The 144,179-nt window shown below is 39.9% G+C and overlaps 4 protein-coding genes and 5 non-coding genes across 11 annotated transcripts; 8 read left to right on the top strand and 1 right to left on the bottom strand.

The window, feature by feature from the left end:
* The first annotated feature begins 76,355 nt into the window (after nucleotides 1–76,355).
* Nucleotides 76,356–98,419, top strand: rspo3 (R-spondin 3). Its single transcript, XM_052144279.1, has 6 exons — nucleotides 76,356–77,102; nucleotides 84,109–84,303; nucleotides 84,454–84,597; nucleotides 88,222–88,368; nucleotides 88,471–88,650; nucleotides 97,572–98,419. The coding sequence occupies exons 1-6, from the start codon at nucleotides 77,009–77,011 to the stop codon at nucleotides 97,769–97,771; spliced, it is 960 nt and encodes a 319-aa protein (XP_052000239.1). The 5' UTR covers nucleotides 76,356–77,008; the 3' UTR covers nucleotides 97,772–98,419.
* Nucleotides 98,420–101,016: 2,597 nt separating this feature from the next.
* On the top strand, nucleotides 101,017–101,088 carry trnae-cuc (transfer RNA glutamic acid (anticodon CUC)). The gene has a single exon. It is a non-coding gene; the product is annotated as a tRNA-Glu (tRNA).
* Nucleotides 101,089–102,698: 1,610 nt separating this feature from the next.
* trnae-cuc (transfer RNA glutamic acid (anticodon CUC)) lies at nucleotides 102,699–102,770 on the top strand. The gene has a single exon. It is a non-coding gene; the product is annotated as a tRNA-Glu (tRNA).
* A 1,868-nt stretch (nucleotides 102,771–104,638) lies between these two features.
* Nucleotides 104,639–109,012, top strand: mettl6 (methyltransferase 6, methylcytidine). The gene is made up of 4 exons (XM_052144322.1): nucleotides 104,639–104,905; nucleotides 108,339–108,509; nucleotides 108,602–108,743; nucleotides 108,855–109,012. Exons 1-4 carry the CDS (start codon nucleotides 104,639–104,641, stop codon nucleotides 109,010–109,012), a joined length of 738 nt encoding a protein of 245 aa, XP_052000282.1.
* Nucleotides 109,013–109,185: 173 nt separating this feature from the next.
* trnae-cuc (transfer RNA glutamic acid (anticodon CUC)) lies at nucleotides 109,186–109,257 on the top strand. The gene has a single exon. It is a non-coding gene; the product is annotated as a tRNA-Glu (tRNA).
* A 12,311-nt stretch (nucleotides 109,258–121,568) lies between these two features.
* On the top strand, nucleotides 121,569–121,640 carry trnae-cuc (transfer RNA glutamic acid (anticodon CUC)). The gene has a single exon. It is a non-coding gene; the product is annotated as a tRNA-Glu (tRNA).
* A 692-nt stretch (nucleotides 121,641–122,332) lies between these two features.
* Nucleotides 122,333–122,414, top strand: trnas-aga (transfer RNA serine (anticodon AGA)). The gene has a single exon. It is a non-coding gene; the product is annotated as a tRNA-Ser (tRNA).
* Nucleotides 122,345–125,692, top strand: cfap418 (cilia and flagella associated protein 418). 3 transcript variants are annotated; one of them, XM_052144401.1, is made up of 8 exons: nucleotides 122,345–122,413; nucleotides 122,518–122,745; nucleotides 123,092–123,188; nucleotides 123,342–123,397; nucleotides 123,541–123,606; nucleotides 123,814–123,909; nucleotides 125,202–125,333; nucleotides 125,415–125,692. In XM_052144401.1, the coding sequence occupies exons 2-8, from the start codon at nucleotides 122,606–122,608 to the stop codon at nucleotides 125,449–125,451; spliced, it is 624 nt and encodes a 207-aa protein (XP_052000361.1). In that variant the 5' UTR covers nucleotides 122,345–122,413; nucleotides 122,518–122,605; the 3' UTR covers nucleotides 125,452–125,692. The 3 variants fall into 3 exon arrangements, with proteins under 3 accessions (XP_052000361.1, XP_052000360.1, XP_052000362.1); XM_052144400.1 differs by having other exon boundaries at nucleotides 122,360–122,745; XM_052144402.1 differs by having other exon boundaries at nucleotides 122,362–122,745; nucleotides 125,202–125,692.
* Nucleotides 125,693–127,900: 2,208 nt separating this feature from the next.
* LOC127656140 (T-cell differentiation antigen CD6-like) lies at nucleotides 127,901–143,627 on the bottom strand. Its single transcript, XM_052144320.1, has 15 exons — nucleotides 143,490–143,627; nucleotides 141,516–141,581; nucleotides 138,863–139,153; nucleotides 138,051–138,359; nucleotides 137,111–137,170; nucleotides 136,871–137,008; nucleotides 135,403–135,519; nucleotides 134,759–134,908; nucleotides 133,696–133,788; nucleotides 132,873–132,965; nucleotides 132,646–132,729; nucleotides 131,844–131,954; nucleotides 131,675–131,749; nucleotides 130,086–130,193; nucleotides 127,901–129,918 (listed from the first exon to the last, which is right to left on the bottom strand). Exons 1-15 carry the CDS (start codon nucleotides 143,539–143,541, stop codon nucleotides 129,800–129,802), a joined length of 1,866 nt encoding a protein of 621 aa, XP_052000280.1. The 5' UTR covers nucleotides 143,542–143,627; the 3' UTR covers nucleotides 127,901–129,799.
* Nucleotides 143,628–144,179: the final 552 nt, after the last annotated feature.

The following is a 144,179-nucleotide window of genomic DNA, read 5'->3' as shown; positions in this document are numbered from 1 at the left end:
AGCGTTTAGAGTTAACAACACCCCTTAATAAGAAGTTGTTCCATGTCTTGACTTGTTTGAGGCACATCCCGCTCTGCATTTTTGCGTGTCTCAATGCTTTCTAGTCACTTTCACATGTAAATGATCTGTAAAGCAGATCTACTCACCAAAAGACATGCAAATATCTATTCCACAGTATAAACAGTGTATAGCGAAATATCTTCGGGTTGACACTTTTCTATCATAACAGGTATATACTAGGGTTGGAAATCAGTAGGGACCTGTCAATATGATTTTATATTGATATCTTGGGTTTGATACAATGAAATTGCATTTCTTTATGTTAAGTGTATAGTAACTGTGATGTATTGCGAGCTTTTATTGATTTGTTTCTCTTTTATTGCCACAGTCATCTACTTTGTATGGAAAAAGATGCAATGAAAGTAAATGTGACTAAGGCTGTCATTCCACTTAACATTTATTTTTAAAGAAATGTATACGTGTTTGGAACAAAAAGAGAAAAAATGACAGAATTTTTCTTTTCTTTTTTTTTTTTTTTGTGACTATACTTCAGATTTATAATTGATTACTCACTTTTTTATTTTGACTTATCCACTTCATTCCTAACTCTTTTGCCACTCTGTTTCCATGACTGATATGATATTTATATCCCAGTATCCCTTCAAACAACAAGTTTGCTCATCGTACAACATGCTCTGGCTCAAATCTTGTAAATTACATGTCACAATATTTCATGCAGATGTGGCTTCTGTCTGTTACTCATTCCCGTTTCTGTTTCTCTTTTTCCTTTCTTTGTTTACAGTGACACATAAAGCGTCATCAGGGTGATTGCATCTGACAGCGATTCAGTACACACACACTCCAGCCAGCCAATCACAGGGACACAAAAACATATCTTCTCATTCATCTCCATGCCACGTAGCACACTTTTAGATTACACAAAACGAAAAAACACTGTCTCAGTTTCTCGCTGCTGACAGGTTTCATAAATAGAGTCAAATCCACTGTCAGTCTAAGCAAAGCATTACAAACATGAAACAATTCAATCAATTTCAAACAGACTGTCTGAAAATCGACTCTGTAACATTTGTTTCTATAAACATTTGTACATTTAGGTTATAAATTGTATTCTGCACATGGGTGCTTTGACCACATATGACACTTATGTCTAAACACCTTTGTCTCAGCTTCTAAAATATGGTTTAGGAAGTTCTATTGAATCGTTGGAAATACTTTATGATAAGGTTACATTTGTTAACATTAATGCATTAGTTAACATGAACTAACATTGAACAATATACTTTTACAGCATTTATTAATGCAATTGTTCATTGTTATTTTAATGTTACTAAATGTTGGTTTATAGTGCATTAACTAATACAGGGGCGGATTTAGGCAGGGGTGACACGGGCTGCTGCCCGCGGTGGCATTGCTGGGGGCAGCAAGGGGCTCCCGCACCCCCCTCATCCACTCGTCTACTTCATTTGTACTAAGATGCTTTCATATGGTCGATATTTTGAAAACAGCTGCATGGATGTGACCTTCACTGCCTATGATATCCAAAATTCAGCGGTTGGTGAAAAGTATAAAAATGGTGTTGATGAAAGCATTAATTTGTTAATAAATGTATTTCAATCAATTTGTACCAAGCAAAAAGCAATGTAGTTACTAAATATTTGCTTGGTTTTGTCTAAAGTTCACTTGAAATTGTTTCATATCATTAGATATGACATATCTGTCATCCCAAATTGAAAATTCTGTCATCACTCACTTCATTCCAAACCTGTAACTTACTTTCTTGTGCAAAAAAACACAAAAGGAGATATTTTGAAAAATCTTGCTTTCTCTGATTTCAATAAAACAGCAGTTAGCAGTGACACCACATCCTCCTGTAAACAGAGCACAAATCAAATATGGAGAAACACCAGTAACATCAAACCTCATTGGTACTTGTGTCTCATGACCAAACATCAGGAAACGAGAATAATGTTTGAAGTTATTGACATCTTTCCATATTTTATTTGTGCTTTGTTTACAGGAGTTAACTTGCAATATAAAACACAAGTCAGATGGACTACTTTTATACCCTATTAACTGCCATCAGGGGCGGATCTACCGGGGTGGCATAGGGTGGCAAATGCCACCCTAAAAGAATACCTTGCCACCCCTGCTGCCACCCCAGTTGGCAGCAAAGAATTACAAGTTATGTCCAATTTGACCATTTCCGAACGCGAATCTCCAATGTCCGACTGCACTGAATGCAGCACGAGGTGACGCCAGAGCGGCAAGAGACTTAATGCCTTTCCGGTGATAATGCCCTTACTTCAATCATACTTCTATCTCCTATTAAGTGAGATCACATTGTATGGTCACTTATTCCTAATATGAACTGTTTCACATGAAACCTCAAATGCAAGACATTGATTGCATGAGATTAAGTTTGTATGTATGAGTTTGTAAATGGCAGCCTGTGCCCTTTTGTAGTGTGTACATACTATTTCTCATCAAACTGTGATAAACGTGATTAAATTAAGTATATATAAGTCTGCCATATGTTGCCACCCCTCAAAAATTCCTGCCCCCCTCTCGCCACCCCATAAATATTTTTCTAGATCCGCCCCTGACTGCCATTGAAATCAGCTACTGGAATTGTCACCTTTTGTGTTCATATTAGTATTTGAATAACATAAACATGAGTAAATATTTAATATTTGTTGGTTCATTTTTGGGTGAAGTATTCCTTTAACATTGAATATTGTATTTCTACATCAAACACTTAAGCTTTAATAAGCTTCTTTGTCCTCTTGAGCTTTGACCTGTAGCCATATGGTATATAATCAGTCTTGTATGACCAATAGTATTACAAGTGCGATCACTGGGCCATACAGGCGTGGGAAGACATAGTAGTTGGTCTATCACACATTCCTACCCCCGCCCACCTGTATTAGATGACCTCCTAAACAACTCCAATTACCCAGCCACTGACAGACGGACAGATGAGACGCTGTGCCGGGGGTCTCCAGACGTCTGCAGACCAAGAGAGGAACGAAAGAAACATGTAAGGGATGAGGAGGAATGAGGGAATGATGGAGAGAGCAGAAATCATAGTGGAAAAAGAGCAGACAGTGAAGGAAAGCACTGATTGACAAGATAAATCTCTCAGCGTTTGGGGTATAGATGAACCTCTAGACCATTAGCAAAGTCATCCTCATGTATTCACCCAGTTCATCAGTGTCCTCAAATCAGTCTGACTTTGCCCTGGGCTAGAGGCTGGAGTTTTCCCAACTGCGATTAATTGTCAGCTTGTTCAGCATAGTTACAAAATACACAGTTGATCCCGTAGCCAGGCGCCACAATGTTTGGCCTGTAGAGTTTTAGACCTGCTGGAAACAGCTTAGTGGAGCTAAGTGTCATTAATAATCGTGAACTACACTGCGAAGTATTTTGGAAAAAATATCTAAATGAACATAAGAGAAGAAAAATATACTGTAGATGCAAAACTGCAAAAGATATTTAGAGTGGATTTCTGAGAATAAATATATTTCTTTTTTTTTTTACTATTGGCAATTTTTTCTCTTGTTGTAAGCATAAATCTAACAAAACATAAGGAGGTGTATGTTTTATGGGTATTTCACGCAAAAAGGTAAATTTTGCCACCATTTACCAACTCATGTTGTTCCAAACGTGTATGACGTTCTTTCATCAGTGGAACACAAATGGAGATACTAAGGAAAAATCTGCATTTATTTTACTTATATTGTATTTTTCATACAATATAAGTCAATCTTGAGTAATACAAATCAGCTTAAAGATGTGTTCTCTACATTTTTGCTTCTCAAGTAAATCCATCCATCCACTAGAGATAAAAAGTTTAGAATCACCATTATGGGGCAGTGGTGGCTCAGTGGTTGAGGCTCAGGGTTACTGACCAGAAGGTTGGGGGTTCAAGCCCCAGCACCACCAAAATGCCACTGTTGGGCCCTTGAGCAAGGCACTTAACTCCAGGTTGCTCCGGGTGGATTGTCCCTGTAATAAGTGCACTGTAAGTTGCTTTGGATAAAAGCATCTGCCAAATGCATAAATATAAATGTTTTTATGATTTAGGAATAAAAATGTATTATTTCTTCACTGAAGGTGCTTTAAATTGATCAAGAATTACAGTAAAGACATTTATAATGTTAAAAGTTATTATTTTTATTTTAAAAATGCTGCATTCTTCAAACATTCTGTTAATCCGCAAATCCTCCGCTTGCTGAAATGGCACCTTAGGCATTCTAGCAGTCAGTTTATTAAGATACAGAGATATAGTTTCATCCCATGCATACTCTAGCACTTCCCAAAGATGTGATTAGTTTGCAGGACACTTTTCACTGACCTTATGATCAGACTCTTCTAACAGCAGTTCAAGAACTCAAACTTAGACTGTTTCATCCATTATTCTCATTCCTTATAATTGACCATCCAATCTTGAAGTTATTTTGTGCATTTGGCCCTATTCTTCTTATTTGCCAGTGTCACATGTGGCTTTTTATTTGAAAGTCTGCCTAAAATGCTATCATCCTGAGTCTTCACTTCACTTTTGCAGATGAAACTGATGTTTGTCATGTACTGGTCATTGAAGCTGCCAGTTTATGACCTGTGACGAGTCTGTTTCTCAAACTAGACTCTGGTGTCTTCTTGTTGTTGCGCTTCTGGGCTCTCTCTCTCTCTCTCTCTCTCTCTCTCTCTCTCTCTCGCTCTCTCGCTCTCTCGCTCTCTCGCTCTCTCTCTCTCTCTGTCCTGGTCAGATCCAGTATGCTTTTTGTATTTATTTTTTAAGACAGTAGTGCATAAAATAGATTTTTAGAAAATGTATTTTTTTTGTTTATATTTTTCAAACAAAATTTGACCTGGAAGTGCAAATCGATTTGCAGGAATTGCATGTGAATTCAAACCCTAACCTTAACACTACTATAGCAACTGAAAGGGAGACTGTATTGAAATGTTCCAACATCATTAAATAGCATCCTTTTCTGTTGTTCTAATAAAAAGAAATCCTTCTTTAGTACCAAATTAACATATTATAATGATTTCAAAAAGGATTTGCTGACACAGTATTTTCTTAATAGACAGCAGTAATCAGAGGTGCAAAACCATATCTGGTAAGTGGGCGCCATACAAAGGGGGGTGCGGGAGGCTCACAAAAGTGCACACAATCAGTTTCCAACATTGCTACATTTGTTGTCAGTATTTTATGTATATTGTAAAACAAGACAATAATGCTGATTAATTAAAACAATTATTTTTGCAATGTATGCATTTCTCATATTCAATGAAGTGTGATCTTTCTTGAAAGAGAGGAAAAAACAAATTAGTAAAGATTAGAACAATATAAGGGTGTAAATGATGACAGAATTTTCATTTTGGGGTGAACTACGTCTTTAAGAGCCATTAATCTGAGCACCAATTGCTTCTCATGGTGCAGGAAATGAAGCGTTGTCATGAGATTTTCAATTCTCAGAATTTTTGACTCCTTTTTTCATATTTTCCAGTTAAAAGTTTTTGAGGAGTTATCTGATAATGGGGGGCTTCTGATGGACTTTATTTCTGTGATGGCAGAGTTTAGTCGGTGGTAGATAGGGCGAAGGCAGTGGGGGCGATGTGTTCAACCAGAAGTCAAGGGAAGCTTCATAAGTCTGAGAAAATTAAAACAGTAACTCCATTGTTCAGCATCTATACATGCTAGCATACCTGCAGCTCTCTCAGATCCAATAAAGAGTGCCAAAGCCATTCAGCACAATGTCCTCATCCAAGCACCAAACCCACGCCTGGACACAAGAAGTGAACCACCCCGCTTGTAACCTGAGAAATTTGCTGAGCACAAAATCATATCCACTTGATCAATGGCACATGGTGGATTTGGTATCAGTTTTCTGAGATGTAGAGGTAGCATTTATACTAAGTCAGTAGTTTCTTTCAATGTACGACACTGAAACTCGCATGGTTATTAATCATTCACACCCGCAAACTAATCTATTGATTTCATCTGTAGAAACGTGTAGTTCTGTATCATTGTTTTACTGTGATTTTTGATAATTTTGTGTCTAAAATATTGAAGTAATAAATTATCCTAAATGATCCATTCTACAGTATATCACTGATACTCAATTTTTTTTTACTACCCCTGCTGAAACCATGACTTTCTTAGTGACAATGTTTTCTGCTCCGCTGCTGAATCTATAGCCCCATGGCAAAAACTATATATTTTAGCTAAATTGTGGAGCTTGCATTATGAATTGAATTGTCAAAGTATATGTAAAGACCATAAAAATGCTTTATATTCTGTTATCCTCGCTGGTTGCACACAACAATTTGTGTGAAAAGAAATAATAATTGAAGGTTGTTTTGATTCAAAAATAATGATTTTTTTAAAGGTGGCAAGGGAGCCTTTGACTCCATATGTGGGGTAAAGACTCCCACATTAGGTAGGTCCATACAATGTAAGTGAATATTGACCAGAAATCAGAAGGTCCAAAAAGGACATAAAGGCAGCATAAAATTAATCCATATGACTCTATAGGTGAGGGTGAGAAACAAATAAAAATTTAAGTCCTTTTATACTCTAAATCTCCACCTTTGACCAGCCCCAACCAGTATGTGGCTGAATGTGGAAGTGAAATTGAAAGTGTAGATTTACAGTAAAAAAAAAGACCTAAATATTGATCTCTTTCTCACCCACACATATCATATGGTTATCCATATGGTTAAATTACTCCAGTGGTTAAATCATTATCTTCTGAATCTTCAGAAGATTTGTATTTAACCACTGAAGTCATTTAACCATAAAATTTAAATGACCATAATCCATATGGTCATTTAAACATATGGATTACCTTTATGCTGCCTTTATGGCCTTTTTGGGCCTTTTGAGTTCTGGTCACCATTTACTTGCATTGCATGGATCTACAGAGCTGATATATTCTTCTGAAAATCTTTGTTTGTATTCTGAAGAAGAAAGAAAGTCATACACATCTGGGATGGCATGAGGGAAAAATTCTGTTAATTTCAATCACAATTGGTATTTTATTAGATCTCAAGTATTATATAAACAAATGAATATCCATTTTGATTTTATAAGTCAATGTGAGCCCACCTTGAATATTTTTAAATACATATACACCTGAAGAAAAACAATGTTTTATCCCATTGTTGAGTTTGGGCTTTTTTTTTTACCCAAAACACGATCATTTCACTTATTGGACAGTTATTAAAAAACTTTAGATTTAAGCACCTTGAACAAAACTGAAAATGATAAATAAGTATTTAGTAAAAAAATAAATGTGATATTTCACGGATTCCCATTAGCTACATAAATGTAAAAAAAAAAATAAAAATAAAAAAAAGATTAAATTACTTCATACTCAATTCACCAAAAAAAAAAAAAAACAAATGCGTAAAATGCAACATAGAGACTTCTGGGAACACTTCTGTGTGTTGATGCAAAAAATCTTGGCGGTGCCATTTCATGACATAATTTCTTAAAACATACTTCCCTTCCAACAATTACCCTGCAACACAGATTTACTGTGAAGTAGTATTGAAACTGTATCAAACAAATGGCATCGCACACCATCTGTAAGGATCTGTCAGAAGTGTTCTGAAAGGAATCATTTGAAATCTTGCCACTACCTCTGAAGCTCCTTAAACTATTTAGATATTTTGCCTCAAATTCATTTTGGGGATCTGATTAAATTAAATCCAGAAGTGTGTCAAACTCGGCAAACAGTGTTATCGTCGAACTTTGAACAGCTGAACCTGAACGGTCGATCATATCAACAAACATGTCACTGTTTCAACAAACACACCACAGCTGCATGGGTATGAAAAGTTAGTTTAACATCAACATCTTTCTAGTCTTAAGTTGTAAGTGCATGTGGGTCATGTTACCAGCAAAATAAGAAATGTTTACAACGAATGTAACACTTACAATAAAAGTGCATTTGGCTAACAAGGGCAAAGGAACACCTGAGTATATCTTGGCATTTATTTTACTCCATAAGCTTACATTTGACCATATTATTTGTGAAAAATTGGCTTCTGGTTACACAACCCCTTTTCCTGTTTATTTTGTCCAAAAAACGAAAGAGGGCTCAGGGCTGTGTCAGACAGCCTTTCAATAAGATCAACAATCAAAGGGCCTTCTCATTAGAAACAGATGACAGTTCTTCTGCCCTGCACCACAGCTTTGAAAAAGAGACAGGGTTGAATGACCTCTCAGATGCCAGTGCAATTTCATTTAAACCAACTTCAGAACTTGTTTCATTTTCGTCTTATTCAGCATTGAGGTTTGTGTTTGCAGAATGTAAACTGATATGACCAAAATTAAACATTTGAGTTTATGTGGTAATTGTGGTATTTTGTAGTTTATCATTCCTATTTTCAGTTTGGTAAAGCTTTTGAGTTATAAACTATATAATGATGTATTCATATGGACAGTGAGAAGGCCAGAGAGACTAATTTGGCATCTATGAAGTATTTGAGATTAAATTAGCTACTTGCATGGGACACGAAACTGCAGGAAGTGTAGACTAAAGCTCAAAGAATACTTCGGTGAAAAGCAAATTCAAGGTGTCTGCGTACAGGGAACATGACACAAATTTCGTCATCAGCAGAGTGCTAGAGCACTGAATGCATGCCCTTACAAAAAAAGAGTGTTCATGGCAAATTTGCGCAAACTTGCCACAAATTCGCCGCTCATTATTTTCAAATGAAAATTTGCAAATGGACAAACCTGTGGCAAATCGTCCATTGTTGCCAAAGGTTTGCTGTAACATTCTGTCAAACATTCATGGCAAATCACAAGCTCATTTACATGTGAAAATAACGAGTGGCAAATTTGCAGCAAACTTGCCAATTTTTTTAAGAATGCAGCCTGATTTTTCAGAATGCACTTTGGAATTATTAGCAATAATTTGTGGGTCCACAAGGTTGAAACACTCGCAATTAAGCCGTTGCTTTCACGCAGAATTGCTTGCTGAAGATTTAATCACCACTGAACATCAGGGGACAAAGGTGGAAACAACAACATTGGATGTGCACATTTTAGGAGGTTAGGATATACCTGCATTTGTATACAGTACCTCCAGTCTGAAAGAATATTAAGATGGGTCTAAACTCCTGAAGAGAAAAGGGCCAGTATCTCATAGCAGTCATAGTGCACATAAGCCGAATGCCTGTGCAAGGCTAGCTTTCGACAGTTTGCTAAGCATTTGTGTCAAATCTGAAGTATACTTTGGGCATAACATTATTCTCTGTATATGATCCTGCCAATTCAGAGCTTTTGTGGCCAAAATCTTAAGCACAACATTTTTTGCATTGCTTTCATGATAGATTGTCATTATATTTGTTGTTGTTGGATATGTCTCATGTCCAATTGAATTGTGTGGCTCTTTTTACTTTAATTGGATAACAACATGCATCTGTAACTGGTACTAACAAAAGAATGTCTTGCTGGCCCACATATTTTTCCTTTCCTTGCAGTAATTTAAATAACAACACAGGCATTATTTTCTGTGCTTTAAGAAGAAATTAATGTTGTTGAGCTTTGCAAAGACTGAATTAAATAAACAACAACAGTGGCAATTGCTTTAAGATTTGGCTTCACCTAAAATGTCATAAGAAATATGGCAAATGTGAATTTTTTATATGTACAAATAATCTATATAAATTACATAACACTCTTTGTGCATTATACATTTATGCTATAGAAACCATGCTTTAATTGGAGTCTATAGAACTACCTGTGCCATTATATTTCAGGGGAGTACAGAGTGATGTTGATTGGACGAGAGACTCTAAACACATCATTTTGGATCCTGCCCAGAAGCTGTTCTTTCTGTTAGAATCAATCAGCGGCAGTGGGGGTATGGTCGAGAAAGAGCGGTAGGGGTGCATACACCTCAGACAGATTATGATTAACACCTGTTTCTAGTTGCAGTGAGCTTGGGGAGAGTGGTATAAAAGGACCACACCATTGACAAGAAGGAGAGAGCACAAGAGATCTAGAGTCCCGCCGAGTAGTTGATGTGTTATTGTGAAGCTAAATAGTTAATGTGAAGCTGTTAGCTCAGAAGAGTTGACAATTAAAAAGCCTTACCTGAGCCTGAAGAAACCCGGTTCCCTGTGTCCTCCTCCCCTCTCAGTGTGAAGTTTTGTTACACAATCTTACAGCATTGCTATCATGATTGTTCTCCCTTCAAAGTGCAGGGCAGGTTTATCCTGTGTGGAATGCAGGGTATATGATGAATGGTCGCGCTCTCAATTGAATCCCTGAATCTCGTCACCTTATTGTTTGACTTTGAACTGCGGTATGGTTACATCCTTAACGCAAGTCCCAAGTTATACAGAATGATGTGTCTGTACTGGATTAATTGCAATAGTTGCAAAGAATGCAAGCAAGTGCATATGCATCATATTGTAACAAGCATTATATTATGCATAATTAATAAAAGACAACTTATGCAAATTAGGGTGACCTGCTTTCAATCCAGTTGTCCCACAGCTTGACCATCTAAAATGTATCTGAAAACTGCTCTAAAACCAGAGAATTTACCAATCTGAACATAGGTTGGTTTTATTGGGGGGGGTCGGCAAGGTTATCACTGACTTATCACAGTCAGACATATTTACAAACTTCCTCAACAGCGACATGTACTGGAGATGACTGGATGTCCATGGCTTTTCAAATCTAGATGTTTGCGACCAGCCTGGGAGATGCAGAGAGCTAAGGACGGGTGCAATATTACACCCATGCCCGCAGTTTACCCAGCTGCTTTGCATGTCTAAAACAATCTCACCATCTGCTTTTACTTCATGTCATACTCTTAAAAGGGAGGGGTTGAGTGAATGGAACAGAGATGGCTGACTGAAAACAACACTGCTGGTCTCTTCTGGATCATATGAGCCGGATATTAGACTAGGTTTTAGATAAAAGATACTAGAGTTAGCTTAATTTGTTACTGGAAAAATCTGCCTGTGTGATGCCTGCCATTGCACAGCAGGAATTTATTTAGGATTAAGACTCCGGACATGGCAGACAAAAATAAAGTGCAGCTGATTTCCCACTTTTTCCTTTCTAAGTCATTTCTAGTGACAGTCACCTGCTGTGATGTGGAACTCCCTCCTTAGCTGTGACCTTTCTCCTCACTGCTGCCTTGAGTAATTGCCTCTGCGTTCTCTAGCAGGCCAGGAAAAAATGAATGACCTGTTATTCCATAACAAGCTCTGCTCCCCTCCAAACTAATTACTCACTTACCCACTAAAAACAAACATACACAGCAATGAACTTAAAGACCCCAAGAAATCACTTGAGGAGTTTTTGTGTTGAGGTATCTGCTACTGAAACAGACTGATCTCACAGTGAATTTGGAATCAGTAGGTTGACTTCTCTTAGGATAAACTCAGTCTTTGCCTACCAAAATTCGAAGCACTGCCCCAGTGGCCATTGCGGGAAGTGTTTTTGAACGTTTGGGCACTCGTGAGCTCCACTTTCAGGGTGAAATGCCTGTGGAGGTGTGTTAAAAACAAGTTCTAATGCAAATTGTTTGTAGCTGTAAAGGATGTAATAGAGTGAAGCACAACAAATATTTTATTATTTCTACCCTAAAAACCCCAAACCTAAACCTAACAATCAGTGAAATAAAAGTGTAATGTTAGAGGGAAAATTGAACCTCTGAATCGCACTCCTCACTGATTTTTGTCACTGATGATATGCACTTCCAGTAGCACCTCAAGAGAAGGTAGGCATTCTTGAACCGATGCAAAAACCTCTGATGGGAGATGCCACTTGTCATTAATTTGGCATAATGGGACAGATCCCAGGGTACTGTAACATTTGGAAGCAACATACTGACTTCCAGTGTGACCTTACTGATTGAAACAAGATGTCTGAGTGAAAGAACATAAAAGGGATAATCCCTTTTTTTGAAAACAGGCAATAGACCTATTTCATAGCAGAGCCATATTTGATTTTTGACGTGAATGAAAATAAGGAAGTTAGGAGCTTTATATAGTAATGGCATCTGCTGTATAAAACTCCTAGATCACATCTAATTTTCCAAAACTTGTGTTTTCTAGAGGTTATTGTAAACTGAAATAGCTCAGAAAGATGTTTTTTCAATTATTCGTCAGCAGAACAATCCATTAAACAGAAATGCAACCCATTGAAGAGACTGGAAGTCTATCCCTCACAGACTCGTTGCCATTACCGTAAGAGACGGTAAAGACGGCACTACTGAAAATAAGGTCCATAGGCTGTAGTAACTGCAATTACAAGATATTGTACGACGGCTCGTACGAAAGGTTCAACTTTCATTCCTGTCAAGACCAACCAATTAACAAACAGAATTTCAAATCGATACAATATAGCTAGCCTCCTATCCAACACTTTATTTTAAGAAAGGTAATGTCTGTGAAACAAATTGGCTACTCGTTCCATATTTATTTAGACTGATGCATGTCAATAACCTTGTGGCAGCGGGGGCGTGGTCAAGCGCCCGTCCGGGAGAGGAAAGCGGTAAGGGCGCTTACACCTGAGCTAAATTATGCCTAAACACCTGTCTCTAATTCCAGTGAGCACGAGGAGAGCGGCATAAAAACAGACACAGAGCCTCCAGACGGGGAGAGAGACCACAAGCAGAACCAGTGTTTGTCATTTGTATTGTGTGTGCAAAATATAATTAAAAGGACTTACCTTGAGAGGAAGACCTGTTTCCTGTCCTCCTTCATTAGAACAGTGCTACACTGGTGCCGAAACCCGGGAATTATGGAGCAAAGTCAGCCCCATAGAGTCCTCCCAGCTGGCAGAAGTCCTCCAATCCCTCGTGACGCTGCATCAAGGCCACCAGCAATCCCTGCTTGAGCTCCGGCAGGACCAAGATCGCCGGTTTTTGAGATCATGCGGGCTCAGGCAGAGGACCGGCTCGCCATCCGAGCCTCCTCAGCCAGGAGGCGGAGCCGGCCACAGCGCGACCCCAGACAGCTGCGCTACGCTACCCCGCCCACGTTACAGAAGATGGGGGCAGCAGATGATCCTGAGGCCTTCCTCGACTTGTTTGAGCGGACGGCCGAAATCTGGGGCTGGCCGCCCGAACAGTGGGCAGCCCGTCTAATTCCTCTCCTGTCCGGGAAGCTCAACTCGCGGCACAACAACTGCCGGCGACAAATCTCCTGGCTTACACTGACCTGAAGAGGGCCATTCTGCAACGGGTCGGTCGGAGCCCGGAAGAGAATCGGCAGCTCTTCCGGGGCATGAAGTTGGAGAAGTCCGATCGCCCATTCGCGTTTGCCCAACGGCTCCGGGACGCCTGACAGCGCTGGCTGCTCGCGGGGGACCACGACGTCGAGGGAGTAATCGACCAGGTGGTACTGGAACAGTTCGTTCAACGGCTGCCTCGGAAGACGGCGGGGTGGGTCCAGTGCCATCGCCCGGCGTCGCTGGAGGAAGCTGTTTGGCTAGCGGAGGACCACTTGGCGGCGATCCCGAGGGCGGATGAGCCCTCTTCTTCTCTCTCTCTCCCCTTCCCTTGTATCTGCCCATGCCCTCGCCCCTCCCTGTGTTTTCTCCTTCTGTTCTCTCCCCAGGGCCCGTTACTGCCCAGCGCGAGGCGTGGAGGGTTCAGAGACCTGCTCCCGGCCGTGGGAGAATCGCCCTCCCATTCCCGTCTTTCAGCCGCTCTCCTCCTCAGGTGGGGGCACCCGCCAGCACAAGTGCGGCCGCAGCGCCTGGGCCGGCCTGTTGGAGGTCGCGGAGACCGGGCCACTTCGGGATCAGTGTCCGCTGATGGAGGTGGGGGCGGTGGTGCGGGTCTCCGGCGTCCGCAGGCTGCCCCTATCGGGCTGGAGCATACCGGTTCGGTAAGGATCAGGGGGTATTTACCAAGCTTTGCTGGATACGGCTGCAATCAGACCACCATCCACCAGCGCTTGGTTCAACCCGGGGCTTTGGGTTTATCTAAACTGGTGAGGGTGAGGTGTGTGCATGGGGATGTTCACAAATATCCCATGGTGGCGTTGGCGATTATATTTAGGGGAAAAAAACATAGTGTGGAGGCAGCGGTTAGTTCCGCCTCACCCATCCGCTAATCTTGGGTACTGATTGGTCGAATTTTAAAGATATATTAGAGGGTATTTGTGCGGATGGGTCCTGCATAAAGAGGTGTCGCGGTGTCGCGATGCTTTGGCAGGGGAGGCGGAGCGGGACCGTCCTCGGCTGCTCGGAATGGCGAGGAAAGAGGCGAGGTGGCCGCCCTCCTCTCAGGGAATTCCCTGAAGGGACTTTCCTCTAGAGCAGTCAGCGGAGCTGAAACTCTTAAACATGCTCTTGACCAAGTGAGAGTGATTGATGGTCAACAGCTCCGGCCGGCGTCGCCATTGCATACCCATACTTTGCTTTGATTAAAGATCGGTTATATAGAGTGGCGCGGGACGCTCAAACAAAGGAGGAAGTGACACAATTATTGATTCCACGAAGCCGCCGGAAATGGTTTTCCAGGCGGCTCACTATAATCCTATGGCTGGTCACCTAGGGAGCGGAAAACACTTCTCCGTCTAATAGCCCGTTTCTATTGGCCGGGCATTGGCGGTGGCGTCCGCAGGTGGTGTGCGGCGTGCGTGAATGTCAGCTGGTAAACCCACCGGCCACCCCAAAAGCGCCATTGCGCCCTCTACCATTAATCGAGGTCCCCTTCAAGAGAATTGGGATGGACCTCGTCAGGCCATTAGAGCGGTCAGCACGCGGACATCGCTCGTGTTAGTCCTAGTGGATTACGGCGGCGATATCCGGAAGCAGTGCCTCTGAGCAACATCTCCGCGCGTAGTGTTGCAGGGGCACTCTTCAAGATAATCTCCGGTGGGGATTCGAAGAAATCCTCACCCGATCAAGGCACGACTTTTATGTCACGAACACTTCGCGAACTTTACGAGCTCTTGGGCATCAAATCGATTCGCACTAGCGTTTACCACCCGCAGACAGATGGCCTAGTGGAGCGATTTAATAAAGCGGCTCAAGAACATGATTAATAAATTGCGTACCCGAGGGCGCTAGAAATTGGGATAAGTGGCTAGACCCCTGTTGTTTGCAGTACGAGAGGTCCCACAAGCCTCCACCGGGTTCTCCCCATTTGAGCTGCTGTGCGGGCGACGCCCACGGTGTCCTTGGCGTCATCCATGGCGTGGGAGGAGGACCTTCTAATAGTAAAAATGAAATTCAGTTAGTTCTCGATCTTAGAGCAAAACTCCACACACTGGGGCGATTAACACAGGAGAATTTGCTCCAAGCTCAAGAACGCCAACGCCGGCTGTATGACAGGGGTGCTCAGCTCACGAGAATTTGCACGGGAGATAAGGTACTTGTATTACTCCCAACATCGAGCTCTAAATTACTCGCCAAGTGGCAAGGACCCTTTGAGGTCACCACGACGAGTTGGGGATCTCGATTATGAAGTTAAGCGTACCGATAGAGGGCGCGCGTCAAATTTATCACCTCAACCTCCTGAAATTATGGAGGAGGAGGCGGCCTCTGTGGCGTTGGCCACGGTAGTTCGGAGAGGGCGGAGCTCGGGCGGAGGTAAACAAAAACTACAATCTCAACACTCCGGTTACTTGTGGAGACCAACTCTCACGCTGACAGCTCACAGAGGTTTCTGAATTACAAAAGGAATTTGCGGATGTGTTTTCCCTCTACCGGGCAGTACAAACATCATACAGCACCACATCGAGACCGAGCCGGGCGCGGTGGTGCGTTACCCCTATCGCTTACCCGAACATAAAAAGAAAATAGTACGGGAAGAATTAGATGCGATGCTTGATATGGGCGTAATAGAGGAATCCCACAGTGATTGGTCCAGCCCGGTTGTTCTTGTTCCCAAGAGTGATGGGTCTGTTCGATTCTGTGTGGATTACAGAAAAGTCAACGCGGTGTCTAAATTTGACGCGTACCCAATGCCCCGGGTTGATGAACTGCTCGATCGGTTAGGCACTGCTCGATTTTATTCGACCTTGGATTTAACAAAGGGTTATTGGCAGATCCCCTTGACACCAATGTCCCATGAGAAAACAGCCTTCACTACGCCGTTTGGGTTACACCAATTTGTGACGCTTCCTTTCGGTTTGTTTGGGGCACTAGCCACGTTTCAGCGACTCATGGATCGGATCCTCAGACCGCACACCGCGTACGCCGCTGCCTATTTAGATGATATTATCATTTATAGCAATGATTAGCAGCGGCACATGCAACATCTGAGGGCCGTCCTGAGATCGCTGCGGCGGCGGGCTCACGGCAATCCCTAAGAAGTGCTTGCGATTGAGCGTGTGGAGGTACGGTATCTGGGGTTCCACTTGGGTCATGGCCAGGTGCGGCCCCAAATTGATAAGACACGGCGATTGCGACTTGCCCTAGACCGAAGACCAAAAAGGGGGTGAGGCAGTTCCTGGGGCTGGCTGGCTATTATAGAAGGTTTGTGCCTAATTATTCGGACGTCACCAGCCCGCTGACTGACCTCACTAAAAAGGGGCTCCAGATCCGGTTCAATGGTCGGAGCAGTGTCAACAGGCGTTTATGCAGGTTAAAGCCGCACTTTGTGGGGGCAGCTTCTTCATGCACCTGACTTCTCTCTCCCTTTTATTTTGCAGACGGACGCTTCAGACAGAGGGCTGGGGGCGTACTCTCGCAGGTGGTGGAGGGGAGGCGCCGGTGCTGTACATTAGCCGTAAGCTCTCCTTAAGGGAGACTAAGTACAGCACTGTGGAGAAGGAGTGTTTGGCCATCAAGTGGGCGGTCCTCACCCTCGGTATTACCTGCTGGGGCGGGCCTTCACCCTCTGCTCGGATCACGCCCCACTCCAGTGGCTCCACCGCATGAAGGATACTAGCGCCCGGATCACCCGTTGGTATCTGGCTCTCCAGCCCTTTAAATTCAAGGTGGTCCACAGACCGGGGTGCAGATGGCTGTCGCCGACTTTCTCTCCAGGAATGGGGGAGTGGTAGACAGGCCAGATGGTGCCCGGCCTGAGTCGGGCGGTGGGGGTATGTGGCAGCGGGCGTGGTCAAGCACCCGTCCGGAGAGGAAAGCGGTAAGGGCGCTTACACCTGAGCTAAATTATGCCTAAACACCTGTCTCTAATTCCAGTGAGCACGAGGAGAGCGGCATAAAAACAGACACAGAGCCTCCAGACGGGGAGAGAGACCACAAGCAGAACCAGTGTTTGTCATTTGTATTGTGTGTGCAAAATATAATTAAAAGGACTTACCTTGAGAGGAAGACCTGTTTCCTGTCCTCCTTCATTAGAACAGTGCTACAAACCTGTAACACGCTTCCCTCGTCTTGTTCCAACCCCCAATGTTTTCTTTCTTCTGTAGTACACAAAAGTTATTTTCCAGTTATTTAAAATAATGGTTTAGGGTATGGGTAAGGGGTTAGACTTTATGGTTAGGTTTAGGTTTGTAATTTTGGTTAGGGGTTACACTTCAGAAAAACTGTGAGAATGCTCATTCAAAACCCTGATGTTTCTCTTTCTTCTGTGGGTTAGTGGTTATTAAAAAATCACAATGACATTGTTCGTTGGCTCGTTTATTTTTCTCTTTGGGAGTAAAATTCTATTGTTTTTTGTGCAAGCTAACATGTACGATTTCGCCATCTCCTACTATTATTACGACTTTGTTGTTCATGGCAGGTAGAATAAGGGGGAGGGACATTCTCATTCTAGGGAGCATTTTATTGCACAAAATTGACATTGATCTGTGTGTAGTGCAGGATGAGTCAATAATATGTTTGGTACAGTTTCCTAGAAGAAATATACTGTAAATTGTAATGGCTTATTTCTACTAAATGTTAATTGTGCCAAATTTTAGGAGCACATTGCAAGAAAAAAATTGTTTTTGAGTTGTAATTACTCTTTTATTTTTATTTTTTATTTTTTTATTTTTATTTTTTTACTTGCTTTCGCCTTAAAAAAATATCTAAAAATACTTAAAAAAAAAAAAAAGAGATACATTTACTTGAGCAGCAAAACTGTATTAGGATATAAGACATGTTTTCAGAGAATGTACCTTGAATATATATTTGACTTACTGGCAGATTTTTCTTTTACTTTAATGGAATAATTTAACCAGAAATTATAATTTTCTCATCATTTAGTCACCATTATGTCATCTCAAACTCCTATGACTTTCTGTCTTCTGCAGAACACAAATGTTTGGTTTAGGTTGAGAACAGTCCAAAACGTAGAAACTTTTTCACTAGAAATATTGACATCTACAGGCTAGGTTGCAATCATGGTATCAAGCTCGATTACACTTCCTAGAGCCATCTAGTGCTCTGTGCATGCGTCAAGCGCTAGGAAGTGTAATTGAGCCTGCAATCATGATTGTGCCTAGAGACTGCAATGGCAAGATGTACAGTAGCATTTAAAAAATAAATTTATTAGGATTGTGAGACAAAAAATACTTGTTAAGAATATGAACTTTTGCACTGTAAAGCCACAAAACTCATACTTTTATTTCATGGGGCCTTTAACAAATTTTTTCCATTTACTGTTTCTTCTCCATTCATTCAAACATACAGTAAGTGTCCCACAATATATCCCAACAAAATTTTCACCTTGCCCATTCGGTCAGGTTTGTCCAGCTTCAAGACCCAGCTGTTTGGTGCTGCTCCACATGTTAATTACGAGAACTGACATTTAGCGCAGCACTAAAAATAACCATAATAACGCACTAGTGATGATGATGAGGAAGTGTTGATACCCGGCTTGACGTGTGGCAAAGAAATGCCCTACTGTTTCCTTTGGCTGTGTAACTACTGTTACCATGGCAGCGCAGTGACCCTGTCCCACAGGTGTGGATGGTGAGTGTTTATTTTGAAAGCACTTAGCGCTCAGTTGCCCCTCAGCTTCATGTCTCACTACACCTCCATGGAATGTTTGGCATTCTGCTCTCTGGTGGTGTCATGTTTTTTATAATTCCTCTTTTTTTCAAGGGGATCACATTTGATTGCAGTCCCTGCATTTCAAACCTAAAGTAAACACCTGAAATACATAGAGGGGAGAGATTGTCAAAACAAGATGCTCTTTGTTGTGCAATTAGATCCCAAATCCAGGCACGTCTGGGATGGCCGCCGCCAAGCAGTGCGAAGTGTACACTAAGGAACGCAAACAGCATGCAGTATGCGGATGGCTGCTCGAGATGGAGATAATGTCCAAAATCTGGCACTGGCACTGGCACACTGATGGGATACAACCTGTACTCCACGTTCACTGGGTGGGGCCCATGGCCCTACCGCTGCAAATAGCACAAACATTGCTGTCTCTCAGCATGGCAGCGAGCAGAGTGAAACAATACTGAACTCAACAATTATGGTACAGTGTTTTGGCAAATTATGGACATTGCATGCTGTGTTTTTCTTCCTTAGCTGCTTTTAGAAAACTATCGTGGGTTTAGAGGCCACTTGTGAAAATTTTTTCTATTTTGCATTCTTCTCTAAATCCATAATGTTCATTACAAATTATCCCTTACAAAAACTGAGAGTTCGTGTCATATTTGCAAAAAAAGGTCTCGGTTACTATCGTAACCTCCATTCCCTGATGGAGGGAACAAGACGTTGTGTCGATGTAGTGACACTAGGGGTCTATCTTCAGAGCCTCGGTTACCTCTGTCTTTGAAAAATGGCCAATGAGAATTGGCGAACAGAATTTGCATGCCACTCACCCAGACATATGGGTATAAAAAGAGGTAAGTGTGCGTCTGTTCATACAGGTTTTGAGGAGTGGAGAGTAAGTTCCCGGCCATTTAAGCGTCTTAGTACAGTGTTGTGGCAAGAGGGACACAATGTCTCGTTCCCTCCATCAGGGAACGGAGGTTACAACAGTAACCGAGACGTTCTCCTATTTTCACTCACTCGACGTTGTGTCGATGTAGTGACACTAGGGGTCCCTATCTACGCTCTGCGTGCGATCCAAATAGCAACGCTAAGGCTGGGTCTGCCTCCTCCCGGGACAGCGCTTGCAGGTTCACTACCTGATCCCTGAAAGGGGTCATAGGAACCTTGGGCTCGTAGCCCAGTTGGGGTCTCAGGATGACGTGAGAGTCTGCCAGACCGAAGTGACGCTGACAGAGAACGTTTGCAGGTCCCCAACCCTCTTGTTGGAAGTAAGCGCGATCAGGAGGGCCTTCTTCAAGGAGAGGGCCTTTAGTTCGACTGATTTTAGCAGCTCAAACGGGGCTCTCCGAAGGCCCAAGAGGACAATGGAGAGATCCCATGAGGGGAATAGGCATGGCCTAGGAGGGTTCATCCTCCGGGTGCCTCAAAGGAACCTGATGATCAGGTCTTGCTTCCCTAACGACTTACCGTCCACTGCGTCATGGTGAGCCACTATGGCGGCTACATAAACCTTCAAGGTGGAGGGGGACAGCCGCCCCTCCAGCCTCTATTGCAGGAAAGAGAGCACTAACCCGACTGCGCACCTCTGTGGGTCTTCAGATTGGGAAGAACACCAGTTTGCGAATAAGCGCCTATTTAGGGCATAAAGCTGCCTGGTAGAGGGAGCTCTGGCTTGAGTGATCATGTCTATGACGGCTGGTGATAGACCGCTTAGATCTTCTGCATCCCATCCAAGGGCCAGACGTGGAGGTTCCAGAGGTCTGGGCACGGATGCCAGAGGGTGCCCCTGTCCCTGAAAGAAGGTCCTTCCTCAGGTAAATATGCCAGGGAGGCGCTGTCGTGAGAAGAATGAGATCTGAGAACCAAGTCTGAGTCCGAGTGGGCCAGTAGGGGGTCAAGAGAATGACATGTTCCTCATCCTCCCTGACCTTGCAGAGGACTTGTGCAAGTAGGCTCACTGGGTGAAATGCGTATTTGCGCAGCCCCCGGGGCAAGCTGTGTGCCAGCATGTCTGTGCCGAGGGGGTCTTCTATCAGAGAGTACCAGAGTGGGCAGTGGGTGGAATCTCGGGAGGCAAACAGATCTAACTCTGCCGAACCAATCCCAAATCAGGTGGACCACCTGAGGTGTGGTGTCTTCACTCTCTGCTGAGTGTTACCTGTCGTGACAATGTGTCTGCTGTGGTGTTTAGGTTGCCTGGGATATGAGTGGCGTGCAGCGACCTCAGCTGCTGCTGACTCCAAAGGAGGAGATGGCAGGCGAGTTGCGACATGTGACGAGAGCGAACGCCGCCCTGGCGATTTATATATGCTACTGTCGCTGGGTTGTCTGAATGAATCAACACGTTCTTTTCGCGGATCTATGGCAGGAATATGCGCAGGGCAAGAAATACAGACAGCAACTCTAGGCAGTTAATGTGCCAACCCAGCCGGGACCCCATCCAGGATCCAGTGGCTGTATGCCCATTGTACACGGCGCCCCAGCCCAACTGGGAGGCGTCCATAGTAACTATGACACGTCTGAACACCTGCTATAGGGAGACTTCTGCCCGTAGGAAACCGAGGTCTGTCCAAGGGCTGAATAAGTGATGGCAGGAAGGGGTGAGGGTCACACGGTATGTGCCGTGGCACCATGCCCATCTCGGGACTCAAATCTTAAGCCAGTGCTGAAGCGGTCTCATATGCATCAACCCGACTGGCGTGACCATTGCTGAGGATGCCATATGCCCCAGGAGCCTCTGAAATTGTTTCAATGGAACCACTGTGTCCGGTCTGAACGTGACAATGAGTCTAACTCCATGCCGAGAAAAGAGATGCTCTGAAATGGGGATAGTTTGCTCTTTTCCAAGTTGACCCAAAGCCCTAATCTGCTGAGGTATGTGAGCACCAGGTCCATGAGCAACTGTGGAGAGTGCGCTAAGATTAGCCAGTCATTGAGTTAGTTGGGTATGCAAATGCCCACTTCCCTTAACAGGGCAAGAGCTGCCTCGGCGACTTTCGCAAAGACACGAGGGGACAGGGACAGACCGAAGGGGAGGACCTTGTACTGATACGCCTGGCCATCGAAAGCGAACCGTAGAAAGGGTATGTGACAGGGTAATATTGAGACGTGAAAGTATACGTCCTTCAGGTCTACCTCCGTGAACCAATCTTAATGCTGTATGCATGTCAGAATAAGTTTCTGCGTCAGCATCTTGAAAGGGAATCTGTGTAGGTCCGGATCAGAACTCACAGGTCCAAGATTGACCGCAACCCACCTCTTTTCTTGGGTATGATGAATTATGGGCTGTAGAATCCCTTCTCCATCTCGGCTGGAGGGACAGGCTTTATCACGTCCTTGCACAGAATGGTTGCGATCTCTGCATGCATGGCGGAAATGTTTTCGCCCTGCACCGAGGTAAATCGGATGTCGCTGAAACGGGGCAGGCACCTGGCGAACTGAATCGCGCCGCTGAGTCAGATGGTCCTGGCCAGCCACCGCGACAGGTTGGAGAGCGTAAGCCATGCGTCCAAGCTCCAGGCAAGTGGCACTAAGGGGACGATCGCACACGGGCGGAGCTGCCTGGGGTTTCACCGTCACAGAGGGATGCCCTTGGTGAGCTGACAGGGTGCAGGATCTTGAGCTGCGATGGGGCAAGATATGTTGAATGGCCTCCATCTGCTTCTTCACTGCCGAGAACTGCTGGGCAAAATTCCACCACGGTGTCGACGAATAGGCCAATCAGAGAGATGGGGGCGTTGAGAATGCGAGCCTTGTCGAGGTCCGGCATCTCGACCAGATTCAGCCACAGCTGCCGTTCCTGGACCACGAGGGTGGCTAAAATTTATATTTCTTAATGTTCCCTTCATAATTACCAACATTGAGAGAGAGAATGTCTTTCATATGTAAGCAAAATGGACATTATAACTGAAATATAGCCAATAAAATCAAAATTGCTGTTGGTAAATATCTTTAGTTTGGGTCAATGAAGGGGTACTTGAGCCTTACTAATGGTGTTGTGGGGAACTTAAGGCAAAAAAGGTTGCCAAACACTGCATTCGAATGTGAAATTAGGAGATTTACAATTAAGTTACCCTAGTATGTTAAAAGGCTAAGAAGAAATCTCTGAATATGATTTCATCTCTTTTATCAGTTAACTGTCATTATGAGGAAGGTCATACATTGTTTTTACCCCACTTGCCTTCCAGCACAGGGCTTGTTTACTGATGTTTCACATCCTTCTCTGGTTTAATCTTCCCCACGTTTTGACGCACTTACCATCATGTCTATTGAAATGTCTCACTAATATGAAGCATAGCAGCTGTTTGCTTTATAAAAACAATATGCTCATCACACAACAGCAAGGCTTGTTGCCCACTATGCTGGTTAACTTGTCATAGTCTAGTTTGTGAGTTCATCTCAAATAATAGGACACAGCATTTGTTTAGCTCATGGGTTTGACTCTCCCAAATGTTCTGAAAGGCTAGGATGCTTTGCTTTCATTACACAGCCTAATGAGAATGCAAGAGCAGTCTAAACCACCATCGTAATGGCTTCTGAGATCAGAGAGCACATGTCGATACACACGACAAGATCGCAATCTTTGATGTGCACTAATGGTGCACGTAAATCCAAAAGACAGGATGAGTTAAGAAATAAAAGAAAAATGAAATGATACCAAACAAATCAAATAGATTAAAGGATATAAACAATGCAGGGGAAAACGAGAAACTTGTGTGCACATCTGCAATCTATTTGCAATTTCTGTGACGTTAAATGGAACAAAAGTTTCAGTACCTGAGTTTTTAGTGCTGAATGAAAGAGCGATCCATCATGATGTTTGTGTCGATCGCATGCAAGGTTGCATGGAGCACTCTGTCATTAAACTCAAAGGTATTGGTTTTGTGTTGCATGCAAGTAGACCTCTTTCTACACTGCATGGCTCGAGGACCTGATGATACTTACAGACCAAATGTTTATTTCCTCCCCGCTCAACCACATGCACGTTCAAAAGGCATTAGATGTATTTTTATAAAACTTTGCAAACAAGTTTATCACAACCATGAACCCTTAAAGGAAATTTCCACTCTAAAACCCTTTTAGACTGTTACACAGGCCATTCGCATGATGACTTTTGTTTAGGACTTTTGAACTTTATTCAAAGAATAGTTCACCCCTTATTTATTTATCCAAGCAAGTATACTGTTATTTTCTCAGTGGAAAACAAAAAGAGAATTGTGAAGAATTTCCACAACTTTTTCCATCCTATGTTACTATTTACTTATTTCCTAATAATTTACTTATCATGTAAAAATGTACTCACCCTCATGTAATTTCCGTATGACTTCCTATTTACGTGGAACACAAAAGGAGATGTTTTAATTAATATCTTGGTCCGTCTATTCAATATAATTGCAATGGATAGTGCCTCACTTTAAAGCTTAAAAAAAGTATCATAAGTATCATTAAAGTCATCCATGTGAATTGTGCATCATATTTCAAGGTGTTGGTGAGAAACAACCAGAAATGTGGCTCTTTTTATTCTGCAGACTAATTAAGACCCAACTGGAAACATTCTTTAATTTGCTTGGCATGACCAAGGATGTTCCTGGAAAGCCATTTCTTTCAATTTGAGTTCTTTAAGTAATTTTTCAGTGAAAAAAGCATTCAAAGCCACTGTCGGTTAATTATGATCTGAAGGATGAACTCATGCCTTGAATGGACTCGTTTATTTAACAACATGGCATAAATTGTGATAAGACATGTTGTGTTATGGACGTCACCATTCGTTCGTTCATACAGACAGTATTCAAGCCGCTACTGAAAGCTGTTAGTCCATTTTTAAAAGTCACACCTGTAAGTAAATGCGGTTGTCCATTCCAATTACTGACTGTGTGTATTCACAGTGACTCAGTAGCTTGTTTGGCACTAAAACCAAAGCAAATTCTCATGTGAACGAGCTTCTCTCATGCACACATTAATGCGCAACGGACGTCAAGATTTTCAATGAAAAATTGGCTTTGTGCTTTGTGTGCATTAAAATCAAACTGAATGTTTGCCATTTGTAATATCCCTTTAAACAAATACATTTTGTCAGAATGGAGACTTTATTGGAAACTGATGTAGTGTAGTAATTCCATCAATATTGCGTAACATCTAAATCACAATCAGAATGAGCTTTATTGCCAAGTATGCTTACACATACAAGGAATTTGTCCTCGTGACAAAACTTTCTAGTTCAAAGAGAATACAAAACAAGAAAAATATAATTAAAATAAAATATTCTACTGTAAATAAAAATATACTGTATAGAGAAAAACACTATAGGACAGTATGTACAAATGTGCTATATACAGTTATGTGCAAGAGAATGCAATGTAATGTGCATTTGTGTGAAATCATTAAACTCAAATATTCCATGTGTAATATTTCCTGTTGGATTCATCTGTACTTACTAAACACTCATATCTGGAGCATTAGTAACGATTAGATGTTGTGCAGGGAATGAGAGAGCTGTATGACTACTGTTTGGTTTGCGTCACGGCTCTAAATTATATCTGTCATCAGTTTGGCCCATACTGGTTTCAGTTGTTCCCTTTCTGTGTGAGCGTGCGACGGGCAGCGGGCACTTGAGGAAGTGGTTTTCTATCACATCACATAAAGGTTAATGCGTTTAAGTTCCTACATGTGTCTGTGATTGTGGTTTGACTGGGGAGAAGGTTCTGTTCATTGATGAGCAGCTGCTCATGTGCTCAACACAGGCCAGCTGAAGGCAAGGGCTCTGGAAAATCAAAGTACAGCACCATTTGTCCAATGCATTGTTCACTTAGATAATCTATTGTGTATCACCGTGTCCTAACCGGACATGACACAATCAAATGTCAAGCGATATCCCTTAACAGCTTTAACTAGCCTAAGGTGGTTAGCTTGTCTCCTAGTCTGACCAGGCTGGTTGACAGGGGTGATGGATTTAGAGTGGGTTTTGGGACTTGTCATCTGGTCAAGTTTGGAGACTAACTAGACCAGCTGAACTCCATTTTGACCAGGCTGAGAGACCAGTTTAAACCAGAGAAGACTAGCAAACCACATTAGGCTGGTTTAAGCTGGTTTATTACAGCAGGAAAATAAAATGTCAATGTTAACTGAGTTTTCATCGTTATCAACCATGATGCATGACAAGATATTCTGGATGCTATTTTTCTCACATCTAGATAGTCACACCCACAAAAATAATCTCATTGTTCCAACAATGCGAAATGTCCAGGAATTGTAATATTTTCCCGACACGTTCACACATATGAGCCTTTGTTTATAAAACAAAGGCATGATTCTTATATGAATCATAAGAAAGTCTGACTAATTTGAGTAAACTTGTTTGTTTGGTGATTGAGATTTTTCACTTTAGTTTGAACAATCCTTTAAACTTTAGTCTACTTACTATAACACTTTAATATTCTGGAAAACATGTCCAAAGAAGTAAATTTCAACCAAATTTAATTTTGAGATCTTTAACAAAATTTTTCCCAGTTGACACAGAGCCCTAAACGGCTGAGGTGCCTGAGCACCAGGTCCCTGTGTGCACAGACCAACAGTCGAGAGTGTGCTAGGATTAGCCAGTCATCGAGGTAGTTGAGTATGCAAATGCATTGAGAAAATGAACCATCCACAAACGCTGCCTCAGTGTGATCGCTGCCCAGACATGTGAGGCAGCACCCATGTCAGAAGCGGAGAGGTAACGACCCCATCCAGGAATGACACAAACGGAAGGGCATCTTGAGAAAGATCCATCTTTAAAAAGACGTTCAACATCAATGTGTGTACTCTTTTAGAGAAATATACTCTTTCAGATGTATATACTCTTTTAGAAGGGCTGTCGAAGCACCCAGGGGCGTAGTCTGCACTCGCGTGCGGAAGAAGAGAAAAGCCGCTGAAAATGCACTGTATCTCCAACAGGGTATGCTCTCTAGAGGTCAGTGGAACAGCAGTGGGTTTACTCAGCTCGCTGAAACACAACCGCTTGGCTCCAAAGAAAAAATCTGTCTGAATAGATGCATGCTTCTCTCCTTTTATACCCTTATGTCCGGGTGATGGGCATACAAATTCTCATTGGCCTTTTCTCAAAGATAAGAGGTAACCGATGCTCTCAAGAGAGCAATGTAGTGTCACTACATCGACACAACGTTGAGTGAGTGACAGAAGTGGAACTGCTTATAGTGCCAGAAAAAGGCCAATGAAATATATTTTTTACACATTTCAGTTTCATAACAAAATTCCATCAAATTGAAATGAGTAATCTTTACCAAATAAATTATTTAATTTTGTAAAAATGACAATTCATTTTGATGGAATTTTGTTATAAAATTGGAATGTGTATCTTAAAAATAGGCTGAAATATATATATATATATATATATATATATATATATATATATATATATATATATATATATATATATATTACATAAATATATATATTATTTTTTGTTTTTTGGCATGTATTGATGTTATTGTTTGATTGAATTATATGCTATATATTAAGTAATTTTCATATCAAACAAGGAGTAAACAATCTAAAAATATATGTTTTATTTCTTGGATGGTGGTCAGCAATACGTTTTTGGTCATTGATCAGGTATCCAGGAATTTTACAGGGCCATGGTGGAAAGCAATATTCCATGTTTAATTAGACTGAACTACACTTTACTTCAAAAGCCATAAAAGCCAAAAAGCCAAGAATCACAATTTACTCACCTTTGTGTTGCTACAAACCTATATGACTTTCATATAATTATACGACGCTGGCATTGGTTGGCAACAACCTCCTACATTTCCATAATGGAGTAGAGGCCTTTGAGATCCCTTTTCATCTTGACTCTAAAGGATTTTCCATTATCAGACCAGCAGCATTGAATGAGATATTTAGATTGAACTGATATCACTTGTGTGAATGCAGGAGACAGGGAGAAGAAATATTCTCTTTTAGACACTGCAAAACTAAAGTTTCCTAACAGTGCCAAGGACATACGTCTTGAGAGATTTCTTAAAATCCATAAATTGCATTTGTGAAATGCCAGAGATTCTATGGCAGGCAGGCAGCAGTAGTGCAGAGCAAATAAGAAGCTGTCAACAAGGCAGCTACAGTAGAGAGCAGCATTCCGTCAAGGGTCATGACTCACGCAGTAATTAATATTAGACTGATCTCAGGTCAGGTTTGATTCTGCTGGGCCTATTCTCTCGCTTACACAGACATCAGTGTGCGTTGGGGTGCAGGATACATGACAGCACAATGATGGACAGCTCTGTTGTGTAATGGTTAAATAAACAGAGTGCATTTCACAAAATACTACTGCAAGAATTCGGCTTCTTTGATTAAAGATGAATTGGGCTTGCAAAAATAGAAGCATTATCTTATTTCTTATTAACAAAATAAATTATCTCATTAACGCTTCCCTTTTGCTGAGATTCCATTCTTGGTGATGAAATTGTTTAAATATGTCCTTATCTATTGGGCTATTTGAAGACCTAATTTTTCAGTACAATTTTATATATGCCTTTAAATAGAGGCCTCCTAGGAGGAACCCTCCCTTGAAAATGTACCTTGGGAGGGTCACGTGACGCCATGAGAAGTTTGGATTTGTGAACGGCGAGCTCTGCACACTTTGCTAGTTTTAACACTATTAATGCCATAACTGCATAATGCATACTCTGTTCCATAACTGTTCTAGGAGGACAATATGTCAAAGAATTAAAATCCTCGAGCTCTAGAGACATTAAAAGACACTTACGTACTCAAGCTGATACCCCTGAGAAGGCCCTGAGCCTTGGAGCTGATTTGGTCAGAGAAATTAGGGAAATTTGGCGAGAAATGTTGAACTTGTCTGTAATGCTGACGAAAGACATTGCTGACTTGGAGGATCTTGCTATAATACGTTGTTTGATCACTGCCATGGAGATGAAGTTCTCTGAGGTGGTGACAGTAGTGGGGGATGTCGAGAAACAGATTGATTATCTGGAGTCATCAGAAAGGGAATTAGCTGCTAATCCGTTAGCGACTAAGGTGGATTTGGAGCATGTCTGGGAGAACCGTAGCCAGTGGAATAACGTTCGAATCGTCAGAATTCCTGAAGCCAAAGAGGGTCAGGATATGGTGAAATTCCTGGAAGGGCTCTTTCCGAATCTGCTTGACATAACAGTCCATAAGATGGAAATCGAGCGAGATCACAGGGTTTCCGGCTTGGCGATCCACTGAGGGAGACAGGCCCCGATCAATTCTGGCCAAATTTCGGAGATCATCTGATAAATATTTGGTGTTATGTGAGGCGAGGAGTAAAGGAAGTCTTTTTTGGAAGAGCCACAGCATTTTCTTGTTCCCAGACTTTGCAAATCAACAAGAGAGAAATGTGATCGATTCAAGGAGTGATAGAAACTCTTACATCAAAGGAAGTTCGCTTTTACAATGATGTTTCTGGAAAAATTGAGAATGTCCCCATCAAGCGATGACCTTCATATAGACAATGGAGTGAATAAGTTATTTTGTGGTATACACGTTGTAGCCGAATGGACCAACTGACTGAACATTCACTTGACTGTTTGAGGAAACTGAGAGCCTTTTTTGTTTATTTTTATGCTGGTTCTGCCTAGAGGCTGGAGTTTTTTTGTGGAGTAACACTCCTTCAGGACTGTTTTGTGGATGAATATGCACATGCTTTGTGCTTATGCCTCCTATTGGCTGGAGTGTGGGTTATTTCTTGCAAGACATTGGATTGATTAGGTCATTTGTTGCACTCATGTAGCAGCCGAATGGGCCAGCTCACTGAACATTTGTTTGACTGTCCGAGGAATCTGAGCGCCTTTTTTATTAATTTATTTATGTATTTATGTTATTTTTTTGGAGGTGGAGTTTGTTTTTATGATGATATTTTTTATTTGTCTCTGACCCTACTAGATATATGCCTTGCCTGCACAGAATTATTAATTCATTCTCTAAATTATCAGGATAGAGAGTTAATTGGTCTAAATCTGAAGCACTGTCTCTGACAGTGTACTGCCCGGTAACAGCTTTTCAGCTGGGCTCCTTCCAGTGGCCCAAACAGGGCACTAAGTATTTGGGTATTTTATTCCCAGCAAATTTGAGTGATTGAGTTAATTTTGGCCCTTTAATTAAAAGGTTTTTGAGTGATGTGGGCAGGTGGGATTCATTTCATTTATCTGTGATTGGGAAGGTTAATGTTATTCAAATTAATTGTATTCCAAAATTCAACTACTTGCTACAGTCTCTCCCTATAGATGCCCCCCTCTCTTATTTCAAGTAATTTGATATCATAGCGAAGTCCTTCATTTGGAATGGTAAACGTCCCAGATTACATTTCAGTAAATTGCATAGGCCAATTGACAAAGGTGGGCTAGGCATACCCAAGATTTTGTTTTATTATTATGCATTCGGTCACAGACATTTGGCACATTGGACGCTTCCACATGAGAGATCCCCTCCACGGTTCTGTATTGAACAGGAAGTTCTTGCCCCTATTTCACAGTTGCAAAGCCTTTCTATCAAACTATTCAGAAAAGTTATTTACACCCTGTTATCTCGAATTTGCACTCGGTATGGACAAAGGTTTCCAGAGTGTTTAAGTCAGACATTTATTTAAATGTTTCCTCGAGCATATGGCTGAACCCAAAATAATGTATTAATAAGTCCCCTTTCTGCTGTTCAGAATGGATTGTGAGGGATTGTGAGGGAGGTCTCACCTGCTCTGTACTATTTTTGGGAGTAGCATACACCCCACTAAAGCGGCAGAGACTCTGGGAGTGGTGATTACTGTTTTTGAAAATGGTCATGAGGCATCAGTGTATTACTCCCTGCTAATTCACAGTCTGAGGGACTGAGCTTTAACTTCTAACAATAGATTATGGGAGAAAGACTTAAACTTGGTATTGGAGGAGGGAGTGTGGGCTAGGATTCTATAAAATGTCAAGTCAAGAATTTTGGTTGAAGGTTTAGAGAATCTTGGCTTTTTGGCTTTTATGGCTTTTGAAGTAAAGTGTAGTTCAATTTAATTAAACATGGACTATTGGTTTCCACCTTGGCCCTGTAAAATTCCTAGATACCTGATCAATGACCAAAAACGTATTGCATCCAAGAAGGTGTGACGTATTGGCTTAATTTAATTTTGCCCCAGACTCTGTATTTTAGGCGATGCGGCGGTCATCAATATAGGGGACAAACACATACAAAATTGGGTCCTAACCAGTGTTATGCTTAGCAGACAAATTGTTTTGTGTGTGTATAACGTTATTCAATGGAAAGGAGGAGGCGAGAACCGGCTTTTCAATATAAATAATAGTTTAATAGTAAACTTAAAAGAAGACACAAACACACACATGACGGACATGTCCGCTAACGATCTCTCTCTCCCGCACGACACCCTGCAGTCGACCTTTATACCTCGGAGGCTTGATTAGCCTAATACGGGACCGGGTGTGTATGATCACATACAAAATTGGGTCCTAACCAGTGTTATGCTTAGCAGACAAATTGTTTTAAGGGGATGGAAGTTGGTTGGAGTGCCATCATTTCAAGAGTGAAGCATAGAGATGGGGAGGGTGGTGGCTTTCGAGGAAGTGTCATGTAGAAGGCTGAGGATCTGGGATTCATTTGATCTGAAATGGGGCAGTTATTTGGCGTTTCTGGAGGGCTCTCGAGGAGGGGCAGTGGAGAGAGAAACATAGTTTTAAATGTGTGTGATTATATATATATATATATGTGTGTAACGTTATTCAATGGAAAGGAGGAGGCGAGAACCGGCTTTTCAATATAAATTATAGTTTAATAGTAAACTTAAAAGAAGACACAAACACACACATGACGGACATGTCCGCTAACGATCTCTCTCTCCCGCACGACACCCTGCAGTCGACCTTTATACCTCGGAGGCTTGATTAGCCTAATACGGGACCGGGTGTGTATGATCACGACCCGGCCCCGCCCTCTGCCCTGCCACAATATGTATATTTGTTCTTCGTGCTTTCGGAGTCTCAGACCCGCTGCTCATGATCATTAAGGACCTTCATGATGGCGAGCGGGCCCAGGTAAAACTATGTGGCTGGAAGTCGGAGCATTCCCTGTTCACCTTGTAGTGCGACAGGAATGTTTTCTGGCTCTAACATTATTTAATATCTATTTCGACCACGTGGTTCGTGAAGCCTTCGATGGCTGTACCGGAGGAATCTCCATCTGGTACAGATATAATGGGAGGTTGATCATTTCCTCAGAGGAGGAGTTGGGGGCACTGCTGATGAACCTGGAGCTTGCCACTAAGAGATGAGATTACCATCAGCCCAACCAAATCTAAGCACCTGCCTGGGTATTATGTACCATCGGACACTCCACCCCCACAGCTCTCAATTTGTGATGGGGCAGTTGTGGAGAGAGTGAAGTGTATTCCATACCTGGCAGTGTGCTTATGACCAGCTCCGGTTTGACAGCAGAGGTCTCACGCTGAATCAGTTGAGCGGCATTATCTTTTCATCGGCTGCGTAACGCTGTGTGGAAGCTACCCCGTTTGTTGCTCCGCACGAAGCTTCAGGTATTCTCGGTCAGGGTCCTTCCCTCTCTTCTCTATGCTTGCGAAACTTGGACCCCCCTAATGGAACATCTTCGCCGGTTAGAAACATTTAGGCTGGCCTGCCTAAGATCCATCCTGGGTTTAACCAGGCTGGATTGTGTGAGGAGCTCACACATTTTTTAAAGATGTGGACCAAGTCCCATCGGTGAGCTCCTCCGGCAGGCAAGGTTGCGTTGGCTGGGTCATGTAGTCGCATGCCTGGCCACCGTATGCCTAAACATTTTTTGTTCGGCCAGATAGAGGGGGCTAAGCGGGCACAGCACGGGCTGGAGAGGAGATGGAGTGATGTGGTACAGGAGGATGTGGAGCTGAGTGGACTAGCTGATGACTGGTACGCCGATGTCAAGATCAGCCTCTTTGGAGGAGGCTTGTGAAGGACGCTACTGGCCAGTTGGAGGCAGTCGCCCTCCAACAACAACGGAGGGCAGAGGAGCGACGCTCACAACAACAAGCAGAGCGCCGGGTGGCTAAAGCACAGCAAGTTGGCACAGTAGGGGGCACAGGTGGTGCATCAGCCAGTCATCTCAGTCAGATCTGTCCTGTGACCTCCTGCCAGTGGGCGTTCGACACTTCATGTGGCCTTAACGTGCAAATAGCCAGGCACAAGCGTTGTGGTGACGTCACTGCCACTTGGCAAATGGCGGTTGTTGTTGTTATATATGTGTGTGTGTGTGTGTGTGTGTGTGTGTGTGTGTGTGTGTGTGTGTGTGTGTGCTTATATGTGACCACAGGGATGTTTGTTTAGTGATAGGGTGGGATTGGGGAGAGGGAGTGGGTTTAAATGTTGATTCTGTGTATATATGTTTTTCTTTTCTGTATGAATCAATAAAAAATGCTAATCAGAAAATGTTTATCTTGAATGCCTTTTAAAGTCAACATAAAATAGCTTTTGAGGGACATATTCATTCTGTAATATGATATGCACTCACTGAGCACTTTTTTAGGAACACCTGTACACCTACTTATTCATGCAATGATCTAATCATCCAATTGTGTGGCAGAGGTGAAATGCATAAACCCACTTTTGAGGAGGCTTTTTGACCAGGAGAAGGAAACTGAAGGTGAATTTGGCCAAATATCTTCTGCAGCCTTGGTGACATCAGCTGAAAAGGATAGTCGTATCGAAGGCAGAGAGGTGGTGATTACATTTTAATGAAGATTATGGAGACAAAATTCATTCTTTAGAATAACATGCACTGATGAATTACATATAATAACACTTAGAATGTGTATTATGAAAGTAAATTGGGTACATTTTGATTTCATGTTGACTAAGTCACTCTTGAATAAATGGAAATGTAAGTCTAACGGTGCTCATAGGAAAAAGAGACAAAATCTAAATTCACTTCTCTCGAGTCCTGGAAAAAAGGCTTTATTAGCCCACCCAGCACCTGTACTTCAGTATGCCAAGTTGGTCATCAAACCTTACTCAGCATTCAGCACCACATGTGAGGTGCCCATCCGAAGAATGACCTAACACTGGGGGAGTCATACTGTGCACTAAAACACACAAACATTCTGATTGGCCGTCTCTGGCGGAGAGAGTGTGAGGAGAGAATGTGAGCTGCGGGAGAAGTTTTTGCAGCTCATTAAATGCTCTTTAATCACGTCACGCAGCATGCCAGCACTTAAGCCCCTTTTTAAGTCTCCTCTTAACAATCGCGAGATGCTTGATAAATGTGTTTAATAACTTAAGGAACCGAGAGCACTTACGGAAACCATCAATCTGGCTGGAGAAAAACAGAGGTTTCCAAATCCAGGGGATTTGGCTTTGGTTATCACCCAGAGGCTTATCCAGATACGTGTAGACAAATTGGCAGGGGAGGTGTGCCAGTGTGTGTTTGTGCCTGGAGGGGGGTTCTAAGGGTATCTTTAGCACAAGACAGATTCACTTATCTGAGAGCAAAGAGGTTGTTTGAGTCCTTCAAGAGCACCGGGGGAAAGAGTCATTCGGAAAAAACAAGCTGGATGCTTTGTGTCCTCTTTGGCCTCCTCTTACCCTCGCAGACAGAGAATTACAGTGAAAAAAAGCAAGAGAAGAAAAAGCACTCTGAAAGAGTGCCATAGTTCTGGTTACTTCATGGTTTACCACTGTATCCTATGCCCAGAGGTGGAAAGTAATGAATTACAGCTACTCTCGTTACAGTATTTGAGTCAATTTTTCAACATTTTGGAGTAAAAATATATAATAGTACTTTTACTTGAGTTGATTAAAAATGAAGTATTCAACTACGCTACTATTAATTTTCACCACAATTACAAAGTAAAAAAAAAGACATAATATTTCTGAATTTTTGGGAAGAAGAAAGATATAAGTGCTAAATCTGTTTATAAATTGTGCGAGGCACGACGGAAGACTGCAGGGCACAGCAGCTATCATAAACTACTGCCGTTGTCCTCGCTTCTCTAGCTTCTCCAAGACTTTCTGCCCGGTCACTATATATAAGAACTGCAATATGGTGATTTTCAGCATATTTCATTTTATTCTGGAAAGGAGCCATTCATGCAGGTACGAGGGAACTGTCTGAACACATTTAGCCCCTGATCAGACTTCACATGTTTTTAAGGTAGGCAATGTTTTAAATAAGTCAAACATTAACACAGTGTAGTTTGACATAACCGGTCAAAACTTTTTAAACACTTGACTGAAATGTTTCTCATGATCTTAAAAATCTTTTGATCTGAAGGCATAAGATTATATGTTTGAAATTAGTTTTGTAGGCAAAAATATAATTGTGCCACCATATTAATTAATTTAATTACTACACTAAACTCTAAATACTGTTTAAAAAGCATCCCAGTGTGATACCTCTAGAAGTTGGTTGAGAAAATGTCAAGAGTACATGTCAGTAAATTCAATACAATGCCTATAGTATCGTAAATTAATGGGGACTCGGAGCAAAAATGCCACCGAAATTGACAAAAATATCCCCGAAATTCAAAATATGGGGCAAACAATGCCCACACAAGTTTCCGTGTATTATTAATACTATCTGATCTACTGTAGTTACAAGTACATACATTTCGATCTTCTTTTGACTTTTCACTGAACATAATGTTTTTCCCAGCGTCCAGAACTTCATACCATCGCTCTCCGCTTCTATCAATCAGCATCAGTTTGGTATTGTACTCCCGTGTTATATTCCATAACCATTCGACCCTCTTGTTAAAAATAAACTGTCCTAGTGGGTAACACTCTCGCTCACGGTGCTGTACAGTACTTCCCTGTGCTGCTGTCTTAAAAGCCTCACTCGCTAGAGGCCAAAAGTGCGCAAGGGATGAAAGTTATATAAAGAAGGTATGAGAAATCACTAAACGTAATGTAAACAAATGCTACAATTTACTTAATAATAATATATTAATATGTTAAATAACCATAATGTTAATTAAGACTTGATTATTACAACTGCAATACAATAATACATATACAGAACATTTTTGCCTTATTTTATTCAGTTCGCATATAGCAGTTGATAACAGTTTGCTTAATAATCTCATTCTATATCTGGATAATTGCTGTAATATCATAGAGGATACATTTCCTCTATGATATTGCATTATATTAGTTTTGTACAGTATGTTAACTTAATAGCCAAAATCCTAGAACATACATGAATGAGAATAAACCTGTCAGTCACATTGCACATTATGTAGATTAGAGATGATTTAGAGACATTTAGAATGTTTCAAATGACTATTTCTATTTAAATAAATGTTGTATTCTTAAAATGTTCTGTTTGTCCAAGAATCCTCTTGCAGCAATGCAGGTCTTTGGCATATATACGCTGCTGGTTTAGGACCTGTGAGGAGTCTGTTTCTCAAACTAGAGACTGTGATTTACTTGTCTTTTTTGTTGTATATCTGGCTGACCATTTCCCTCTCTATCCTGGTTAAGAGATAGTTTTTTTCAGAACAGTAATGCATGGAATAGCCTTCATCTCTCTAAAACAATAGTCTTTAGGAGAAAATAGAAAATAGTTTCTTTTTACCTATTTTTTAAACCAAAATTTGACTTGCAAGTGTAAAGGAACTTGCAAGAAAGCAAATGGGGAAAAAAACAATTTTACTATTTTACACTTACTTGCCAGTTCTACGATACGCCATATTTTGTTCCTCGGCCACTCCTCCACCCTCTAACAGACGACAGCTGTGCCTCTCCGGGCGGATCGGAGGCAGTCCTCCAGGCCTTGGCGGACAGAACACCCCGCCGAGTTCTTGGGGAACAGAAGGGGTCTCCCCCGCACTTGGCAGCGGTTCTCCCACTCCAGGCAGTCGGCAGCGATCCCCTCCCTGCTCGCGGTTGGCGGTCTCAGACCCCGCCGCGTTTCAGCGGCCGGTAGGGGACTCCTCCGCCCCTGGCAGCGACCCTGACTGCTCCAGGCAGTCGGTTAGGAGCCCCTTCTCCCCTCGCGGTCGGCGGCCGTTTTTCCGTTTCCAGGCGGCCGGGCTCATCCGTCCCCCTGCAGACGGCCGTGGCTGCTCTTTTTGGGTGGATGGTAGTGGCGAGAACTCTACTATGGCATATCCCTCATCCTTCCCGGATTTCGGCACCAGTGTAAAGCAGTTCAATGGAAAGGAGGAGGCGAGAACCGGGCTGAATGATTCACTTAAACAAAAGACAAACACACACACGACGGACATGTCCGTAAATGATCTCTCTCTCATCGCACCACCATCTGCAATTGGCCTTTATCCCTCTTGGAGGCTTAATTAGCCTGATAAGGGATCGGGTGTGTATAATCACGACCCGGCCCTGCCCTCCGCCCTGTCACTATTGATCACTACAATCTACTATTGTAAAGTGATCAATGGAAAGGAGGAGGTGAGAACCGGCTTGACGATACAAATAATAGTTTAATTTTAAACTCAAACAAAAGACAAACACACATATGACGGACATGTCCGTAAACTATCTCTCTCTCCCACACGATCCTCTGCAGTCGACCTATATCCCTCTCGGGAGGCTTGATTAGCCTAATACGGGACCGGGTGTGTACGATCACGACCCGGCCCTCCGCCCTGCCACAACTATATATAATATAATTTTCATAAAGTAACTAGTAACGTAATTACTTGAGTTGTTTTTCAGCAAACTATTTATTTACTCTTATAATATTTCTTAGTACTTCTACTTGTACTCAAGTGAATTATTTCTTCAGTAGTAGTACTTTTACTTACTAAAACAATCTGTACTCTTTCCACAACTGCCCATGCCAATTATGACAGAGATTATTGGTTGTATTTCTAGGATTTACAAATCAAATCTCTGCAAACCCATGCTGATTATGGCATTAAAACGGCTAAGAGCATAGACATAGGAACAATTTTAACATTTAAAAAATTCCTAAGTTGCCCCCTCACACACACTTTTTGGGCAGTAATCCTTACATTTTGAGAGCTTCGCAGCAAACGACAGATTTCAGACCAAATAGAAGCCCCTGCGAACTGCTTGCATTGGCAGTCGATCGAACAAACTCATGATCAATAAACAGTAATCCTAACATGGCTGGTGGTGCCCATTTACCTGCTTTAAGCAAATCAGTTAGGACTACTGGGAGAACATTACGTAAGCCAATTAATATTCAGGCTGATAAGGTTTATTATAATGTGCCTCCACCACTTTTAATATTATTAAGAGTAAAACGAGAGATAAATTGTGATTACATTCATGGGTTCCTGAGATCATGGATGTGCGGGACAATATGGCTGGTTAAGTTTAACTTGGCGAAAACGGCGGACTCAAATGAAACATTTGTTTGTAGGTATTTCCTTGCTGTGTGTACACAACAGTGCCAAATTATCCCTTGTGTTTTCAGCACTCACCCAGTAGCCTCAAGGAATGGCACAAGAAGGTAGGCAAAACCCTCCTTGAATCACAGCTGTAAGGTGTTAAATTGGGAAACAGTATGAACAGCAGGTCTTCTCGAGCAGAGTGCTTTCGAGCAGTCCGGGGAATTAGTTTGCGACTTTTTAGACATCTATCCCCAGGTTTCTCAATAAATTACACATTGTCTGAGAGTTTTATGTGGTTTCCTTTGCTGTGAAATCAGTTGGTCACAGAGATCTGAATGGAACAGGATGGAAGACCTGTGCCAAGTCAGCCTCAGATGGCACGCCTGAGAGTAAGAGCACACAGGTTTCTTTATCAGTCTTCCAGTAAACAAAGGCCTGTTTAGACCTCATGCTAAGGTTCATTTTTGATGATCCGTTTGAAATGGGACAATGCAAAAGACAGGTGTAAGAGGGGTCCAAAACTTTTCCAGAATTATCCACTTCAACCACATTCCGAGGTGGTCGAATGTAATTGTAAAAGCATGTGATCACATTTGGGTTTGCACGCTCATCTGTTCAAATGCATTTAAAGTACAGCGAAGAGCCACCTATTCACCTGTCAATATACCACTGTGCTAAACAAGAGATTTAAACTTTGCCATGCAACTTGATTCAGTGGAAATATTCGTCCAATCTAAACACTAAAAAAGCCGATACATATACTGTACATGAAAAAGAACTTTACAAACTTCTTCAATGTGCCTAATATCAACATGCAGTGACAGATGAGAAGCACGAACATCTGACACACAGTTAATACAGGTACTAAAATAATGGAGAAATATCCTCTAAACGTCCTGTTTGTGCTAAGATTATTAGCATGTATTATTGAAAGAAAAAGTGTACCTTTTTTCATGCTTTCTTTTTATTTTTGACTTTTTATGCACATTATTATCAGTGGCGTAGGGAATGTAGGTATGTTGTCATGAAATCAGAGACGTAAAGACATGTGTACAAGATTCTGGATTTATACAATAGCTGCATTTCCACTGTCGGGTCAAATTAGGACGTGCTAGTGCGTGTCAGGGCCAGTTGCATTGCCACTGTCACTTCCGGGGCTTCATCGGGGCCAATGGCCTTTGGCCTGTCGATTACTCTTGGGCCAAAGAAGGCCAACTGGGGGATTGAGGCAGGGAGCAATGTCAAAGGCAGAGTTTTGCTGAGTCAGGTCTGAGGTTTTAGCACCAGGATACTAATTTCCCAATTTTCATATCTAGCTACCAGCTTACCTCAACGGTGAAAGGAGAATCGTCAGTACAGGTTTGGGAAAATTAAAAAAATTAAGAAAAATCCATATTCATTTCGAGGACAAGCTAGTCTCCTGTCTGATACGCTATTGGTCCGATGGTGGGAATGAAGATCTATGTTGGTCTCACAATAGCTTCAGTGTCTGAAGCAGAGACTGCACCATTATTTAAAATAAAAAAAAACTGTGTGCAGTTCTCGGCCAGTATAAGCTGCTTTGTGGACCTTTAGTCAAAGGTTTGGCTACGTTAGAATAACCTTTGCCTATCTCTTCACTGATTGATTATTTCAGTAACTGTAAAGGACCTGTTCAAAAGGGCCCAAGCCTGGGGACCTCGTTAGCTCAGAGAGTATTGACTACCACCCTTAGGGTCACGAGTTTGAACCCAGAGTGTGCTGAGTGACTCCAGCCAGGTCTCCTAAGCAACCAAATTTGCCTGGTTGCTAGGGAGTGTAAAGTCACATGGCATGACCTCCTTGTGGTCGCGATTAGGAGTTCTCGCTCTCAATGGTGCACATGGTAAGTTGTGTGTGGATTGTGGAGAGTAAGTATGAGCCTCCTGTAATGTGAGTCTCTGTGTTGTCATGCACAACAGCACAACGTGATAAGATGTGCGGATTGACGGTCTCAGAAGTGGAGGCAACTGGGACTTGTCCTCTGCCACACGGATTGAGGTGAGTAACCACGCCACCACGAGGACCTACTAAGTAGTGTGAATTGGGCATTCCGAACTGGGAGAAAAGGGGATAAAAAAAAAGAAATAAAAAAAGGGCCCAAGCATTTCTTTACCTGCATTAGGGGCCACACTCCCAGATCTGGGCAATCATTGAGAGCCAGCATCAATCTGCCTTGTGCACTTTTAATGAGGGCCGGATTAACCCCTCTCAGACAAACATGGTGCAGTCATAAACCCCTTTTTATGCTGCTTACACTAACAATATCCAGTGGTGTGTGTTCATGTGGGTGTTTAGAGCATAGTCTCCTGTGAATTATAAAGCATTTAGAATGCTGCCCTCTTATATCAGATCTGAGAGTAAAGCATTGAAGTATTTGTCAGGTCTTGTATAAAACAGCATGTTACACCCTAACATTCCTCCTTGATTTCACAGTGTGCCAAAAACGGTGACTGTTCTTTACAGCAGGAAATATGGAGGAAACCAGGCTTCATTTATGAGCAATGAGCATCTTGCACATTAGTTCCAATAAACAGCAGTATTTATGACCAGTGGAATGAAATGACAGCTTGAGGAGCTTAAAGGGATTGTTTACTCCAAAAAACGAAAAGTCTGTCATAATTTACTCGCAAAACTAGATGTTTAGCAGAAGGAGAGCCTCAGTAACTTAATTTTCATTGCATCTTTTTTCCATACAACAGAACTGCCTAACATCTCCTTTTGTGTTTCATTGAAGAAAAAAGTGTTTTAAGCAACATTGAGTAATTGACAATATTTGAGGTAAACTGTCCCTTTAAGCATGGTAATTACTATAGAAGCATTCTAAAGTGAGCTAAAGAAGAGGACCAGGAACAAACACCTGCTTGCAATTTTGAAAACTTAGACTCTTAAGTCTGGTCTCTGCTGGCGTGTGCACTCAACATAAATTCAAAGATAAATTTTATATGAATCCAATACAAATGCTCAAGCAGCATAACCAAATATGTTGTTTATACATGGCTAATGGATCAGAATGACTGGACACTTGAAATTAAAAATACATTCAATTATCACACAGTCTCATTTAAATGGTCCACATATCAGAGCCGCAGCAGACGCGTTTGAGCTCATAATGTTAAAGTGCTCGTTTGTTTCGTTCTCCCTCTTTCTCCTGAACAGTTCCCTCTAACTTTTCATTGTGTTGTCTAATGATAAAAAGCATATCTCGTTTAAACAGATGTAATAAACAAACCTCACACAATTTGAGCAGATCCAGCATCCTGTGCATATTCTATCAGCCTCTCTTCCTTGGAGTTCCCTGTCATGTTTAACTATCTTTTCTAATGATAAAAGGAAAATAATATTACAAATTCTATAATATACCATTTGCAAATATGTATATATCTCGTTTAAACAGATGTAATTCACGAAACTCCAGCATTTTCTTCCTGTTGAGTTCTCATCTATATTCAATCAGGTTCAAAAGTTCGGTGACTCTGTGACAATCCAAGCAGGCGATATAGGCCATTTAAACAGTCAGGAAATTGGTGCTTGCACTGGATCCGCATGAGCACGTGAGCGCAACTTTAAAGTAAATGCGTTTCACGTGTGCTATAAGTAAATGTCTTATGTCTGATTATGTGATTACATGATGGTTTGCACAACACAATATCATTTGCACCATAGAAACAGATACAGAAACAAACCAAGATCAACACACTTGAACTGATGAAAAATGCCTGATGGGAGATGCCACTTTTCAGAAACTTGGAATGGGACTGGAACATCCGGTAGCAACATGTTGACTGCCCATGTGTTCATGTTGAAGTTTAACAAAACACTGCAACATTTAAATTGTCATTGTCATTCATTTCTGCAGAAACACCTTTCCTTTGTTTGTAAATTAACCTTTTCATAGACTGCGCTTCATTCACAAACTCAGCGCTATTTGCCTGATGCAATTAATTCTCTGCTAGTAAACAGAATTTTATTCAAAAAAGTTACGTGTACATATCCTTAACGCAGATGACGCATGCAAATAAACCATAAAATCAGTGAGCGCAATCCCCCTTTGTCAGTAAAGTAATTTATTTAAAATGCAATAAGAAAAAGAAAGACAGAAATGTAGAAAATAAAGAGAAAACAGGATGAGTCTTGCATTCTCAGACGCTTTCTTGGTCAACTGGCTGGCGAGAGCGGTGCGCTTTCCAGTGATGTTTTGAACTTCATGCCTTTAAGCAAGCATTTTGGTCTCCTTATCTTGACCTAAATATCCCGTTCGGTACTGATTTCCTGAGTGCCTTTGCAAAACCACACACATTTTGCTGCTGATTATTAGTTTGGTATGTGCGAGAGTCTTTCTTTCATGCACTGTACCTGCTTTGAATTTGTTGCAGATATCCTTTTACCAAACCACACAGATCCCTGTCCTCCCGCTTGGCAATCAAGAGCTGATTCAGTGCCTGATCCAGAGGAAATATCAAAGCATGAGCATCTCTTTTTACTTCTTTATGTTATCCTCCCTTTTTATCTGAAAAATGGGACTGGTTTTTAGAACACTTATGAAAAGGATTCATTCCGCATATCAGTGGGCTTATAGACAGACAGACAGACAGACAGACAAACTGTAACTGGATGGATGGATGGATGGATGGATGGATGGATGGATGGATGGATGGATGGATGGATAGATAGATAGATAGATAGATAGATAGATAGATAGATAGATAGATAGATAGATAGATAGATAGATAGATAGATAGATAACATTGTGATGTCATGAGTGACATCTATGACCGTGATGATGATTATAATGATGACACTGGATGCCCACAAGACAGATGCATGTGGAAGGCATGCCCACAGGTCATAGGCTGGCACAACAGACACGCTGGGTGAACATGTGCATGTTTGGACTGCGGGAGAGGAGATGAGGTGGGTTTGTGCTCTCAATACGATTCAAAGAGATGGATCAGTGATTCTGATTGTGTACCTAAAGCCCTGAGGCTGATTGAGGAGCCGTGAAGGAATGTGCACAGCCATCACAAGTTGGAAAACAAACAGCTTTTGGACGTGTCTTCTCTTTTACAACCATACTATCTTTTCCCCTGAAGAACTGGAAAGGTGTTATTTTAACCCTGTTCTCCTTTTCTTTCTTTGCTCATCACCACTTGTACTGACACTTAAAGAGTTAGTTCACCTACTCACCCTCATGCCATCTTAGGTATGACTTTCTTTCTTCTGCAGAACACAACAGGCTCTGTAGGTCTATACAATACAAGTTAAAGGTGATCAGGCCTTTAAAGCTCAAAATAGGTAAAGTCAGCATAAGACCAGTTGTTTATTCAATGTCTTCTGAAGCAATCCAGTTTTGGGTGAGAAAAGACCAAAATATAACTCCTTTTTCACTTTACATCTTGACAGCAGTCTTCTTGGCAATAATGATTTGAAGCTTGATTACACTTCCTATACAGTATCTCCATCAAGTGCTCTGTGCATGCAGCAAGTATTAGGAAATGTAATCGAGTTTAAAATCATTATCGTGCCTAGAGACTGCAAGGGCAAGATGTACAGTGAAAAAGGAGTTCCCACTCAAAACCAACTGGATTGCTTCAGAATCACCATTCACTTGTATTACATGAACTTACAGAGCTGAGATATTCTTCTAAAATCTTACATTTATGCATTTGGCAGACACTTTTATCCAAAGCGACTTACAGTGCAATTATTACAGGGACAATCCTCCCAGAACAACCTGGAGTTAAGTGCCTTGCTCAAGGACACAATGGTGGTGGCCGTGGGGTTAGAACCTGTGACCTTCTGATTAACAGCCCTGTGCTTTAGCCACTACGCCACCACCACTCCATCTTCACTTGTGTTCAGCAGAAGAAAGAAAGTCTTACACATTTGGGATGGTATTTGGGTAAGTAAATGATTACAGTATTTTTATTTTTAGGTCAACTACCCCTTTAAATTAAATAAGATGGATGGTATTGTCCGTTATGTTCTAATGATGGAATTGGGAAATGTTTCCAAATTGCAATTCTGTAACCAACACGAAAAATAGTCAAAAACTATTTTTTCTAAAAAGTATTAAACGATCTTTAAATAAGTTCACATTTATTTTACTAACTGATATATTCATAGATTTCAAACTCCAACAAACTGAAATTGAGTGAATCATTTATTCTTTAAAATGGGTCTTAAAAGCCAAGTTCATCTTCAGTCTTAGAGACAATTGTGGACTATTATTCTTAGCGTTTCTGAAGAAAATCTGTGTTTTTCTTAATACCTGAAATATTTACTGCTTATATAGTTATTTATACGTCAACTATGTTACACTATGTTAGATAAAGTTGATCTGTGAACAAAAACATTTATTTCACACATCAAAGATGAACAAAAAACTTTAATGTTTTCAGAAATGTTTAAAGGTATAGTTAACCCAAAAATAAAAATTCTGTCATTATTTACTCACCCTTAAGTCACTCCAAACCTGTAAGACTTTTTTCAGCTGATTTTTTTAAAAGTCTTCACAAGAGTTTATTAATGTAATGTAAGTGAATAGTGACTCCGACTGCACAAATTGGTCAGAACACTTCAGAAGACTTGGAATATAATGAGTCATCTCTTTTTTGTCATTTTATGGTATCAAATGCCATGTAGCTTGAAATCGGCATATTATTAATTTCTTTATAGACTGAACTTTTAATTCCTTTGATCTAATTTAATCTGTTCTATATCTTGAAATATGGCAAAACAGTACTGAGGGTAAAGGGTGAGAGGGAGCAAGAGAGAACTGGTTTTGAAAGTAAAAAAAAAAAAGTTAAAGTTGTGGCAGCATATTTCTGTAAAATAAATACAGGTTTTGATGTATCTTACCTAGAAAACTTTTCACATCAGGGGACATGAGGCCTAGACATACACGCCAGAAACCGAGATTTTTAAGTTCTTATCAATCACAACACTTAATGCAGAGCATATGTCTGAAGCTCTCTGTGTAAATCTTTGAGAAATAAAAGCTCAACTTCCTTTGTGAGAACAGATTTAACTGCCCAGATCAGATGAAAGATTTCCTTTTAGCACAAAGCAGAAATAAACAGATCCCGAGAGATACACTGACTCTCTATTATAAGTTTTCCTTTGATTTGCTTTCATTATATTTTTGTACTAGAAGGTATCCATGTGGTAGTGTGTTTGCAAGGTCAAACTGAATGTCCAGATCTAATTTCATAGGATACTTCACCAAAGCATTGAAGAACAAAATTAGACAATATTATACTTTTACACTTATCCAAAGCAATCTGTCAAACAAAATTTAACAATATCTACAGTGTAGTACTGCCAAGCTCTCAAGGTGGCTGGAGTAGTATAGGTTCTAGCGCAGAAGAAAGAGACAGAGAAGTATTTTTATTTATTTATTATTATTAGTGCTGTCAGTAGATTCAAATTTTTAATCGTGATCAATCACATAATATTTTTGTAGTTAATCGCAATTCATCGCAGATTTCAAAAGTGCTGAAATTTGACACTATATATACTTCTTTTCTAGTCAAAATTCATTTATTTACATCTTTGTAAAGAAAACAAAAGAATATGTAGCAATATATTGCTTTAGTTTTTATTTGATTAATTTGTTCTCCCCTTTTCTCCCCAATTTGGAATGCCCAATTCCCAATGTGCTCTAAGTCCTTGTGGTGGCATAGTAACTCGCCTCAATCCGGGTGGCAGAGGATGAATCTCAGTTGCCTCCGCGTCTGAGACTGTCAATTCAAGCATCTTATCATGTGGCTTGTTGAGCTCATTACCACGGAGACCAAGCATGCGTGGAGGCTTCACGCTATGCTCCGCGGTATCCAAACAACTCACCAAGTGCCCCACCGAGATCGAGAACCACATTATAGCGACCATGAGGAAGTTAACCCAACATGACTCTACCCACCCTAGCAAACGGGCTAAATGGTTGCTTAGGAAGCCTGACTGGAGTCACTAAGTACGCCCTGGATTCGAATTTGCGACTCCAGGTGTGGTAGTCAGCGACTTTACTTGCTGAGCTATCAACCAAGCTACAAGGCCCCCATAATTGAATGCTTTATTAACATTTTTCAAACACAGCTATCAACAATATAAAGACAAATATAAAGTTTGAGTAATTCAAAAAACTAGTCGCTACATAGGTTGCATATTCATTGCACTGAGAATTAAATCCCTTAAACTCTCATCCTCCACAATATTAATTTGCCAGTAGACTCTGGCTATCTGCTTTGTTACAGCAATCGTTAAGCTGGGTTCATGATTTACGTCAAAGCAGCAATGCCAATGTTGTGTGCTGCTTTGAACCCTCCATGAAAAACGCTTGCAAACAAAAACAGCTCATTCTGCATTTTGGTGACAGTTACGAATTGACGTGCTTCTGTAGTAATTAAAATGTGCCCTACATAGGCTGAACAATACTTGATTTCTATCACAAGTCCCATCTGGGCTTGTTTTGTACAATAAATAGTGGTAAGAGGTCCTTGCTCCATGATTTTATCACTGACAGTGAAGCGCTAGATTCTTTTGTTAACTGAGATAACAACCTCTATCATAGAAGAGCGCGTAACTGTCAACTTTAGTGTGTTAAGACAGTTACGCCCATAGAATATCTATGGGACCACTGCGTATTCTAAGCTTGAAGGCTTTACTTTATATTTCTTTCAAAACCCACTGAAATTTCACAATACTCCAAATTAGCAGAGTGTATCAATGAAATCAAAGATTGGATGGCTAGAAATTTCTTTCTACTCGATTCCGACAAAACAGAGGTACTAATTATTGGACCAAAAACCACTAAAAGTCACTAAATATATAAATTTGACTCTCAATGGATGTACTGTTACATCATCTTCTACAGGGAAGACATTGGGTGTTATATTTGATACCAATCTGTCCTTTGAAAATCTAATTTCCAATGTTTCTATAACAGCATTCTTCCACCTAAGAAAGCTTTAAGTTACGACACATGCTCTCTGTTGTTGATGCAGAAAAACAAATTCATGCGTTCATTACCTCAAGACTAGATTATTGTAATGCATTACTGGGAGGATATCCTGCAGGTTCCATAAATACACTTCAGTTAATTCAAAATGCAGCAGCCAGAGTGCTGAATAAAACAGAGAAATATGAACACATTAGCCCCATTTACATTAGCTACCTGCTAAATTTCGTATTCATTTTAGCATGTATTCCATCACATTCATTACGAATGCAAAATGCTGGTTTTCTAGAAGTTCCTAGAATACCAAAATCCACAAAAGGAGGTAGATCCTTTTCCTATTTGGCTCCCAAACTATGGAATAGTCTTCTTGACATTGTTCGGGATGCAGACACACTCACTCAGTTTCAGTCTAGACTAAAGAATCAATTATTTAGCCAGGCATACACCTAATTCATCCATCAACTCACAATTAGGCTGCTTTAGTTAGGTCTGCCGGAACCAAAAACATTTATCATGATCTATAAATCTGCAAAAAATTGAATGGCATCTATGCTAATATTATTTTACTTTTTTCCCTGTCTCAACCTCGGGATTCATATCCTGAGGTTACCAGAGCCGGCCAGATTAAGCTCCATTTCTGCTTGGTGTTGGACTACAGTGTTACGTGTCTCTGAGTGATGATGACTAAATTCAGCCGGTGCCAGCAGACATCACTTCAGTCTATTACGATGGACTTCAGGGATGAACTGATGCCAACTCCAACCATAAGACATGGGATACTTCATATGCCAATGCCTGAACCTTGGACTTAGGATAGACCTCACCGAAATTCCCCGCCGGTTGAACTCTATGCACCTCACTGATCTCTGCCTGCATCGCCTTGGTCTAATGATGAAATACACTCTTAAAATGGAATACATAGACTATCAATTAATTGCCAACAAAAGCCTTCATCAGCCAGCTAATAGAGGACAATGCATCTATGTGAACTTCTGCAGTTATCCAGGATGAACTTCAAAGACATTAGCCATTAATCTTACAGTTCATACAAAATCTTTGTTTAAACACTGGCCCTGAACACTTACTTAGTTTACTAATTTTAAACCATGACTTGCACTGCACACAAATAACTAATATTGGCATTATAAGCATGCTGTGCAGCCAGAGGGGAACTGGCCCCCACAGTGAGTCTGGTTTCTCCCAAGGTTATTTTTCTCCATTAACCAACATCTTATGGAGTTTTGTGTTCCTTGCCACAGTCGCCTACATCTGTGGGGTTCTAAATAAACTTATCATATAATTATTTATTTATTTATTTTTATACACAATTTACAATAATATTTAATTAAACTACACAATTTATAGTTTCATTTATAGTTACAGTTTAATTTTCTGTTAATGCATGATTTTCCGTAAAGCTGCTTTGAAATTATGTGTGTGAAAAGCACTATACAAATAAAAATTACTTGACTTGACTCACCTTGGTAGAATTGCTCTGGAACTGTGGCGTAAGCATCAGTGTAATGACTCTGGGCGGATACATTACAAAGGTGCCGCTCTTCACACCAGTGTTTATGCTGTATTAGTGGTAAATCTGTTAAGCGTGATTAAGAAAAATGGAAGCGTTAAACTTTAATTAATCAAACGTTAATGCATTAATTCTGACAGAATGTGTTGTGTGTGTGTGTGTGTGTGTGTGTGTGTACAGTAAGTGCAAGTTAAGTTCAATAGTAAGTGTAATTAGAATGGACTGGTTAAGTGCTCATGGAACAGATGTGTTTACTATTGGTTTTGAATGTTGAGATGAAATCAGTAGATCGTGTGGAGGTTGGAAGCACATTCCACCACAGTGGAACAGAGAAAGTGAATGTTCATGAAATAGACTTTTGAGCCACTTTGTGATGGGGCCACCAGGTGCCACTCATTCACAGACTGCAGAGAGTGATTAGGAGCATAGAGCTGTAGAATTAAAATAAGTAAGAGTGTGCGGTTCCATAGGCTATCCTGAAGGCCAGAGTCAAAGCCTTGAATTTGATGCAGCAGCTACAGGTAGCCAGTGAAGTGAAATTAAGTGTGGGGTGTCATGAGCCCTTTTTGGCTGATTGAAGACCAGATGAGCTGCTGCATTCTGGACCATCTGCAGTGGCTTAATTGTGTTAGCTGGGAGGCCAGCCAACAAAGCATTACAGTAGTCCAGTCTTGAAATGCCCAGAGCTTGGACCAGGAGCTGTGCAGCATATACAGACAGAAAAGGTCAGATTTTCCTGATGTTGTAAAGCACGAATCTGCAAGACCGGGCAGTTGATGAGATCTGGGCGTTTAAATTAAACTGGTCATCTACCAATACTCCCAGATTCCGAGCTTTTCTGGTTGGTGTTAGTGCAGTTGAGCCAAGATGAATAGTGAGGTTGTGGTCAACAGATGGGTTGGCTGGGATCAAGAGGAGTTCTGTCTTGGCAAGGTTGTGCTGCAGGTGGTGTTTCTTCATCCAGGCCGAAATGTCAGAGGCAGGCAGGCAGACAGTAGGGTCATCAGGCTCGAACATCAGGTAGAGCTGCATGTCATCTGCATAGCAGTGGTAGGAAAAGCCATGTGCCTCAATGATCGGTCCGATTGATGTTGTGTATATCGAGAGGTAGATTTTGACATAATCTAAAGGAAATATCAGAGCTGCTTCCACATGCACAAGTTGTTGCTGGGTGTTGTAGGTAGTTGCCAGGGCATTGCTATGTGGTTGCTAAGGAGTTCTTAGTGGTTTTGAGTGCATTGCTACATGGTTGCTAAGCTGTTCTGGGTGGTTGATAGATAGTTGCTTACTGGCCCACATCCAAAGAGCCCACCTCCAAGTCTCTATGATTTTCTGGTTCCATGGATCGAGTATGTTTATAGGATTTTTTTCACTTGTTTTATCATCTGCCAGAGGAAAATCATATGTCTGATTTTTTAGAAAATTAATAGCACACCTCTCCTCTGCAAACCACGCGATTTGAGGTATCATTCATGTCAGAAACACAAATGTGCTGATCGAGTTACATGATAAAGTTTGATACTTAGAGTTAGAGGTTTCTCCCTGTAAAGCAGCGTTTCTCAACGAGGGCGGTACCGCCCCCTAGGGGGCGTTTGGACAGTGTTGGGGGGCGGTGTGAACGAGGCAGCAGAGAGGGGGGCGCTCAGGCACAAATGGGGGGCGTTACTCAGAGGTACTCAACAGGCGGCCTGCGCAAAAATCTTTTCAGCTCTTCTCCTTAGCCTATGTCTTCGTCTTGCTCGGATTACTGCTGCCACTTCACCAGGAGGATATGCCAGGAGAGCCACTTCCTAAGTTACACATGCTTTTAAGAGGCGGAGAATTTTCAGCGCAAAATAGAGGCGCGCTTTCACCGGCTTTTTCTGTACATAACGTGGAATACATAATTAGGCACATAATTAGTGCTCAGGGCTCACACTAATGACCGTAATTAATAAAAAAAAAAGTGGCTGTTTTTGACGTCGTTTTTTCTTCGGTTCAGTTCAGATGGCCGAGCTGTTGTCGTCTTTGTTCGTCATTTGAAATCAAATGACCGTTTGTAGGCTATTCAAATTTGAAGCCTAGTATATATTGCCTAATTGAGTGCGCAAACGACCGCTGCTTTTTCATTGGCCATTTAGGTTAGTTACGTTATTGTTCACGTGATTGGTTCATATTAAAAAAATTTGTGTGTGAGCCTGAATTTGTTTGAATTTCTAAATACATTTGCAATACCTTTCAAACAATCCATGTGTTTTTGCATTTTTTTCCAAACACAATATTACTCAACTTGAGGCTTTTACATGTAGTTTAAATACAATAAGAAACTTCTGTTTCAGTTTTTTTTTTACCAAAAACTCAGGCTTCAGGTATCAGTGTTGCAATTGTTTGGCTGTAATAGTATTTCTGAAGTGTTTTTGTTTTGTTTTTTTTTGGGGGGGGGGGGCGTTAAGAGGATCATGAAGAGGTCAGGGGGGCGTTTGTTCAAAAAAGATTGAGAACCACTGCTGTAAAGGGAGTTATGGAAAGGCGGAGGCGATAAATAATATTTAATGTCAAACTTAACCCAAAAGACACAAACACACACATATGATGGACAGCTGCCTGTAAACGTTCTCTCTCTCTCTGTCACATCACCTTCCACATTCGGCCTTTATCCCTTTTGGAGGCTTGATTAGCCTGATAAGGGACCAGGTGTGTAGAATCACGACCCGGCCCTGCCCTCCGCCCTGTCACACTCCCCTAACCCTAAATGTTTTTTCTTAGCAAGCATCATTAATTATTATATTTCTGATACCACAATTGTTGGGTGCGTAGCTTTGAATTTTCTTGCAGCGACTGAAGAAAGACAAATTGAGAAAGATATAAAGATAAAAGGGAGAAAGTAGTTTGGGAACCTGGGCTAGGGCTATCAGCTCAGCCAATCAGATCTCTGGCTCAGTAAAAGTATGGGAAATGGGGGAATATGGGTGAGCTCCTTATCTGTGGCCACAGCAATGCACTAATTCAGGCCAGCGATGTGAACTCCATCCAATTACATCCAGTCTGTTGCATTAAATAAGAAAACATACACCAGATCCATTGATACAACACAGAGCTTATACTTTCATTAATGGTGATTGTTGAATGATGGTCTTGAGATAGAGTAGTAAACTAGACTGCATCAGTTAAACTGTCAAAAAACTGTCTATTCCCAGACCTAAACAAGATTCATTTGATTCACTAGTGGCACAAAATAATTTTGGATCTGTTGCAACTTTGCTGAAAATGTTTAGAGAGGGAAAGGCAAAAGAGCGTGGTGGGGTAAAGAAGGTGTAAAATTTGATGTGGGTGTCATAATCTGCTTTTGCACTCATGCGGGAGAAGGAATGGTCCCACAACAAACACAGAAAAACCAATATACTCAAAGCAACGACTGCACCACCTCTTTACCAATAAAGTTCACAAGGTTAAATGCATTTAAGAGCAAATATTACCTGTGTTATCCATCATAATAGCTGCCATTTAAAAAATGTGAAATGTTTTGGCTTTTAAAGAATAGCTTTTTTCGGTATTTTTGCAGGAAATGAAAATATTTTTAAGACAATATTTCCATCACAATTAAGTATAATATAGCATCTCCTCTGCTTGAATTAAGTATACATTTACATGTATTAAGTATAACAAAAACTCAATAAAACCATGATGTATAAATACTTTGCAATTTGATAAAATTTTTTGAAAATGTAAAAATGCAGAAAGGTTTCTGTGAGGGTTAGGGTTAGGGGATAGAATATACCCTAACCCTAGGGGATATTTTATACTGTACTTTGTACAGTATAAAAATGGAAATTCATTATGTCTATGGAAAGTCCCAACATGGAAACCCTACATCAACGTGTGTGTGTGTGTGTGTGTGTGTGTGTGTGTGTGTGTGTGTGTGTGTGTGTGTGTGTGTGTGCAGTAAGTGCAAGTTAAGTTCAATAGTAAGTGCAATTAGAGTGGACTGGTTAAGTGCTTGCGGAACAGATGTGTTTTCAGCTGGTTCTTGAATGTTGAGATGGAATCAGTAGATCGTGTGGAGGTTGGAAGCTCATTCCACCACATTGGAACAGAGAAAGTGAATGTTCATAAAATAGACTTTTGAGCCACTTTGTGATGGGGCCACCAGGTGCCACTCATTCACAGACCGCAGAGAGTGATTAGGAGCATAGAGCTGTAGAATTAAAATAAGTAAGAGTGTGCGGTTCCATTAGCTATCCTGAAGGCCAGAGTCAAAGCCTTGAATTTAATGCGGCAGCTACAGGTAGCCAGTGAAGTTAAATCAAGAGTGAGGTGACATGAGCCCTTTTTGGCTGATTGAAGACCTGATGAGCTGCTGTTTTCTGGACCATCTGCAGTGGCTTAATTGTGTTAGCTGGGAGACCAGCCAACAAAGCATTACAGTAGTCCAGTCTTGAAATGCCCAGAGCTTGGACCAGGAGCTGTGCAGCATATACAGACAGAAAAAGTCAGATTTTCCTGATGTTGTAAAGCACGAATCTGCAAGACCGGGCAGTTGATGAGATCTGGGCATTTAAATTAATGTGTATTTTTCTCAAATAATAAGATGGGTGAATGTGCTTAAATGTCATGGAAATGTTGTAAAAAATTAAAATTGGTCTAAAATTGACCTATTTTTCTCAATATAGTGTTGCAAACTATAATTTTCTTTTTTAGGTACAGAAAATGCTTCTTTAAAAGCACAAGAAATACAAATATTCAATGCAAAATACAATGAATTCTTTTGATATTGAACTATAACTCAGAATTGTGCTTGTCCATCTTTGGTAATCCAATTGCAAGCAACAAAGACGTTGTTTTGTCACAAAGAAGTCTTAAATCATATTTCCAGTTTTGAGATATAATCAAGGATCATGCTGACACCTCTAAGACATTCCTGAGTTGTTTTTGGTCTGTCTTTCAATGTGTGACTCATGTTTTACCACTGCTTACAATGTACAAGAACAGCACATGAATGAAAGTGAGAAACACTTAAGAAAACCAGTTTCATCAGAGATGCAAAACACAATCAACCATTGGAGAACTGACATCTAAACAAACTGCTGAAAGAAAAGAGGTGTAAGGTCTCCACCCTAATCCATAGTATTTGAAGACCCTGGCCTACATGTTAATATCATTTGTCAAATTTCTTTCAATGTAGAAGAATTTCTGAATGACTCAGGCAAACTGAATATTCAAGAGCAGAATATTCACATGCCAGTGAAACTATTCACATTCTCTCTTTTGCCACAAAAGAAGCCCAGTTAAACTGTAATAAATCACATAATAGCTAAAGTGAATGAGAAAGAGTCAGCTCCTCTCTCACCAGTATCTGTCTCTCTCTCCATCTGTGTGTAGTCTGACTGACACTTCTCCATTGCCCGAGGAAGTTCTCTATCTGATGTGTCAGCCGGCATGCAATTGCTGTTCATTCAAGTAAAAATATGGAAGTCTCTCCGGAAATTGGCAAAATGTGGGGTGCTGGTGGCTTCTACACAACCTAGTGCTTGTCTGTAGTACCCCAGCCACAAACAGGGGCAAATTCAACCCCCAAAAATCTCTCTACCACACACCCAAATATTGTCAAGCCTATGAGACTTCATAGGACTTTCCCAAAGCGTAGCCTGTATTCTTTATGAGATGGCATTTTGTTGTCCTTAAAAGACTAGTTTATTTACATTAATGTATTTAAAAGACATTTATATGAAAAACGACTTAATCGATTTTATCAGTATGTTTAGGGATTGTTTACCCTGGGAATCAAACCCATAACCTTCAAATTGCAAAAATATATATACACCATGGATTTCTATAAAGTAAAGTCTCATTTAAACATTCACATTTAAGCAAGTTGTTTTAATTTTTCTTCTAACAATATCCAATGTACATGCATCTTAAGAGATTTGTTATTTTTGTAACTTTTTTGGAAAGTCATAAAAATTCCCAAAACAGTGTCATTTCCCCCACATCTCAAATTGTGTATAAGTTGCAATAGAATTCAGTGGTGGAAATGACAGTGATGGAAATTACACTTTTAATATTTTTTAAATAAAATGGCTGAAACCTTTGTCTTGTTAAGGCTTATTTCATAAATAGAAATGTTTGTATCCAAATTGCATGCAATCAAATAATATTTTCATTCTTTTTGCATAATTTGGCAAAATTACATTTTCATTGTAAATGACGGCCAATAAAACTATGCTGCTCACAAATTATATTTTAATTTTTAAATGTATATATTTTCTTCCACGATTACTTCAAACATCATACATTTCATCTCATGCATGCTCTTTGCTGACACTTTTGTCTTGGATAACAAGTACACTAACTTGAAAGATTTATAGAAATCCTTTTCACACAATAAATGTTGAAATGGTCACAACATTCAAAACATGTAATAATTAGTATTTTTAGAATGGATTTGTAATAGTTTAATATTGAAATCCTGGGTCTGGGACAAAGTTAGAAAAATAAAATCTATATTTAAGGCTTTTGAAAAGACCAAAAATAAATAATGAATTTAAAAATCTGTTTTATTGTGACCTTCATATAACAAAAAGAGAAAAAGTTTCAATAAAAATATATAAAATCTATATACTGTATTTAGGTAATATATATATATATATATATATATATATATATATATATATATATATATATATATATATATATATATATATATTGTATAGACAATGTCTTCTATTGTTGTATTTTTTATTATTCTATTATATTTGTACTTTTTTTCAAATGCACATTTGCAAATGACCAGCAATAAAAACATTTCACTGCCTGAGCACAACGTCTGTATTTGTATGTTACTGTCTTGACGGCAGCTTTGGGTATTAAAGTTATGGATGTCTGTGGTATAACTCAAAAATCAACTTTTCCTCCTTCCAAAACAGGCCTTAATGGCTGATGTTGATGAATGCTTGTAAAGGATACGCTGCAGGTAGGATATGGTTACAAGTTGCGCTGGTGGAGGGGAGGGCAGGAGAAGGGAGAAGATAAAAAGCCTCATGGGCCTGGCAGGATGTTTGTGTTCCAATGAGGCATGACCCTGGGAGACTGGGTCAGGGCTCTCTATCTTCACAGCCCAGCCTTTCAACACATAGGTGAGCAGGTAAAAGAGTCCCCTGCTGATCCCTATTTGTCCCTTTTTGATTTCTCATTCATTATCTTCTTCCATCTCTCAACCTTCTCCCTAATACCATCCACTTCTTTAGATCCCTTACTTTTCGAAACCGCCTCATATTCCCTCTCCTCACTCTGCATCTTTCTCACTTTCTAAACCTTTCACTCTATCGTCTTTCTCTGGGGAACAGTGCGTTTTGTCTCTGCTCTAAACGACTGTCATCACCAGAGCTTCAGACTGATGACAGTTCTCAATGGGAGCTCTGAGACAGCATTATCTGCCTCTGTGCTGGGTGTTGGTGAGCAGTAACACATGAGAATGAGTGTGTGTTTGTTGTCATTCTGTGGGTCTGCAGTGTTTGTTGACTTGTTTTCACTCTTATGTTCTTTTTAAACAGCGTGTGAAATATAATCTGCTACAAGGGCAAACCGAAGACTGCCTCAAACGCACTTTGCAGGTGCCTTTGCAAAAACACATTCTGCATAGTGCTACCCTAAACATGCCCCTTGCATCTTCCCAAAAAATATCATGCTGTGGGTTCTCAGGATAACAGTTTGCCCAGAATGCCATGCAATAAGACCTCAGAATACATTATACCCCAACCCAGAATGCCATTGTGCACAAATCTCTTTTATTTTGTTAAGCTTTCCCTACAACTGCTACATAACCCGTCGAGCTTGTAAACATACAGCCCTGCTGAAAAGACCAGCTTAGACCAACATGAATTACCATTAGTTTAATTTCCATTAGGTTAATGTTAGGTTAAACCCTCAGTTTAATAATGTTTGTGTACCATGGAAAAAAGACTACATGGTTTTGTCAAGGCATTTTTATTTGTATAGAGCTTTTCACAATACACATCGTTTCAAAGCAGCTTTACAGAAGGTCATACCTTAATGTTTATACACTCACTGAGAACTTTATTAGGAACACATATACACCTACTTGCAATGCAATTCTCTAATCAGCCAATAGTGTGGCAGCAGTGCAATGCATAAAATCATGCATATACGTGTCAGAAGCTTCAGTTAATGTTCCCATCAACCATCGGAATGGGGGAAAAATGTTATCTCAGTGATTTCGCCCGTGGCATGATTGTTAGTGCCAGACCGGCTGGTTTCAGTATTTCTGTAACTGCTGATCCCCTAAGATGTTCAGGCACAACAGTCTCTAGAGTTTACTCAGAATGGTACCAATAACAAAAAAGTTTCATTCAGTGAGCGGCAGTTCTGTGGACAGAAACGCCTTTTTGATGAGAGAGGTCAACGGAGAGTAGCCAGAATGGTTTCGAGCTGACAGAAAGTTTAGAGTAACTCAGATAACCACTCTGTACAATATTAGTGAGCAGAATATCTTTTTAGAATGCGCAACACATTGAGGCAGATGGGCTATAACAGCAGAAAACCAAATCAGACACTTTATTAGGACTATAGTGTTCCTAATAAAATGCTCAGTACGTGTATGTCCCCAGAGAAAAGCTTTATAGAAAATCATGCCAAAACGGGTGTTCTTACAACTTTTCCTTAGTTCAACCCCAACCCCAATGCCAAACATAAATCTAACAATAAAGTCTAAACCAAACCATTAACCTAACCATGACTTTAATAGGAAAATAACACTTGTGTACTATGGAAGAAAGAAAACTTCTGGGTTTGGAATTGGACGAGGGAAGTGTATAACATGTTATTGACATTCATTAGCATTTGTAGAGGAAAAATAAATATCGACTGGGTAGCCAAAATTGTTCATTGGCATTTCCTTGATTACACTAGAAGTCGGCATGTTTCAGTGCCCTGATATTGGCCCCATTATGGCGAGTTACTGACAAGCAGAATCTCCCATCAAACACCTTTGCATCAGTTTAAGTGTGTTTACTTTCCTCTGTGATGCGACTGATAGCGCATTGTGTCAGCAGTGTGGGAGCCCTGGGTTCTCGTCCTGTGCTGAGACTAGGAAGAAATCGTTTTAGCATAATCAGCGATAAGTGTGATTTTGAGGTTCTATTTTTCCTCTAAGATTAAATTTTTTCTCCACTGATGGTTAGGTAAAGGGTAGGGGTTTGAGGGCAGAGTTAATAAAACGTGTTCCTCTTTGCATTAAAACATTTATCTAGACTTGGAGTATATCAGTTGGTTCTCAATTATAGGGGTTGGTATGCATTTGTACCATGGTTCGTCTGATTTTGAAGTCTAGCGACGCATCTGAAGTATCTGCTTTAGCAGCGTCAAATACAGCCAGAGGCACAACCTCGGCTAAGGCACCTGAATGGCTGTGTAGATGGATACGGCTCAATGGACAGAGCAGCACGAGCGCAAAGCTCTTAAAAGCTCGAGCACTTAAACACGCAGCTTTGCGAGAATCAGTGTGAAGCAAGGTGCGAGAAGCGGAAACCACTTGAATTCAGCACAGAATTCTACATTGCCACCCTTGAATTTACTATTGTAGCACAACTGTACTTTAGGCAGGAATAGATTGATAATAAATAATATCATATCACTACTTCAGCTCTATTAAATTTGTCATCGGCTACATTAGGGGAGTGAAGGAATATAATACATTTTTGCTACAAAAATGTATTATATATATTGTGTTTAGAGTAGGTCTTCTGTTTATAATTACAAAAATGTGTTCATCAAAAAAAGGTTGAGAACCACTGGCTTAGATTAAAAAGCACTTCCCACTTCGGCCACTGGGGCATTGCATAACATTTCTGTTAGATCATTTTGAAAATAAAATGATGGATTGGCGGCTATATGCCTATACTGTATCAGTTTTAGGCTCTTTTTACGGTTTGGTTGGTCTCTATGGGAATACAAGTTATACATTGAATTATTTCTACGATCACGAGTTGTCATGAGCTAAGTTGGCATGAAGCTGGTTTAGCAAGGAAGTTTTGCTTGTTTAGCCATCACTCAAAACACAGCATATGCTGGTGACCAGCTGTGCCAGTCTTTTGAGCAGGGTGGCGCTTTTCCAATCCTGTATACCAACAAAGGCATCCATAGGCAGAGTGAGATAGGGAAATATTGTGTTTTTGAGTTCAGAAAACTAAGACAGCACATGGACATAACATAGACAGATGTATCAGCTATCTTAATCAATTGTTGTATAAAAGCTCTTGTGCTGTTGTAGCTGTAACAAAGGACTATATTTACAGGCCTGCCTTTTCCAACTCCAAACGAGTGAATGTGGCAAGGAGAGTGGGTGTCTGTGAAGAGCAGAGCATAGTGGGATGGACTAATATTACTGTTGGGGTTTTGGGTTTGCAGTAAAACAGAAAAGAGAGGACTTGAGTTGAGGGTTTGGAAGAGAGGCGTGCCAGGTCGCTGTTAAGGCTGTGTTTTTCCGTTCTCATGAAACACACACCTCACAGCACTCATAAATCTCTTGCACCTAACAGCCGGCATTAAAATCTAGTAGATAAAAAAAGTTGGAGGATGATGATTTTATTTATGCTAGAAAATATAAATAAGTCTTTATGGCCAGTCAGGCTTTTATCTAGAGTGTTCTGACATCCAAGAGCACTCCTCAGGATAGGGGATGGAAAAAGAGATCATTTGACCAAACAAGGAACAGCTTTTATAATAAGGCTATAGCTGATAGTCTGAAGTATGTTGTTGGTAACATTATAATGATGTTGAGAGTAAAAAGGACACATGAAACTGGCTAACACTGAAGGCCAATTACCCATCTTAGTCTTTGAACAATTCCAAATCAACTCAAAGCAAGGTCATATTATAGAATGCTGGAGTATGCAGCCCCGGAATTACACAACCTCTAATCTATCATCTCTGCTTCACCTGCACTCAGTTAAAGAAATAATTTCTAACCCAATCACCTGAGCCGTAAATTCCATGTGACTTAAGGCACAGTCACATTTACCGTTGCGTTGCAAAATTCTACAGGCAAAATACAGTCATCTCAAAAGGAATCTGCACGATCGTTAATATTGTGCAATGGAAGAATTTTCCCTTGAAAAATTTCGCATAGAGTTTAAATTTGCCTATAGGAAGTTTCTTGGTTTTGTAGTGACCTCTGTGTGGGCGGTACTTCGTACACAGCTACACTGAACATTCAATAGAAAAGGATATAATTTTAGTGGCTTGATTCTTTTTAACTTCACACTCCCAGTGTGTAAAATGCAGCATTAAAAAGAGGCTGCTTGGCAGTCAGTTTGTAGCTGGTTTCACGCGTGCTCAACATCTACCCACTGCTTTTTCATCCATGGAATTTCGCTGTGCAAAGGTAAATGTGACGTGCCTTAATGCTGCCTTCAAGTGCATCTATGAATAAGCATAAGGGAATACAACTGCATCACTTTGACACTACCTGTATGGTTTATTCATGCATCGTATCTGGCCAATTACTAATTAATTAGCATAAAATAAACCACAAAGATTGAGTCATTAGCATTACATTAGTTGACTTGTTGATTATTCATATCTAACAAATTAATATTATTGAAATAAAACTTTTGAAATTGAAATAATTTTGTTGACACACCCCTTCCAGTGTCACAACTTGGCCATTAGGGTATGATAGAGAATACTGACATCCACCATGGTAAATACGACTTCACTTTGGAACTCATAATGAAATTTCCGACTCCACTTGAAGACCACATAATCCCTCTGAAGCCACAGGAAAAAATCTAGACGTGCTGACTATGCTGATAGTCTGATGACACCATAAGTAACTATCCTGTTAGTGCATAAGCTGTGATGTCACTGGGGACAATAGCCAATAACTAACCAGGGAAAAAGAAAATTGAATGCTTTTAATGTCGGCACTGTTAAATCATCTTTTATAATAAACTTTTATATTTGCAGTGTTGCATGCAAAACATTTTTGTCAAAGTACACAGCTACTTTTGAAAGGCTGTGTGAAAACAGGCATCATAGGCATCAGAGAGCAGGGGCTAGTTGCTGAAGCTTAAAAGTCAAACCTTAACCCCCTGAGCCATGTCTCACTCTCTCTTTCCCTCATATTCTTTCTTTGCCACCTGTTGGCCATTACAAAATTCCATTAAGTTTAAAAATAACAGAAACATGAGTCATCTATAATGGAAATTGCTAATCTCCGTGTAGAGTTTAAAGAGTGCTCCCATCTATCAGATTATGGTGTTACATCATCAGAACCTTTTTCTCTCTAGTGACCTTCTTGTGTTGATATTTCCTTAATTCTGAATCCAGAAGATCTGCACTTTGTGGACATAGCTCAATACATACTGTATATGAATACATGTGATTACAGTGCTTGCAAGACAGCACTCTATTGATATTCCTGGTTAGTGTTTGTTCTAAATCCCTAACCCTTAATATTCAAGTCCTACAATCAACTGTTGACATGATTTAGCCCAAACCACATAACGTGAAGACTTCAAATATTCATAGACCATATGGATTCAAACTTTGTTTTGTTGATAATTTCAGCCTGAGGTGTGCTATCTGATTTTAGTTCTTGAAAACTATATACTTTGAAGAAATTTAAGAAAGTGTAACTGCCAGGAAAGCCAGACCCATGCTCAGTGACAGCCAAAATTGGCTCGGCTTTCACAAACCAAAGCCTAAGGTCATGGTCACATTCCAGTCGATGGGAAGCCGAGCAATTTGCATTGCTCAGGCAGTGTTTTGTGCATAGCCACACTGAATATATACAGTGGACAAGAAAATTATTTTAGCTGTGAGTTTCATTAAACTTTACTAAAGTGCAGCATAAAAAGAGTAGTTTTTGTGTTTCACACTCACTTAACATCTGCTCATGCCTTCTTTGCCCTTCAGAATCACAGTGCAAAGTTAACCTTAAACTTTACATTTAGTTTCTATATGAAGTCTCAGTATACCATCCATCCATCCATCCATCCATCGTCAACCGCTTATCCTGTGTACAGGGTCGCGGGGGGCTGGAGCCTATCCCAGCTAACATTGGGCGAAAGGCGGGGGACACCCTGGACAGGTCGCCAGTCCATCGCAGCTCAGTATACCAATATGAGCTTATTATAATCCTCATAAAATAAATAATATTTACAAGAAATAATTTTCGGGTAAAGTTAATTGTCGTTTACAGAGACCAAAAAATTTACATTTTGAACATTTTTAATTTGTAAACATTTAGATGTCTTTTTGGATCTATGTATATGTATACTGGACCCTCAAAATATAACTCAAGTGCAGTAGCATTAGTTCTGAGGTGGTGTGGTGCGACCACCAGCATAATTAGCAAAGGGTTTGTTTTATGGAGGGGCTATTATCACTCGCCATAAACAGCCGAAAGTCACCATTCTCCACCCCAGCAGTCTTTTTACAGGCCTCTTGCACCCGACACACGGTACACATATGTTTCCTTCTACCGTCAAGATCGATCAGCACCTTGTGCGTCAGTCAAAGAGCCAGTTAGTGCTAAAGAGGCCAGTCTTGTGGCCATTAGTTTCCAACAATGTTGGTTTTAATTATTCGGTAGGTTTTGATAATAAAACCGCATTCCTTGAATCACACTGTTTTATAGGTCTTCTGTATATTTTTTTATATGATGGGTTTTGAGACTGTTCAATGAGTACATGCAGTGCGTAATTAGCGCCACTGAGTTTTAACAACTTGGAGCTCTTTTATTTTCCTTTCAAATTTTGAAATACAAAGATCGAGCTACTTAATGGCCAAAAGTTCTGGCTTGATTTAAAACAGGCATTTTACGGCTGAATTTCAGCATCAGTATTTTATTGCATCTTTTTTTTTTTTTGCACAATGAAAGTAAATGATGACAGAGTCTAACAATCTTCCTAACATCTTCTTTTGTGTTCTACAAAGGAAAGTCAAAGGAGATTGGAACAGCATAGGGATGAGTAAATCATGACAGAATTTTCAATTTTGGGTGAACTGTATAAATCTACAGATTAGGGGCAATGTTCGCAGGGGAAGTTTTGTTGTCCTCTGTGACCTTTCCTCAAGTTTCTTCCTTCAAGCAGTTCTATGTTTTAGTGTCTTGTCAGTATTATAGGTGCTAAATTCTCAGTCAAATATAGTTAGCTTAATAGCACCAAAGAGAATCATTATGCAGTTTGAAATTCAGGCTGATAAAGTGGAAAATACTGTTTACAATTTTGGCCAAAGTACACCACAATGCTGGCTTTACATGTACGTTCATGTGTACCTTGATGCACTTTATGCACATACGTGACATAACTTCATGCTATAATGGCATATCAACATGTACAAAACCACTTAAATAACTTGTTAGATTGATGATAAAAATTAGTTGATTTTTACCATTTCTGAAAATGTGAGTGGTGCTTGCCTGTGAAAAAGTTTATAGGAATAGTATCCAAAAGTGAACATTTTGTCACAATGTACTAACCCTCACATCATTCCAAACCTGTATGACATTTGTTCTTCTGCAGAACACAAAATTAGGAATTTTAATGAACATTTCAGTCTGTTTAAATACAGTTGTTAGTGCCTCACTTTAAAGATTACAAAATTACAAAAAAGTATCAAAAAAGTGGTCGATGTGAATCATGTGTCATATTATTTTAGTCTTCTAAAGACATACAATATGTTTTGGTGAGAAACAACACATAATTTAAGATATTTTACAGTGAAAATCATGACGTTTGTTGTGCATTTGTGAGTGCTAAGATGGTTTGTTCACGATGGCTCACAACGCAAGTTCTCGCATGAAGACACAAACCACTGTAAAAGAAAGTCACATGGGTTTGTAACATTATAAGGCTAAGTAGTTTGGCAGATCTATTCCTTTAAAAGCTTTAGTTGTTCTGTGCATTTAAGTCTGTATCCTCAGATTTGTCAGAAATTTGTATATCAGAGGATACAGATTTTAAAATTAGCCTCAAGGTTGCATTACTGGTGAGCAAGTTAATCACAATTTTACAAAGGCCTGTGTAAAACTGTCTGTTGATGTGGCTGATAAGTTTTGACTTACTGACATTAATCCCTTCACTTACAGAGTGTCTGACTCTTTAAATCCTTTGTAACTCAGTGGATGTCAGCTTTGTTGCCATATGTCCCTGCTCTTTCTCACTCATCTCATTAAGTGCCTGTAAAAAGTTAGGGGTGGCATCATAAAATCCCTGCTATAACAAGTGGTTAAGTGCAAACAAACAAATCCAATAGAGGTCAAGGGCGCCTAAAACATAACACCTATATTGGCCTTATTTCAACGGGCTAGCCCGAAAAACTGCAGACTTTCACACGTGGGGATGATCATTCCCCATTTCGTCCAGCCATGTCCAGGGCAGAGAGTGATTACTGTGGGACAATAAGGGCAGCCTGGGACAGACAGACCTCCTGTCAAGAGGTGGGGGAACCTTAATCAAAATGAATGAATCTAACGGCATCATGCTGATTAATTAAATCGGCAGATCCTTTATAGATGCCCGATCCCCTCACCCAGAATGGCCCAGGTAGGCTCACGTGTTGCGCGGCAACGAATCAACTGAATGAAGTGTTGGAACTGCCGTGATTAAAGCTCTAGAGCGCTGTGGGTTTGACTCCACTGTACCGAGCAGCTGTCTCGCCACAGGAATTCAGCAGCCTGCAAATCCCACTCAAGTCTGCATATGTTGTAGGCTTTACTCTGTCTGTTTTCTCAGATTAGATCAGTTTCAAAGAGCTTTCACACTTTGAATTAGTGCATGTGTTGGATGTAGCAGTGGTCGTGCTTAAAGGAGTAGTTCTCCCCAAAAAAGAACATACTGCCATTATTTACATTGACTTTTATTATTGACTTTCTTTCTTCAATGGAAAACAAAAAGTGAATTTTTGAAAAATATCCTGACCACTTTTTTCCATATTATGAAATTTAAGAGGACTGGGGCTGTTAGGCTCCAGAATGACAAGAAAAGCATCATTAAAGTGTTATATCTGGTCCATACATCTTTCTGAAGCCATAATATAGCTTTATGTCAGGAAGAGACAAATATTTAAGGCGTTCTTCACTGAAAATATTGATATCCACTCTAGCTCTACTTGCCGTGTTCATAAGGGTTTATGAGAGAAGTAGCGATGTCCAATGTGTGAATGAATAATTTATTTGAGTGGGATATTTCAAATTAATTAATTGGTCTTCGTTCTAAAATTGGACCAGAGTTCAACTGATTGACTTAATCCATTCGCAGTGGTTAACAGCTCACTGGAAAATAAGATTATCAGTGAATAACAACTTTACTTTTGGTTTGTTTCTCACACAAAGCCAGAGCCGGCCCAAGTGGCCGAAACTACATTTCGTTGTCTTTGTACTTGTCCTCTGCACAATGACAATAAAGTTGAATCTAATCTAATCTAATCTAAAAGTCATAAGAGAAAAGGAAAAAGAAGAAAACCGAGGAAGGGAAAAAAACAGCAAGATAAAGATATGTTAAGTAGCTAGGCTATGTTGTGAGCTAATGTTAGCTGGCTAGTTAGTTAACATAGCCTAGGTAGCCACCTGCTCCAAGTGCCAGTGCTACAGCTGATGATGATACAGCAGGTGAGTTTTCAACAATCCCAGATCATTACACTGCGTGCACATTAGGCAAATTGTATTCCTCAGGATTAATTTTATTGTTGAACAAACACAATGCTCTCAGTCAATCCAAAATGTTATTGAACATCAAGCCTGAATGTTTAACAAAGAAAAAGTGAGTTTTGTCTTTATCAGGGGACTATATGTGTGCACAATTATTAGGCAAATAAATTACAAAAATAATTTCTCACAACTCAATTGTTTATTCTCAATTTTTAGAGTAGGTGCAACAAATAAGTAACATAAAATGACAATTAAATAACATTTTTGGCCTTTCAAAAATATTCAGTGACTAATATAGCCACCCTTCATTTCAGTAACTACTATGAGCCTTCCATCCATGGAGTCTGTCACTTTCTTGATTAGTTCACCATCAACTTTTGCTGAAGCAGCAACCACAGCCTCCCAAATGCTGTCCAAAGAGCTGTATTGTCTTCCCTCTCTGTAAATCTCACATTTGAGAAGGGCCCACAAGTTCTCAGGTGAGGAAGGGGGCCAATCATTATTTGGGCATCTTTAAGGCCCTTGCTGGCTAGCCAAGTAGTGGAGTACTTGGATGCATGTGATGGAGCATTGTCCTGCATAAAGATCATGGCCTTCTTGAATACTGACGACTTCTTCCCGTACCACTGCTTGAAGAAAGTACTTTCCAGAAACTGGCAGTAGGTTTCAGAGTTGAGTTTCAGTCCATCTTTAACTCGAAAAGATCCAACTACCTCATCCTTAATGATAGCAGCCAATACCAGTACCCCTCCTCCACCTTGCTGGCACCTGACTCAAAGTGGTGCCCTGTGTCTATTAGTGATCCAGCATGGGCCCATCCATCTGGTCCATCAAGAGTCACTCTCATTTCATCTGTCTATAGAACCTTCTTCCTGTATCTGTATCTAAAATCTGTCTTCATGTATTTCCAATCTTGATGCTTCAACTTGAATATATTCAGTGGTGGTCGTGTTTCAGCCTTCTTGAACTTGTTTCTGAGCACTTGACACCTTGTACTTCTTGACATTCCAGGTAGGTTGCAGTTCTGCAATATAGAATATATATGGCAGCATTGGATGATAATGGGTTCCTGGTTGCGTCACGTTTAATTCTTCTCAAGTCTTTTGCAGTTAATTTGCACCTTTTCTTCTCTGTGCGTTTTTTGCGCCCCAGTTGACTATCCGCAACAAAACATTTGATTGTCCAGTTGTCATGCCTCAATAGTTTAGCTATTTCAAGAATGTTTCATCCATCTGAAAGGCATTTTACAATATTTGACTTTTCAGTGTCAGTTAATTCTCTTTTCTGGTCCATTTTACCTGAGGTAATGAAGCTACCTAATAATTATGCACACCTTGATCTATGGTGTTAGTCACTTTCGCCACACCCTCCCTCATTACACAAATACATACCACCTAAAAATGATTGAATCCAATAAGCATTCAAGTTTATATGGTTAGGAGTTGGAAAATGTGCATGGACATAATGATAAGATCAGAATACTCTAATAATACTTACCTAATAATTGTGCATGCAGTAAACCATGCCTTCTTATATTTATTTTTTTAGAGATATTTTTTTGTTTTTGACAGACAGAATTTTGTTAATGACAGTTGCATTACCTTATAATATGACATCTAACATGGCTAGCTATTATTATTATTATTATTATTATTATTAGAATTATTATTATTTCCATCTTTCATCAGGTCCATCCTCTGCAGACGAGAAGCACTTCCTAGCACCTGTATCCACTGATCCTACTGTTCCTACCATGTTTGTTTCAAACTCAGAGGATGTGGCAGGTAAGTTAATAGCACAGCAGCCTTTGTATTTGCTCAGTTTACTGTAGAATATCATGAGATTAATATTTCTAATTATAATTATTAATGTAATTTCCTTATAGGTCCTTCTACTTCTTGTGGGTTTGCTACTGTTACAATTAAAAACCGTAGAAGGGTAAAAACATGCCGGGCAGACATTGGTATGATGTAAGCAACACAGCTCCAACTAATAAAATTGATAATGGGTGTGTTAGATTTATAGTGTGCGAATAATCAAGCATTGACAATAGTTAATCGCATTGGCGGCACCGAGGGGCCCCCAAAATCAAATTCTACTTAGGGTCCAATAAAGGCTTGGGCTGGCACTGCACAATGCTATAGTATGACTTCAGAAGACTTGGAATATAGAACACAAATTGTATGGGCCACTTTAATTATACTTTTATGGTGGATTTTATTGCCAATTTGGAGCATTCTGGAGTCCTCATTCCAATGTTTTGCATTGGAATATATGGGAAAAAAAGTCATATGGATATGGGAGGACATGAAGGTGAGTAAATTATGACAGAATTAAATTTTTTGGTGTACTAATCCTTTAATGAAGCAATGTACTCACCTTGATGTCCTAACTGTCAGACTGTTCCATTTTAATTAATCAAACATTTCATTAATTCAGATTTTTGGTCCATCCATGAGAGGTGAGCATCAGAAGGAATGTGTAGTTAATGCCACAGTCATGCTCGAATTAGTCCGGCTTTCTAGGAGATTACCAGGTGATTCTTCTGGGCTGGTTTAACAGTGAGGCGTGTGCAGTTCTGGGCCAGTTAAAATGTCTGCAGAGTGCCTTCTAAACGTCTGCCAAAATACCTTTCACTCTGTTAAAGATTTCAGCAAGCCGGTCAGTTTGCAGTCCACAGCACACGTGATTATGCAGCTGACAGGTCCAAAACCCTTGATTATCTGTCCTTACCACATGGCACAATCTTAATTCTATTCTTCATTTTCCCCCACCAAACTTGATCCTTCCTGCTTCAATACCACTAACTACCTCATGCACTGCTATTTTAGTCCCCTTGACTCCAAATAAGACAATTTCATAACGCAGCTGCCTGTTTATTAGGCAGCTCTGCATAATAGTAGATCACACTGTTCCCCATGCTGGGATCTCTCCTTAGTGAGTTCATAGGTGGAGAATGTGAGAGGATCAGGGTGGATGAGAGTGGATGGAGCCATGTGGTCCACACACTGATGCTACAAAGACCCTTCACACGCTACACTGCTTGATCTTTGGCTCTGTAATACCTCTTGGATCAAGTGTCTAAAATGAGGTCCTGAAATAAAAATATACTGTCTGTCAAGCTGTCTTAAATATTCTATTTGATGCAGTCCCAGAGGACATATTTTTTCAAGAGGTTGATCTTTTATACTGCCACAGATCTGGAGTTCTTGGTTGTTTCATTGAAGCATCAACATCATATCAGATGTTGCTATTATAATTCCTAGGAAAAATAAAAATGGACATAAATAAGATACAGTAAGAGTATAGATCAATAAATTAACCCAATAAAGCCATAAAGCCACTGTGACACACACGTCTTTCTGCTGTGAAATATTTGCTGTTTATGATAAAGTAACATTAATGTTTATAATATTTATTGTTTACTTTATTGAAAATGAGCATTGTTTCAATTGCTAAACTGAAGCAACTTGGTTAAAACTGAGTTCATTATTTTGCTTAAAAATCACATTGAAATGTGTGTATCAAAAATAATACAACAGTCTTTTGAGGCATATCTGTCAATCCTCATTATGCCCACCACAATAAAACACATAGAGCTTTAAAAATACTGACATAATTTATATAAGATATATTGATATATGTTTTTGTAATAATTTTTATTAATTAATTAATATATGATTTGGTGTCCAGAATTGTAATGTCATACATTTCTTATTTCTGATTAACAGTTTGTATTGATTCACACAATTGACAAAGTAAAGAAAAACATATATTCACAGAATCAACATTTAACACCCATTATTCCCTTTCACCCTCCCAATCCCCAACCCCACCCTGACCCTCAACAAATATCCCTGTTATCACACTTGAATACACACTCACACACAAAGAAAAAAAAGATAGAAAAATATATATTAAATAAATAAATAAAAATAATCACACACATTTAAAACTACATTTCTTTCTCCACTGCCCCTATCCGAGAGCCCTCCAAGAAGGCCAAGTAGCTGCCCCAATTTTATTAATTGAATCCAAATTGCCACCACCCTTCACATCTCTGTGCACCACTCTTGAAGTGAGGGTGCTCCAGCCGACTTCCATCCCCTGAGACCAATCTGTCTGCCAATCATAACACTGGCTAGGACCCAATTTTTATATATATTTATACCCTATATTAATGACCGCCTCATCGCCTAAAATACAAAATCTGGGGCAAAATGGAATTTGAGTGCCCATTATGTCACACATAAAACTCTGAACCCTCAACTAAAATTATTGGATGTTAACACACCACCAAAAAACATGGGTTGTGTCCCAATCTTCTGATTGGCATCGCCAGCAGGTGGGAGTGTCTTTCAGACCAAGCCTATACAATCTAGAGGGGGTCCAATAGAATCTATGTAAAATTTTAAATTGCATAAGTGGCACCCTTGCATCTCTAGATGTAGACTTGATGTTTTATAGAATCCTAGCCCACACTCCCTCCTACAATACCAAGTTTAGATCTTTCTCCCATAATCTCTTGAGAGAAGCCGAAGCTCTGTCCCCCAGACTGTGAATTTGCAGGGAGTAATACACTGATGCTTAATTACCTTTTCCAAAAGCAGTAATCACCACTCCAAGAGTATTTGCCGCTTTTAGGGGGTGTATACTATGCCAAAAAATATTACAGAGCAGGTGGCACAGCTGTAAATACCTAAAGAACTGAGATCTAGGAATCCCAAAATGTTTAACCATATTTTCAAAGGATTTCAACACTCCACTCACATATAGGTCACCGAGCGTATTAACCTCCCTCTCAATCCACTCTGTCCAGCAGAAATGGGACTATTAATACATAATGTTGGGTTCAGCCATATGCTCGAGGCTACATTTAAATAAATGTCTGAATTAAACACTGGACACTTTTGTCCTTACCGAGTGCAAATTCGAGATAACAGGGTGTAACATAACTTCTCCAGTTTGTTTGATAGAAAGGCTTTGCAATGGCGAAATAGGGGCAAGAACTTCCTGTTCAATACAAAACCAGGGAGGGTCTCTCTCAGGTGGAAGCAGGTAATGAGCCAAACCTTCTCAATCATAGATAAATGTAATGAAGCCCACCTGGCCACATTGCTCTAAAATCTTTATATTAAAGAGTCAAAGAATTAACTAACTAAATCACACAAATTTGCTGAGAATAAAATACCCAAATACTTAATGCCCTGTTTGGGCCACTGGAATACGTCCAGCTGAAAAGCTGTTACCGGGCAGTACGCTGTCAGAGCCAAAGCTTCGGATTTAGACCAATGAACTTTGTATCCTGAACTTTGAAAAGGAATTAATAATTCTGAGGAGGCAAGGCATAGATCTAGTGGGGTCGGAGACAAATAATAATATATAATCTGCGTGAAGAAAAAGCTTATGCACCACACCTCCCGTCATCACCCTTAGAAAATCATCCTCCTTTCTTATCATGGCTGCTAATTGTTCCAGGGCAAGGTAGAACAATATTGGGGAAAAAGGGCAACCCTGATGGGTGCTCCTGTCCAGAGTAAAACAATCTGAAATTAATCAATTTGTTTGTACTGCCGCTATCAGATGTCTATAAAGTAACTTAATCCATCCAATAAAAGTACTCCCGAACCTGTTTATTTCCAAAATCTTAAAAAGATAATCTCATTCTACCATATCAAATGCCTTTTTGGTGTCAAATGAGACCAGAGTCTGATCATTTGCCACTGACCACATGATATTGATGAAATGCCTAATGTTATCAGAAGAGCAACAGCCCTGAAAAAAACCCATCTGATCTATATTTATAAGAGATAACATAATTTTACTTAATCAGTAAATCATTTTTGACAATATTTTAACGTCTAGCTGAATCAGGGAAATTGGATGGTAACTCTTACACTCGCTTGGATCTTTGTCCTTTTTAAGAATCAGATTGATCCGGGCTTGTGTCATAGTTGGTGGAAGCTTTCCATTCTTTAATGATTCTGTATAAACTTCTAGCAAGAGCGGAGCCAGTTCTGTAGCATAAGATCAAAAAAATTCAACAGCAAAGCCTTCTGGCCCCAGAGCCTTGCCTGTAGTCAAGGCCTTAATTACCTCACCAAACTCCTCCAAAGTTATCTTAGAATCAAGAGAATTTTTTAGCTCAGCCGACATTTTAGGAAGTTCTAATGGTTCCACAAATTTTCTAATATGATCTTCAGTAGACGAAGATGTGGAACTATATAGATCAAGATATAATTATTTTAAAGCATTATTAATATCAGTGGCTGAGGTAAATATTTCACCACTAGCAGATTTCACTGAAGGAATGGTAGAAAAAACCCTCTCTGTTTTATATTTCTAACCAGAAACTTCCCTGCTTTGTCCCCCAACTCAAAGTATTTCCATCGGGTCAATTCTCTGAGGCCATTAGATGACATTCGACACTTAAGCTCTGCCTCTGCACTTTTAATATTCCATTCCAATTTCACAAGTTCTTGTGCTTTGGATTTTTGGGTGAAAGTGGCATACTGTATTATCCGCCCCTAAGAACTGCCTTAAGTGTGTCCCAAGCCACACCCACAGAAGATACTGAGGACCAGTTGGTCTCCATATAGATATTGATTTCAGCCTTTAGCATTTGTTGGAATTAAAAAATTGTAATACATTAAAGCGCCAACTATATGATTTCCTTTTCTTCATATGTGGCAACACATCTAAACACACCAGTGTGATCTGAGACTAAAATATTTCCAATTGAGCAATAAATGACTTCTATTCTAGAGTGAATCTTATGGACTGATGAAAAAATGTATAGTCCCTACAAGATGGGTTCAAAAGTCCAAAGACAACATTCTTCCTAACATCTGACATTTTGACATACAAGAAAAAATATATTGCGTGTCAAAAGACAAGATTATAAAGACCACATTCCAACATTAGTGCAACAATCCCTGGACATCCCTTAGAACAAAAAACAGAAAAAAAGAATAACGCATGCATTAACCAACTGGCGTCTGTCCCTCCAAACTCAAACATTCCATGCATGCCTACAAGAGCCCCCGCGACAACCTTGCCTTCAGATTGCTCAAGTTTCTGGTGTTACTATACACATTTTGTGAGACAGAATTACATCGCAAAAGATAATCTATAAAACAAATTCCAGCCAATAGGCAGAATAAACACAAAGAGCGTGGAGATTCATCCATAAAACTGTCCTGAAAGTGTGTTATTCTACAAAATCAACTCCAGCTGCTAGGCGGAACCAGCACAAAAAGAATGCACAGATTCTTCAAACAGTCAAACAAATGTTCAGTGAGCTGGTCCACTCAGCTGCAACATGAGTACAAGCAAATTATTTACTCACTCCAATGACTTTGCAAGAAATACTCCACAAAATAAACTCAAGCCGATAGGCGGCACCAGCACACAAAAAAAACCTGCAGGTTCCTCAAACTGTCAAGCAGATGTTCAGTGAGCCGGTCCACTCAGCTGCAACATGAGTGTAAGCAAATTACTTACTCACTCCAAAGACTTTGCCAGAAATACTCCACAAAAAACTCCAGCCGATAGGTGGAATAAGCTGCATGTAGAATCATCCACAAAACTGTCCTGAAGGTGTGTTGCTCTACAAAATAAACTCCTGCCGCTAGGCGGAACCAGCACAAAAAGAGTGTGCAGCATACATGCAGCCATTTAGGGTTAATTTTGCCTCCATGGCAGTGATCGATTGATGTATCACAGCAAGATCCTCCAAGTCAGCAACAACCTTCGTCAGCATTACTGACATGTTCAACATCTTTCACTACATTTCCCGCATCTCTCAGTTGATAACCAAATCAACTCCCAGGCCCGGGGTGTCAGCTTGAGCACATAAGTGTCTTTTAATGTCTCCAGAGCCCGAGGATTTTTAATTCTTTGACATATTGTCCTCCTAGAACAGTTATGGAACAGAGTGAAACTTTTACCCTTTTTTACCTTATGTCATAAAAGGTATTTGTAAAGGGATTAATGGAAAGGAGGAGGCGAGAACTGGCTTGACAATATAAATAGTTTTATTATAAAACACATGATGGTCAGCTGTCCATAAAATATTTCTATCTGTCGCACCATCATCCACAGTCGGCCTTTGTCCCTGTCTGAGGCTTAATTAGCCTGATAAGGGACCGGGTGTGCAGAATCACCACCTGGCCCCACCCTCTGCCCTGTCACGGTATTAAAACTAGCAAAGTGCACAGAGCTCGCCATTCACACGTCCGATTCTCTTATGGCGTCATGTGGCCTAATGTCATACATTTTTACTGCATAGACCAAGGAGAGTACGTTTTCATGGCCAAACTCCCAAACATTTGGCATCTCTGAAAAGCCCAGGGAGTCCTCTGAAGACACCCCAAGATTTACTATTTTGGCATGTTTGGTCTAAGAGGAACTTAAATAACAAATGTCTAATACAGAAATGAATTGCTGGGTCCCAGGAGGAAAATGACCTTTAACCTCATGCGATCCCACGTACACATGTGTGGACATTGTATTTTCGCTTCGCTATACGCAACACATAATTTGAATTACTTTAAACTGACTGACTCAGTTCAAGAGACTCTGTGCTATCAGTAAAGGATTCAACTTTTGACATACAAGTTATTAACATGGCGCAGATCAAAGAGTTTGTCTTTGGGAGTAGTACAACAACTACATCTGGTAAGAAACCTAATTAAGTTTTTGCATTAAACCTGTTGGAGTTAAAAGATTAGAGTCTCTAGTTTTACCCAATATGCTAAGTTTAAAATCTGAGCCATTTATCTCAAATGCCACGTTGCTAAACACAATGTACATTAGCGCATCTTTTTCTTAGAAATACTCTATTTGCTTTGCATTATCACACTGAGAATCAGTGGGTTCAACCATAAGCTGAAAAATAATCTGTATTCTTACTATTTTGAGATCAGTTCAGACAGACAGCACACTGGAAGTTAAGTCATTCACTAAATAGGGTGCAAGGGAGCATCCTATAGCTTTCTATGCAGCTAAGTGCATTCACTCATAAAATCTGAACAAAAGTTCAGTTTCAGGCTGAAGATGATTGGAAAGATGTTTTTTAGGTGCTAGCTGAAAATCAAAAAGGTAAATGGAAAATGCACACCGCAGTCCCAGCGACCCCCTGGTCTCAGGAGGTTAAAGCCTGATGTATCAAATAAGAGAGAGGAAAAAAGTATTCAAAAAACAATCCATTTAAAAAATATTGAATCTTCTGACTGTTATTTCATGTGTCAGGCTTTATAGGGTTAATGATATCATATAATAGATAATTTGGTCTTGAGGAGTAAAATATTAAAGATATCTAATATGGGATTTTTCTTTTCTATGGTGTGTTAGGATTAGGCTGATGTCCCGCAGTCAGCATACAAGCAGCCATTTAGGGTCATTTTTGCTTCATGTGTGATATTGCAGGCCTCACACACTTCTAGTTACCTTTGCTCCATGTCGGCGTAGTGCACCTGCCCGGCTTCATTTCAGGCTGCTGACGGGCTCTCTCATCGGACATCGCATGGAGTGACCAAATGACCTCACCTCCTCTTCCCCGCTTCCCATAAGAGTTTGTCGCTGGGACTAATTTATCAGAGGAGTTGGGGGGCACAAAGAGGGGCTTTATTCTGCCCCCCTCCCCCTTCCAATATGAAGATCAACTCCACTGGAATGTCCACCCCCCACATCGACAACCACAGACCATGTTTATCCCTTACAGCTAAATTTACCAAAGACTACTTATTAATGAATAATCAAGAACAAAAACTGCCCTTAAATCCCTGTAATCTGAAAGCAGACCTCCCTCTCCAGCGGTACTGGGCTCTAACAACTGTGCTTTACTAGGAGCCCTACAAAGTTATGGCAATTTTTCCCCCCTGCACCCACTATGATTGATGGAGCAGCCACAAGACGGAAACATTGGTCCGCCTCATATTCTTATAAACATCAACACGCTGGTTAAGAAAAGCAGGCCTCTCTGTCCCAGTGCCAGACGTGTAAATAAGCTTCCCTGTGGGAAGAGAGGGAACCACTGCAATGTGCAGATCTCTCACGTACACCAGTAATCATTACCATTGTTTATGCTAAAGAGTGCACATGCAAAAAATGCAAGGATATGTCTTTATGTGGCCTTTGCTGCAACTGAAAATGCATCTCAGAGGTCCTCAAACAAAAGGCCCACAGTTTATTTGCTCGTCTGCAGTCTGTGCCCAACAATGTGGTTCTCATAGCACTGACCCCCTCTAGAGGATTAAAATTGAATTGTCCTAATTAGTACAACAATACTGCAGTGCATAGCCCCACATATTAATTTTACTAAAGCGAGTCTGCACCTCTTGCAGTCTGATTTTTACCATGCATATGTTTACACAATTACACAACAAGTAATAAAATATATTAATGCAACCTCATTCCCTTAATCTACAGATATAGACTATGAGATATGTTCAATCCTATATTTATTCTTTAGATCTTTTCCTGACATGAAGACATATCATGATTAAATTTGAACAGTTCAGAGTTATATGATGAAATGTTGGAAAAACTGCATTTTCAAACATTTGTGATACAAGCTTCAAAATACAACGTATTGCTTTACCTGGGAAACAATAGTACAGCAATATGCTGCATACCTAATAAAATTGCAATATTCAAATAAACAAGAACAGGTTAAAAGTAATTTATTTGTTCTTGGTTAATATATTTTAATTGTAGTTTATTTGTATTACTTCCAATAAAATCTATACCCATTTATCTGCATTTCTAATTATTTTTATTTATCAAATTCTCAAATTTGAGAAAAAGTTGATGTTGAAAAAATTCACAATCAAGTTTTTTTTTTTTTTTCTGCAAGTATTGGTAGCTCTTAGGGTGTCTGACGTGGGGGGCTCGCCCTCTAAATAAACTTTGGAGTTCAGAGAGAGGGATAGAGACGGCAGAGAGCTGAAGTCATCAGTTACCAAGCGAGCAAACGCTGAGAGCAGGCGAGAGAAAAGCTGATATAGTGAATTGCTCAACCATCGAGATTGCGCTGGATATAACAGAACGATCGTTTCGACGTTTATTTACAACTAAAGCGCCAAAACTATCACTGAAATTTGTTGGAGATGCTGTTATAATGATGACGCGAGGACCTCCTCCATGTCAGGCTTCATAAATAAAGTTACCTTCACACCTGGACGTGCCTTGGTGGAACACAGCGAGGAATACAGTCAGAGGAACAGTCATTCAGGAGGAGAATCCAACTTTATCACCATGCCAATTTAATTTGTTCCCCCTCCTCCCCATCTTTAAGTTTTGCTTACAGAGCCCTGGATGGAGAACTAACACTTTCATTGTTTCCATGGAATGAGTAGCCTACCTCTCTCTAAGGATATCTCTCATTGGCACTTACGTGGATTGACTCCAGGATGTTACTGCCGAAACGGCCCAAGTGCTGTTGGGCCATTGCAAATTATATTTCTCTCGCATCCGAGCATAGCTGGGGCTTCTGCCCGCTTTAGGAATAACATATTGATTATTTCACAGATCACGGTGCAACAAGTGACAGGTTGGTCGAGGACATTGATATTGGCAAGACAAGCATCATTCCCTTGATTACTATGCAATTACAACTGATCTCCATTGTTTTGATCTTGCATTGTATGGAATACACAAACTGTCAGCATCACGCCTCCAGGCACCGGCAAAACAAACGTAAGTTCCGCGCGCAGCTCGTTTGATGCTTTTAACGCACACCTGCACCGTGACTTATTTATTATTATTTTGTACATGTGTGCGCATCACTTTTATAGCGAATGTTTTTAAACATTGTGGGGTTTTTTTAAGTTTTTTTTTATTATTATTTATTTATTTTGTCATTTAACATTTTTAAAAAGTAAACTTTTCAAAACAAATGCTTGTGACTGTTTGGCGCAATTTACTATGACAAACTGATCAAGCCATATCCCATTTTGGAAACGGGGTTATAATTATGAGAATTGAGCTTCTTTAATGCAATTTATTCTACAGTCCATCTATCACAATAAAGACGCGCGTTAACACACACACACACAAAAGACACAAAATAAATGTCGCTAAAGGAAAATCGGGACACAACTCTGACAATCCTCCCTATGATTTGGCAGATAATCATTATGCATACTTTCACATAAAGTGGCTAAATATTATAGGCTATAGACATCAAACGCATTAATTTTTAGAACAAAAATCTAACACGCTATATTGTTATCAGTTGTAGCCAAGTATTTCAATCAGACTTAGTGTATAATGCTGTTATTTGTATAATCAGTGTGCGCATGCAGCTAATCTGTTTGCAACATAAATTATCTAAGAAAATGCATACGCAATTATTATACTTTGCTTGTTTGCTCCTCTCCGCCGTCGTTCACCATCGACGGTCTGTCCAGTCTCTTGTTTGGATCGCTCTCTAGCGGCCACAAAATTACGCAGAAAGCCCCTATCGAGTGCGCCTCAGTACAGTACCCGAACTGCTACGTTTTCGCGCGTTTGGCGCCTGAGTGCTCGCGCACACTACTATTCGCGCCGTTTCCACTCAGAACAGACTCGTTAAAATTTAAAGACCCTGTCGAGAAGCGATTATTTGGGTGATGTAAAATATGATTTGCTATAGAGATTACACTTTACATTTCAGTGTTCCTGTTACAAAAATTATATTCGAATATAATTAAATATAATAGAACATAACCATAACAATATGTCAACAAGGTGCCTCAGAAAATAGCTGCACATTTAGTAGGCTACACGTTAAATGTCATTCATTATAATTACACTTTAACATTAACATTAATGGTAAGTGTAAAGGTTGTAAACAATTTATAGTTATACGGTAACGTGATAAGTTCCTCAATTCAATGACAAGAGCCATCCAGCTAGGCTACTGATGAAGTGTATAAAGTTGTATAGTTTTTCTAAACTTTTGGGGACTTGCCTCTAAAAGTTATGCGACAGACACCAGAGCGGTGGAATTGTGTGGGATTTTAATTTTAATAAGTGAACATCTAATTAAAAATTATGAGGAAAGAGGCATGATTAGAATGAACATATAAACATGTGGTCCATATTAGTCAACGACAAAGCCAATTAGATGTACGAGAACCGTTTTTGGTGTAAGGGAGACACAAAAATGCCATCAAGACTATGTGGCGCTTGCTAGGTTATTTCAACTAATCCTTTTCATTCATTATGTTTAAGAAAATGTTATATTAAGGAATTCAATATATGAAACCATCATCCATATTTCCATTTGAACATTGAGATGATGCCAGAATTGAGGACTGTGGTCAGGCTATTGTCTTAAGTACAAGTTTGTGGCCCATGAGAAAAATATATGTGTCTAATCATCTCTCTGACAGCTAATAAGTGCAGTGGCCTACACGCCCCTCAGATTTGATCTAAAGAGGATGGAATTAGTTTAATCATAATTATGATCAAAAATTCTTCCAAAAATCTTGATGTTATTCCAAAAGATGACCAGAGGTGTGCAGGGGGATTACTATGTATATGTATTTGGTCCATTGATGGTTGTAGGGTGTATGAGGGTGGCAGATGCTTTGACCCATGTCAGTAAAGTGTGACAAACTTTGAATGACGTTGACTGTCATCAGTCCGTTTTTATGCACCAGCCTAATCAAATCATGATGCTAATTAAGAGACTTTGAAACTCCAATGATGGACAGAAGTCTGGGTGAATGACCATGAATAATTTATCGGTTCACAGTGAGTGACCAAACGGTCGCCTGACCTCAGACATTTCCTGTCTTCTGTGTGTGTCTCTCTGCGTTGACAACTGGAATTTGATTTGCATGCAAAATAGACACCTTTTTCATTCCATATAATGGATATCTGGTGGTGCATGATCATTTATTTGCTTTGTAAGCCGTTGTGTAGAGAGTGTTTTTTTTTTAAGTAAGAAGTAAAGCATGTTGCGTAGATTTTGGTGTTGATGTGTGTGTGTATTTGTAGTATACAGTGTACTGGGTCACAGGGGACATTCAATGTGAGGTTACTATTCAGTTTTTTTTTTTTAAATCTTTACAAAACACGCCCCATAAAGCTTCGTCAATGGCAGCGTGTTCCATTTTCAGAGTTATAACTAATTTCCTTGTGAACAAAGTCATGCCTGTTTAGCTTTTAATAAATTAGCTTGTGCGTGGCTGAATTTCCCATGTTGTAAATATCCCAGGAAATGAATTGTGTCTGCCTGCTTCACTGACTCAGACCACAAGTCATTGTTTTTTTTTAATTTCTACATCTGACATTTTGCTATTTAATTAAGTTTTAACTATGCCGCTTTACCGATAGATTCTAGGAATACTTGTTTTTGTGGTCATCAAGTTTGAACCGTGGCAAAGCGATTTCAGAAGTGCTCGTGTGGTTATGCAAGCCGACCCAGGGGCTGTGGCAGTGCAAGGGCAGGCAGAATTCCTCTGTCTAAAGGGTTCTGTGAATCAGAGAGCTTTGGCAGGAACACATAAGGGGAAATGGACAGCAGTTGTAAAGATTGCTTAGATATGTCAAACAGAATATCCTTGATCTATGGCAATCTTGCAGCCAAGAGTGAACTTTGGGAATCAGGGGAGGGAAACAGAAAAAACAACAATGATGCCCTAGCCCAGTTCAGTTGTATGGAATCTAAGAGGGGAAAGCACAGGTTAATAACATTAACTGTCTGTCTATCTATCTATCCATTCATCCATCCATCCATCAATGCAGTACATCTTATACATCTAAAAATCTATACATCTGTACATCTATCTATCTATCTTGTCCATAAATTAATAATGCTACTTCATTTTTTAACTGTGCTATTGGCTGTTGAGGACCCAAAACTTCAATACGTAGCATCCTTTCAAGCTCTATCATATCTAATTACATATCAGTGAAAGTAAGGGCTATTTTTTAACTCTCAGAAGTTGCCTTTCCATGCCCTAATCTGGATGCCATAATACTGGGTCAGTCCCGCCTAAAATTCAGAGCCTTTAACCATCTGCAACTGACCTGTAAGAGACACCTGGAACCAATTGACTTCAATCAGAGATGCTCCCTGTGGCAGCCAAGGAGCACCTTTCATTTTCTAAACTGGCAAGTTTAGTGAGGTACTACACTGTAATTTACAGTATTATGTGATTAAATCAGTGAATGTATGTTCTCACTGTCACTGTGAACTTGATCACTTTTGACTTCTTCAGGTTTCAAGCCAAAACAATGAGGCCATGGTGCATAGATATTATTCACAATCCCTGGAGAAAAACACTCTGAAGAAAAACACACTTTCACTCCTCTTGTCTACAGAAAGGCCTTTTTCTTAGGCAACATCCACACTAATCCCTTTCGTTTTCAGAAGTATGCGGTAATGGAGGTTTACGGTGGAGCAAGCGGCATTGCATTATGGATGATAAGCGTAAACCAAACTAAATTAATGCATTTGCAAAGGACAATCTATTAGTTTGGACGTAGTCTTAGAAACTCCATCTGTCTGTTAGGGACCATTCACATCGAACACATTTTTGAATCTGTCTGCGTTGTATTTGATTGTTTTTGTATGTAAACTTGCACTAGGCAGACACATTTAAAAGAAAAGCATCTCTTGCAAAAGCATCACATTTTTAGATGCTGGGTCATGTTTGAAAGAACTTTAACTTTTAAAAAAAAAACATTTTTTTGAGACACCAGTGTTCTTTTCATCCTAGTCTCATAGAATGAATGTTACAATAACTACATTTTTGCAAACTGAGTTTACGTGCCATTTTCTACATTTTGCTGCAGTTTCATGTAATTAACACTCAAATTTCACAAAAATCACGACTACAACTGTTTTACTCATTAAAACTAATAGACTATTTCACCTTAAAAACCCCATCTAATTACAATATAATTTCACTTGATTTTGGTGCCCCTGCTGGACATTTCACTGAGAAACTGCAGCCAAACGTATCAAGAAGCATGTCATTTTGGTTTACAAGACTTTTGCCATTTACACATAAATATCATGAGCTCACGCTGGTTCTTACAGTGAGGAAAATAAGTATTTGAACACCCTGCTATTTTGCAAGTTCTCCCACTTAGAAATCATGGAGGGGTCTGAAATTGTCATCGTAGGTGCATGTCCACTGTGAGAGACATAATCTAAAAAAAAAAATCCAGAAATCACAATGTATGATTCTTTAACTATTTATTTGTATGATACAGCTGCAAATAAGTATTTGAACACCTGTCTATCAGCTAGAATTCTGACCCTCAAAGACCTGTTAGTCTGCCTTTAAAATGTCCACCTCCACTCCATTTATTATCCTAAATTAGATGCACCTGTTTGAGGTCATTAGCTGCATAAAGACACCTGTCCACCCCATACAATCAGTAAGAATCCAACTACTAACATGGCCAAGACCAAAGAGCTGTCCAAAGACACTAGAGACAAAATTGTACACCTCCACAAGGCTGGAAAGGGCTACAGGGAAATCGCCAAGCAGCTTGGTGAAAAAAGGTCCACTGTTGGAGCAATCATTAGAAAATGGAAGAAGCTAAACATGACTGTCAATCTCCCTCGGACTGGGGCTCCATGCAAGATCTCACCTCGTGGGGTCTCAATGATCCTAAGAAAGGTGAAAAATCAGCCCAGAACTACACGGGAGGAGCTGGTCAATGACCTGAAAAGAGCTGGGACCACCGCTTCCAAGGTTACTGTTGGTAATACACTAAGACGCCACGGTTTGAAATCATGCATGGCACGGAAGGTTCCCCTGCTTAAACCAGCACATGTCAAGGCCCGTCTTAAGTTTGCCAATGACCATTTGGATGATCCAGAGGAGTCATGGGAGAAAGTCATGTGGTCAGATGAGACCTTTTGGTCATAATTCCACTAACCGTGTTTGGAGGAAGAAGAATGATGAGTACCATCCCAAGAACACCATCCCTACTGTGAAGCATGGTGGTGGTAGCATCATGCTTTGGGGGTGTTTTTCTGCACATGGGACAGGGCAACTGCACTGTATTAAGGAGAGGATGACCGGGGCCATGTATTGCGAGATTTTGGGGAACAACCTCCTTCCCTCAGTTAGAGCATTGAAGATGGGTCGAGGCTGGGGCTTCCAACATGACAATGACCTGAAGCACACAGCCAGGATAACCAAGGAGTGGCTCTGTAAGAAGCATATCAAGGTTCTGGCGTGGCCTAGCCAGTCTCCAGACCTAAACCCAATAGAGAATCTTTGGAGGGAGCTCAAACTCCGTGTTTCTCAGCGACAGCCCAGAAACCTGACTGATCTAGAGAAGATCTGTGTGGAGGAGTGGGCCAAAATCCCTCCTGCAGTGTGTGCAAACCTGGTGAAAAACTACAGGAAACGTTTAATTGCAAACAAAGGCTACTGTACCAAATATTAACATTGATTTTCTCAGGTGTTCAAATACTTATTTGCAGCTGTATCAAACAAATAAATAGTTAAAAAATCATACATTGTGATTTCTGGATTTTTTTTTTAGATTATGTCTCTCACAGTGGACATGCACCTACGATGACAATTTCAGACCCCTCCATGATTTCTAAGTGGGAGAACTTGCAAAATAGCAGGGTGTTCAAATACTTATTTTCCTCACTGTATGTATTTGTTGCACTGTGTCTTGCGTTCTTTAGCACAAGAATGCTTTCAGTCTGAACCATTCATTACACTGTTACCCAGTTGCTCAGTCCAAAATGTTCTTAGGCCTTACAACAGGGCAGTGAGAAATGCCACAATTTAAGGGTAAATCTTAATGTTAAGGGAGTCCATGGAGTGAGAGTGTTTTCTAAATATGTCACAAAGATGTTGAGAAAACTCTTCATCATGCATTTGTGGTGGGCCACATCAGCATGTATTCTTGGTTGGAGGTCTCTAGCGGAGACGAGTTGATTCTGTCTGGGTCTTTGTCACAGTGAGGCCACTCTGTTTGTGCACTTATGCACACAAAGGCTACTGTGCTGCTGTTCGCGTGCAAACCCCGGTATGCAACGTGTCTCTGCTGATTAGTTTCTCTGCCGGGAGAATCCACAGATGACTGTGTTTCCTGTCGTGTTTATTATTACACTACATTATGGTCACTGTTGTAACCTTAACTGATGGCTGTGTTCTTTCCTTGGTAAACCTGGAACTATTAAGTTGTACCCACCATTCCAGTCCAAGTATGTTTTTAAGATGTTATTAAGATGTTAAAGGTACTGGCAGAAAAAGCAATGTTTTCCTTTTTACCAAAAAGATTTGGGATCTATATTCAGGCATTTTTTCTTTTTTTTTATGTGAGAATATTTTTTTCAAAACCAACTTACCGTGTAAAAGGCAATAATTTTTTCAGTATGTGTTTTTCCTTGGAATTTAAATATGACCTTGACGTTGTCGGTGCAATGCTCTACCAATTGAGCTATGGGATAATGAAACTTTATATAATGAAAATATCGCAAATGTGTTTAGAAAAGGAGAAATGTACCTATCATAATTACTTGGAAAGGCCTGGACTGACAGCAGTGGTTTCACACTCCAGAAAAATGTATATGACATATACATTAATTCCACATTAATTTATTCCACAGATCTTTATATTTTCTTTGAGGCAGTTGATCATTCAGTTGATCATTCTTTGATCATTCTTTGATCAACAACATGCTCGGGCTCTCTTTGATCCTAATGCAAAAATTATGTTTATACTGCAGAGGGTTCAGGGGTGAGCTCCCAGGGATGCCAGGGAGGCTGTCAGACCTGCTCGGTCTACAATGGCTGCCTGACATGCAAACCCAAGCTTTTCATTCACCTGGAGAGGGACGGCATGAGACAGATCGGTGTATGCCTGGCTTCCTGTCCCAATGGTTTCTATGGTACTCGTTCCCCTGACAGAAACGACTGCATAAGTAAGACACACGTTCAGCTTCTACTTGAAATATTTACACTATAAAAGTCTTCATATCTTAGTTACAACAATGGGTATTGACATGAATGGTAAAGCAAACTTTTCTCTCAACACATGCAATGTGGTAACGTATGCATAATATGTCTCCCAGAGTGTGGGTCCGAGTGTGACTCGTGCTTTAACAGGAACTTCTGCCTGCGCTGCAGAGCAGGCTCATACTTGCACAAGGGCAAGTGTCAGGAGAGCTGTCCAGATGGGCTGCTACCCAGTGACACCAAGAAGGAGTGTGTTCCTGGTGAGTGCCCAGTATACAGAAATTGTCTACCAGTATTGTTTTGTCTTTTTCTGTGACTTCTTTCCACTTTTAGTAAAACTAAGGCTACAGCATGTTCACAGGTATTGACTGTATTTATTAAGGCTGGGTAAAAATATAGATTTTCCGATCAATCACATTCTTCACATGCGCAGCTCTCTACAATGCGAGTAAACCACACACGTGTGGGACAAAAATATCTTTGATTAGCCATTGGCTGGTAAATGTTCAGATTTCACTTACCAGTGATTGAGTAGTATAGTGGCTCTGTGATCTTTTCACCACATGTTAAGAGTAAAAGTTTGGCTTGACTCGTTCTGTGTAATGTGTGTCCAAAGATGAGATCCATACAATTAATTTTTCATTGAATAATGTCTATTTTATACCCTTTCTGTTCTTTACAGTCAGTTGTTGATCAAAAACAACAAATATGACTCCACTCGTTAATTGATTCTTAATAATATTTGTAAATAATATACTGTATATTTATATACATCAATCAACAACATTAAAACCCCATGCCTAATATTGTGTAGTCCCCTTCATGCCGCCAAAACTGCACCAACCTGCATCTCAGAATAGCATTCTGAGATGCTGTTTTTCTCACCACAATTGTACAGAGCTGTTATCCACATTACCGTAGACTTTGTCTGTTGATCTCTCTCATCGACAAGGCATTTCCGTCCACAGAACTGTAGGTCACTGGATGTTTTTTGGTTTTAGCACCATTTGGAGTAAATTCTAGAGACTGTTGTGCGTGAAAATCTCAGGAGATCAGCAGTTACAGAAATACTCAAACCAGCTCATCTGGCACCAACAGTCATCTATGCAATTATCTAATTAACCAATCATGTGACAGCATTGCAGTGCATAAAATCATTCAGGTATGTGTCAGGAGCTTCAATTAATGTGCCATCAACCATCAGAATGGGGGAAAAAAAATGTATCTCGGTAATTTCGACCGTGGCATGATTGTTGGTGCCAGTCGGGCTGGTTTGAGTATTTCTGTAACAGCTGATGTGAACGGAAATGCCATGTTGATGAGAGAGGACAACAGTGAATGGCCAGACTGGTTCAAACTGACAAAGTCAATGGAAACTCAGATAACCACTCTGTACAATTGTGGTGAGAAGATTAGCATTTCAGAATGCTATTCTGAGATACAGGTTGGCCCTCTTAGGCACACAATATTAGGCAGGTTGTTGTAATGTTGTTGCTGAGCGTGTATATACACTCACCTAAAGGATTATTAGGAACACCTGTTCAATTTCTCATTAATGCAATTATCTAATCAACCAATCACATGGCAGTTGCTTCAATGCATTTAGGGGTGTGGTCCTGGTCAAGACAATCTCCTGAACTCCAAACTGAATGTCAGAATGGGAAAGAAAGGTGATTTAAGCAATTTTGAGCGTGGCATGGTTGTTGGTGCCAGACGGGCCGGTCTGAGTATTTCACAATCTGCTCAGTTACTGGGATTTTCACGCACAACCATTTCTAGGGTTTACAAAGAATGGTGTGAAAAGGAAAAACATCCAGTATGCGGCAGTCCTGTGGGCTGAAAATGCCTTGTTGATGCTAGAGGTCAGAGGAGAATGGGCCGACTGATTCAAGCTGATAGAAGAGCAACTTTGCCTGAAATAACCACTCGTTACAACCGAGGTATGCAGCAGAAGACCCCACCGGGTACCACTCATCTCCACTACAAATAGGAAAAAGAGGCTACAATTTGCAAGAGCTCACCAAAATTGGACAGTTGAAGACTGGAAAAATGTTGCCTGGTCTGATGAGTCTCGATTTCTGTTGAGACATTCAGATGGTAGAGTTAGAATTTGGCGTAAACAGAATGAGAACATGGATCCATCATGCCTTGTTACCACTGTGCAGGCTGGTGGTGGTGGTGTAATGGTGTGGGGGATGTTTTCTTGGCACACTTTAGGCCCCTTAGTGCCAATTGGGCATCGTTTAAATGCCACAGCCTACCTGAGAATTGTTTCTGACCATGTCCATCCCTTTATGGCCACCATGTACCCATCCTCTGATGGCTACTTCCAGCAGGATTATGCACCATGTCACAAAGCTCGAATCATTTCAAATTGGTTTCTTGAACATGACAATGAGTTCACTGTACTAAAATGGCCCCCACAGTCACCAGATCTCAACCCAATAGAGCATCTTTGGGATGTGGTGGAACGGGAGCTTCGTGCCCTGGATGTGCATCCCACAAATCTCCATCAACTGCAAGATGCTATCCTATCAATATGGGCCAACATTTCTAAAGAATGCTTTCAGCACCTTGTTGAATCAATGCCACGTAGAATTAAGGCAGTTCTGAAGGCGAAAGGGGGTCAAACACAGTATTAGTATGGTGTTCCTAATAATCCTTTAGGTGAGTGTATTTAGAACTAGTCCCCACATAGGTTACATATTCATTTCAATGGGTATTAAATCTCTTAAACTCTCATCCTCCAAAATATTATTCAGCTGGCAGACTGTGGTTATCCACTTTGTTACAGCATTTGTGAGGCTGCTTTCATGATTTACATCTGAGCGTCAGTGCCAGCATCAAGCATCACATTGACGTCTACATGAAAAGTGTTTGCAGACAAAACGCCTCATTCTGCGTTTTGCTGATAGTTCAGACTTGGCGTGCTTCTGTGGTAATTGAAATGTTAAAATAGTGTTAAGAGGTCCTTTCTCTGTCCCTTTATCACTGACACTGAATCACTGCCGTGTGTGTTTGTGGTGTGTGCGTCAACAAAGTTTCCACCCCCCAACAAGTGTTTATGCTGGTTTATTGTATATTATCTGTAAATATGTTAATCAACGTTAAAAATTAACGTGTTTAAATTAATCGCATGTGTCTGACAGCTCTAATATATATATATATATATATATATCGATTCGAGAACTTGTGAATCAAAATCTAAACAAATGTGAAAATCTGTATCAATACCCTACCCTAGTTTTTAATTACAGTACAGTACTTACATTTCAGTATTTTACTTACATTTACTTACAGTCTTACTCTCAAAATGTCCTGCTTATACAACAGTTTGGTCTCTCGGTCAGTCTTTTAAATACTCTGTCAGTGGATAATGCCTTGCTTTAAAGGTGCACAGTAATTATTTTCCTTTAAAAATTTGTTTACTCCTGTAGTCTTTACTCCATATTTATAAATTAATGAGCATTCACATGAGATGAAGACCCCAGTCAACCCCTTTTAAGCTTAAAATATGACCCAAAAAATATAATAAAAGTATAGCCCATGCAGCTCGGGCGAGGTGCGTCATATTCCAAGTATTCCGAACGTAAAATATACTAAGGTTTTGGTGAGAAACAACAAAAAACATAGGACATTTTTCAGCGAAATTTTAACAAAAGAAGCTTTTCTCAAAGTGCTAATGAACGTTCTATGCAAGTCAAGATTTTTGCTGAAAACTGACTTAAATCGTGTATAACACAGTTTTTGTGTGAATATAACCATATTTAGCACTCTAAAACAGGACTGACAACCTTATTCCACTGCTGTGTGAATGGAGCCTAAATTGTCTGGTATTGAGATTCTGTCAACTGATGGTGGTGTGTATGCACATGGCTTTACAGCATGTCCAGCAGACTGTGACTCCTGTCAGAACAGTGACACGTGTACGAGGTGTGCAACCGGACGCTACGTCCTTCATGGGCAATGTTACCACGTCTGCCCAGAGGAGTTTGAGTCCAATGACCAGATTATGGAGTGCATTCCAACAGGTTAGTGCTATTACATACACCTGCCATAGAGACTCAATGCTGTATGGTATGTGTGTGTGTTGCTTTCACTGACTAATTCTGCTGTTAACACTTCTTGTTCAGTGCACTGTGAAGTGAGTGATTGGAGTGAGTGGGGCCCCTGCTCGCGCTCAGGGAAAACCTGTGGCTTCAAATGGGGTGAAGAAACACGGACCCGGAAGGTCGTAAAAAATCCCACTTCTAAGGGGAGCCCATGCCCTCCAACTTCTGAAAACAGGGAATGCTTTGTCAAAAAAAGAAGATGTAAGTATGTGGTAGTTTAATAATTTGAGCTTTTAGAACAAACCACTATGTATAAGCAATAATCATAGAGATGCTTGCCTTAGAAAGCACCACTAATAATTATGGGTAACCTGGAATTACTGGTAGACCCAATTTCCAGTTCATTATTTCCAAAACATTGACTGTGCCCATTTTATTATCATAAAATTGCTTGCTTTGTATCGTCCTGAAATATAATTATTAATGTACGAGCCAGAAATATTTCTCAATGCAAAATAAATACACAGAGCAGATTTAAGGACCGCAGCGTTATTAGCCTAACCATATTTGGACAGTAATGTTTTGAATGTTTATTTGTGTAGTGGTATTTGTGGGATATTACTGCTTTATGACAGACAGCAGACCAACTTGGCGCCCCATCATTCTCCACCTTATAAACACTCAGGGCCTCAGCACAAAGAGGAGAAACAGAAAAGGAAATAAAGGGGTGTGGAGAATTAAAAAGATGTGAGCTAATTTCTCCAACTTCTGAATACAATGGTCAAACACACAAATGCAAAAGCCACATTTAAATCTTACATCTCAGCACCTGATATGATCAAAATATTTTATCTAGACTCTTGGAAGTACGTCCTTTTCTTCACCACAAGCCCACTAACTATGGCAGTGATTTTGCTATGTAGGACTGTGTGTTGCTGGATCAACATCCTTGCTGGCCCTGGAACAAAATTTGAATCAGCCAATCAGAAGTTTAAAGGGATAGTTCACACAAAAATGAAGATTCTTTCATCATTTATTCTCATGTTGTTTTAAACCCATCTGACTTTCTTTTAATCGTGGAACACAAACCATTTTTTTTTCAATTGACAGAATTTTGACAGATTATTATTATTATTTTTTGGATGAACTATCTAAATTCACTACTAAGTTTATGGTTAGGGTTAGGCTTAGAGCAGGGGTTGGTCCTTAAACAAACGTTTTATAAACTTTTCTATATGTTTTATCATCAATTTCTCTTATTTCATCAGAATAGTTCAACCAAAAATGAACAAACTGAATTTTAAGTCGCTATTGACTCAAATAAATGTATTGATGGACTCATCTATACAGCTCTCAAATAAAAGAAATGGCGATGCGTCAATAATGTTAAACCTCATCAGTTGTTATGCATCTTGTGACCAAACATAATGACATTTTTGGGTGAACTATTCCTTTAATAGTTAGGATTAGAGATAAGGATAGTTAATATGACAGGAATGTTTTTCCTTGTCCACCAATACAAATTTTGAGGAACACGTTCTACATGGCAATATCACTGTGACCTGCTTTTAACTCATGTAAGAGAAGTGTTTTGTGCCTATAAAGTCTCTCTGAGTTGCATGCTAAATCTAAGCCAGGAGTCAGTGCAATGTTGATCCACGAGGCCATGGCTGAGGGTGCGTTTTACACACTGCAGGCTCGGTTATCGACCTCGCCCCCGCTTGTGATTACCCAGCTGCCCCAACTCCTAGAACATCAACTGAGCACTAATTATGTGCTGGGGCTCTGTCCTGTCCGTGTTTATGTTGTACATACACCAGTGGGGTCAGTGGTCTGACCCCCGCCAGCTAGAAGTAATCCCAAGTCGCCCTCTGACACTGATACATCCTCCTTCTCCGTCCCCAACCCCCCCCCCCCAACCCTGATACACACACGAAACTGCTTTACTTGTTGTTGCCCAAGCTACAGAGTACCTCTCTGTTCTTCTCCCCTTGTCATTTGTTTTTCTTTTGTGTTTTCACTCTGAATCCTTCTGACCTTTGTCTTACACAGCTTGTTTGAATGCAACTTGAGAGGCCTGTGTCTTGCCCTTTTCTCACAATTTCTACCTATAGTCAGAGCGTGGGCAAGCTATTCATACGGTACTTATGGTACAACTACTGTATGTCATGGGTTTGTACAGGGACACATGGAACCATTTGGAAAAATTGGACTTAAGAATGCAGTCTTAAAAAGTATGATTATCTTACAAAAACTGGGGGGCACAAAGGGGTACCCTTTTTTACCTTTACAAAAAATGACTGGTGGTGCCATGGTATAGAGGGTGCTTAATCTCTAGCACTTTAGGTGCGCACCCGGGTTCGATTGATGTCAAAGTTGAGTTTGTTTGTATGATGTGAACACAGTTTTCTAAACTCAGATGCGGACATCCTATGTAGGGTCGCAGTGAGTCCTTGAGCCTATCCCAACTGTACCAGTCTGAACTCTGCAGGCAGGGAAATACCCTGGACAGGTTGTCTGTCCATTGCAGGATGTAAGGAGCCATGTAATATCAGTTTGAAATTTTTTTGCCACAGTCACATCATTTTCATGAAATCAGGGTGACAATGGCTGCATTCGAAAACATAGGCAACTGATTTCTGCCTTGCTGCCTAATCACTTAATGGCTTATCTGACAGCGTTTTTGAATTAATGGAACTCTTGAGGAAACTGGTCTCAGAACAGTTTGAAAAGCCCCTTATTTTCATCTTACATCTGAACGCGTTTGCCTCTGAACGCAGCATTTTCCAGTTTTCAGTTTCAGCAAATATCTTAGAGACTTGGAGGAAGGCTCTTTTGACTTGGGCTAGTTGAAAATATAATTTATAGTTTTTATGTAAAGCAGAATCTGCCATTTATCCAGCATTGTTTTTCCACGTGTATAGTTCAATCACCCACTGAACTTTCCGCCTCTGTGTGGAGCCCTACTTGCCTTTGCCCTGCACACTAGCACCAACCTCCCTTAAGGAGAGCAGCCATACTGGGCATTTAAAGCCCAGGCATTCCTCCTATGGGACGAGCCAGAGCCCTTAATCCCTGCCTGGCTCCTGCCAAAAGCCCCTGGATGACAGCACGCTTGCTGGGGAGGATGTGACCCCCTACACTCCAACCCCTGGGCTCATTAATGAAATTATGCCCCACTGCGCCTGCTATCATATACCATTTCAACCATTTCCGCCTCTGCGTCTTCTACTACTCCTATAGGATCGGACGATTTGTTCTGTCAGGGTTGATTATGAAGCATTTCACTTTTTATTGCCTGTGCAACAGTTACGCCCTGCACTTTTCCATCTAACACACTTTTCACCCTCTCATCTCCCTCCTCTAAGATCTTCTCAGTTTTTCCCCTCTCAATCACTCTTTCAAGAATAATGTATAATTGTAACCATATGACTCCTCCTTTTGCCTATGTTGAAACATCTAGATAGACACAACTGAGAAGTTGAAGTCATTCTGTTCTTGCAAGATCTGTTCCAAGCTTGCAACATACTGTATCTTAAAGGAGTACGGAACTGCATTTCATTGATTCAGCTAGGTTGTTGATGGCAAAAAATTATGAATGTGCTTATATTTAGGGGTAGATATTTCACCTGTAAGCTGGTTTTTGGTGACAACTTTAAGTGGGTTTCTCATAAGAAAAAAATAACAAAGGTTTCAGTTGTTTCTAGACAGCGATGAGATAAAATGAAGAACAAATAAAGAAATGTAAATCTCGTGCTTTTTAGATTTCACCTCTGAGAAAAAGACCTCAGTAATATCACATGTGTCTCGTCTAGGGTTTCTTCAATCCAGCATAACTGAGAACTCCATTAAGGGACATTCACTGACAAATGAAAATTTGGTCATCATTTACTCACTAATCAATTTTTTCCAAATCTGTATGACATTCTTTCTTCAGTGTAACACAAAAGGAGATGTTTGGCAGAATGACAATCTCAGTCATCATTCACTTTAAACTATATGGAAAAAATAAGCATTGAAAGTAAATGGTGACTGACACTAACATACTGCCTAACATCTCCTTTTGTGTTCCAAAGAAGAAAGGAGCAATATCGGGGTGAGTAAAGAATGACAGAATGTTCATTTTGGGGTTAATTGCATCTGCTCCAACAGGGGTGACTAGATGCTCAATAGATGTGTTTCATCCCAGGGGAAACTGCTGCATCCAAATAATCGCTTGACAGTTTATTGAAAAAGTTGAGAGCCTTTCAGGCCTGAAAGGGTGGCAGTAAACATATCCATAATAATTGCAACAGCACTCTGGTCTTGTTATGCATTGGTTTGTAGAAACACAGAGGATTATGACTAATCCATTGATCTCCAAATCGTTAAGACAAAGAAAACAGTGTGCGCAGAGGGAACTTCCTGTGTTTAAAGAGACAGGATAGCGAGAGGGGAGGTGACAACAGTGAGTGGTGGGGATGGGAGGAAAATGTGTGTGTGCACGCATTAGTATGTTTTGATCGGTCAGACACCCCTCATGAGTCAGCCCGTTCAGAATGCACAGTACAATCACAACGGGCTCGAGCCCATGGGAGGTGTTGTGGGGGTTTTCACTTCATCTCCCTGGACTAATTTCAGTAACAAAACAAGAGAGGTGGAGAGCAGCTGTCGAGTCTCCTCACTTATCAGGTTATTTCTAGCATTAGACTAAACAGGTGATTCTCACAAAAGCTGTCAAGAGAATGTTCTGGTCCTCTTGTATAAAATAAAATAAAAAATACATTTTTCAAATAGAAAATAATGCCTATTTTTTGGACCATTAAGATTTCTTTATATCGTGTCATTATATTTATGACCTTTTATCCCCCCCATTCTTATTATCACAATGCAAAACAATAAATAATTTAAACTGTACATTTATTATTCTTTGACAGTCAATCTATTTAAAAATATATATATATATCAAATTAATTATATGATGTGCCGATTAATCAAATTATTTGCAATTAATCATATAAATCAATGTTTGCTGAGAAAGGCCCTCATTTAAATATACTATGTTAACAATAAGGTTTCATTCATTAACATTTCTTGGTGCATTATGAAGCATGAACTAACAATGATCAATATACGTTTTACAGCTATTGTTAATCTTTGTTAGAGTTAGTTAATTAAAATACAATTGTTCATTGTTAGATTATGTTAGTTCATAGTGCATTTACTAATGTTAGCATAGCAATGTTTTGAACAGTTTAAAAAATGTACAACTATATATGTTGAAATTAACATTAACCCAGATTAATAAATGCTGTAAAAGGGTTGTTCATTCATAGTTCATGTTACATAATGTTGTTAACTAATGTTAATAAATGGAACTTTATATTGAATATACTATATATCAGATGCATATATTGTGGTAGCAGATAAGAAAGGCATTTAGATTGCTTTTTTCTAGATTTTTAAAGAGACATTAAAATTGAAAATATGTTTTTTTTTCTGTATCATTGTACTTAAGCCTTTGGGACAGGTTGGGGGCAAGTTAATTGAGTTAATTTTTTTAATGTGTTGTTTTTCATATTATTAAATCACATTTAATTAACATGCGACAGCACTAATTTATACTTCAAAGTAGCACTCCGTTTGGTACTGCCTTTCATTTTTGCTGATTTAAATTTGTAAAAAAATGTGCAACAGTATCTTTATTAATGTTATGGTAATGTGAATCATAATTGAAAACAATAGTAATAGTAACATGAGAATTGTGAATTATGAGAATTATGAATTATTTCATAAAAATATGAAATATGATTTCATATTTTTTGTATTGATTTTGGCTTAAATATGACCAGGACATTTTCTTTACATGCTTCGTGAGAATCACCCAATACAGACGTGGCTGCGGTGGCCCCCTATCGCTCTTGCTGGACCCCAGGAATGTGTGGGTCAGTGTGGGGTGCAGCAAACAGGGAGTCGAGCTCCTCCAGCACCAGTGAGAGCAAAGAGCGGTTGGTTGATTAATAGAGCCAGCTTAGGGGAGTTGGCGCAGAGGTGGGGGAGAGGTGGCTGTCCACCTCAGCATTTTTCCAATCCTCATTCGTGCCCCACACACTCACTGATAAGCCCCTGACAATAATGGAAATTGGCTAGCTGTAAGCATTGAGCAACAGGAGATAACATAATATTAACAGAATTTTTATTTAAGGCTTTCTATTTTTGACAGACCTATCAGTTAAGACAAGTTCTGTTATTGTAAAGGCCAAAAAAAAGCAAGACAAGTTTATCTGTTAGCTTATTCTGATTTCAAACATTCAGCTGGGTGGCTACACCTTGCTTGCTCAGCTTAACAGTTTTATTCCAAAGAGACATACAGTATGATAATTGCAGGAACAATATATTCTTTGAAGAAACTGGACTTGATTTATCAAGAGTACAATGTTGATGTAGATCTTGGTGTAACTCTTTGTAAAGTGATGAGTGATCCCCACCTAGGAGTAACCTTTGTGAGGTCAATGCCTGGAAAAGTTATGGAAATTAATAAAATCTTAAATTATGGAAATGTATATAGATCATATATAATTTTCTATTTATGATAAGCTCTACATTTAAGCAACTAGAAATTGCTCATCAGGAGTGCAATCTATGAAACATTTATGTAAAATAACATTTCAGTATTCACAAACGACACAAAGCCTTGGAAGACGGCGGTCAATATGTGTGGGAACACTGACCTGAGTCAATCATTATTTGACAGTGTGAAAGAGAAAAATATGTTGTTGTACAATGCTGTCATCTTGTGATTGACCATCATAAAACACACCAGGTGCTTCTACTGTTTCACAACTCTATAGACGGCACTTGTAATTAATTCAACCTGGATTCTATAAAACTTTTAATAATCTATAAAAACAAAAAACTACTTAGAAGTGATGATTACTCAATGGTTATTGCCCAAGACAAACAGCAGAAGTGTATAAGAACAGTGGCCATCTTTGGTTGAATGAATAATACCATCTGGAACTGGTGACAGATGAGGGATGATGGGAATGATTGAACACGCTTGCAATGACAAAACATCAGCACAGTAGCCTGCCAAATTCAGATTTTAGTGTGATTGATTTTTGGTTAAAAGCATTGTGTCATTTTTTTCTCCTGTGTGTTATACTTTTTCCAATCCCAGCTCAATATTCAGAGACTGTTACACCTATAAGTAACTCATTTATAGGTTGATTTACCACTAAAGTTTAAACACTCAGACTCTGTGGTGCTATAAAGCATGGCTTTATTTGTTTGAGCATACAGACCAGCCTGAAACATTAACATTGACTAAACCAATGGCGTGAGTTTTTGGACAGGACCATCTGTTTGTCCAGCCAATGAAACATGGAGAGGAATGTTTGAAAGTAGTCTTTAGCAATGTAAGTGTAATGTAATGTAATGTAATCCACACCACTAGGTATCAGTGTCCAAGACAACAAATTAAAAAATGTGCAACTTTAAACTTTCAGACAAGGCTAATTCAAGCCAACATGAAAGTTTGTCTTGACAAACTTCACCTAGCACTGTTGTAGTACTCCAGGCCTTTCAGGTGGCTGCATTTCAGCACACATGCAAGAAGAGAACTAGCGACTCGCTACTGTGGCTGTTTGTGAGAAGGGTCTGGTCTTGGTGAGATATTGAAAAGTGTATTACTTGGTGTATCCACAGAAACAAAGAGTAATATACAGATTTACATGTGGAATTTACAAACTTTAAGACATGAGCCAAGACATTAGCAGTTTTTGCAGAACTCTTTTATTAAGATGTGATGCCATGAAAATCCCAAATGTGGGCATATCCAGAATATTCTTTTCCTCATTAGCACCTATTTTAACAGTCTGTTAACGTCTAAACACACAACGAAACAATTATATGATATTGTCTATTGTACACAATGTGATTTTACTACGGAAAGCCGAAAGGGACTAAAGGAGTGGTTTAATCACATTTTAAAGAACATAGATGTGACGAGGAGGAGGGCATGGCCGGCCAGTTCGAAAGAGAGACTCATGTGCCCACACTGCATGTGTGTGTGTGTGTGTGTGTGTGTGTGTGTGTGTGTGTGTTTTATGTTGTTTTAAGTTGAGTTTTACCATTAAACCTCTATGTTGATCATTACTTAAAATGGAGGGAATGTGGTAGGGCAACTGAAGAAACTGTACCGGTAAACACATTGAAAGTAAAGTTTTCAATTCACTTACTGCGTTAACAGTTTACAATCCATACATAATGGTTAGTTTTTTGTTTGTTTGTTTTGTTTAGTTTTTTCATTTTATTTATAGTACAGTAATACTGCATTTTGTATAGCAGAAATATTGTTTAAAACAACATAAGCATAAGCAAATAATATGTGAGGCATATTTGTTATATGATTTGCTTAGTCAATTTAGTGGTTTACACTGTACATTTAACTCATTCATTGGTATTGCATTAGATATACAAGTCTTGTCTCAGACTCTGCTTCTTCTGGTCTCGGCCTGAACTCGTATTCAGATAAGCTGGTCTCGACTACAACACTGTTATCTAGTAAGGGTTAAATTATAAAAAAGTATATAAAAGAACTGTCAGCACACTGAGACACACCATGTGAAACCGGGACCGTCCCAGATAAACCATTACTAGGATGTCTGGTTATCCTATAATTGATCATTTTGCCATCGATCCCGGGGGACCAACAGAAGTTTCTGTGGAAACACAAGAAAAATCTCCACCCACCAGCCCACCAGACCTGGCCGTGTATCTATGCGCTATTTGCTCTGTTCACAATGCTCTGTTTGCAGTCACTATTAGCTATTTTCCATGATTAACTTGAGCTGTGAGTGAAAGCATCAGATTACAAGGGATTATTGAGATACAGTAACATTTCTCTGGTCATTTGATCTCAATATGGCAGTGCTCATGAATGTGCGGCTAGCACCATATATGTAGAATAAAACAGCATTTTCTCTAAGATTGATATGATTAGTATTAATTTCATGTGAGTGTACATTATTTTAAACATATTTTCAAAAACACTATTACTATTTTTTCTGTTAAAACTTTTTACATTTAGCAAAATCATACTGAGGGCACCTTAAACTGAATCGCTCTGCATTAGGTTGCAAGATGAGTGTGGCATATTGTTCCACAGTAAGCGCTCACACTGTTGCCATTTATCTTCGCAGGTAGGCCAGGAAAAGGGCAGCGGCGGGGAGAGAAGAAAAAACGCTTCAACCTGCAGGACAAAGAGAATGTCGAAGCTCGTCGAGAGAGGAAGCGAGAACGAGACAGGGAGGAGACAAGCAATCAAGAGGACTCGGAAAGCAGGAACAAAACAGAGCACCGTCGTCGGAGGGACCAGTGCAGAGATTCTGGAACTGTATAGAGTCATAGTGCTCCCCATTGCTCCCCTGCCTTTTTTCCCCTTTCAGTCCATGTCACCCCTTCACCCTCTTAACCCCTCACCGAGAGGGTGTTGCTGCTACCTGTATAATTGAATCGTATACTGTATATGCACAAGAGAGGGGGGCAATTGTCATCCACACCATTGCAGACAGTGAGGACAACCCTCTAACTTCTCTTTGAGGAAACCCTTCACCCCTTCAGGCCTGGTCTGGTGCTGGATTGAGGCTGAACTGTATAAAGGGGGCAGGGCTTTCGAGAAAATGCAGTCTAATGATCTGATGATGTTCTGCTTGTGGAATGGTTTTTTTTTTTAAAAGGGGGTCCAGGTACTGTGCTGTATCATGGTTTGAATGTAGGTTTTGGAGACATTATGTAGAGTTGTTGTATAAACGTCTGTATTTTTTCGGCTGAGTAAATTAAAAATAAGCATGCTTACTGCCATCGTGGACATTGCCTGCAGCCAAAGGCTGAGACTGCATGTTGATTAGTGAAAATGGACCAGGCTAATGGACTGGCTGTCTTAATACTGGATGAGCAACAACACTATCGCTGCAACATTTTATTAACTTTTGTTCAGTTTCAAAAAAGACCTGACCAGAAATCAAAAACACCTTTATGTCAAATAAACAATATTGAGTTTGTATTTGTTTGTAATTTGTTTGTTTGTCTTAATAACAAAAATAAATGTAGGCCTACAGTACTGATTAACACAACAGTAGGAGAGCTATAAATGTAATATACAGATAACAATATTTCATGATACTAAGATGTGATATTTTCCATTTACATTTATGCATTTGGCAGACGCTTTTATCCAAAGCGACTTACAGAGCCCTTATTACAGGGACAATCCCCCTGGAGCAACCTGGAGTTAAGTGTCTTACTCAAGGAACCAGCATCCTTCTGATTACCAGATTACCAGTTATGGTGCTTAGACCACTACACCACCACCACTCCATGATTTGCAATTTATCCATACTTAAGATACTTATATAAATTGCTCTTTAGCCTATAAATTTAGGCTTTTTTCAATATCCAGCTGGTCTACTTTAAAATACTGTCAAAAAATTGCCAGTGTTGTTGATACATATAGGACACCTACCATTTGTTAAAATTCAGCATATAACATAACAGTTCAGTCATGACAACTCTCAGACAGATTTAGCATGTTAATGTGGCTATGACATATTGATAGGATACTGGTCTTGGCTGACTAGCTGCTGCTGCAGAGTAAGTACAGAGATTGCTACTGCTAGAACATTCACAAATATGCTGTTTTGTGGACATGCTCCTGTTGCTGCACCATTAGACAAACACAAGACATGCTGCATTAAGTACGTATGACATGCTGCCGCACATTTAAGGCTCGACCACACACAAAGATTTTTAGAAGAATATTACAGCTCTGTAGGTTCATACAATGCAAGTGAATGTTGGCCAGAACCTTGAAGCTTCCAAAAGCACATAAAGGTTAAGGGGGGCACCACATTGTTTCTCGCCTAAGGCACCAAATAAGCAAGAACCACCACTAGCATGGTTAAATTCAGATCTTCAGAAGTGTTTTATCTCATACTATCAGTATTCCACTACAGATTACAGAATACATGCTGTAAAATGTCATTTGTAATGTATTCTGTTAGATTACTCAAGGTCAAAAACATATTCTAAATACTTTGGATTATTCTTCAGCACTGGTAGATTTTTTTCACTTCTTTTGATTATAAAAATTCTGCCAGTACAGAAAAACAAAATCCACATGTTAAAAACACATTCTCTGAAAAACCTAAATATCTTCTGCAGTGTTGTTTCTAAAATAAGATCGATCAAACTGATCTTTTTTTAAGGATTTTTAGATTTTTTTACAGGAAAACAATACAACAATGATTATCAAGAATATGATTTTTTGCCCTAATATCAAAGGTATTACTAGAAAAAAAGAAATTATGATCCAATGTGAATTTTCTTGATAAAAAAAATATGTTCGTGCCTGGTAACATGTGCATGTAAAATGGCTATAAATAACATTTTAGCTTAGTGTAACGCTGACAATTTACTCAAGGTTTATTTCTATTTCTTGTGCTCCAAACTTACTTCAAACTTACTTCTCTGTCTGCTCGTATGAATGTACCACATCGTAAGAAAATGTTTCACTGCTGTTCAAATGTACTTTGGATCACATCATTTATATGTATAAACGTTTTCCATCTGAAAGGACTATATATTAAATGAAACAAATGACAATAACATGCAAAGTAATCTCTTCAGTAATTAAAATACTTTTTGAATGTAACTATTCTAATTACCAATTATTTAAATTGTAACTGTAGTGGAATACAGTTACTTATATTTTATATTTTAAATGCGTAATCCCGTTACATGTATTCTGTTACTCCCCAACCCTGGATATAATAGATGTGGATGTGAAACAGATCAACATTAAAGTCCTTTTTTACAATAAATCTCCACTTTCACCTTCACTTAAACATTCTTCTTCTTTTGTTTTAGTGATTCGCATTATTCGTTCACATCGCCATCTACTCAGCATTGATGAGAATTTTTGGTAAAAATGTTTAAATTAGATTTAAATATTGGTCTGTTTCTCATCCAACGTGATTTAATCGCTTCACAAGAAATAAATTAAACCACTAGAGTCGTATGGATCACTTTTTTGCTGCATTTATGTGGTTTTTGGAACTTAAAGGTCTGGCCACAATTTACTTACATTCAAAGGAACTACAGGGCAGAGATATTCTTCTAAAAATCTTAATTTGTGTTTAACAGAAGGAAGAAAGTCATACTCATCTGGGATGGCATTAGTATGGGTTAATGATGTGAGAATTTTCATTTTTGTGTGAACTATCCCTTTAAGCACGGGTGGTGCAGCATCCTCCAGTCAGTAGGCGGCGATTATTGTTATCAAGTTCGTCCTTAACCACAAAAACTATTCTAGCTTTGGGAGTGTTCCTGCAGAGTACGTTTAGAAAGCCTGTTCCCTCTCAACCTCCAAGATAAAAAAAAGACACATTTCCTATACGTGTGTATTATAAGTTATTTTGCTATAACTTATTGTCATTTTATGCAGTAAATGTTTTCTCTCTCAGAATAAAATAAAACATTTGTTTTCAGTTGTTTTATTAAAAGTTCTTGACTCTAGAATGGGGTCAAATGTTAAAAGAGCGTTAGTTATTTAGTCTGTATATTGCAGATCACAGCATGTTAGCAATGTCCCTGGTGGTCTAGTGGTTAGGATTCGGCGCTCTCACCGCCGCGGCCCGGGTTCGATTCCCGGTCAGGGAACGAGTGTTTTCCTATGAGAACCTGTATTATTTCAATAATTATAGGTCATGTTCAATGCAATCAGTTGCTTACTATCAGAAATTAGTCATGGGCAGTGATGGGCTTGAGCTTGGCTAAAAATACATTCACTTTACTACATTTATGAGTAGCAAGGTGGTAGATTTGCTAGTATTTAAATCAAATAGCTTTTCAGGAGCAAAGGATCATAACATACTGTATACTACTATACTGTAGCCTATTGCAGTGGTTATCAACCAATGGGAGCGGGGCACACTGGGGGCCTCGGAAAACTTCCAAGGGGCCCTCGAGATGTATTACATTTATTTAAAACAGGCCCGGTCCTACAGGGTTCTTGAGGGTGCCAAGTACCCTCAAACGACCATAGCAAACTATTACACACGGGTTGATTTATCATGAATGTTTTTTATTAGATCTTTTATTTATCTGGATTTGGGACCAATCACGCATCCATCCAAGCTTTAAATGTGCTCAGGGTTGCCAAATAATGTATGCAACACCCCAATCAGAGATTTATACTTGCACAAATAGGAAATATTTCATCATACTTAATTTATGCAGTATATCAATGCATGCTAGTGCGCGCTCTCTCTCCTCTTCGGAAACAAAACTGAAAGTGCTCAATAGTATGCTCAAAGAACAGTGTGATGCAATCACTCCATGCCCATACATTATACTGTGTGCTGTTTAGTCTGCAAACCTTTTCAGTGATGATCTTTAATAAAATCCCAATAGATCTCATCATTTGCATGTGGAGGGGACAGGCGAGTAAATCCAAGAGAGAGAGTGTGTTCTTTGTGTTATTTGTAAAATGCTGAAGTGCCTCATACCTGTATGTGAATGTTACGCTGGCAGTAATCATTTATCAGTGTCATGCAGCCTGTTTTATTCAGTTGTGTGCTGAATGGGGTGCCAAACATTGATGAGACTCACATCATGACCCATGAGCGTGTAAACAGGTTGATAATGTTCTGAGAATAAAACAAATGTGTCCCCTGTGCTTGTTAGAGCCAGTTGTCCTTTGTCTTTGAAGACTGTAGTGTACACCTTATGAAATCTTCATTCATTCATTTTTTTGGGCAATTTCAAGCATTGTATAGCCTTCATTCCTCAAAACAACGATTGACTGATGAGTTACTAGAGAAAGCTGTTTCTTTTTTGCAATTTTTGACCTAATATTGACCGTATGGCATGCCAGTCTATCGCATACTGTGGCAACTCAAAAACAAACACAAATACATCGTTAAGCTTCATTTAATGAACCAAATAGAGTTCAACTGTGTTTGATATAATGGCCAGTGATTTTGTAGTACCAATTTTGCAATTTAGTATGATTACTCAAGGATAAGGTGTTGGAGTGATGGCTGCTGGAAATGGGACTTATTTCAAATAGTGATGGTGCTGTTTTTTACATCAGTAATGTCCTGACTATACTTTGTGATCAGTTGAATGTAACTTTGGTGAATTAAAGTACAAATTTCCTTCCAAAACAGCTAAATCTGTACATTATTCCAAACTTTTGGACATCAGTAAAATGTACTTTCAGAGCATGTACTAGTCTATCAAATACAGATCACAACATTTAAATAATGTCCCTGGTGGTCTAGTGGTTAGGATTCGGCGCTCTCACCGCCGCGGCCCGGGTTCGATTACCGGTCAGGGAACGAGTGTTTTTCTATGAGAATCTGTATTATTTCAATAATTACAAGAGGGTATGATCAATGCAATCAGTTGCGTACTATCAGAAAATTATGCTGACTAGCAGTGATGGAATAAAAGGAGCTTGGCTAAAAATACATTCGCTTAACTACATTTATGAGTAGGTTGTGGCTTCGCTAGATTTTAAATCAAATAGCTTTTAAGGAGCAAAGGATTATAACATACTGTATAGCCTATTGCAGTGGTTATCAACCAATGGGAGCGGGGCACACTGGGGGCCTCGGAAAACTTCTGGGGCCCTCGAGATGTATGACATTTATTTAAAACAGGCCCGGTCCTACAGGGTTCTTGAGGGTGCCAAGTACCCTCAAACAACCATAGCAAACTATTACACACGGGTTGATTTATCATGAATGTTTTTTATTAGATCTTTTATTTATTTATTTGGTCTAGTTATACCCAAAAATGATTTGTAGATATTTGTACAGGAAAACAATACAGAAATTAGCATCAAGAATAAAAATGTTGCCCTAATATCAAAGTTCTTACTAGAAAATAGTAATGATGATCCAATGTGAATTTTCTTGATAAAAAAATATGATCGTGCCTTGTAACATGTGCATGTAAAATGGCTAGAAATAGCATTTTAGCTTAGTGTAACGCTGACAATTTACTCAAGGTTTATTTCTATTTCTTGTGCTCCAAACTTACTTCAAACTTACTTCTCTGTCTGCTCGTATGAATGTACCACATCGTAAGAAAATGTTTCACTGCTGTTCAAATGCACTTTGGATCACATCATTTATATATATAAACGTTTTCCATCTGAAAGGACTATATATTAAATGAAACAAATAACAATAAAATGCAAAGTAATCTCTTCAGTAATTAAAATACTTTTTGAATGTAACTATTCTAATTACCAATTATTTAAATTGTAACTGTAGTGGAATACTGTTAGGCCTACTTACATTTTATATTTTAAATGCTTAATCCCGTTACATTTATTCCGTTACTCCCCAACCCTGGATATAATAGATGTGGGTGAGAAACAGATCAACATTAAAGTCCTTTTTTTTTTTTTTACAATAAATCTCCACTTTCACCTTCACTTAAACATTCTTCTTCTTTTGTTTTTAGTGATTCGCATTATTCGTTCACATCGCAATCTACTGGGCATTGATGAGAATTTTTGGTAAAAATTTTTAAATTAGATTTAAATATTGGTCTGTTTCTCATCCAAAGTGATTTAATCGCTTCACAAGAAATAAATTAAACCACTAGAGTCGTATGGATCACTTTTTTGCTGCATTTATGTGATTTTTGGAACTTAAAGGTCTGGCCACAATTTACTTACATTCAAAGGAACTACAGGGCAGAGATATTCTTCTAAAAATCTTTTTTTGTGTTAATCTGGGATGGCATTAGTATGGGTTAATGATATGAGAATATTAATTTTTGGGTGAACTATCCCTTTAAGCACGGGTAGTGCAGCAGGTCCCAGGCGCGTATCCTCCAGTCAGTAGGCGGCGATTATTGTTATCAAGTTCATCCTTAACCACAAAAACATTCCCGCGAACAAGACAGACCTAGATGGAAACATGCGATGCTCTCGAAGTATGAGACTTTATGTTTAGCAGGAAAAAATATTTTCGCGAATGTTTTTACTCTTGATTAGTTAGCTCGCTTGCCTCGAAAGACGATTAGGTACATTTAGTCAGTTGACAAATTAATTACGTGCGTTTTATCATCGAGATGCTTAGTTTTAAGAAATATAACATGTTGTAACTTTTATGGTCTGATATTTTGAACAGCACCCTGTTTTAACTTGTTTTCTTAGTTTAAATCATAACGATTAGGAGCTCAAACAAGCATGTCAGTGGCCGGTGAGTTGGACTCTGTTGATTCCAGCCCTGGTTTTCCCAATCAGTTTTCGGATCCGAGTGAAAGGACACTGACACCAGAAGAGATGGAGAAACTGAAGAATGACAGGGTATTAATGTCAGAATTCAAGCAGCTGAAACTCGAAACAGAAGCTCAGAAAAACTGGGACTTGTTTTATAAAAGGAATACAACCAACTTTTTCAAAGACAGACATTGGACCACCCGAGAGTTTGATGAACTGAAAAACTGCAGAGAGGTAAAATATCTTGTATGCATTTGCTGTAATACAACATGCTGGAGTCTGTATAGATTATTGCATTTATCCTTCATCTATTTTTTTATTTATTTTGTTCAGTCCGAAGGACAGAACTTGGTGTTGCTGGAGGCTGGCTGTGGAGTTGGGAACAGCATTTTCCCTCTGTTGGAAGAGGACCTCAACATTTTTATCTATGCCTGTGACTTCTCCCCACGAGCTGTTGCGTTCTCTTATTAGAGGTTCTCTCGTATTGCGTAAGCGTACGCGCTCGTGCGCTTTCTCCCGGTTATTCAGGGTCACCACGTCCTGGTCCGTTCGGACAACAGATCTGTGGTATCCTACCTAAACCGTCAGGGCGATGTCAGATCCAGGAACCTCTTCCATCTGACAAAACGCATACTGAGTTGGTCCCAGTGCCACCTGCGCTCGCTGAGGGCGACGCACGTGCCAGGCCACCTGAATGACGGCCTGGACAGACTGTCCAGAGACAATATTCCCCCAAGGGAATGGTCCCTGCACGCTCAAACAGTCCAGGCGTTATGGCACCTATTCGGCAGAGCAGAGATAGACCTCTTTGCGTCCAAAGAGAACTCTCACTGCCCAATATTTTTCTCGAGCGAGGAGCAGCTGGCCCAGGACTGGCCCAGGCGCCCGCTTACGCCTTCCCTCCCATCTCGCTATTGCCACAGGTAATGCAGAGGATCAGGAAGCAGCGTCACTCGGTGCTCCTCATAGCCCCGCGTTGGGAGAATCAGACATGGTTCCGGAGCTTACGCAGCTGTCACTGACAGCGCGTGGCCCATCCCAGTGAGAGCAGATCTCCTCTCTCAAGCTCGCGGCACAATCTGGCATCCCCACCCAGAGCGCTGGGCTGCATGCGTGGGTGATCAACGACTACCCGTCGCTCTGCCAGAAGGAGTAATAAACACCATCATACATGCTAGAGCCCCTTCCACGAGAAGACTCTATGCGTCAAAATGGTCTGTGTTCTCAAAATGGTGCACCGACAGAGACCTGGACCCGCAGACATGTGGGGTGTCGTCGCTGCTCGTATTTCTACAAGAGCTGCTGGATAAGGGCAGATCCCCATCCACGCTCAAAGTGTATGTGGCGGCCGTTGCGGCGTTCGCTGAACCCCTGCACGGCCAGTCATGGGGTAAAAATGAGCTGGTCATCCGCTTCCTCAGGGGAGCTAGAAGGATGAACCCCGCGCCCCCATCGGTTCCTATCTGGGATCTTTCTATAGTTCTCGAAACTATGAAAGCCCCCTTTCGAACCACTTCAATCCGTGGATTTGAAATACCTTTCAGCTCAAAACCGTTTTCTGACTGCCCTGTCATCAGTCAAGCGTGTGGGAGACCTTCACGCGCTGTCTGTCAGCGCTGCGTGTCTTGAGTTTGGACCAAGTGACTCCAAGGTCATTTTAAAGCCTAGACACGGCTATGTTCCCAAGGTGATCGGTACTCCTTTCAGAGCACAGGTCATTTCCCTATCGGCGCTGCCAGCATCCGATAGCGAACGCGACGCCAATCTCCTTTGCCCGGTCAGAGCACTGAGATTGTATACTGCGCGCTCCGCTGCTTTCAGGCGCTCGAGCAGCTTTTCGTTTCGTTCGAGGGCGCACCAAAGGTCTCGCCGCCTCGAAACAGACACTATCTAGATGGATAGTGGACGCTATTGCTGCTGCATACGCGTCAAAAGACCTGCCATGCCCGTTGGGCATTAGGGCTCACTCCACTAGAGGCATGGCATCCTCATGGGCATGGTCCAGCGGGATTTCCATTCACGACATATGTGTGGCAGCGGGATGGACTTCCCCTCCACCTTTGTCAGATTTTACAATATGGAAGTGCCCGCTCTGCAGGCAAAACTACTAGCGGTTTAATACGCTACAGCTCCCCTGGTGAGCTGCACTGATGGGACACATTCCACACAGACCGGCACCGCGCTCTGTCGTTCCCTTCCCACTATTTGCTTATGTATTACACAATCAATGACCCACATTCTTGCCGGCCAAATATTATTTCCCCACTCATAAGGGCTCCCGGGTCCCCCTTAATTCCCTGGGGCTCATACAGTGGATGCTTGGCGCGCACGGCGTTGACAATGGGTTCCGTGAGCGTAAGCTAGCTTACGCAATACTGAGAGAACCTCTCGTGAAGAGAACGTATCGGTTACCTAACGTAACCTCGGTTCTCTCTAGATGAGGGAACGAGTATTGCGTAGCCGGCCGTGCTTCAGCGCCACGGCGACTTTTCGCTTCAGTCAATGAAAACCAGGGTTCCAGCCTACGAACTACGCTTATATGCACTCTAGTCACGCCCATTTTGGCAGGCTTTGATGCAGTGAGTGCGCGGACGCCTCTCATTGGATGCGAGTTCGCCCAAGCTCGTCTATAGGCTGCAGCAGTTGCCACAGAGCAACCTATGAGCTCGCTAGCTAGCCCGCTCAAGGTCTGCAGCTGCCGCACTGCGTTGACAATGGATACAAAAATTAAGGATAATTTTTTGGCTTCAATATCTCAGAAAAGATGAATCTTTCCCGTAGCGTAAGCTAGCTTACGCAATACTCGTTCCCTCATCTAGAGAGAACCGAGGTTACGTTAGGTAACCGATACGTTTGTTAAGGTAAGTGGTGCTATAAATGTGCATCCTTTTAAACCCTGTCATCAACCATTCTCAAAGATATCAAGATTTCCATTAATTTGCTCAATTGTTTCACAATAGCTCTGCCTCTATTAAAGGGATAGTTCACCCAAAAATGAAAATTCTCTCACCCGATTCTCACCCTCATACCATCCCAGAGGTGTATGACTATCTTTTTTCTGTTGAACACAAACGAAGATTTTAGACGATCTCAGCTCTTGCGTCCATAAAATGCAAGTGAATGATGGCCAGAAATTTGAAGGTACCAAAATTACATAAATGTAGCATAAAATGAATCCACACAATTTGAGTGGTTAAATCCATATCTTCAGAAGTGATATGATATATATGGGTTAAAAACTGATCAATATTAAGTCCTTTTTTACTATATATTCTCCTCCCTGTCCAGTAGTTGGTGATATGCACAAAGATTGTGATTCACCAAAAACAAAAGAAGTGAAAATGGAAGAGATTTATAGTAAAAAAAAAGGACTTAAATATTGATCTGGATCTCACCCACACCTATCGTATCGCTTCTGAAGATTTGGATTTAACCACCGTTGATTGGATTACATTTATACTACCTTTATGTGCTTTTTGTACCTTCAAAGTTCTGGCCATCATTCACTTGCATTTTATGGACCCACAGAGCTGAGATCATCTAAAATCTTCATTTGTGTTCAGCAAAAGAAAAAAGTCATACACCTCTGGGATGGCATGAGGGTGATTAAATAAATAAATACATTTTAGCAAGCTATACTTTTAATGAATATGCATTATTTTTGCAGCAAAATGCATTATATTGCACAGAGCAATGCCTTGCTTTTCAGTGTGACCTCACTAAGGATGATCTGCCGGCTACTATACAAGCAGATACAGTTGATGTAGCCACACTTATATTTGTTCTGTCTGCAATACATCCTGACAAGATGCAACAAGCCCTAGAAAACATATTTAAGGTAAACAAATTCAAGATTGACTGAAGATTACTGCTTAATTTCCAAGTATGTATGTTATGTAATGTATGTATGTTTACTATTTACACTAACAGGTATTAAAACAAGGAGGTATTGTCCTATTCAGGGACTATGGACTGTATGACCATGCCATGCTGAGATTTAAATCAGGCAACAAACTGGGGGATAATTTCTATGTGAGGCAGGATGGAACTCGCTCCTTTTTCTTCTCTAGAGGTCAGTTCAGCATATATGTGTTTTTATCATCTGTGTTACTGCATTAAAAGTCAATGCTCTACTTCAAACTCTATTTACATTAATTTTCTTTCTTTCTCCCTGTTCTTGTAGAATACCTGGCAAGTTTGTTCCAACAGATAGGAGTCGAGACTCCTGTGAACGAGTATGTGCTAAGAGAAACAGTGAATAAAAAAGAGGGTCTGTGTGTTCCCAGAGTGTTCCTGCAGAGTAAATTCAGAAAGCCTGTTCCCTCACAACCTCCAAGATAAACAAGCCACATTTCCTATACGTGTGTGTATTATAAGTTATTTTGCTATAACTTACTGTCTTTATGCAGTAAATGTTTTCACTCACATACACACATGCATCTCTCTCTCTCAAACTGGTACCTCCAGATCCACCTAGAGCCTTTGCTTGGAGAGGGTACGGATTGTGAACATAGTCCCTGGTGGTCTAGTGGTTAGGATTCGGCGCTCTCACCGCCGCGGCCCGGGTTCGATTCCCGGTCAGGGAATGAGTGTTTTCCTATGAGAATCTGTATTATTTCAATAATTACAGGAGGGTATGTTCAATGCAATCAGTTGCGTACTATCAGCAAATTATGCTGACTAGCAGTGATGGAATAAAAGGAGCTTGGCTAAAAATACATTCGCTTAACTACATTTATGAGTAGCAAGGTTGTACCTAAAATACATTTATTTAAAACAGGCCCGGTCCTACAGGGTTCTTAATAGACCCCGAAGCCGCTGCCAGGCACCGCCATTTGCGCCATTTAGAATTTCAGCCGCCGCCAGCCAATAATTTCGTAAGCCAAATTGAGCCGCCATCTGATATAGTTTGGCTGATCCGGCAAGAATTATTTGCATCAAATAATAATTCTATCACATAGAGACATACACACACGAAATATATAAACAATACACGAGATCTATTTTCCCACTGGATTCATAACAGCACAGTCTTGTGCTCGTTGCTACGATACACAGACTCACAGTGAATTGACGACCAATTAAAATTGCTCGTTTTCCGTACAGAAGAAGCGATGCATTTTTTTTCTCGCACTGAGGTGAAATGGCGGAAAGAAGCAAGCAAGGTAATTTTGATCTCACTTCTCACATATTTTCCTAATTCCTACTTACTTTTTTTTTTAAACTTAGGCCTACCCAGACTTTTGTTCAATCTTCAGGGCACGGTTGCACAAACATCTGAATCAAAGATTGATGTTATGAACCAAATATTCTGGAACGGAGAGATTTATAGCACTGAACGTGATATTACTGCAGTAACAAACCACCATTTCCACATTGCTAATTCACGACGCATGCTTCAGTGTACATTGAAGTGAAATGTGCAAAACTTTGTCCAAAATAATACTAAGTGTGTGTTTATATTAAGGCCAGACACGGCAGGCAAAAACATCGTTCCCTATCGAGAGGTCTCTCCTATTGCGTAAGTAGCTTACGCTATGGGAAAACTCAGTTTCTCGAGAAATATTGAAGTCTTTATGTAAAACGCATTGCAGCTGCACAGCAGACCGTAATGAGCGAGGCAGCTCGGTCATTGGCTGTGCTGCGGCAACTGCTCGAACCAATGACGGGGCGACTCTGAACACGCGACCAATGGGGGCGCGCCTCGCGTTCGCGCGCTCAGAGCCCGCCGAAATTAGCATAGCCAGGCTATATAATGGGCACCCCGTCATACGAGTTCCTTTAGATTTAATCTTCTTCAGCGAACACCTTCTCTTCGCTGGATCCTCCGGATTGTTGGAGTCTTTCGCCGTCGAAAAGCCTACAGCAGGACTGCTTAGAGGACGCCGGCGCCTTCAGCCGCCTTCGAAGCCTTCTGCTATGCCATCCGGCGCACATCGCATATCCTTTACTGCAAGCGCTCACCCCCGCGACGCTTGTTAAAGTAAAAGAGCAATTTTTCAAGGTGTTGTTTCAAATGCCTTCAGCCTGTGCCTCGTGCAGAGGCCCTCTTCCTGACGGAGATCGGCACGTCATTTGCACTCGCTGCCTGGGACCGGACCACGCAGAAGCTGCACTCATTCAGGGCGGATGCCCCGAATGCGACTCCCTGGGCCTCGCCGGATGGCGCTCGCTTTGCCGCTTTAGCGCAAAGCGAGCCTGCTTCCACCGTGCCGCCACCTCTGTTCGAGCAGCGCAAGAAAAGCGCCGCTCACAGAGGCTGCCGGAGCACGTAGACTTTGGTGACGTCACGCCGGCCCAGTCCCCACGTCGCGTCACCGCTACCAGAGATCTCCCGCCGCTAGTCCATTTCACGCAGCGGACCTGTACCCCTCCAGCAGAGCGGTGGGTCTCGTCTCGTTTGGCACGTCAGGGGACGGCGATGAAAAGGATGACAGCTTTTCTATCAACGCTGCATCCGACGACTGGCCGGGCTCGTTCGACCCAGCGCCATCGACATCAGCGGACACGCAGCGGGCACCAGCATGGACTCTGAGATCGTCCAGTATCCTGTCCAAGGCCGTGGAAGATCTCGGGCTCGACTGGTCTTCTCCAGAAGAACCCACCCGCAGCCGGCTGGACGAGTGGTTCCTGCAGGGGCGCCGGCAGGCCCCCCGACAGAGACCCTCTCCTTTCTTCCCCGAAGTCCACGACGAACTCACGAAGTCATGGAAAGCCCCGCACTCTGCTCGCCTAAAGCCTTCTTTTTCTTCCTCGCTCTCCTCAGTGGACGGCGCGAGAGAAAGAGGCTATGAGGCAACTCTGCCCCTCGAGGAGGCCGTGGCCAACCATCTGTGCCCACCCTCCACCGCTGGATGGAAGGCCAAAGCTTCTCATCCCTCGAAGCCCTGCAGATCCATGTCAGCTCTCGCCGGTCGCGCATACGCTGCCACCGGCCAAGCTGCATCAGCGCTTCACTCAATGGCGGTCTTACAAGTCTATCAGGCCAAACTTCTCCGCACCATGGATGAGTCTGGACCTGAACCTGAGGCTTTCAAGGACCTGCGCAGCGCCACGGACGTAGCCCTGCGAGCCACAAAGGCCACCGCCCAATCCATCGGCCGGGCCATGGCTAACTTGACTGTCCTTGAGCGCCATCTGTGGTTGACGTTAACGGAGATGAAGGACGCGGATAAGGCGCCATTCCTTGACGCGCCTATCACTCCGAGCGGCCTGTTCGGACCAGCGGTGAAAGAATTCGCTGAGCGCTTCACTGAGGCCCGGAAGGATTCGCAGGCTATGCATCACTTCCTGCCCAAGCGCTCCAGCTCGTCTCAGAAACCGCCTCAGCAGCAGCAGCGAGCCAGGGCGGCGCCTCCCGTCTCCTAGCCAAGGAGCAGACCTGAAAAGGACGCTCGACGCCGCTCGCGTTCCGCTGGCCGAAGAAAGCCGCATGAGCAACGAGGTCCTCGGCCCAAGATCACACTGAACCCGGAGCCTCGTAAGTCTTCCTAGCAATAGCAAGAAAAAGAGAGCGTACGCGTCTCGCAAAAGCCGGACTACTCTCTCTCAAACATGTAAAACATTACCCAGTCCCCTTACAGGCGGCTGGAAATGTCTATACAGCAGTCAATGGGCCAGTCAAAGAACTCGCTCACCTGCTCACCTGCAATCAAATGCCGTTTTTACGCCACACACAGAAATCATGAAAAGAGTCATTTCTGCCTGTGTCACTAAGGGTTCACATGTCCACACTAAAGTGCGCATTCCCACATATCAATACTGTCCAAACAGTGCCAAATACCTCCCCAGTTCAGGCTGGATGTCCCAAAAATGTAGATCGGGTGCCTATTGTCATGTATGCACCACTACACACAAGCACTGTTCCCACAGTTATATACACTTCCCCAGTAAAAGCGGGAAATACTATAAATGTAGCGCGCGTGCCTGCTGTACTGCACGCACCCCTACACATAAACACTGTAGCCAAGACATCCCCGCCGCGAGTGGAAGACTTTATGGAAGCGGTGCGCGTGCCTACTACAGTATGTGCACCCCCACCCATAAGTGCTGCCCATACAGTTCCAAACAGCTCTCTATCTCATGCCGCAAGCATCACAGATGCAATGCGCGAGCCAAGAAACTCCCCGCTAAATGTGGGAAGCTTTATGAATGTGGCGCGCGTGCCTATTACGATGTATGCACCCCCACCACAAAACACTGTTCATACAGTTTCAAGCATCTCTCCGACTCATGCCGCGAGCATCTCGGAGATAGCGCGCGTGCCTGTACTCTCACACGCACCCCTGCACTCGGCACTCAACACGGCGGCTCAGCGCGCACCTGCGCCTCTGAGAGTTGTAGACTCTGTGTTAGCACAAGGCAATTTGCCGGTGGGGCCCATACGTCACTGCGACACACCCCCAGCCAGAATTCAGCCCATATCTGTGTGAGCATAAGCCTGGGAAAAAATCCCCGACATGCCGAAATGGGTTTTGAACATAATAAAACACGGTTACTCGCTTCAATTCGCTCGCAGACCGCCCCGCTTTTCAACGGTGGTCGAGACGAAAGTGAGGAAAGATGTGTCACATGTTCTACGCACCGAGGTGCTCAAACTGATAGAGAGGTCGCTTATAGAAACTGTTCCTCCCTCTATGAGCTGAGGCGGGTTTTTACAGCCGCTATTTTCTCGTCCCAAAAAGGACGGTGGCCTCCGCCCCATCCTAGATCTCAGACATCTGAACAAAGCTTTAATGATTCGCTCGTTCAGAATGTTAACAACCAAACATATCCTCGCGCAAGTTCAGCCCGGGATTGGTTTCTATCAGTGGATTTGAAAGACGCTTACTTTCACATTCGATAGCGCCTCATCACAGGCCTTTTCTGAGATTCGCCTGAGGGACAGTCATACCAGTACACAGTACTACCATTCGGCCTATCATTGGCCCCCGTACATTCACGCGAAATGTATGGACACGGCACTTTCCCCTGAGACAGCGGGAGTGCGAATACTGAATTACCTCGGCGATTGGCTAATCATAGCACAATCAGAGGATCAGTTAACGACGCACAGATCTTGGATTATCAGCCATCTAGAATGCCTGGGTCTGAGAATCAATTTTGCAAAGAGCGTGCTATCCCCAGCCAGAATATCTCTTTTCTGGGAATAGTGCTAGACTCAGTGCAGATGACAGCGTGCCTCTCATCAGAGCGTGCGCTCTCTATTCGACGCCTTGCAACATCATTCAGAACGAGCGCGCGCCCCGTCAAACGATTTCAAAGAATGCTCAGTCTCATGGCCTCGGCATCAGCTGTACTCCAGCTAGGATTGTTGCACATGCGTCCTCTCCAGCCTGGCTCAAGAGCCGTGTCCCCACTCACGCGTGGCGCTCGGGCCACTTTTTGATCAGAGCGAATCACGGCTGTATAAAAGCCCTGACGCCCTGGAAAACCATCAACTGGTATCAAACTGGCGTGAGTTTGGGCGTGAATGCGCAGAGAAAAATTATCACGACAGATGCCTCCAAAATAGGATGGGGGGGCCCTTTACAAGGGCAGGCCTGTCTCCGGCTTTTGGTCAAACCCGGAAAAGCGCCTACACATAAACTGTCTGGAAATGAAAGCGGTCGCCTTGGCTCTCAGAGCCCTGCTTCCGTACCTGAAAAACGAACACGTCCTGGTCCGAACGGACAACATGACAGTAGTTTCGTATATAACTCGCCAGGGTGGACTCAGGTCGAGCTCCCTGCACTCTATGGCCAGGGAGCTCATCCTATGGTCACAGCACCACCTGCGCTCGCTAAGAGCAGCGCATGTGCCAGGCGCGCCCTGAACCAGGGGGCGGACATGCTGTCCAGAGACAAGGTTCTCCCAGGGGAATGGTCTCTCCACCCCCTGACGGTGCAGTGGTTATGGCAAACCCTTGGCAAGGTGGAGGTCGACCTCTTCGCCTCCAGGGAAAATGCGCACTGCCCCCTTTTCTTTTCAAAAAGCAAGGACGTGCTCGCCCAGGTCTGGCCGAGCCGCCCCTTGTATGCTTTTCCCACGATCGCGATGCTACCTCAGGTCATCAGTCGGATCAGGGAAGTGAAATGTGCAGTGCTCCTGGTAGCCCCACTCTGGAAAAACCAGACGTGGTTTCCAGAACTGATGCAGATGATGCAATCTGCCCCATGGCCGATTCCGTTGAGGCTAGACCTCCTCAGGCAGGCCAACGGGATGATTTTTCAACCCCGCCCGATCTGTGGGCCCTCCATGCATGGCCCCTCAACGGGTTCCGAGAACCTCCCAGTGGAGTTTTGAGAACCATCACTGAGGCGGCGCCCTCTACTAGGCTTATATGCCCAAAAGTGGAAAGTATTCAGCAACTGGTGTGATACCAAGAGCTTGAACCCCAAATCGCATGCGAGATACCAAGTGTACTCGCCTTTTTGCAAGAGCTGCTGGAGGCGGGCGCACACCCTCCACGCTCAAAGTCTATGTGGCTGCCATAGCTGCGTCACACAATCCTGACAAAGGACATTCATTAGGGAAAAGCGATCTAATCATTCGTTTCCTAAGAGGCTTAGGAGGATGAACCCTCCTCGCCCCCCCTCGGTGCCGATCTGGGACCACGGTCCTGGACGCACTCAAGGGTGCCCGTTCGAACCTCTCCGAACCGTGCACCTTAAACAGCTCTCGCTCAAAACCACGCTCTTGCTGGCACTCGCTTCAGTCAAGAGAGTGGGCGTACCTGCACGCTGTCATCAAGCGCTGCTTGCCTGGAATTTGGACCTAACGACTGCAGAGTTGTCCTTAGGCCAAAGCACGGGTATATTCCTAAAGTGCTCTCTACACCCTTCAGAGTACAGGTGATATCCCTGGCAGCTTATCGTCCCCAGGCAGACTAAAGCGACGCTAATTTACTCTGCCCGGTCATGGCGCTCAGAGTATATTTGGAACGTTCTGCCCTGTTCAGACAGACGGAACAACTATTCGTATGCTTTGGCGGCCGCACTAAAGGTCTTGCAGTTTCAAAGCAAAGAATATCGCACTGGATAGTGGATGCTATAGCGCTGGCTTATGAAGCCAAGGGCCTTCAATGCCCCTTAGGCGTCAGAGCTCACTCTACGAGGAGCATGGCCTCCTCGTGGGCGTGGTCGAGTGGGATACCCATTGAAGATATTTGTGCGGAGGCAGGCTGGGCCTCGCCTTCGACATTTATCAGGTTTAATAACCTACAGGTCCCCTCATTACATTCCAACATTCTATCAGCCTGACTATAGAATGGAATAGAGTATGTATATGCTGGGCATTGTCTCCTCCCTTATAAGGTCCATCTCTGACTGACTTAGAGGATTTTTATGCGTACCAGTACATAGAAAACTCAGTACATAAGATGTGTGCTTGTGTTTGTACAATGAGCTCCACCTTGGGGCAAAGGCTCTGTGTTATCCCATTATATAGCTCGCCGTTGGCCGGCTCGTGGAATAATCACTTTGCTTTAAGGCTCAGGCATCTGCCTCTGGCTTTATAGAGCTGAAGTCAGCACGCACGGCGCTTTGCAGGGTGTTCCCATAGCGTAAGCTACTTACGCAATAGGAGAGACCTCTCGATAGGGAGCGACTCGGTTACTAACGTAACCTCGGTTCCCTGAGAGGAGGGAACGAGTATTGGCGTAAGCTGCCGTGCTTGTGCTTGGTCAGTTCGCTTCAGTCGATTGAACCTAAAGGAACTCGTATGACGGGTGCCCATTATATAGCCTGGCTATGCTAATTTCGGCGGGCTCTGAGCCGCGACGCGGTAGCGCCCCCATTGGTCGCACGTTCAGAGTCGCCCCATCATTGGTTCGAGCAGTTGCCGCAGCACAGCCAATGACCGAGCTGCCTCGCTCATTACGGTCTGCTGTGCAGCTGCAATGCGTTTTACATAAAGACTTCAATATTTCTCGAGAAACGGAGTTTTCCCATAGCGTAAGCTACTTACGCAATACTCGTTCCCTCCTCTCAGGGAACCGAGGTTACGTTAGTAACCGAGTCGTTTTTTTTACTGGTCAATTTTGAGATTTTTGGATATTTGTCTTCAATAACGTCTTCTTTCAGACTTGTGGTGAAAAAAAGTCTGAAATACACATTTAGGTCTTTATTTTACTACACTTCGTCAGTTTGCGTCTGTAGATTTCTCTTAAAATTATACAAAAGTTTGCGTTCTTAATCAAGGTGTAATATGATAAGCTTCATCCATGATAATGCCAAGTTATTACAACTTAGCCTGCATACATTTAGCCTAAACACAACACATTGTAGGCTATTTGAAAATGTTTAGTAGCATACAGACTACAAAATAAATATGTACATACGTTGTGAAAGTAAAATCTAGTGTTTTCTTTATTACATTGTATTGCATTTTGTAGAAATATAGTGTAAGCCATGCATTGCTTGGAAATATTGAGACCTAGTAAATCAGTATAACATAGACATCTGTAGACATGAAGTGGCAGCTTCAGCCATTTGCAGCTATGAAAAGTTTTCCATTTAGGTTTTGTCTGAGCCGGCTAGCCAGCCAATAACTTCATCAGCCAGCCATTATTCTCAAAACAAATGGCTTCGGGCTCTAGTTCTTGAGGGTGCCAAGTACCCTCAAACGACCATAGCAAACTGTTACACACGGGTTGATTTATCATGAATGTTTTTTATTAGATCTTTTATTTATCTGGATTTGGGACCAATCACGCATCCATCCAAGCTTTTAATGTGCTCAGGTTTGCCAAATAATGTATGCAACACCCCAATCAGAGATTTATACTTGCACAAATAGGAAATATTTCATCATACTTAATTTATGTAGTATATCAACCATGCATGACTACCGCGCTCTCTCTCCTCCTCTGAAAAAAAACTGAAAGTGCTCAATAGTATGCTCAAAGAACAGTGTGATGCAATCACTCCATGTCCATACATTATACTGTGTGCTGTTTAGTCTGCAAACCTTTTCAGTGATGATCTTTAATAAAATCCCAATAGATCTCATCATTTGCATGTGGAGGGGACAGGCGAGTAAATCCAGTGTGTTCAAATGCACTCTGGATCACATCATATGTATAAATGTTTTCCATCTGAAAGGACTAAATATTCAATGAAACAAATGACAATAAAATGCAAAGTAATCTGTTTAGTAATCAAACTGCTTTTTGAATGTAACTGTATTCTAATTACCAATTATTTAAATTGTACAAAATACTTTACTTACATTTTGTAATTTAAATGCGTAATCCTGTTACATTTATTCTGTTACCCCCCAACCCTGGATATAATAGGTGTGGGTGAGAAACAGATCAATCAACATTTAAGTCCTTTTTTACAATAAATCTCTACTTTCTTCTTTTGTGATTTGCATTATTTGTGCACATCGCCATCTACTGGGCATTGGGGAGAATTTACAGTACAAACGTTTAAATTAGATTTAAATATTGGTCTGTTTCTCATTCAAAGTGATTTAATCGCTTCACAAGAAATACATTAAACAACTAGAGTTTTTTGGATCACTTTTTTGCTGCATTTATGTGATTTTTTTTAACTTAAAGATCTGGCCATCATTTACTTACATTCAAAGGAACTACAGGGCTGAGATATTCTTCTAAAAATCTTCATTTGTGTTTAACAGAAGAAAGATAAACACATAAATGCAAGAGTAAATTCCGAAAGCCTGTTCCCTCACAACCTCCAAGATAAACAAGCCACATGTCCTGTACGTCTGTGTATTATAAGTTAAATTTGCTATAACTTATTGTCTAGTGTACAATTTGTGAACAGCCTCCCTGGTGGTCTAGTGATTAGGATTCGGCGCTCTCACCACCGCGGCCCGGGTTCGATTCACGGTCAGGGAACGACTATTTTACTCCAGAAAACACTTCAGTAGCCAGAACACCACAAACATGTTACGTTCTTCCTTTCAAAACACTTGAAGGAGCGCAAATTTGAACTAAGGGATCTCAAGATGTGTTCTAAGTATTAAACTATATTTAACTTGACATGGTGACCTAAAAATGTTATGTTTATGACGCAACGCACCCCAGATGCTACACAAGCATGTCTGACGTTTGTTGAAATTGACGGGTCCGTAAACAAGCCCTCATAATAAATCTCAAACTGATTGACAAATTCACTTGTGAAATGGATTGCTGTGAACTGTATGCCAATGATTGACTTATGATCAATAATTTGGTAGTAAACAATACATTGTATTCTAAAACCGCTTTTTGTTTTGTCTTATCAATTATTAAGTCTTCTACCACAAGAATGTTATGCATTTTAATGATCTGAATATCTCTTATATATATATATATTTATATATATCATTTTTTTTAATATTTAAAGATAACTATGTATAATTATTTCAACATTATATTTGTAATTATTGTTATATGCAAATATTTGTAAATGCGATTAATCGTGATTAATTATTCGGGACACCATGTCATTAATTCGATTAAAAATGGTTATCGATTGACAGGCCTAATATATATATATATATATATACTGTATCCTGATGCTGCGACACCGTCTGCCTGATGGTAGCAATGAGAGCAGCCCATGACTCGGGTGGCTGGAGTCTCTGATGATCCTCCAAGCTTTTTTCACACACCGCCGTGGTTGAGGGCGGGGCTGTTGCCATACCAGGCGGTACGTCTGGATATACATAGTATGACAACATATGACAACGTAGTCTTTTTCAGATATTTCTTGACATCCAGCATGTTTGCTGTTGTTGCAAACAGCCAGTACCCATTTGAAATGAGAGTATTAAAGGACTGACACATACAGGTCCTTCTCAAAAAATTAGCATATTGTGATAAAGTTCATTATTTTCCATAATGTAATGATAAAAATTAAACTTTCATATATTTTAGATTAATTGCACACCAACTGAAATATTTCAGGTCTTTTATTGTTTTAATACTGATGATTTTGGCATACAGCTCATGAAAACCCAAAATTCCTCAAAAAATTAGCATATCATGAAAAGGGTCTCTAAACGAGCTATTAACCTAATCATCTGAATCAACTAATTAACTCTAAACACCTGCAAAAGATTCCTGAGGCTTTTAAAAATTCCCAGCCTGTTTCATTACTCAAAACCGCAATCATGGGTAAGACTGCTGACCTGACTGCTGTCCAGAAGGCCATCATTGACACCCTCAAGCAAGAGGGTAAGACACAGAAAGAAATTTCTGAACAAATAGGCTGTTCCCAGAGTGCTGTATGAAGGCACCTCAGTGGGAAGTCTGTGGGAAGGAAAAAGTGTGGCAAAAAACGCTGCACAAGGAGAAGAGGTGACCGGACCCTGAGGAAGATTGTGGAGAAGGACCGATTCCAGACCTTGGGGACCTTGCGGAAGCAGTGGACTGAGTCTGGAGTAGAAACATCCAGAGCCACTGTGCACAGGCACCAGAAACAGCGGCAGAAGCGCCTGACCTGGGCTACAGAGAAGCAGCACTGGACTGTTGCTCAGTGGTCCAAAGTACTTTTTTCGGATGAAAGCAAATTTTGCATGTCATTCGGAAATCAAGGTGCCAGAGTCTGGAGGAAGAAGGAAATGCCAAAATGCCTGAAGTCCAGTGTCAAGTACCCACAGTCAGTGATGGTCTGGGGTGCCATGTCAGCTGCTGGTGTTGGTCCACTGTGTTTTATCAAGGGCAGGGTTAATGCAGCTAGCTATCAGGAGATTTTGGAGCACTTCATGCTTCCATCTGCTGAAAAGCTTTATGGAGATGAAGATTTCATTTTTCAGCACGACCTGGCACCTGCTCACAGTGCCAAAACCACTGGTAAATGGTTTACTGACCATGGTATTACTGTGCTCAGTTGGCCTGCCAACTCTCCTGACCTGAACCCCATAGAGAATCTGTGGGATATTGTGAAGAGAAAGTTGAGACGCAAGACCCAACACTCTGGATGAGCTTAAGGCCGATATCGAAGCATCCTGGGCCTCCATAACACCTCAGCAGTGCCGCAGGCTGATTGCCTCCATGCCACGCCGCATTGAAGCAGTCATTTCTGCAAAAGGATTCCCGACCAAGTATTGAGTGCATAACTGAACATAATTATTTGAAGGTTGACTTTTTTTGTATTAAAAACACTTCTTTTATTGGTCGGATGAAATATGCTAATTTTTTGAGATAGGAATTTTGGGTTTTCATGAGCTGTATGCCAAAATCATCAGTATTAAAACAATAAAAGACCTGAAATATTTCAGTTGGTGTGCAATGAATCTAAAATATATGAAAGTTTAATTTTTATCATTACATTATAAATAATGATACTTTATCACAATATGCTACTTTTTTGAGAAGGACCTGTATATTTTGCAGAATAGCGTGTAACAAAGGTCTGCAGTCAGTAATAAAGTGCAAATTCTATTTACATTATTTTTTCTTTCTTTCTCCCTGTTCTTGTAGAATACCTGGCAAGTTTGTCCCAATCGAGACTCTTGTGAACGAGTATGTGGTAAGAGAAACGGTGAACAAAAAAGAGGGTCTGTGTGTTCCCAGAGTGTTCCTGCAGAGTACATTCATAAAGCCTGTTCCCTCACAACCTCCAAGATAAACAAGCCACATTTCCTATACGTGTGTGTATTATAAGTTATTTTGCTATAACTTATTGTCTTTATGCAGTAAATGTTGTCACTCTCTCAGAATAAAATAAAACATGTTCGTTTTCAGTTGTTTTATTAAAAGTTGTGTAAAATGTAGAAAGAGTTTTTTTATTGCAGGGTTTTTTTTAGCTGTGTCAAGGAACCAGCATTTCTCAAAGGTGGAAGATACATAATCTATCTTGTGGGATGGATTTAACTTGAAGATTTACAGTATGCATATCATTATGTCATTCACATATAGCATAAAGTTGAACAATTCAAGTGTCAACGTGCTTGAGCACCGTCCCTGGTGGTCTAGTGGTTAGGATTCGGCGCTCTCACCGCCGCGGCCCGGGTTCGATTCCCGGTCAGGGAATGAGTATTTTACTCTTTCATGAGACCCTGTATTATTTCAATTATTACAGGGGGTTATGTTCGATGCAATCCGTTGCGTACTAGTATCAGAAAAGTATGCTGACTAGCAGTGGTTGGCAGATGCTAAAAATAGCCATGCCATTAGCTTAATTACATTTCTGAGTAGCGAGGTGGTAGCTTCGATAGTTTGTAAATCAAGTAGCATTTCAGGAGCGAACATATACTTTTGAGCTACTGAACTGCATACTGTATACTTCTATACTGTATTGCAGTGGGGGCGGGGGCCTCGGCAAACTTCCAAGGGGCCCTCGAGATGTCTTAAATTATTTAAAATAACTTATTTTGAAATATGATAACTTCGTTTAAATGCTGAAATTAGTTTAAATCATGATGTAGTCCTATACAAAAAATTGTCTTGGAAAACGTTGAGAGCCACTGCTGTATTGCACTACTGTACTATGATATACCATGGCTTTGATAAACATCATACTGTAAATAAGTATTTCGATGCTTTTTCTGGGACATTATGCTCCGTGCATCTGGTTGGGGGGGAGGGACGAAACAACTCAGATGTAGCAAGCTGCGTTTGGCGTGTAGCCGGTAGTGTAACATACTACTTTCACTGAAACGTATTTATGTAGTTGTACAATATATACTAATACTACATCACAGTTGATATAATAATTAATAAGAGTTGTCGTGGCCGAGTGGTTAAGGCGATGGACTAGAAATCCATTGGGGTCTCCCCGCGCAGGTTCGAATCCTGCCGACAACGTTAGTGTTTTTGCTTTGTCTAAAACATGTTTGCTTATGCATCACAATCGCGTTGAGACAACAATTAATATAATCTTATTTAATGTCTTGTCAAATGTTACTAGATTGACTAGTTAGAGGAAGCCCTGGGCCAGAAGGAAATGGTACTCGAGTTTCTATGGGAATGGACGTGGCGTTCTCGTCTGGATAATTATGGCGGATGATTTGGACGATTTACTTGATGAAGTCGAATCAAAGTTTTGTTGCAGCAGTTCGTCATCAAAACAACCATCTAGTGATTTAAAAAGAACGAAACGAAACTGCGTGAAGGAGGAGGAAAAGAAAGAGTCGAGGTAGCATACTAGCGAAATTAGCGCCTTGAGCTAATACAGCTAGCCTATATAACGCTTATGCTAATAACTTTAAACAAATATATTTGCATACACAACCATAGACACGCATTACTGATACATTTTAGCCGTACAGATTATTCTGAAGTTTACAGTCTGACTGAAACGATAAACAATTTGTTTATGAGTTTACCATTAGGCTAACGCAACAGTGTCACATGGCAGCTTCTGGTCATTTTAGCCAGTGTATCCTTAATATATCCTGTTTTTTGTATTGCATTCTAAACAAAATAAGGTTTACCAAGCAAAATCTTTCAGTCTTTTCGATTTATTTTTCCACGGTTTACAGAAAACAGGGGTGCAAAGGAAGTGAATACAAAAATGATGATATTGATGCTGTACTACAGGAAATATTGGATGATGATTATCAGCCCATAAGTACAAATGTAAGCAAAATAATGCTAATAATGCAAAACATGTCATACAGTGTTTATTAAACAATTTTCAAATGATATCGTTATATTGTTAATATTGTTAGTTGTTGTTGTTTACAGTGCACATATTCTAATTATCTGTTAAATATCTTATGATTTGGATAGGGACCTATTGCAGCAAAGAATTCCACAAGTGACTCATGTTCTCAGACAATATCCAAGTAAGTATAATTCGAATTTTAAGTGTTATTTGGATTATAACTGTTAAAAAGACAGGATAAAAGTAGTCTTTAAATTATGGAACTTTACCAGATTCAAGATATGAGATGAGCTGTCACTGATTACCTGTTACCTTTTGACTCAGGTGTTTCCCCGTGTTCCTTGGTGGAAGTTCTGTACCACATGGAATTGGAACCAGCATTTCTCAAAGGTGGAAGATACATAATCTATCTTGTGGGATGGATTTAACTTGAAGATTTACAGCATGCATATCATTATATCATTCACATATAGCATAAAGTTGAACAATTTCAGAGTATCGCTTTTTTTGAGAGTGCTCTTGTAAACCCCTTCTGAGCAAGGATCACCTTTAGTGATTCCATTTTAAGTCATTAACCGAGCTCTCTTGTTTTTGTAGGGCCTGCAACCAGTTGAGGTGCACATCTTGCGACTTTGGTGTAGCCATATTTGATGATCTTGAGTGGGACTCATCCTGCGACTATTTATTTCTCAGGTGTGCCCATGACAGTCAAAGCAGGAGGTTACTTCTTTAAATCAGAAGAGGGCAGCATTGATCCATGTTACCAAAGAATCACAGATCCCCCATGCTTGCAGACGTGGCATATTGTTTGTTCATTATCAGTAAATTATATTGTTAGAATGTGTCACACATCCTTTGGTCCTTGATTTGCACAGTATAAGAATGTCTGTTAACAATGCCTTTGCTGTGGCCACCATGTTGCACTCATTTAGATAAGCTTTATAAAATGTTTAGACGTGCCCAAGTGACCGATGAAGAGCTACTTTTGAAGACAAGCATTCAACACTGCGGTGCGCCACAATATTTGTGTAAACATGTTTTCAGTTGGACTGCGTCATTTCCGTATTATCTTCAGTGTAGAGTCTTGCAGGCGCTCTGTCAGCTTTAGCATCAAATAGACAATGAATCATTCACAGCACCATGTCTTTTATGTAGTTATCTTCTGTATTTATGCCACGGTGCATTTTGCTGCATGCTCAGTTGATGGAGCTTTACTTGTCAAAGAGCTGTCGAAGCCTGCAACTTTAATTAGTATAGCGTGTGATTGGAGGTTTACAGTGAAGGTTTATATATTTAATTGAACTGGTTTATAACAGTTAAACAGGAAATATAGCTGCTCTTAATAAACAGTTTGTTCATAAACAGCTGCTGCATATTACATGTGTTTTTTCAATTGCTAATATTACATGCTCTAATTTAGCGTCAAAGAAAGAAATCTTCAAATGTCTTCAAAAAAATCTTAAAGGAATAGTTCACCCAAACATTATCTCATCATTTACTTACCCTCATGCCATCCCAGATGTGTATGACTTTCTTCTGCTGAACACAAACTGACATTTTTAGAAGAATATCTCAGCCCTACATTTCTAAGTTAATGGGGTCCAAAACATTGAAGCTCCAAAAAGCACATCTTCTGAAGTGATCTAATTGGTTTGGGTGAGAACAGACAAAAATCTGAACTATCCCTTTAATATGTGACACTCTATATACAACATGCAGTATGTTTGCACTTGTTGAAAACAGCCAATACCCATTTGAAATGAGAGTATTACAGGACTGACACACATATATTTTGTTCTGCAGAATAGCGTTTAATGTACAAAGGATGAGGTCTGCAGTCATTAATAAAGTGTCAGGGATAAACCAAAGCAGTGGGCCAACATGTCGTAGAACATTGTGGCACAAGGTTTAATTGGACATCAGTGAACTACATGTATAAGTGTATTCAAATCCTCACAGAGATTCTCTCTTTTTTCTCTCTTTAGGAATAACATGCCAGACTATTACAAATTAAAAGCGAAACTGAGAAGGAAAAATGGTGGGCGGGCGTATGCCTGCCAGTGTAGTTGGCACTCTGCCCTGTCGCTCTCGGACCTGAGAGACCAACACCAGCTAAAGTGGGTTTGTGGCAAACACAAAGCATGAAAATGGAACATGCAGCAGTTCTTCCTCTGACAATTTTATCTTTTGTCATCCAGCAAGAAATGCTTTGTTCCCTCTTCCTCACAAAACTGAATGCTGGCCAGTTTCTGCAAAACTGCAGTCTGTGAGGTCGGATGACATCTTTTTTTTTTCTGTCTGCTTCTTTGAGTGTATTATTGTTTTAGTTTTGTTTTTCTGTGTACTGTGCATGTAAAATTATTTAGTTTGACATAATTTGGCATGTAGATGACATGATTTCCTGCTCAGGGTGTATGTGCAATTTGTTCTCCAATAAAATACTGTCTAGAATGAGAATGTTCCCTCCTCTGATGTCACCTACAACTGACTAGCAAGACCTACTGTGAGCATTGAGGTGTTTAATCAATGGTATACAGGTATATCTTTGTTGAAGCCATCAGCCTGCATTGTTTAAATTACATATATATATATATATATATAAAATGTATTATAAGTGCGGAAATTTGACACTATACACTGATCAGCCACGACATTAAAACCACCTGCCTAATATTGTGTAGGTCCCTCCTTGCTACCGAAACAGCTCTGACCCATCAAGGGATGGACTCCTCAAGGTGTCCTGTGGTATCTGGCACAGTGTGGCAAGGCACATTATCCTGCTGAAAGAGGCCACTGCCATCAGGGAATACTGTTGCCATGAAGGGGTGTACATCATCTGCATCAATCTTTAGGTAGGTGGTATGTGTAAAGGAACATCCACATTAATGCCTGGACCCAAGGTTTCCCAGCAGAACATTGCCCAAAACATCACACTGCCTCCGCTTGCCCATTTTTCCTGCTTCCGACACATGAAATTCAAGAACTGACGGTTCACTTCTTGCATGATATTTCCCACCCTTTGACAGGTGCCATTGTAACGAGATAATCGGTGTTATACACTTCACCTGTCAGTGATTTTAATGTTGTGGCTGATCAGTGTATATACTTCTTTTCTTGTCAAAATTTATTTATTTCCATCTTAGGAAACAAAACAATAAGTAGCAAAATATAAATGTATTTATCTATTTTTGTGGATTTTCACCCCAATTTTGCATGTCCAATTTCCGATGCACTTCCAATGTAAGGACGCACGGTGGTGTAGTGACTTGCCTCAATCCGCGTGGTGGAGGAATCTTAGTTGCCTCCACATTAGAGACAATCCACGCATCTTATCACGTGGCTTGTTGAGCACGTTACCACAGAGACCTATCGCCTGTGGAGGCTCACACTATTCTCCGCGGCATCCACACACAACTCACCACGTGCCCCACCGAGAGCAAGAACCACATTACAGTGACCACGAGGAGATCAACCCAATGTGACTCTACCCACCCCTACAAACAGGCCAATTGGTTGCCTGATTGGAGTCCCTCAGCATGCCCTGGATTCAAAATTGTGACTCCAGGTGTGGTAGTCAGCGTCTTCACTTGCTGAGCTACCAACCAAGCTACCAGGCCCCCATAATATAATGCTTTATTAAAATTTTTCAAACAAAGCCTTCCACAATATAAAGAAAATGTCACCAATTCAAGTAACATTAAATGTTTCTCAAAATCTAATTGGGAGTTTGACTAATTGAAAGAACAGGTCCACAAAGATTGCATATTCATTGCAATGGGAATGAAATCCCTTAATCTCTCATCCTCCACAATATTCATTTGGCGGTAGACTGTAGCTATACGCTTTGTTACAGCAATTGTGAAGCTGGGTTCATGATTCTTGTCAGGGAGTCAACGCCAGCGTCAAGCGCTGCTTTGAACTCCACATGCACAGGGCTTGCAAACAAAAACGTCTCATTCTGCGTTTTGGTGATACTTAATATTTGTTTTGCGTTTGTGGTTATTAAAATGTGCCTTACATAGGCTGAAAATTCTTGATTTCTATCACAAGTCCCATCTGTACATAAAAATAGTGTTGAGAGCTCTTTTTTCCATAATTGTATCAATGACAGGGAAGCGCTGTCAGAGATTCTTATTTTTACTGAGATAAAAACCTCCGTGGCTCGATCACAGGAGAGAGTGTAACAGTCAACTAGCATGTTACGACAGTTCCACCTATAGAATGTCTATGGGACAGCTGCATTATGCTGTTTTAAGCTTGTAGATCCGCCTTGTTAGAAGGGCTGTGGCACGTGCGTCAGGCGGACACATTGCAGAGGTTCTGCACTTCACACCAGTGTTTATGCTGTATTAACGGTAAATGCGTTCATCGCAATTAGGGATGTCACAATGTTAATGTTGATGGAATGATTATTGTCTGATAAAAAAAAATCAAGATTTTTACGATTATATGCAAATTTACGTATTATGAAACAATAAAAACCTCCACAAACATATCACAACTTAAGTTTTATTGCAGCATTCGTAATGACATGCTGTTGAAATTTGTGAACTCGAGCTAAAAATCCACATGACGCATTGTCGCGAAAGCCTATCAGCATTGAGATTGTCCGGATGTCACTGACGTACTGATGTAGTAGCAGAAGAAATCTGAAAAAATGCGGTGTGTGTGGGCACCCGGAATTGTATGACACTATGTCATACATGTACAGAGACCGGACGAAAAAAGACATCGCTTGGAGGAAAGTGAGCGAAGAAGTTGGACTACCTTGTAAATTCTGAAAATATGCGCGTCTACTTGATTCCAGCTATTGGTTGTACTTTACTATGAACCAAGTCATAGAAGCCCCTCCTCCTGTCCTTTTCTGGAGAAGGGGGAATACGCACAGGTTCGCGTTACTCGCACAAACGTGAGTTTAAACACACATTTATAATCCAGCGGTCAAACTCGCGCGAGCAATGTGAGGTGAAATTTTTCTTAATATCACCTTAGTAACAGCCTCACAGCCAGCCAGACAGAGGGCAGGGTACACGCGCGGAGCAAGTAGATAGAGCCACACCGAAAGACTAATTTTCAGTAATTGTTTTTAAAATAGACAACATGGTTGTTTTTATCCGGTTTTTAGCCTTAGCTTCCAAATTCTTACAGTTTAATAACAGTGACCATTTTAATCGCGGTTAATTGTGAAATAGGGCAATTGCGACATCCCTAATTGCAATTAAGAAAAATGTAGACCTACTTGTTAAACTTTTTTAATTAATCGCATGCATTAATGCGTTAATTCTGACAGCTCTCTCTCTCTCTCTCTCTCTCTATATATATATATATAGCTTATATATATACTGAGCATTTCATTAGGAACACTATGGTGTTCTTCTGCTGTTGTAACCCATTTGCCTCAAGTTTCGATGATTAGTGAATTTTGAGATGCTATTCTCACTACAATTTACAAGTTAGCTGTGTTACCGTAGCCTTTCTGTCAGTTTAAACCAGTCTGGCCATTCTCTTTTGACCTCTCTCTCTCAACAACAAAGTGTTTCCATCCACAGAACTGCCACTCGCTGGATCTTTGGCACCATTCTGAGTAAATTCTAGAGACCGTTGTGCATGAAAACCCCAGGAGATCAGGAGTTACAGAAATACTCAAACCAGCCTTTCTGGCACCAACAATCATGCCACGGTCGAAATCACATTTTCTCCTCATTCTGATGGTTGTTGTGAACTTTAAGTGAAGCTCCTGACCCATATCTGCATGAGTTTATGCATTACACTGCTGCCACATGATTTTCTGATTACATAATCACATAAATAAGGTATACAGATGTTCCTAATTAAGTTCTCAGTGAGGTTTTTTTAAATACGTCTGAATATTTTGTAATACGATAAAAGTATATTGTTTGTATACGTCTTATTAACTACTCAAATTCAATAGTTTTTTATATTTCCATTGTCATTCGCAATGCTTCATTCCCTCATTAAAGACAAAGTACATACCCACAATGTCTATACCTGGTTCATGGCTTACAATTCATTTATAAATAATTTTATGAAATTCCTAATGAGAATGGGAAAAAAACTTCCAGAACCAAGATGACTGAAAAAGTTGGCGTGCACTTGTTGCTCTCTATAAAAAACTACAACTTCATACTTAAATAGGGAAATTTTCATACAGGACAATTTTATGAGTTTTGATATTATAAAATAATTAGATGAAGTTAAATACTAGAAAAAACATTACGATGCTGGATCTTTGTCATTGTTTAAAATTTTTATTTTAATTTGTTAATTTATGTTTGTTTGCAAATGTTATTCAATTGTTAATTATCCCAGTTCTTGCTGAATAGTCCTTAGAAACACTTGGGTATTGCAAGTGCCCAATTGGGTTACATTCCACATCTTTGTTCAAGTGTTAGGGACACCATTGTTGTGAATCCTCAGTCCTAAATAATAAATGCACAGCACTATACACATCCAGATGTTGAATTAGGAATAAAGAGTTAGCCATCCTTTTTGGGATGTTGTTTGGAGTTTCTCTGTATTTCACTTTTGTGCACAAATGTCTCTTGTTGTAGCCACGTTGATTTCACCAGTTTTCAGCCTGGTCGTAGTCGCTGTCTGATGAGACTTCTCTTTCAGAAGAATCTTTTCTTGGTGGAACATTTACATATGATGCCTCCGATGATATGCTACTATTATCGGTTTCTAAAAAATAAAAACATGTTTCAATTATGTTTTGTTTGTCAGTGTTTTTGCCTACTTTAAGGTCTGATGTACAGAAGACAACTTCAAAAGAGTTATGTTGGGGTTTTCAAAAAAGGTGAGCAATAGAGTGGAGAAAATATTGCCACATGGTTAAGTACAAGTTATACCTTGACTGAGGTTTCTAGGTGCATGGTGGTCTTCATAACCACCTGTGCTTCCTGTCATCTGTGTACTGTGGTGATTCAGGGGTGTCTGCTCAGGAAGGGATGGGCTTTCTTTAAAAAAAAAAAAAAAAACAGGAGAAGAGACCTGAATAGTACATACATTTTAATAAAGTTGTTTGAAAGGTGCAGTTAAAATAATTAATAATATAATTCAAATAAGTCTGTTGTGGGTTCCAAAAGTCTGAGACCGTATTCAAAATCTAATTAAAAACTGGAAAGTTTTAGGATTTTGAAACATTATGACATAAAATGAAAAATAAATAATTAAGATTCGGCACTATATCGTGGTCAATATTCAAATGCAAGCAAATTTGTGTCATTGACCATATTAACTCATTTGTGCAAAATATCAGAATTCCTTGATTTCAATGAAGAACACAAGATGCTCTTTGGGACATTCTCAGATCATTCTGGCATAACATGGGTCATCAGGTTTTGTACAAACATGTGGACTGCATGCCAGCTCAAGTGCATGCTGTCAATAAAACAGAAGAGGAACTTAAGAAATTCTGAAAAATTAATGTACAATTTTCAATTAGACATTTCTCTTAAATTGTTATGCTAATAATTGGTAGTGAAAAATACAAATTAGAAAAATACAAAACAGGAATATTTTTACTAGTGCTGGGCAATATATTGAATATTCACAATATTATTGAAATGATTTGGCTGGTAGTAGCCTATTAAAATTAAGCAGTATCGCCATAATTAAAAAAAATATATATATTTAGCCGCTACATAGAGCACCTCATTAGACTAATTTCAAGACACTTCTTTTGTAAAAATTGCATCAAAATTATAATAATCCACAATACATAAACAATATGCATGTTAACATGATTTTACTGTGATAAAATCCCTCACTAACTTTTTTTGTGTGAGGTTATATCAAACTTAACATCTTCATTGCCATGACAACGCAACATGTAAACGCTAAAACGTCTGTGAAAACAACTAAAACAATTTAACAGCTCAAATAATTCACACGTTTTAACAAAAAAATAGCCTACTGTTGTATTAAGCAAATCCCCATAATAATAATAATAATTGAGTATTATATTACAATATTAAAACTGACTGGTTTCCATAATATTAATTTAATATTATAATAATATTCAGCTGTTCCAAAAAATAAGTGAATAAACTATTATAATATATATCCTAACTATATATTGTTATATATTTGGGCATATGAATGAAAATGATTAAATATAATTCTTCCCTGTGTTCATTTAGTAAAAACTGTGGCAAATATGACTTAAATATTTTAGATTTGATATCATTATTTGTCTATTGTGTTAAACATTTTTTTTATCTAATTGGCTACTCTAGTTGTTGGGTTGAAAGGATGGTTCCTCTGATTTAAAATAATAAATACAAAATTGACACTATTATGTCAATTTGGAGCAAACATATAATTATCGAGATATTTCAAATATCCCCAATAGGTTGAAAAATATTGCCATAGCGCCAAGTCCTACTAGTGGTCTCAAACTTTTGGACCTCACTGTATATGGTTCATTTGATCATACCAGACTGAAGAAAGGTGTCTGCATCTATGTTTTGATAGCACTCTCCAGAAGATGTACTGTCTGAGTCATTCACATCTACAGCCAAAGATCAAGCAGAAAATAATTCATACATCCCAGAATCCCTGAGCAAAACATGCTTTTGTCAAATACTGTCATATCAAAGATGTACCTTGACTGTTGGGTAAGCAAGGCTCACCATAAGCATCAGTGTTTGCTGTCATCTGAGCACTGTGCAATGTCTGTAGAGAGTTCTCAGGAAGTGATGGGTTTTCGTCGTTATCTAGAGAAATAAAAGATGTCTGAAGTTTAAGTGAACTCTACTCGACATTTCCGTCTTGATTGAATAAATCTACTGAAAGTTCAGTTCAAATACACTGCATGCTTTAACATAGGAAAGACTGGGGCTATGGTTGTCACACAGACATGCTGTCACAAGGGATATATCTCAGTAGCTAGAAGGTTTTCAATTAATAATCCATATCCATGGTTGTTTTCTTTTACAGTGATTTTGTATGTTGGTTTAAAATAACAACAATCTGTTTTTTTTTTTATTTTTTTATAAATTGATAAAACCACACTGGGATAAATTAAGGCAAGGGTCAACAACAAAATGAAGATAGATTTAAACCGAAGGCTTGAACTGTATTATGAAAACAAAGTCATTTTTAATTCAGGGCAGTTCCTCATATTTATTTTTGGGCAAGTTGTCACATGTGTTTTATATATTTAGATTTTTTTTTTTTACTGTTGGCCACAACAAGGGTTTGATATTTTTGTATGTTACGTTATGATTTTTTTTTTAGCTTTTTTTTTATCAAGATCTCAAGATATGCATATCTGCAAAAAGTAAACCTACTTTCACTGTAATAAAATGTGTGATGACTAGCCACAGTTTCCTCCATATAAATTAAAATATATATTTAAATAAATAAAATAATGTATACATGTACTTTTATTTTATTTGAGCATACCAGACTGGAGATTGTTTTCCATGTCGATCTTCGTGTATTCATACCACTCTCCAGAAGATGTACTATCTGAATCATTAAAAACTTCTGCCAAAGAGAAAGGAGAATTCTTAAATATGAAAATTATTTCACTAATTAAAGACAATATTTAGTATTAAAGGCAATCTCTCAGAGGAGAAACACTGTTTGGTCATATTGATAAATAATATGTTGACTTTGACAGTCTATGCCTGGTAAGTGATGGCCACTAGAAGACAGGGGTGTCGATGGTGACTTTTCATGAGGTGATGGTGTCTTTTCTCGAGGTGATGGTGTTTCCTCAACTTCAAGAGGGGAAAAAAGATAAAATATTAGATACAGTGTCCCTCTAAAATTCTATGAATTTCTTGGCATTACTTAACAACATAAAAAACCAAGTGGTATTAGAAAGAAAAATTTTGCCTATTAGATTTCAAATGATACATATATAAATATACTGATCAGCCACAACATTAAAACCACCTCCATATTATTGTGTAGGTCCCCCTCGTGCAACCAAAACATTGCCAACCCGCATCTCTGAATGCTATTCTTCTCACCACAATTGTACAGAGTGGTTATCTGAGTTACGGTAGACTTCGTCAGTTCAAACCAGTCAGGCCATTCACTGTTGACCTCTCTCATCAACAAGGCGTTTCCGTCCACAAAACTGCCACTCAATGGATGTTTTTTTGGCACCATTCTGAGTAAATTCTAGAGACTGCTGTGTGTGAAAATCCCAGGAGATCAGCAGTTACAGAAATAGTCAAACCAGCCCGTCTGGCATAATATTAGGCAGGTGGTTTTAATGTTGTTATTTATATATATATATATATATGGATTTCTGGTTGTCAAAAATGCAACAAATCCATAATTAATGTGATGAAGTACTACGTTTTTAAGTGTAGCTTTAGTGTCCAAATTAATTTTGGAGCCACTATTCATCTTTGCATGTTCTATCTTTATCAAATGAATCATATGAAGGTATAGTAGTTATCTTGCTCATGAACCTATCATATTTTTATGTGTGCTTACGTGACTTGAGAATGTTGTTTGTGCCGATCGATGTGTTTTCGTAGCCCTCTCCAGAGGATGTACTGCTTGAATCATTCGCATCTACTGCATTTACTGTATGTAGAGCAGAGAAGAATTCAAACATTTAAGATCTATTTCTGTACTAAAACATACTATTTACTCTTAAAGGCAGTCTTTCAGAGGATAACTACTGTCACATTATTAAATCAGATGTTTACCCTCCAAGAGAAATAATGAGATATCATTTTTAGGGATATTCCTCTTTAAATAAACAAATTAAGGTATGATTAAAATATACAATAGCAAAAGACTAATTATTGATTATTCATGACTTGTCACTTACTATCTGACAGAGAATAAGGCATTTTTTCAGTGGCAATGAGTAACTGAAAACTTTTTCATTATGATGGATGTCCAAGATGACTGACGCAAACGGAACAAAAAATGTCTGAGTGCACCTTTAACTGCAACCATACTGTGTCAGCTTAAAGTAGGTAATTGAGTTTTTGTTCACAGTTTGTTTGATTCGCATCTTTATGGTTACAAAAAGAAGATCTCAGGGGTCTTATGGGAAAAGATATTCAAAAATAATAACTGCTTTGGTTGTTACATTGAATTGAACTCTACATTGTTTGTGACATGAAATATAACACAAAAGATGCTGATCTAGTGAGTCTGTTTTTATAACACATTTCTGAGGAAGTACTCTCTGAATCAGTGAACAGACCTTTTCAACACCATAAAGAAAGACTGTCTGTGATACAGCCCCTTTGTGCAGTCTTACACATTATGTATCACTGGCATACTGTATTCTGACAAATTCATAAGGCTTAAGCCCTACTTACTAGTTCTGGATGGCTTCTGCTGTATACATTCTCTCATATAACACCCCAACTTTATTGCTTACTAAAATACAGGGAAACCATTTTCCTTTACTGACTGGTGTATTTTTGATGGGGAAATTGACTCTGATGTGTCTTATTTGTAAAAAAATCATATCAATTTTGGCAGTTGTTGTGTTTTGGTTAATTGCTAGCAATGTTGGCAGTGAAAACCAGCATACTGTGTAAGTTGTTTCGAAGTCTTTGTACTAGATCGCTGTTGTGATGTTCATAGTTTGAACCAGCAGAGCTGTCAGAGTTGAAAGAGGTTCGATCTGTTGTCCTGGAATATTTATAGGCATAGTTTGTGCTCAGTTTTGGAACAGGAACTTCTGTGGAACAAAACAACAAGAAAGAAGAGTCTTCGAATCATGCAAAATTGAAAGTATGACCATAACAGATATCTTCATGATAATTACAATATTTAGTCAAAAATATTTTGTTCCTATTTAGTTAAAAATCTATGTAGGTTGGACAATATATATATATATATATATATATATATATATATATATATATATATATATATATATATATATATACATATATATATATATATATATTTTTATTTTTTTATTTTCTATTTGTTAACTGTTCCATTTACACTGGTAGGAACTCCAAGCAATGCTAGGTTTTCTCAAATGTATCTTCAACTGCAGTACTAATGAAATCCTATATCATTTTATTCATTATGCATTTAATACATTTGTATTCCAAATAAACTGTAATGAATTAGAAAAATGCAAATTAGACATTTCCTATGGTGGCATCAGACTTTTGAACTCCAATGTAAATTACAGACAACAAAAAATATGTGAACACGCACCGTGCTGAAGTATTTCCCCCGCGGATGGAACAAACTGCTGGTTGGTTACTATTTGTACATTGGACTGGGACTCTGTGCTTGTGTGGAAATAACTGTGATGTTGAGGAATCACACAAGCTGTCGGCACAGAGGATGAATAGGAATGGCTTAAAATGCATCATGCAGCACTAAGCTTCTATCTTAAGCTTTTTTTGTTGTTGCATAAGCTAATATCAAAAGAACAAGTTCACATTCACACAGAGGCAAAAGGTTGGACTCTTTTCATGTGCTATGAAAAACCACTTGCTGGTATATACATAGATGGAACATATTTAACCCACACTGTGTTGTCTAGAAATCATTAGAGAAGCCAAAAGATACCTTTGAATTGTATAAAATTACAGTCCGTGTTAAACTTAAACTCAGAAATGTAATCAAAGAATTAAAAAAAATAATAATAATAATAATTAGATGTATGATTTTGGATATTTGGAATGAAGAGGATTTCTCCTATTTGGATTTCAACTAGCCCTTAAAACTGGGTGGGTTTAAATTTGTTGATGTAAAATATTTTCTATGGTGTGTTTTACTGTCTTTTTCACAATAATACACACAGATGTGTGAATGGGCACTATTAAAGAGTTAGTACACCCCAAAATTTTAATTCGCACATCATTTACCCACCCTCATGCATCCTAGATGTGTATGAATTTCTTTTATTCTGCTGAACACAAACAAAGATTTTTAGAAGAATATCTCAGCTCTGTAGGTCCCTACAATGCAAGTGAAAGGTGACCAGAACTCCAAAAGCTCCACAAAGGAGATAAAGTAAGCACAAAAGTAATCCATAAGACTCCAGTGGTTTAATCCATGTCTTCTGAAGCGATCCATTTGGTTTTGGTTGAGAACAAACCAAAATGTAACTGATCACAATTTACTTGAATTTTATGGACCAACAGAGCAGAGATATTCTTCTAAAAATCTTCATTTGTTTTCAGCTGAAGAAAGAACGTCTTACACTTCTGGGATGGCATGAGGGTGAGCAAATGATGAGAGAATTTTTCTTTTTGTGTGAACTATCCCTTAAAGGCTTAATATTTTTGTTTATAAGTAGGGATGTGAAGATTTACTCTGACAACAATTTGATATAATTCTTTATTAAATAATGTGAATTACAAAATATTTAGTAAACAATCACTTAATGATTCTTTACTAAATAATCATGAAATCATGAAAAAAAATGGTTCAATTCAACTTTTTTATACTTTTGATACGATTGATCATTCTTTTCAAAATGATGCTCTTAACCACAACACACTCTCTTCATCTCCTGCCTATTAATTTACATTGCTGCAGAATGTTTACATCCATATTTATGAGATATTTAGGTTAACTAGACTTCACAGTATTTACTTCCAAACACTATATTGTGACATTATATTGTAAGATTAGTGAAACGTGCAGAATGGAAAAAAGTGGTTGTACTTGCCCTGTCCTCTTTTGAAATGCACACAGAGAGTAGCATTTGATAAAATAAACAGCAGTAGCACAATAGATAAGATGAAGCAGCCAATTGCTGCTGCTGAAACTCCACTGCCGGGTTCCATAGCCGACACTACGGTGGTCTCTAAAGAAAACAATAAATAAAAGATACATTGTTTATTATGCTATGTCACCACATTGTAATCTTGTATTTTTCCTTGTACAACAGAAGGAACTGAAGCATTACCTGCCGTATGCGTTATAAACTTGGTTGTGTCGTCTGTTGTGGGCGAGATCTCAGAAATTTCTACATGAAAAATGTTCAATCCATTGAATAAATCAAAGGAATACAACTGACCAAGAAATTATCAATATGAATATGCTCACAAGCTGAAACTTACACATTTGTACCTTGACATTTCAGTACTACTGTTGAAAACCTGTCCAGCTCTCTTTTGCCTTATTTTTAAACCAGCTAAAATGGAAATTACTGCAGAATGTCCCAGCGTCTCCAAATATACTGTGTGTGTGTGTGTGTGTGTGTGTGTGTGTGTGTGTGTGTGTATATATATATATATATATATATATATATATATATATATATATATATATATATATATATATGAGTGTGTGTGTGTGTGTGTGTGTGTGTGTGTATATATATATATAAATACATATAAGGTCACATATATATATATATATATATATATACATATATACATATAAGGTCACATACTAAAACCTCAACCACAATATTGCTGTGTATTATTATTATTATGTATTATTCAATGTAAAGAGATTAATAATTAAATCACTAGACAAGCAACTATTTTTGTTTGTGTTGACATATTTCAAATTGAAACAAGAAGTTTGAGCTGGACATATGTACTTATGCCACAGCCATGATCCATGATTTGCTATTTGCTAGTGGGTGGTACAGATGTTGGTGGGACATTCTCAATCTAGGGAGCATCTGATTGGACAAAATTCAATGAGTCATCAATATTTCTGTTATATTTTCCAGGAAAATGTGTATATATGCTAAAGGTTAATTTTGTCAACTTTTAAGGGTACACTAAAATATAGATAGCTTCAAAACTACTAGACATTGACTACAAGCCATAACACTTGTTAAGTTTTGTGTTATTTAGCTCTTAGCCTTTTAGTATACTGAATGTGTACATTACCTGAGCACACAACTCCGGCATCTTCTTTATGTCCACAGTAGTTGCTGGGAGTGGTGTCGTTGAGATTGCACTCCCATAAGTTGCTCTCTGAGCCTTTGCATTTCATTTTGCTGATATAAATGTGTCCTGTTCCAGCCCCAAGATAGGACACATATTCTGCAATGCCACAGTTCAGCTGGGCACATACTACATTTCCACTTCTCATGTCAAAATGATCATCACATACTGTTCCCCAGTGTCCAGACTGCAGTAGCTCCACCCGTCCAGAACAGCGGTCATGTCCTCCAACCAGTCGGACAGCCTGGTGCTCTATCAAATCACAATTATAAAACAGATATTTCCAAGTTTAAATCCAAATTGGATAAACCATGTTCACATTCTATATATATATATATTGATCTGAAGTTGCTATGTTACTAGTGTAACTGTTGCTACAGTAAGACTAGAGAACTACATGAATTGATCAACAAACTGTTTATTCTGAAGTAACTATTTCTTTAAATGGTTAGTTCACCCAAAATGAAAATTCTGTGTCTTTCTTCTCCCTCATGTTGTTCCAAACATTTATGACTTTCTTTTTCCCATGGAACACAAAACGAGATGTTAGGCAGAATGTTAACCTCTGTCATGAAAGTGAATGGTGACTGAGGCTAACAATAACTTTTGCATTTTACTGAAGAAATAAAATCAAATGGGTTTGGAACGATATTAGGTTAAGTAAATTATGATAGTTCTTTCTTTAGGGTGAGACAAAAGTGGTGGGCTAATCAAAACATCTCTACGAGTGAGAATGAATGCTGTAAAGATCTCACCGCAAATTATTTCAGTTGCATTTGTGCAGTCATGTTCTGCAGCTGTAGTGCAGTTGTGCAGTTTTGAGTCTCTAAGGATGCAGCCTGCAAGACAAGTGCCATTGCGTACTGTTGCAGTTACACCATGTTCAAAAAAATGGCCACAACCAAGACTTTCACAGATTTGATCAGCAAGCTCTTTCTTTTCCTGAGAATCCAGCAGGTTGAGGGTCACATCCACTGTAGTGTTATGGTGAAGAGCCCTTACAACACCAGAGCAGTCCCGGGACAGTCTTAGCATAGAGGGCTCAACTAAAGTTTAGAAAGAGTAAATTGTCATTAATGGAATTAATTGAACATTTCACAAATTCGTCTACCAACTGTTTCTATCATTCTCATTGCATCACTGTACTGTTCTGGCCACTTTTGCATGAATAGAAAATAAAATGTGGCCTAAAATTTTTAATAAATAATCTTTTTCAACAAATGTACACTGTAAGACAGCTGCTTAACCTTCAGAAACTGTTAATCGCCCACCTCCGGAGGTCAAATTAAATTAAATTAAAATTAAAACCCTGATTTGTATGATCTTATTTTCTAGCAAATAATAATAATAATAATAATTATTATTATTATTATTATTATTATTATTATTATATATAAACATAAATAATTGTATATAAAAATTTTAATTTTAAATAAAACCCAGGGCTAAAAGTCAAATGTACCCTCAATTGAACTGATAAACTTATAAATCCCATAAATTATAGAAAAATATTTGGTTGATCGGTTGAGCTAGATGAATGCAGAAATCTGTAAACTAAAACTTTGCATAACATTTTTTACAGAATTAGATTATTAAATTGTCTTCCCACAATGTTAAAGAAAACGTCCAAATGATGTTACTTCTTGGGTGTTACAATTTTAAGCAATATTTTTTAATTAGAGGACAATCATGCCGTTGTGTGTCAACATAGCTTAATATGATCTTTTTGGTCATTAAAATTTGTTAATAATTAAACTATATTTTTACTATAAAGCATTGAATATCATTTCAACACATTGTCAAAATTATGACATCGTAATTTTAAATAGTTGATTTTCATTGTTGGATACAGTCAGGAAGGTCAAGACATTGGAGGTGGGGCAGGTCAAAATCGCCACTTTAAAGGGGCGTTATACTGACATTTGATGTGTTTAAAACTAGTTAATGTTCATGCTTGGTTAATTTTATATCACATAATAGTTCCTAATAGTTCTCAAAACAAAACAAAAAAAACATGGAATTTGTGCTACTGCCTTTAAAGAAGAAATGGGACACCAAATTGTTCCCTGTTTGAGGCTATGGACTGTTGTCAGTGCATATTTCTAATACAGCAGACACTAGACTTTTATTTAGACCAACACAACAAAGTGAATATCTAAACTGTGGGGAATTGTTTTGTGTTGCAAAACTTTGTAGCAGTACACTGCAACACAGCCACATCCCGTGAGTCACTTCCTGTGGAAATGTCATACTGTAGCATGGAGGACACTGGGGAAAGAACTTTTTTTTTTAGAAAGTTTATGACATTGCCTCCACAGTGTGGTTTAAGCTCATGAAATTCTCCAGATTTGTGACTACAGGATGCAGACTGTGTTTGTGTATATCTGTATAATGACCGATTCTGAAGATCTTTCTTTGGGCTGACCCAAAGTGAGAATAGTGTTAGGGGTTGCTTGTATGATTTTCAACTGTTAGTAAAATAGTTGGTGGAGAGGTGTGGATATCAATTAGGGACTCCCCATCGAATGCAAGGGCTTTTGTCTCAAGTCTGATCTCTCTGTGTAAATGTGTGTAAAGCATCATTATTAGAATGCATCATTTACCAGTTTCATCATTACTTACATTTATGGATTTTGGCAGACTTACAGTGCCCTTACTACAGGGCAATCCCCTCGGAGCAACCTGGAGTTAAGTGCCTTGCTCAAGGACACAATGGTGGTGGCCATGGGGATCGAACCAGCAACCTTCTGATTAACAGTTATGTGCTTTAGACCACTACGCCACCACCACTCCATCTACTTGAATGCAATTATTAAAGGGGTAGCTTACCCAAAATTGTGAAAATTGTGTCATCATTTAGTCATGTTGTTCCAAACCTATATGGCTAGGACAGCTTGGACATTCTTCCATAAATACTTCCTTTTGTGTTCCATGGCAGAAATTAAGTCAAATGGGTTTGGAATGACATGAGAGAGAATAAAAGATGGCATAATGTTCATTTTAAGACGAACTATTCCCTTCAGCAGTGCTTAATCATTTTAAAATGAATTTGACTGTGAGATAAAGTTTATGAACCGGTTATCTCTGGCGTGGTAGATTGCTCTCACAGCTCTTACAGTGCAATCTGCTGGTGGTCTTGATGATATCTTTTCTATGTTCTGTTTGATGATTTGGGATCCCAGCAGGCTTTCGTCAAACCCATTTCTGATGCATATTGTTTAACATCTTGATTAACTGCTTGATACTTTTAAGGGCAAATCGGCATGCTGCTTGAAAGTTAAGCAAGCTTTTTTGATCAAGATTGAAGATTGCCAATGACTGTACCTTTGCAAATATGTAACTAGACATGATACTTCCAATGGAAGGACATATGAGTCTTTTTAAACTAAAATGAATCATTCAACTTACTCTGTTTGTCAGAGTGATCAGCATTTGCCACACTTTTCGGAGGAAGGTCATCTGTACTGTTGAGCCCTGGAGATGAAAAGTGATTAAAATAATGAGTTTTGCTTAGTACATGTTACCTGAGGGCATGTTAGATATTTTTGCAAAAGTAGAACAGAGCGCTTGCAATGTTTGATTCACGGCCTATCAATGTGCTGTCATTCTGCAAAAATTATTTTCATCAAAGCCAACAGCAAACAATAAGATACATAAAAGAGCAGACTCAGCTCAACATAAAAACAAACAAAAACGCTTTTCGCTGAAGCTTCGCTAAAGCTTGCATTAAGTTGCAAAGTTAAATTCACAGGTTTGCATTTGACAAAGTAATTAAGGCTGACTTTAAAAATAAATACAAAAATGTGATTAACGTACATAACTTGGAATAAGTTTGAATTTAGTGTTGTGTGTATGTGAAGTATCCATTTTCTGGTCATTTGTCATTATTTATATATTTACAGTTTTGTTGCTAATGAGGTTGCAGAAAGATACAAAATATAACCAAAATATATATTATTAAATATAGCTTTTTCTAAGTCAAATATAGTTAAATAAGATGGTGCAAACCAAATTTAACAAAGGACACATTTTATCTAAATTATTCTCAGACAATGGAAGCTCTGGACCGTCGACAGTCTTGGTCATTAAAATGCACTCAAAAATATCAGTCTGAAATCCATTCAGAAATATGATAATTGCATTAGTGACTAACTGGAACGCTCTCACTCAAATGCTCAACAATCTAAAAATACTGTCCCATTTTTTTTCTTGTCTATACACTTTTTGGTCTTCATTTACAGATTTAAAAAAAAATGTATAACTCATATATGTATTATTTACACATTACACAAGCCAATTTTTGTTTTTTAAATGTACTGTTTAAATGTGAAAGATGAAGAAGTACACTGTTGATTTTAAAATCTGTGTGACCTTACGCCGTTCTAACACGTAATTTAAACAGGGTATTGAAAGATATGAAATAATGAACACTCAAATAGTTTGTATTTAATATTTGAATATTCTCTAGGAAACTAGATTTATTGTCTTACAAAGAGAGAGAGAGAGATAGTCTTAAAAGTGTAATAAATTAAAAAATGCTGAAAATATTTGCAAATGCTTCCTCGGATAAAAGTTAAAATAATGTGGTCTATTTTGGTCAGGTTTTTGTCTGTGTAATGCATTCTTTACAGCAAAATTGTGAAGTAAAGCATATCATTAATCTTATTCTATATGTTTAGACACCCTTGTGGATGCCTGCTTGCCATATCAAATGCTTTATGCGTAACCTGTTTTACACAACCTGAGAAAATCCCATCTAAAAATGTCACACTGTCGGACGAAATTCAGCCATATGAATTTTTGTGTTCTGATTTTTAGCCATCATATGAAAAGTCTTAAATCATTGTTCTGTCTTCTGGCAGAACTATTGTTCAATCTACAGTGAATTTGTGTCATGGTGCAGCTAAGTGCATTGCAAATACATAAATGAATCTCCAATTGCACTTTGTGCAAACATCTCTTAAGGAAATTGACGTAATGAAACGAGGCATCACTGCACTTTTACTCTATTGACTTAAAAAAAAAAAAAAAAAATACAAATGGCATTGCACTGCATTAGTTACATTTTGCTTTGCTGTAACCACAAAGTATGTCTTACACAAAGCAGTCTTTTGTTTTGTTTAACTAGCACTGTTGACTTTCAATCCATGATAGTGATTTTCTTTCAAGTGCTACAGTTAGATGAATTGTGAAATACCCTTTGAGTATAGTACAAGCTTTCTGCTAAAGTATTATCAGGAACCACTATATTTAGGTTTTTGGGTCCTTTTTTAAAACAATATTAGGCTAAATGTAAATATATTGAAAAATATATTATATATCGCAGTTGAACACATGCTCTCTAGATCAAAAACCCAGTCTGCCTACACAAACCGTACATACCTTGAGATAGGTGCACAGCCTGGAGAACAATATACAGCAGCAAAGGCAGCATCTCTCAGTCTGATAGCCAGAATTATTTCAATTTGTCTCTTAATGAGAATTTCTCTAGACTCAGAGACTGAATAAAGCATGTGACCCTGTTCCTTCAGCATATGGCGTTTTCGTAGTTGCTGGCTGAGGTTTCCACTACGGGGTGAATTCAAGCCTCACACATGCATAAACTACCACAACCACACATCCTATTTTGCTACCGTCACAGGTCAAGTGCAAATTATGTTGTGATGTGCAAGCTTTCATTTAATATTAATATGAATGGTTCAAAATATGTTTCAAAGGATAATGAGTTTTGTAGCAGAGCTTTTTTCCCCCTTTCATTCATTCTAGACTGTTATGAATATTTTTACAAATGCTTTTATTAAGGAACAAAACACTTAGCTATGCTGAATCGATTAGGAATTTGTCAATATTTCCCTTGTTAAAATTTGCTTGGCATGTAATTAATTAAATTAAGTAAAAATGAACACAGCTTTTTGTACATTTATAGTCCATTATCTTCAACCCCAAATTATAAGCAAAAGAATGAGCTGTTTAAGACGTCAAAGCCCTCTCCTCACTCTACAACCCCTCACATTACTACAGAATTCAGTTACACCAACAAACAAAAAAACAGATAACAATCTCCTTCCCCAA

The sequence above is a fragment of the Xyrauchen texanus genome, chromosome 15, assembly GCF_025860055.1.
Source record: "Xyrauchen texanus isolate HMW12.3.18 chromosome 15, RBS_HiC_50CHRs, whole genome shotgun sequence".
Lineage (NCBI taxonomy): Eukaryota > Metazoa > Chordata > Actinopteri > Cypriniformes > Catostomidae > Xyrauchen > Xyrauchen texanus.
The sequence above is the reverse complement of the archived record's forward strand: the minus strand, read 5'-3'. Positions and strand labels throughout refer to the sequence as shown.

What these genes read in the sequence shown, in the direction of transcription:
- rspo3 (XM_052144279.1), top strand. Translation starts at nt 77,009, where the DNA reads ATGCAATTACAACTGATCTCCATTGTTTTGATCTTGCATTGTATGGAA. An exon ending in TATGGAGTGCATTCCAACAG is followed by an intron (nt 88,369 to 88,470) that starts GTTAGTGCTATT and finishes CTTCTTGTTCAG; the next exon opens with TGCACTGTGAAGTGAGTGAT. An exon ending in CTTTGTCAAAAAAAGAAGAT is followed by an intron (nt 88,651 to 97,571) that starts GTAAGTATGTGG and finishes TTATCTTCGCAG; the next exon opens with GTAGGCCAGGAAAAGGGCAG.
- mettl6 (XM_052144322.1), top strand. Translation starts at nt 104,639, where the DNA reads ATGTCAGTGGCCGGTGAGTTGGACTCTGTTGATTCCAGCCCTGGTTTT. An exon ending in AACTGAAAAACTGCAGAGAG is followed by an intron (nt 104,906 to 108,338) that starts GTAAAATATCTT and finishes TTATTTTTGCAG; the next exon opens with CAAAATGCATTATATTGCAC. An exon ending in CTCCTTTTTCTTCTCTAGAG is followed by an intron (nt 108,744 to 108,854) that starts GTCAGTTCAGCA and finishes CTGTTCTTGTAG; the next exon opens with AATACCTGGCAAGTTTGTTC.
- cfap418 (XM_052144401.1), top strand. Translation starts at nt 122,606, where the DNA reads ATGGCGGATGATTTGGACGATTTACTTGATGAAGTCGAATCAAAGTTT. An exon ending in GGAACCAGCATTTCTCAAAG is followed by an intron (nt 123,607 to 123,813) that starts GTGGAAGATACA and finishes TTGTTTTTGTAG; the next exon opens with GGCCTGCAACCAGTTGAGGT. An exon ending in AGAGACCAACACCAGCTAAA is followed by an intron (nt 125,334 to 125,414) that starts GTGGGTTTGTGG and finishes TTTGTCATCCAG; the next exon opens with CAAGAAATGCTTTGTTCCCT.
- LOC127656140 (XM_052144320.1), bottom strand. Translation starts at nt 143,541, where the DNA reads ATGCTGCCTTTGCTGCTGTATATTGTTCTCCAGGCTGTGCACCTATCT. An exon ending in GGCTGTGCACCTATCTCAAG is followed by an intron (nt 141,582 to 143,489) that starts GTATGTACGGTT and finishes TTTCATCTCCAG; the next exon opens with GGCTCAACAGTACAGATGAC. An exon ending in AGACACCTTTCTTCAGTCTG is followed by an intron (nt 130,194 to 131,674) that starts GTATGATCAAAT and finishes TTTTTTTTAAAG; the next exon opens with AAAGCCCATCCCTTCCTGAG.